The 104699-nt window shown below is 39.1% G+C and overlaps 1 protein-coding gene across 1 annotated transcript; it reads right to left on the bottom strand.

The window, feature by feature from the left end:
- Positions 1-13727: 13727 nt before the first annotated feature.
- On the bottom strand, positions 13728-74655 carry LOC139456216 (acetylcholine receptor subunit alpha-like 1). Its single transcript, XM_071237841.1, has 5 exons — positions 73403-74655; positions 31242-31286; positions 26272-26381; positions 24509-25490; positions 13728-14617 (listed from the first exon to the last, which is right to left on the bottom strand). The coding sequence occupies exons 1-5, from the start codon at positions 73604-73606 to the stop codon at positions 14447-14449; spliced, it is 1512 nt and encodes a 503-aa protein (XP_071093942.1). The 5' UTR covers positions 73607-74655; the 3' UTR covers positions 13728-14446.
- Positions 74656-104699: the final 30044 nt, after the last annotated feature.

A 104699-nucleotide genomic window follows, 5' to 3' on the forward strand; every position in this document is an offset into this window, starting at 1 on the left:
GGACTGCTATTCCCTCCCATGTTGGTTCTTTCTGAATGGAACAAACGTTGTAATGAGATTCTTAACAATGTGGTTTATTATATGATCCTACTACTTGTAGATACTGATTGGACGTAAACGCTCATGTAAAGGAATCGTGGCATATACATCATCTACATTTGTCAACTGACCATTGTTCAGACAATTACCCACATTAAACGTCATATCGCAATTGTCAATAATTGAAAGCATTGATCCCGCGCCAGCTGAAATATATTCAATGTCTTTATTTATAATTTCAAGCCTTAACAAATTTGGTTTAAATTGTAGTAAATGGCAGCTCAAGGCTAACGTTGACGGAACAAAAGTGATTGTTTTTAGAAAAGTTGGCAGACTAAGAAAATGTGAGAAATTATATTTTGATGGTAACCCTCTGGTAATAGTAAAAACTTACAAGAGTTCTTGGTGTCCACTTTTCAAGTAGCGGGTCATGGTACGTGACACAGAAACTATTGCCAGAGCAAGCCCTTAAACTTATGAATATTGTTAGATCCCATCTGTTTATTGCAATTTATGTAAATATGTTCTTTATCCTGGCAGAACTACACCTAGTTTCGTTGCAAGGTGTGAACTAGTTGGGTGGTCTCTTCCAGTTAGATATAGCGATGAAAATATTGAAGTATTGGATTAGACTTTTGCACCAGGAAGATGATGTTATTCTGCAGCCAGTATATCCTGATCAATGCAGTTTAGCAGAAAGAGATTCAGATTGTTGGGCAATGCGTGTTAAAACTCCATCATCTATATTTGGCTTCGGCTATGTATGGGTTAACCAAGATGTTGGCTTTAAGTAATTATTTTTGTATAGGTTTAAAAAACGAGTTTTGAAGTGTATTTACCTACAGTGACAAAACTGAGTACAGAATAGCATTAGCCAACTTCCGATGTTCTGACCATATTCTTATGATTGAAAAGGGTATAAAGATTGGTATAGCAAGAAATGAGTGGCTTTGTCCACTGTGTGTTATACCAGTAATTGAATCTGAGTATCATTGTTGTCTCGTATGTCCATTTTAACTTGACTTGAGATGAAACATTGTGCCAAAGTATTTATGTAAGTACCCTACTCAGTTTCAACAGTTGCTATAGTCACGCAGTATATCTATCATAAATTGTTTAGCTAATTACGTTTTCATTGGTATGAGAAAGCGTTGCAAACTCTTGTTTCAAGATGCACCTGTATAAGTGTATAGGTGTACGGCACTTCACATGTTGAATCTCATCCTGTCAGTGTACTGTATCTCATCCTGTCAGTGTACTGTATCTCATCCTGTCAGTGTACTGTATCTCATCCTATCAGTGTACTGTATCTCATCCTGTCAGTGTACTGTATCTCATCCTGTCAGTGTACTGTATCTCATCCTGTCAGTGTACTGTATCTCATCCTGTCGGTGTACTGTGTCTCATCCTGTCAGTGTACTGTATCTCATCCTGTCAGTGTACTGTATCTCATCCTGTCAGTGTACTGTATCTCATCCTGTCAGTGTACTGTGTCTCATCCTGTCAGTGTACTGTATCTCATCCTGTCAGTGTACTGTATCTCATCCTGTCAGTGTTCTGTATAGTGGTTGCCCCTTGACCTAAATAAACTCACTCACTGTCAACAATATAGATCACATATATTCCAACTATATCTTGAATAGTGTCTTTGGGAGAAGGAGATTAACCTATTTTATATTAATCCCAAATGATCAAATTTAACATCTCGTACGACTGCTTCAATGAGTCTTGAATAAAGTTTAGTTACTGAACGGAGAGATATACTACTTCAATTAACCAAAGTAATTACTTACTTAAAATGACGTAAAATAAATTACTTTCCTAAAAGTTCGAACAAAGAGAGCTGTATCGCTGGGTCCAGCAAATATACCACAAAATACCTGTCTCAAAGATTAGTCATAATCCTTAATACAATCAAGATGGGACTTTCCCTGTATCCAAAGAAAGTATATCATACCATATGGATCAATTTGTTGGATTTGGAACCAAATTCAATTGTGTCAAAACATTTGTAAACTTTGTACACCACTAACAAACACGACAAACATAAAGGAAAACTTCATTCCTTGATCCATTGGGCTTTTGTGACTAAACGTGGTAACCACATGCACAGATAAAGCCAAATATATATCTTCAGAGGTTCAGGACACTTTGTCAAAAATGATATACTGCATACATTAGAAGGAGGGGTCAGCTTACAATACTGCATACATTAGGAGGAGGGGTCAGCTTACAATACTGCATACATTAGAAGGAGGGGTCAGCTTACAATACTGCATACATTAAAAGGAGGGGTCAGCTTACAATACTGCATACATTAGAAGGTGGGGTCAACTTACAATACTGCATGCATTAGGAGGAGGGATCATCTTACAATACTGCATACATTAGGAGGAGGGGTCAGTTTACAATACTGCATACATTAGGAGGAGGGGTCAGCTACGATACTGCATACATTGAGAGGGGGGGTGAGCTAACAATACTGCATACGTTGAGAGGAGGGGTGAGCTAACAATACTGCATACATTGAGAGGGGGGGGTGAGCTAACAATACTGCATACGTTGAGAGGAGGGGTGAGCTAACAATACTGCATGCATTGAGAGGAGGGATGAGCTAACAATACTGCATACATTGAGAGGAGAGATGAGCTAACAATACTGCATGCATTGAGAGGAGGGATGAGCTAACAATACTGCATACATTGAGACAATACTGAAAAACTGAGGAGGGGGACGGGGGTGTCAGCTAACAAGACATTTTGAGAGTGTGTAATGGCTACCTACAAAACGACATATATTGAGTACAACATGGGTTAATAATCTCTGGACCAATCTCTCCTCCAGACAATAAAAGACCAAATCCATTTTTGTATTTCATTGTTGTTTCCTGATCTAATTTAGATTCTGCCTAATCAGACAGGCCCGTCAGCTTGTCTCCACATCGTGCGTGACAGAGGGCGCCCTGTGGAGCTCAGTCAACACTTGACGGGACGTATAGTCGTGGCAGTGATGGTCGTTCCTTTTCAACCCCGGCTCTTAACTCGGCATGCAGACAAGGACAAACTGACATGATAAAATAATTATATTTGTCAGAACATAACTTTGGACAGACACTCGAAATCGTAGAATCGACTCTGCTCTTAGCAGATATTTTCTTGTGTCCATGGAAATGGAGTTTTCCTTTTATTTCATTACATTTAGGCTGATCAATATACCACAGCATAGGTAATACCAATCTTACCACGTACTTTGTAGGTGATTTTACGTGCTTCTATTTTCAATACATGCATCTATTTTTGCTACTCGTATTTTCGAAATTGTACACAAGATGACATACACCCCTCAAACACAGCTAACCAATGGGGTATGTTTCACCACCTCAAGAATGTCAGAAGGCACTTGGCACCCCTTATTTGACAATGCTTCTATAGATCTAACAAGGTGACTGTAGGTGTCAATGTGTCCACCGTCTAGTAAAAATACCAGCCTCTACCATTTGTGTAATCGTGCTACTATCAATGCAGCCAGGTGATTGCATGCAATTGTTAGTGTCCCATCTGTTTCGTATGAAGGTCAATGAATAAAGATTCAGAGTGACAAAAAACTCCTCAGAAGACTTCATGACATAAGGGATGATTTTCCCTTTATTTCGATACCTTCATATGTTCCTGTTAATCCCTGTGAATAACCGACCAGCCCTTGTGACGGGAGCCACGCGAACACCTGGTATCATAACTATTTGACAGCGATTCACGCACTTCCTTCAGGCATGGTCGGAATTATGCAATGGACTCTGCTTTCGGTACAGATTCCTTGTGTAACGGAAATCGTTTTAGTTGCTTTTATATTCATGTAAGTGTTTCTCTTCCTCTTATTGGGCGGTCGGGTAGCCTAGTGGTTAAAGCGTTCGCTCGTCACGTCGAAGACCCGGGTTCGATTCCCGACATGGGTACAATTTTGAAACCCGTTTCTGGTGTCCCCCGCCGTGATATTGCTGGAATATTGCTAAAAGCGGCGTAAAACCTCACTCACTCACTTCCTTTGATTGTTTAATTCTATTAGCATTCTATGAAAATCAAACATTATTCTTTTGTTTAGGAACATTTTGTACATAATTTTTATCTGTTTTGTTGTCTTCAGGGTTCGGTTTAGGTTCACTTCTCGCTGGATTCATTGGTACACGCGTGAAGCTATGTTTTAATGTTTCATATTGCTCGTATTTTGCCACGTAGGATAAAGTAAGGATAAGAACTTATAGATGAACAACTTCTTTATTACAATTAAGAGCGCCGTTTCGGTGTAGGTTCTAACATGAGAATGTAATAAAGAAGTTCTTCATCCATAAATTCGTATCCTTACTTTGTACTCCAACTTCTGAATGCCTATCAAAGAAGTCACGTAGGATAAACCTACACTCACACTCTGAAAAAAAAAAATACTCAGACAATGTTTTAACGTAGATGTTATCTAACAAGCTTAAATTAACAAAAATAAGTTAAGGTAAATATCACAGCGACTTGAGATGTTCTTTTCTTTAAACCCATTTCTCCCGGATCCGTTAATGATGCTCTAGCATACACAGGACGTGCACTATTTCCTGATTCTAGACTGATATGTTCATTGAACGTGGTGTTTATGTTGATTTTCAAAGGCGCTGAACAAAGGGCGGGAGATAGGAGGAACTTGTAAACGTTTGACGTGTCTCTGTCATTAGAGGCTTCGACATCTGCATTCAACATCAACATCTAAGTCGCGACGAGCAACAGGAAGCTGATATATCGTTTCTAATCACAAACCCTTGACTTCCGGGTGATGTTCTGATTGTACAAGTGCATGTACTATTGGCGTTTCTTTTGATAAGTCGGTTTCGCTCAGAGTCGATAATCTTCCTCAACGTTAATCACATACTGTATCGAATCAAATTCCGAACATTTCAAAAAGACCCTGCATTGGACTCGGCTTTTGGCAGCGTTTTCTTGTATAATTCAGGGAAAAGTTTTGTTGCTTTTAGTTTATGTGTATGAAAGGTTATCAGTAGGGCATAGCTATTTCTGCACTCACTTATAAAATTAAGAGTGTTCAATGTCTTTTTGTGTAAATAACTGTTGAAATGCGAAAGGTTACAGATTCCTGTTAATATCTGTGTCACTTTTGACGTATCAGTTTATTAGCCGGGAATGACTGCACAATAGCTCGTGCTACGTTTAACATGCCTCTGATTTGTTATTTCTAATGCAAAAAACACACCAACAGAAATTACATGCACGTTCCGTTTATTACAAGTGCATACTTCCGGTTACACTGATTGTCAAATATACAAAGTCTGGTTCATATGAAAACCTTAGAATTGCTTCTTGAAAAGTTACTAAACATAAAATCGTTTTATCTGAATCTCACAAATCACAGTCATTAAATCGGTGACACATTCATCGCATCCATAACGCAGCGAACAGTTTTGTTTTTGTTTGAAAAAGACCAGCTGCATTCAGGAAGATAGTATTCCAGTCGTATCTCCAAACTGATCAGTGTAATTTAGCCCTGATTTCCCATCAGGACATTGATATCACAGTTGGGACAGGGGAGTGTAAATAACGATGATGACCAATTCTTCTTACCTATCAAGATTGGAACGTGTTGCCTCCATATCCAATTGTAACTCGCAACCAAAATTGTTTACTCAGGACATTTTCATGTTGACTACAAGAGAACTAGGCACAAATTTCAAAAGATCCATCAAGTACTAATTCTTTGACCACTGAAGGTGATATTCTACGGCCGTATTGGCTGATATTTCTCTTAGTTGACCCTGCTATTGACGTCAAGTACTTTAGAAAACACGCCAGAAGACGGGAGAGGAAAGCAAACAGTTCGTCCATCACGACTGCCAGCTGTGGCGCCCTGATTCTCGCGCAGTCTCGCGATCTTCAACATGTCTGCATGAGATGAAAGGGACAATGTACACCGTGACCTTGTCAGCGAGTGTATGCTTTTGGATCCATATTGTGTGACGTTCTGATCTTTAGGTATTGACGTATGTGTCGAACTGGAACTTTGTAGGTGTCACTGGTTTGTGCACGTCAAGCATGCCAACAACATATTCTTTAGAAGCATTCTACACACTATCGCATTGATCTCTCCTCTGATTACATAATGTTCTTTCCATCAGCTTCATCCAAATAGTGTGCCTTTCAGTGTTGTTTACATCAGTTACTTTTCTTGGTGTAAGAGATTCTGTGTTAATCCCATCAATGACTTGCTTGACATGTAGATACTTTTTGTGAATGATTTATACACACTTTATTGTAAATACAAACATGCTTTGGCACGTGCTCACAAGATACCGCCATATCTGCGCCGAATGGACCATTCAGTCTCCAATTAATTTGAAATTATGTTAAAAGGTTTCTTTATTACGTAATGATGGTTTTTAACAGGACAGAACGTTTTCTACCAGATCTGAACTATGCTTATTATATATATACGTGATGTCAGAAGCATTGAGATTAAAATAAACCAGAGCCTCGTATTATGATACATGTATACATAAACGAAAGAATTGCAATTGTCGTAAAAATGAAATTAGATGACAAAATAGCATAACTAGAATATATAACAACCGAAGGAAATCATGAATAAATCATAAAGTCACCTATGCTAGTTATGTAGCTATTCGAATGACCAAAGTCTTGGGTTACATTTTACCTTTATTGAATTGATGTAAAGAATTCAGATTAATGAGAAACTAGGAAAAAGATATTTCAAACAAAACTGAAGTTTGATTATCCTCTGTAATAGATATTCCTTTTTTGTGATGAGATTAGTTTTCCAGTCCTGTCAGACAAGTAGTTCATTTGCAGCTTTTTCGTGCAAACAGAGTAAGGCAAAAGATATTCATATCGACAGGCCAGTGTGGCTGATAACAACTATGGCAGTAAACCTGTCAATTTCCATTACCAAAGAAGCGCAAAGAGCCAGTGATATCCGATAAATAGGTCAGAGTTGCATAACGTCTGATTTCATCTCCACGCCAAAGTCTGCTAAAAGGAATATTAACATAAAAGCAATGCTTTTTCTTCTTGGAGCTGAACATTTCCTTGCCCTTAAATTTTCTGATCAAATCATGTTGTACCGCCATCTTCTAAATCCGTTTAAACTGATCTTGTGGTTTCAATGGCCGGTGTCGGACTGACGGAAAGGTTGGGGCAACATAAAGAATATTTAAAGCGTGTGTGACGCTAGCTGAAATATGAAAATCCTATTTCGTAATTCCACGTTCAGCTACTAAGGCATGTCAATCGTTGTTGCATATATACCCTTTCACTGCTTAAAAAAATGTCATTTGTGCTCAAATGTCACACTGTGTCATCAAAATCGTTTAGTTTAATGAAATGTCCACCTGAGGCAGAATACTTTCTAGCTATTTAAAGAAAATTTTTTTCGTTTATTTTGGATTTGATAAATCAAAATCAGTGTTAATTATACTGTTTTTTTGGTCGTTAGATGTTTAAAAGCACACCCAGTTATATTCCATCCTGCAAATGATCGAGTCTGGACCAGGTAATTCAGTCATTAGTATTTTGAGAAACGATCCACGCCGTCTGGGTACGATGACACATAATCAACCAAGTCGCCGAACCTGACCAACATTTGATCGCTTGAAGGACATGCATGTGTTGCTGGGTAGCCATTGTAAAAAAATATTTGTTCTCGAAAATTCTCACATTTTCCGAACACCTGGAGATGTCAACACTCCGATATTTATATATCTTACCTATTTTCACCTTTTTTAGAGCATTTATTTCTGAAGATTTATTTGCTTGTGCAAAAGTGAATCATCGTAAACACTCAATGCGCCTGGAAGAGCTGAATAGAAAATCTATTTCTTAGCAAACACCCGGTGTCAGCACTTGTTCTGCCAGGACTTCGTGTGTGTAAACGAGGCACTTCAGTGGCAGTGTATCCATTAGAACATGTTTGTTTCAGAAAAGAAGTTTTATCCCCCAGCAGGTATGAGCGGTCGTATTTTACAGTCATGAACAAATGAAGTACAAGTAGTAATACCATAACATCGAATCGTATGCATGACAAACTGACATGAATGAACGGCCTGTCAGTGTGATCTCTAGCATGTCTAGTGTGGTATCTAGTCGATAAGGTTTTTTGGGTTACCTATATGGTAACAATCGCAGTTTCAAATTTTAGAGTAAGGGAGGGAGTGAGTGAGTCTTAAAACAGCCTTGTTCCAGCCATATCACGGCTGGGTCACCAAGACTAGGTTTCAGGCGAATTCAAAACATCAGCCGGATCTACAGCGAACGGCTTAACAATTGATATCATCAAAGCCCCACAAGAACTATTATAATTTAAATAATGTTGACATAATATTTCTATCTATAACTTGAAATATTTGTATTTGCCACATGATAGAATATTGTAATAGGGCCTTCTTTCTTGAAAACGTCTAAAATCCGCGGGACACATTTCGCCTCACGTCTACAGTTCGTGTAGTCAGAAGTCCATGGAAGAATTGAGACGAACAAAATCATATCGGTTATCAAAATTTTTCTCATTCCCGTGGTCCAAAAAGGTTTGTCATCATACATATACCTTCTGTATCACGGCATCCCTTTCGACTTCATTTCCATGTGAAGTAAATCTCTCAGAGCTCACATGCACACTGAGTGGATGTTAACTTCCGGTCAAACGAAAGTAGACACCCCTGTTTAAGGGTGGGTAAAATGAAACATACAAGAATTGTTTATTCAGTTGTGATATATTTGATCCGGGTATCGTTGTGCTTTTGACCTTAGGTTTTCAGACGAGAAACGTTTGGACTCTTAACGTTTGGAATTCTATGGTCAAATCCAATTTTAAAGTGTATACTTTCTTTGCCCGGCGGTTTATTTACCTTGCTTCAGAATACGCTTATCTCTGATACATGACATTTAAGAAGAGCATAAACGCGCCATGCTTTGTAGTTGATAAACATTTTACCCGGATAAATCCCTGTTATTTAGCACAACAACGTCCCATTTTAACTGGGGCACTCTGAATGAGGCACGCGTCTGTTCAATGCACCTTGACAGATATCTGGAGAGTTGCCAAGGGGAGTTAATTCTGGTGCTAATGCGGCTAGTAACCTTAATTACACCCCAACTTGTGAAACACAAACACCACTGTTGGTGTAGCTTTGAAGATGGTTACTGTGCACTGTTGTTGCCTGTCTCTGGTGTTGAGCCACTACCTCAGGCACACAGATGGCCTGAATCTTACGCCCCTCACCTAGTCTTGCCCACCACCAAGGCATCACGAATCTCTAACGGTTCTCTTCTCAGGCAGTTAAAGTGTTAGAGTGTTAGCTGTAACACGAATAGGTGCCACCGGTGGGGCAGGATACACTCACCTTTTCGCAAACACCTGGTATCATCACTCTGTGAAGGTGATTCATAAACACATGCTTATGATGTCGGAATCATAAATCGATTCTGCTTTATGCAGAGATTTCTTATGAATATGGAAAGGGTCTTGTCGCTTGTATTCATTATAAAAACAGTCAGGTAAAAGTGCCATGATCTTCCAGAGACCTGCACACGTTTTCGCCCAGGCCAATGCATGCAGCTTTTTCACTCTAATGCAGTGGTACGTAAATCCATACAGCTCTTCGTAATTAATAAACAAATGAGTAAGACACATTAATGTTAGCCAAAGATATTTAGAAATATTTCAATTGTAAACGAAACATCACACATCTTTTTTTCCAGTTAAGGGCAATCTTTATTCTAGGTAAGGACAATCTTTTTTCTAGGTAAGGGAGATCTTTATTCTAGGTAAGAACAATCTTTATTCTAGGTAAGGACAATCTGTATCTAGGTAAGGACAATCTTTATTCTAGTTAAGGAGAATTTTTAGTCTAGGCAAGGACAATCTTTAGTCTAGGTAAGGGCAATCTTTATTCTTTCATAATGGTAGTCTTTGTTCTAAGTAAGGACAATCTTTACTCTAGGTGAGGTCGATCCATATTCTAGGTATGGGCAAACTTTATTCCAGGTAAGGACAATCTTTATCTCGACAAGGACAATCTTTAGGTTAGGTTAAAACAATCTTTAGTCTAGGTAAAGAGAATCTTTATTTTAGTTAAGGTCGATCTATATTCTAGGTAAGGACAATCTTTAGTCTAGTTAAAGAAATCTTTATTCTTGATAAGCACAATCTTTATTCTTAATAAGGACAATCTTTATTCTATGTAAGGGCAATCCTTATTCAAGGTGGGGACAATCTTTATTCTAGGTCAGGACAGTCTTCATTCTTGATAAGGACAATCTGTGTTCTTGATCCTTATCCTTATTCTAGGTAAGGACAATGTCTATTATTGGTAAGGAAAATCTTTACTCTTGGCAACGGCGATATATATTCTAGGTAAGGACAACCTTTATTCCAGGTAAGAACAATCTTTATTCTAGTTAAGGACAATTTTTATTCTAGGTAAGGACAATCTTTATTCCAGGTAAGAACAATCTTTATTCTAGTTAAGGGCAGTCTTTGTTCTAGGTAAGGACAATCTTAAGTCTAGGTAAAGACGATCTATATTCTAGGTAAGGGCAATCTTTGTACAAGGTAATGACAATCTTTACTCTTGGTGAGGGCGATCTATATTCTAGGTATGGGCAATCTTTATTCCAGGTAAACACAATCTGTATTCCAGGTAAGGACAATGTTTATTCAAGGTAGGGAAATCTTTATTCTAGGTAAGGGCAATACTTATTCTAGGTAAGGACAATCTTTATTCAATGTAAGGACAATCTTTATTCTAGATAAGGACAATCTTTATTCTAGGTAATGACAATCTTTACTCTAGGTAAGGGCAATCTTTATTCTAGGTAAGGGCAGTCTTTATTCCAGGTAAGGACAATCTTTATTCAAGGTAAGGACAATCTTTATTCTGGGTAAGGGCAGTCTTTATTCTAGGCAAGGACAACCTCCATTATGCCAGCACCTGGTGTCACCACACTGACTGCAGTATCTCACATCACGAGTGGAACCCGTGGTCTTGAGGCTGTGTTGTATGAAGAATGACTTTCTGGAATGTGGCCCTATGCATAACGTAACGGTTACAAATTAAGTAAACGTTACAAATTAAGTAAATATAAGCAATTTTGGCGACGGAGAGTAGCGGATGGATAACTGCTAGGGCTAATGTCAAAGGGCTAATGTTAAAGGACACGTGTTAGCCTCATAGGCAACTAACTTTGAGCCTCCTTGTGTGTCTGTTCATCCAAAGCGATTGGCTACATTGCTGTTGTGATGGTAATTTGAATGCCAACGTTCTGGCCACAGCAACCGGCAAACAGTTTTGTATAATGAGTCCCAGGGAGCTGAGAAAGCAATATAAATACATACTGGTCTGGTTGATCAGGATAATATCTCATGCGCTTTGCCTTATTCTTCTGTGAGTAGTATTTTCTATATTTTTCACACGGACACCCTGAAATATATAAAACTAAAATAAAATCTGAATTTTCCGAACAGTAGGAACTTTAAAACCGACATTTGCAGATAGGAGGAATGCAGTTGGGTAAATTAATTTGGTTTCATCCGACTTTATTCGCAGTCTCCACAACACTGGCTGATAATGACTGGTTAGCTTATATGTTCCTGATCATTATCGACCCGTGAAGAGCCGGGGTAGAACAGGTCTTCAGCAACCCAAGCTTGCCGTAAAAGGGGACTAACGGGATCGGGTGGTCAGGCTCGCTGACGTGGATCGATGCTCGTGATATCAATCACTGGATTGTCTGGTCCAGACTCCATTATTTACAGACCGCCGTCATATAGCTGGAATAGTGGTGGATGCGGCGTTAAACAACAAACCAACCAATCATTACCATATACTAGTATGAATGTTACCTTTAATATCCCATTCTCATGGAAGACATCCCCAGCAATCGTTGGTGGTTGCAAGAGGCAACTTAATGGATTGAGTGATCAGGCTGGATGACATGGTAGAATGCGCGTCATCGTACCCAGATGGATCATTGCACTTAGTCACGGGATTGTCAGGTCCAGACTTGGTTATTTACAGACATCCACCATATAGCTGGATTATTGCTGAGTGCGGCGTTAAATGAAAACAAACAACACACAACCAAATCGAATTCAAACTATGTAATGGCGTCTTGTCATTAGAATTAATCAGGACGATATTTTTTAGCAAACTGTCTGTTAAATGACGGAATATCACAATAGACCCACCCACATTCAAACTTTACAAATACAAATACATACACATTCACTTATAAGCAAAATATGTTTTTTATATTTAGTATTACCAACTATGAGCCAAAATATTAACCCACTGCAATGACACTCAAAAGCTTCCGACAAAACCAAGCTCACTCACTCACTCCATGCCACAAGGTAACATATTGTCTTCTTGCTTTCTACGGTGATTTAAGCTGCAGCAAAATGGTACCAGGAACTGTGGACTATTCCTGGCTATGACATGCCCGTCAAGTTTTTAATATCATATTATTATGATTAGAATTACGTTATATATATTATTATAATCATAGACATATTCGCTTTTGCACCCATGGCATTATATATCATTTCATGGTCTAGACCTTGTCTGGAAATGGGACAGAGGTCAGTGAGCATACGTTTTGAAACGTATCGGTGAATGGGACTAGATAATGTAAATAAATAAAAGAGACAAAACCATGCACATAAATAAAAGAAATCCCTCCAAAAAGCAGCGCCCATCGTTCGATTCCGGACCTGTGAAGATCCGTGGTAGAACAGGTCTTCAACAACCCATGCTTGCCGTAAATGGCGACTATACTTGTCGTAAGAGGCGACTAACGGGATCGGGTGGTCAGGCTCGCTGACTTGGTTGAAACATGTCATCGTATCCCATTTGCCTTGATCGATGCTCATGACGTCCACCGGTGGATTATCTGGTCCAGACTCCATTAATTACAGACCGTTGTCACATAACTGGTATTTTGCTGAGTGCGGCGTTAAACAACCAACAAAATTTAAAAAATCGTTCGATTCCGACTATGTCATGAGCAAGTACTTATGAATCATACTATAATTTTACCACCTTCACAGAGTGATGATACCAGGTGAAGAGGTGAGCGTACCCTGCCCCACCGAGTGCACTTGTCACAAACACATGCAAAGGCAAGTCAATTGTTCACCTGAAAATGTGGGAACATATGGGAATTGCAAGGGACGACAATGATGCATCAATGTATTAAACATCTCTGCTAATAACAAACTTATTTGTTTTTGTTTTAGCTTAAATGTGCAATAATCTTGAACGCAACGTTAAACCCATTTCACCTCACCTGCCGTGTCATGGGCAGTATGTCATTGGAGATCTTAGTGGGAAATCGTAGTGCAATACACACTGCTTTCAGTTCTCAATAACAAGCTTGTTACCATTGTTTCAATTTACACAGTGAAGAGGTACAAGCTGCCATTTACATCCATAATCTGTACATATTATACAAAATGGAAAACCGGAGTTCTGTTTTTGTGTTTTGAATTGTATGAATACAGGTTCATATTATATCTAGAATATTTTCTTTGATTTTTTTCGAAGATGATTTATTCTGTAACAAGTATAATAGTGTTTGGTAAATACAAGTCCACAAATGAAAGAATAATAATTTCAACGAAGAGTATGTTTTTATCTATGGCTTTATTATGAAAGTGAGGCTGTTGCCTTACTGTATAACCATTACCAAAAAGTAGTTCGGCGCGTATATATACAATGACACACTGAATTCAGTTAACACCAGCAGTTCACACGGTGAGTAAAGCAGAGGGAACGTGTGCCACAATGGGACACTAAAATAATTATCATACTTCTTTTTAGAAAAGGAATGACAGTCAATAATAAACTATGGACAATTCAACATATGAATTCAAACGGTGCAATAATATTTCAAATATGTACACATAAAAGAGAATAAATCGATGAATAAATACATAATCACTTTGCAATCAAATCAACTTACTGCTTGGTGCGATGATATAATTAAGCAATAGAGGAACAAACATATGAATTTATTAAATACTTTGAAAATTAACCCAGCATAATACAGACAGAAGAAATATTCCTGGCAGTGTGAACACTTATCTCCCTTTGACAAGAGTAATCTTCCTTTGTTGACATGCTGGCTAATCCAATTCTTGGATGCTGCCGGTATTTTTGTATGAAACTACGATGGTTCTTATGTAGAAAAATATTGGAAACATTAAATGAATGCAAAGCGTCTCTGTACAGGTTTGAAACCGGCCTCGCAGAATGATTCTCGGACTCGCATGTGCATAAGGAAGCTTGAACAGCAATCACGATTTGATCCACACTGACAAAAAGAGTTATGCACAAGGGAGACAACTAGTATACGCAGGTTGCGTTGGGGTCTTCTCTTTCCATTTGTTCTCGTCCATCGTAGAGCGATGGGGCGTACAGGAAGATGCTGAGAGTACCGCTGAAGGTTGCAGTAGTGAATATATATAAAAAGAAGCGATCCATTACCATGGCGATGTACTTCCAATCTCGGATTTCCTGAAAAACAAAACAGAACAACGTTACATAGACTAAATAACTGATTATTTATCTAGGAAAATATATGTATGATATATAACAAAGATAAATAGACCAACTTTATATTCATTAAAATATTTGTTTCAAGATAATGCTTCTGCTTAAGCAAATGAAAAAAGACATGCTATGCATGAACTGGTTTCTGTCTCACAGCAATCAAGTCAAAGAATGAATTTGATCATAGCATGTGATAAAATTGTAGGTCAGCGAATGTTCCAGTGAAATCATAAAATTATAAAGCATTCCTAATTTAATCCAATTAGAGTTTGCTACTAGGGGCACGCAACCGAGTTTCACAGTTACGTCGCAATGATGTGCACTCTAATTGCAGGAAATGTAGCATAGAAATCTCACAGACATTTTGTTCCGTGTTGTGTGCATGTTGACTACAGTCTTAATCAGTTGTGCTAATCATTCACAAGACAAAGGAAGTCATTAGAGGAGAATTCCCAAGCATACCGAGTTTGTATGCGAGCAATGCGATAGGCTAATGGGGCCAACCCGTGAGATGGAAGATTGGCAGCATGAGGTTTGATGGAAGACTCCGGGAAACTGGGAGGCACCGCGAGTGTTTGAAGATTGGGGACACCTTGCATGATGGAACATTGGAGGCACCTCGTGCAAGATCGTGTGTGATCGATGCTGTAGACTAATGGAAGCACTTCTTTAGCTGGAAAATATCTGGAAAGGGGGCACTGGATAGGTTGGGAAAATCAAGGACACCTTGTGTGATGGGATATTGATGCCTTTTTTGAGCACAGGAACTAAATGATAGCGTGTATAACATAATATATTCGTATAGAAAAAAATCACACCCCTCTATAAACATAGAGACAAAAGAGACAAAAGATGATTTTCTCATGTTTATGTTTTCACAGTGATTAAATCCCACATTGTAAGTATACGTATGTGTGACTTTCAGAGCTCATAACAACTAGTCATGAGTGAATGATGTTTTATGCCGAAGACCATATAAACCAGTTGTCTATGTCCTCTCTGTCGGGTAACAACAATACTCCTGCAGCATGCCCATACTCCAGAATGTCACGACTGTGGAAAATGTCTGCCACCCAAACCGTGATTTAAATACTTTACAAAGTAGCACTAAACCGAGCTCATTCTACACTAGCCTTATGTTTCTAGGTTTGTCAGCACCATACCCGTACTCGTGGGTTTCCCCGAAGTGGTAAACGTCTGAGACCTGCATTACTTCGGGCGTTCCTCCCACATTAGGCTGACACGCCGCGATATAACTGGAATACTGTTAAAAGCGGCGTTAAAAACCCAACTCACTCACTCCCTCACTTTACTAGCCAGTACCATCTGAGAACTAGTATTGTATTCATGATAACAAACCAATGAAATCACTAGATCCAAATCCAAATACTGTCTCAACATCCGTTCTGACCACTCGATGCGCATCATAGTAAACACTCCTGTGTTCATCCGATCCCACCAAAGTACAATTTATACTCAACAACAATTGTGTTCATCCCATCCAATCCAAGTACGATTTTTACCCAACAACTCTTGTGACCATCCGATAGCATCCAAGTGCAATATCCTCTCAACAACCCATTTAGCTGCATCTTACGTACACTATCAGCAATACCCCGACACACCGCAGGCCGAAAGTGGCACAGTGATTGTTATAAAACAAATTCATTGAGTTGAATTAAGTTTAACCAATATACAACCCATGATTTAACTTAATGCCAATAGTTCCCTATCAACCACTCAAGATAGAATGCATTAGGTGATTTCTTTGGCATTTACGTCGAAGGTATCTTCAACCATCTCGACTACGAGGAAATAGTCAGCATTCCAAGGCTTTCTTTATTGGGTAGTGATGAGATCATGAAACTGCTGTCAGCGCTCTAATGGTGAACTTAACGGCATTTGTTGCTCTATAAACATAGGCCCGAAGCACTAATCACGAGGGAATTTGGTGTAAATAAACTAACATTACAAGAAATATAGGAAATAAGGTACATATCTCCTCCCAGGGGCATGGCAGTAAAACATTAAATTGTGAGTAACTGATTTGATTTGATTTGAAGAATCGATGTTTGATTATAACAATACCATTTCAGACTGTATAAAGATAGTTAAGCGTAATACGACTAGGTGTCATTGTTTTGGTGTATGGTTACTTTATATTTGATTGACTTATATCTAAAAAAGAAAATATAATTTATATTGAATTCTCTTCTTCTCCAAGTGCAAAGATTTCTCCATTTAGGGTGAGTTTGGTTTCAAATGTTTAATCCTCTATTCTTCTGGGTACAACGCCAATGTCTTGAACGAACTATTAATCAGATTATTTAAGTACAAAAGATACCATCTATGCTTTGGAACTGTCTGCATGATTTCTTGTTACTTCAGATTCGCAATACATCTAGGTGCAGAGACAATGATTCTGCGATACGAACTGTCTACACACGCATGCTAATGGTATACGCGATGTGGAATATATTCAACAGAGTTCATATACAAGGTCTCGGGTCCTCGTAACTGAGGGATTTATACAGTCGGACTCTCTTCTCATTATTACCCTCGACCACGTGGTACACGTCTTAGTAACCATAGCAACCGGAAGATTATGGCGATAACATATGGATATGTGGATAAAAAAACCCTCTTTTCCTTCGTTCAAAGGTTTATTATCATGAGTGAATTCAGTGGGCTGGCTATTGAGAGATGTTCAGCGATTGTGATACTATCAGGTAGAAGAAAACCCTGACATTCAATATGGCCGCCATCACGTGATGTCTTTGCCGTCTGCATGAAACTTATGCCAGTGAGTGATTTACCTGGATGTAGGGCTATAAACCGTTACGGGCCTGCTTGCGATATAATACGAGTCGTATTTATTTACTTAAACACACGTGGTAGTAATTAACATGTTACATGCTATTATTTAGAATTCAAACACTATGTTGTCTAAGGCACATAACAGTGTACATGCATAGACATTGAAATTGAAACCACATTGGTTTGTAAATAATTGGTTTAGGATTGATTTCTAAAAAATAGCAAAATATAACATAAATATATAAAAACTAAACCTTTATCAGGAAAAGGTAACTCTGGTAAACTGTCGAAACGAGTTTCTTCCTTCTTTTCATTCAATTCCATTATATATATGTAAATATATATATATATATATATATATATATATATGTGTGTGTGTGTGTGTGTGTGTGTGTGTGTGTGTGTGTGTGTTTTCGTGATATCTTATGTTTCATGCCATTATTTTCTAAGGGTCCGACCACCGTTCAGTTACCTCGAAGGTGGAGTCAACCTAAACACATTTTCCATCCTATTCGGATTTTTCCACATAGAATCCCCGCCATCAATGCCCCCACCCACCCCCACCCCAGCCCCCTCACCATATGACACAAAAAAACCACATCCGCCCCAGTATATGGTCGGCCTATTAACTTTGAAATGATAATATAATAGCGATATCGACCACCAAGCTTCGCATTCCGGAAACTACCGAGGGTTAATAAGCAGTCTTGTCATCAAGTGAATTAATTTGCAGATGATTACCGTTACTGTATTGTGTTTGGCAGATTACTAGCATTCGCCATGGCATCGACAGACAATGCCATCGATGAAAACGTTGAATTTTCGCTCATTGACCACACACGTATTTGTCCATATCGATATGAGACACTGGTTTAGTCAAAATAGACAGGAGCGAGGAGAGCGAAGAAGATATATCGAGTGAAGACGATCAGTCTGATGTCAACACGAAAAGACCAGGAAAACAATTTGGTGTTAAAAGCTATCCTGACATTTCAAAATAAAATGGATGTTTATCAATCAAAAACAATTCGTGAGACAGTTATTCTTGTGTAAAACGTGCCAGGTGTAGATTGACGCTTAGCATTGTCAAAACATTGTTAAATGTGTTGTCTTCATGTCAAACAACTAGCACAGGGCTATTTAAGTTAAATTTGTTTTCTATGCAAATGGAAGTTATGTGTTAAAATTGTATTTTCCAGTGATGGATGGTACAGTTAATACTGTCGTGTAAACGTTATAAAAATATGTACTTCAATGATCAATAGAGGGATATTAGCGGCGGTCATTTAGCTTACTACATGCACAGTACTAGTGACCCTACTCGTCTTGTCAAAAATACATCCTTCATTATAACATGGGCTACCCCATGTTTGAGACATAAAAATGAACTAAAACTGACAATATCACACTTAGATTACCTGCCACACGATTATTTCTCTCAGAATGTACAGTTATCTAACCTAAAACAACTTTTATTCCACATTTAGACAGAATATGACTGAAATAATCGTCGGTAGTGATCCACAAGCGGGTTTCAGGGGGCCAACACCCTTCCCCCACCATCTGTTGAAAATCCACAACCATTAAACACTTCCCTCCCCATCAAGGGTAAACACAACTCGTTTGAAAAAACTGGATCCGCCTCTGATTGTTAATAATCGATAATATATCCAATAAAACTGACACAGAAATACATCTTCATCACATTGACATTTATAGTAAAATCGTTCCAGAGGCAAATACATGTACTTGCTATTTTGTATTTTTCAGTTTTCATGACTGAGATACCTTCATTTATATGATGTATCCTGGGTTTACAATAAATAAGGAAGTATATAATGTACGTGATGGTGATTAACGTGTTTTATATTCTTTGTTAAAATGAGGACTCGGTTAATTTCAGTGCTTATAGATACTGTGCATACAGAAGATTCTCAAATTCGTGTATAGTTCATTAAAGATGTCCCCAAAATGAGTCTGCCAACACACTTTTGGTACGCGCGATTCAAGGGTCAACGTAGAGGGTATTTGGTACTCAGCAATGTGGCATATGCATGCGCCAGACTCATATTAAATCGTATTTGGTATACAGTTTCAACATATATAAAAAAATAATGGTGTACGCAAAAGTTTCTTTTATATATTGACTTAGTTTCGAGATTGTTTTCGGTAAATTTATTTGAACTCGCACCCTTCTTTCAATGCCTTTCAGATTTGTGTTGAGTAGTATTCTGGTTTCAGGGGTGAGTAAATGAGACTAAGGGTGAAAAAATAGATGGTATGCGGGTTTCAGAGCAGGAGGAGATTGGCACCCTGAAAAATGTAGCAAATTCCATCCTGCATGTTTTGTGAATAAAATAAGGGAGACGTTGTGAGACATACATATCTAGTACAGTCACACACAGCGGTGTGAGACATACATATCTAGTACAGTCACACATGGACGTTGTGAGAAAAACATATCTAGTACAGTCACGCACAGCGGTGTGAGACATACATATCTAGTACAGTCACACATGGACGTTGTGAGACAAACATATCTAGTACAGTCACGCACAGCGGTGTGAGACAAACATATCTAGTACAGTCACACATGGACGTCGTGAGACAAACATATCTAGTACAGTCACGCACAGCGGTGTGAGACAAACATATCCAGTACAGTCACGAACAGCGGTGTGGGACATACATATCTAGTACAGTCACACATGGACGTTGTGAGACATACATATCTAGTACAGTCACGCACAGCGGTGTGAGACATACATATCTAGTACAGTCACACAAGGACGTTGTGAGACATACATATCTAGTACAGTCACGCACAGCGGTGTCAGACATACATATCTAGTACAGTCACACATGGACGTTGTGAGACAAACATATCTAGTACAGTCACACACAGCGGTGTGAGACACACATATCTAGTACAGTCACACACAGCGGTGTGAGACAAACATATCTAGTACAGTCACGCACAGCGGTGTGAGACAAACATATCTAGTACAGTCACACAAGGACGTTGTGAGACATACATATCTAGTACAGTCACACATGGACGTTGTGAGACATACATATCTAGTACAGTCACACATGGACGTTGTGAGAAAAACATATCTAGTACAGTCACGCACAGCGGTGTGAGACATACATATCTAGTACAGTCACACATGGACGTTGTGAGACATACATGTCTAGTACAGTCACACACAGCGGTGTGAGACATACATATCTAGTACAGTCACACATGGACGTTGTGAGACAAACATATCTAGTACAGTCACGCACAGGGGTGTGAGACATACATATCTAGTACAGTCACACATGGACGTTGTGAGACATACATGTCTAGTACAGTCACACACAGATGTTTATGAGATATACATGTCTAGCATCAGACCGGTATTTTGATAAAGATAAACATTACTTCAGGCGCATCTAGGACAGTAAATAGTCTTTTAAGATCAACTGAACTGAACCCCCGTCATCCATTTGACACTCCAACGGTTTATTTTTCAAAACCTTTGACAAATTTATATCTGAAACGCGTTGACCAATTTTTAAATACGTTTGTTGACCTACCAATAATGCAATGATATCGGTATTTGCCATTATGGGTGGTGCCACTTGGAAGCCTGTTCTATATATCAAATTCTTAGTCGGCGCCAGAGGTCCTTCTCGAGGTGGGAACAAAAGTCTCCCCCGCCACGTAAACCGAACCAATCACCGCCATGGCAGTGGCAACACGATAAACCAATATAAATGATCAGCTATTTCATATCAAATCACAGGATTCTGAGTCTTAATAAAAAGGAGACGGGACTCCGTACACCCGATACACATACATGACATCGTTTGATCCTGTCGATGGACCTGTTCACAAATCTTTAGGAAGTGTTGAAGTAAAACCAACAAAAAATGTTGTTTTGCATAAAAAGATAATAAATGGGAATGCATATTCGATAATCATCTTTTATGTTTCCATTTCTGTAACACATTCTATGCCCCTGTTTTACAATCATCAGTATTTCACAGGAGTGTATACATGAGGTTCCTACATCACCCGTGGATACAAGAAGACTGAAGAAGAAGAAGATTCTGAAGAAGGAAAAGAAGTTGTTAATTGAGATGTATGGTGTTGTTCAAGTACAGTTATGTCGGGCTACAGTGGTGTACAGCACCTGATCTCGTGCTAAGACGTCTGTCTTGGGGTGGGCTGAAATAAGAGTTTAACGTTTAACGTGCGTACGTGCGTGCGTGCGTGCGTGCGTGCGTGCGTGCGTGCGTGTGCTTGTACACATGCTGGTTTTACACCTTTCCGCAGTTTAACATGAATACCCCACCGAGACACATTATTTTGACTCCGATCCGACCAATTCTTGTTTTATCCTCTTAATGCTGAGCGTCATCGTTTACCATCGTCACCGACATTTCGCTCTCCGGGCAGACGCTCTATCCACTAAACAACGATGGCGTACTGAATGTTCAGAGGCAATGTATTGTATGCGCATGAACCATGATGGCAATCGGAGAAAGCTCAGTTCCTAAACTACAAATATATATTCCAGGCATGAGATCCTCTGACGTTTTACATGCAGTCTCTGCAACTGCTGAACGTGGCGCATCAACCTCGGAGCAGCGGGACTGACAACAGCATGCTCAGCACCAGCATTACATAATAAGGTCATGACCTTTATGCAGTCTGAGTGATCTCCCCTTTTGACGCTCTCCGTCGCGTGCGTCTGCACCTCACATCAGATCTTAATTACGCCATTCGAGGAGTATAAAACGAAGGAATCTTTGAATAACAACTACATTCACCAGACTTCATCAATCGCAGGACTAAATCACACGCATATAGAATGAAGGGCGCCAGAGGAGTGGAAAGAAATCGCCTGATTTAGCCTGCCTGTTGCTTTAATTGAATACCAATACCAGCTGAACAGCAGTCACTATTCACATCAGTCCTACTTCCGGTAAGCAGTGTGGGGTTCACTCACCATTAGTCACGGGGTCCTGGCACGAGACTTAACCAATGTTAACAAATGTCAATGGAGCAATCTGCCTGATTGGCAGGCTATCACGCGCTTCGCTGATTTTTCTGAGCACGACAAACGTAAATTGGAGTTCTCCCTGTCTCCCTGACATATCGGTGCCATCCGAAGATGTTCTGAGTCGCTAAGTGGCAGGACTCGGATCGAGGCGAGGCCAGGCTACGACATTTCCAATTTCAACTTTCAATTTCAAGTTCGAAAAGTGCCATATATAACATTCACTAAATTTCGTGGTTTTTGTCCAATGGAGACCCTTTACATTGAATGGACATTGAAATGAAATTGCATGGAGAAATAAATGGCATCACTGAACGCTTACAAACTTGATTGTGCTGCCTGAAGATCATCGGTAGCCAACAAGGCTTTTTCAAGTAATATTTTGCCCAAAACTTACTTGAAATCGTGGACCCTTCCCAACTTCATTTATACATGGGGTATACGGAGACGAAGGGTACTGAACTACTTCGTATGTGAGGTGAGGTGAGGTGAGGTGAGGTGAGGTGAGGTGAGGTGAGGTGAGGTGAGGTGAGGTTAAATTGGGTTTAACGTCGCGTCCAAGATTATTGAACTTATATAGCGACGTCACGACTTCTAGGAAATCGTATGTTTCATCAGCTTCTATACATAAGTGCTGCAACATATTTTCTCGTTATTAACTTCACGGCTCACTATATTTAATGTCTGTTTACGTTTAAAATGCGCAGAAATGCCAAACGTGTTAAAACGTATGCAGTAAAAGAACAAAGGGTGATGTCTTCACTACATTATCCAATGATTAGGATATTAATAGTCGGATCGGATTAGCTAAGTGAAAAGCGCGGACGTCAGAGAAAACACTTCCTGTCCGCGAGAAGGTCCCCGTGTATGATGAAAAGAGAATACAGTAACACACAAACATGAATCTGTGGATTTACAGAAACAGTCTCAAGTGCTTGTATGGGCATAATGTCTCGGAACTGGAGTGAAAACTTTCGGGAGAATAAAACTCGTCTACGGCAAATCGAATGTGTTTTAATGCGCCATGTTCCGGACTCTTATCGACCGAGCAGCTCTGCTCAGGAGGAGGAAGGGGGGTCTAGTGAGAGGCTGGCATTGATGAATCGAGGCCTAACTCCCAGATTACTGCTGCCATACACCGGGAACGCGCCTGGCTAAAAAGGCCAAAAGGAAAATTAAGGGAACGGGGAAACGAGATCGGCATTCGATTTTTTGTGGAAGAAATCCGAAACACACTGTTTGAACCTAATTTGTTGGCCCGGCTTAATTGATCATTTGTCACATTTTGTTCGGATTTACTTAACGAGGGCCAGAATGAAACTAGAGGAGTTTATTCAATGATTTTGCCCCATGTCAACTTCTTTTAACATCGTTCAGAAAATGTATCCAAGTTTTTCATCGACTGGATCAGCACAATACAGCCATGCATGTCTTCCACATCTTCATTCACCAATGTGACAAGTGAAAAATATCTTCTTTAATCAATATTTTTTTCTTTCGACCGTAGGATAATTCTCTGCTTACAAGACCCCGAAAATAAGGAATACAAATGAATGTTTGATCAAAGATACGTCCATGGAAACACAATCAGCCTATGTTAACATTAAAATAGTATTGGAACTCCATACTGCATAAACAGTTTAATCCAGACATGGCAAAGCAATTTTGATCTACAACTAAAAATCGAAAGCCATTTCTGTCAAATAAAGATATTTGATTCATTTGGAATCCAGGGTCCCGAAAGCATAGGACGCCGAGTTCCAGACGAATATTCTGCTACAGAAATAAGATAAATGTAAATTGTATGAATTCATTTGACATTAAGGCGAAAGGGGCTATGCGAAATAGCCTTAGAGCACAATACCATGTTGGGTGTAACTGTTTGGTGTTTAATGCCGCACTGCAATAATTGAGCTGTATGACGGTGGCCTGAAAATAATGGAGTATGGACCAGACAAACAGTGGTTGACATAATTCTGCTACTCACTGCCATTTCCTCATCTTCGTTTTTCATATGGTCAGCTATAAACTTGACCCCTTTAAGAGCTTCTTTGACATCTGGGGTAAAGTTGCCTTCCTCCTCCATCTCATCAGACCGACATCCATGTCGGACATTCTCGTACATGTGCCAGTCACGTGACCTTGCTGCGGCCGCCGCCGCTGCCGCCGTTTCTCTCATTTCTATGCCGTTGCAAGTTCTTACGGCCACCTTCGGCGCCTTATCGAGAGATGGTCGTTTAATTAACAATATTTTAGGCAATATCTCCGTGAAAACTCTCCTAACCCACGGAGACATTTTATGCGTTGTTGGTGTTTTAAAATTGATATGCAGCGTGTAAACCGTCAGAAATATAGACATAGTCACTACTATCATAATGAAAAGTAAATATTTCCCAATTAATGGTATCACAAGCGACGTAGGAGGGTTTATATCAGATAACAACAGGAAGAACACTGTCAACGCCAGCAATATAGATATTGACAACGTGATCTTTTCTCCGGAATCAGAAGGCAGGTAAAACACGAGCACAGTAAGACAAGAGATGGAGATGCAGGGCATGATCAAATTGAGCGTGTAGAAGAGCGTACGCCGCCGCAGGGTGATGTTGAACGTAATATCGGGGTAGGGGCCTGGGCAGCAAGCGTAGAACTTCTCCTTGCGTCTTGCTGTCACGTTGATGATGTCCCATTCGACGTTGTGGTAGTAGTCTCTGATGTCAATGCCGCGGGTGATGACGAGACCGTCGTTTTGGGTCTCCACGCCATTGCACATATGCTGTAGATCTAACTCGTTACCATTGTAGGTCCAGGAACTAAATTTAAGGAAGCAATGCTGCATATCAAATGGGAAGAACTCGACGTCAATGGGACAGTAGCTTTTGTAGATTGATGGCGGCTCCCATACTATCTTGCCGTTATAATTCACTGTAGCTTTTGTCTGTAATGTTATCACAAATTCTCCGTCGGCGCTGCAATGTACAGACAAGTAGTATTACACAATGACAAATGCGTTACCTCGAGTGAGTAAGTATAGTTTTTCGCTGCTTTTAGCAATATTCCAGCTATTTCACGACGTAGGACACCAGAAATGGGCTTCACACATAGTACCCATGTAGGGAATCGAGCCCGGGTCATCGGCGAGTCGAACGAACGCTTTAACCACTAGGCTACTCCATCTCCCATGCGTTATTTTGAAGTCCTTGTGATCAAAATTGATTTGGAGTCATACAATGTTCGAGACAAGGTGAGCTGTGACATTATAGTGCAAAGGACATTTTCGGAATAATAACATTACATCCTCTAATGTGATATAGTATTAAGTTAATTAAGTTCGCTACAACAAGACATCCGTCGAAACTAGCATTGGTGTAAGACAATTTGTAAGGTTAATTACAAATTGCACCGATTAACGATTACATCATTCACAAAATATGACTTTAGGGTCATTAAACAATTCGTAAATTAAAGTTTTAACCTTATTCAACATTACTGAATGTGAAACAACGACACAGTGACTTAAAACCTTTTAAATCGATGTAAATCGTATTTGAAAAGATGTGTAACCAATGTTTTTTATTTGAAAACGGCAAGACATACAATTATTCACATTCTACATAATTATCACATTATAGTGACAGTGATAACTACAGGTTTTCGAGATATCAAGGTGTTATATTCTGATTTTCACTGACCTGAAAATCGCTATAAGTAAATTCACATTAATTTTTTTGAATAGCATTGGCCACTTACTTGTTGTAGAGGACAATATCAGGTCTCCAGAGCTGGTTAGACGGGATATGCAATTTCTTAACTCCGCCATAATCATCCGGGTCCCATTTCAGCCTGAGATCCGTCCATTCCTTCAACATAATATATAAATTACGGTTACAGAAAGAAAACATCCCTTGGTACCATAGGATCAACGGTTGCGGTAACAAACGCCTGTGACGAAGTATACAACACCTGTCTTAGTTATACAAACGCCCAGTAAGTTAGAGGTACTGTGAATATCCATAGTCAACGCCAGAGAATAACCAGTTTCGATTAAAAGAAACAGATTCCATTGGGCGTAAAAGGCAAAATAGCAGAGAATATCTTGTGAATGGATCAGTGAAAGTAATAATCACATTTAAAAATATACCGACGTCATATGGCTGCAATATTGCTGAGTGCGGCGTAAAACAACAAACCATCAAACCATCATTGAAAATTAACATTTCCAAGGACATCCATCATGTCCAGTGAACAGTGATTTGGGGTGGGGGGTGGGGGGTGGGGGGTGGGGGGTAATAATCCTTTACTTTATCAAACAAATTGTTTAATGTCATAGTGAGAGTGTGAGTTTGGTACAACGCTGCTATTAGTATATCATTTATATAACGGCGTGTCAAATTGATGTAGGAGGAAATACAGACACGAGGCAGGTCTTTATGTCAATCAATATTCCAGTCGCTCCGGCCATTGGTGTCAACATGTTATAACTATTAGCTAGTACACTCGAGGATGCTTTTTTCACGAACATTCAAAGAGCGTCATACATGTACGCCCCTTGCTCCAAAGTTGTTTGGTCAGGGCTGCAACACAAGACAACATCACACACGTGGAGGACAACTGTGAAACATCAGTGACCAAACTTCCTGTTTTGACTTGCACCACGTCTCCTGTGCTTTTTCAGATGGACAACTGACTTGCCTTTATCTTTGCCGCCCGTGAGGCATGATACTCTCACCTATTCGCGAACACCTGTTAACATCACTATTTGACAGTGATTCATGCATATGATAAAAAGGATTTTTGGCAGAGAGTTCTTATGATCCTGGAATTGTTTTGTCGCTTTTTAGACACCTTTGGTGAAACCCAGGTTTGGTGCTGACAAACCAAGAAACATAATCAGGACGAACCGGGATTCGAACCGACGATCATAGGTTTTTTAAGGGCAGCAACACTGCACAGATAATTACATCGCCTTGGACGAGTTGGGCAAACGTGTCCCTTATGTCACACAAAGAATATGTCACACAAGAAAACCAGATTGTCGAAACCAGATGTATTCTCCCTGGGGTCCATTCACTCAAAACGACAACAACCGGACAGACAGCATCACTTGTTTTTCACAACGACAGCACGATGATGATAGCTGAAGTAATAGAACAAAGGCCTGGTGTCTGTCTAACTGAGTTCGGCAAAGTTTGAACATGATTCACGTTCATGGTGCTTCAAAACTCCTCCCACTGGGGTAATGAAAGCATTATCGTTATATCAATCGCCCACAGAGACCTAATTAATGTCATGACTTTGAAATGTAAACCAAATTGTGTATTTTATTTCCTGTTCTCGTAGTACGGCTGTCTATTTAATTGGCTCAGGTTTTATTTAAAAAAAACCCCAAAATATTAAGAAGATTGTTATGTCACGAGGGATACTTGATGCGTTGAAACACGTTTGAATATTTTTCTACGATTTGGTTTGCGCATTTGACCAAAACAGTTGCTTCTTAAAACCCGCATGGACATATGTATTTCATGACATACACGCATCATTCAAGTGGTAATGCAGGGAACAATCAATTCCAAGTAAGACATTGTGGTGAGTGAGTTTGGTTTAACGCCGCTTTGATCAGTATTTCAGATAAAATATTAATTCAGAAAGAACTTTACTTCTTTTCACAATTTCGAAAGAGCTTTGTGACACCACTGCGACACCATGCATAATCACATGACAAGTAATACTGTACATATACTGTATGCTTCAAATAAACAAACGTAAAGTACCCTTCAGTGTATACTGCCATTTCAGCCATCTTGATCTTGAAGATTGGGGCATCTTGCTCAACAATATGAGCAAGAGGCATTATAATAGCTCTACCGCAGATGAACACGATAAAAAATTTCAAGACGTAAAAGCACTCAGTGAATGTGTAATTTTGTGCGGTAATTTCCTGTAGATGTTATCCTTTGTTTATTTTGGAAACACTGTGGACATCTTTCTGACGCGGGGATACACACTCAGGGCATGCCCACTTCTTTCTTGGGGAACGAGGGAAGCTGATATTTACCAATCAAAGATGGAGTATATCGATATGGCGAACACTGATTGACTGGGGTCGACAGGCGACGTGTGGCACAAAATTGCCAAAATGAGTTCATTTAATGAATAGAAATGTCTTGAAGACAAACCATGTTCCCTTGGCTCAATCAAACGCAGCTATTCTTCCAATTCCTGCCTCCGATCAAGGGTTTCCAATGACACCAATTTTCCTAATTATGTCGGGAAGTTGACCCCAGCACTGTAATCATCAAGACTGATTGTCACATTGCCATATGAACCTACAGTTAGGAGGGAAGACGAAGTCGTTTTGCTGACGAACCAAATTTTGTTTGTTTGGTCTATGGCAGACAGTGGTGGCTAGAATTCTAGTTGACATGGGTTCACGTTGATAGCCGTTTTCATTACCCAGGGAGTGTCCCGTGATTACTATGTGAAGTTATGTTTACTATCTGACAGGATCCGCTTGTGTTGTGTTTAAATCCAAGAATTTGATCTTTGGTTTGTCAGCACCATGACTTCCCTTTGGTTTCACGAGCATCGTCACTTTGGGATTTCCTCTGATAACACGCTAACACGCTGATTGTTAATTGGAAGAAATTCAATTGGGAAATATATATTTCTACTGAATTCTTTCCAAACCTCGCCATATTCCCAATAGGTATATATTTTCATAAATAATGCTTATTGAGTTGTTCTTCCAATAGGATAACCTATATGATTATTGAAACCAGTAGTTGTAACCAGTGGTTGGGAACAGGGGGCTAATGACACGTTGTAAATACTGAACGGAATATATGAAAATGGCAACATAACCAACGTCTCACTTACGTTACATTGTATCATCCAGTTAACTGTAATATAATTTAGGTTCCGTGACAAGCATGTATAAACCTGATAACGGAGCAAGAAGTAGTCCTGAAATGTTGCGTACACTAGCATATAATGTAGAAGCTATCCACAACGGCATTTAAAGCCACTAACCATTTTACTCCGTTAGTAATGTCTAGCTATATACAGACTTTGTAGTAATCTAGCCTGGGCAAACCAACTAGTGTTCGATAGAATGAGCAATGATCCACGCCGGCAGGATACGTGGACACAAGCAGGCCATCCATTGTAACCAGCCAATCTTCATTTTCGACGTCTCTTACGAGTAGCAGGGGGTGTTACATGCATTGTTGGTTGGAGTATGTCTATGTGCTTCAGACCTTAATTTGTTTCAGCCTTTCATCTCTTCTCTCTATAGCTGATGATTCAGATACAATCTTTTTTTAAAAGTACGATAAACGTTTGGGCGAGAGTCATCAACCAGACACACGCACCGACACACGCGTATCAGTATTGTCCAAAATCACCCATTCCGCACTTGGACTTGATGTGTGTACTTAAAAAGGTGGGGCACTTAGTTCTACAGTGCCCGATTGCCGCTTTCCCAGGAACTGCGACTATTAATTCACAGAGAAACGAATTAGTGTATAGATTTTTTGGAGGAATTACACAATGTCCTTCACTAATTGCAAACATTAATGGAATTTGAAGATAACAATAGTCAGAAACAAAGACGTGCAGCCGATAGAGCAATTAGCATATAATTTTTTCGTTTTGTATGTTTAGAAAAAAATACAAACCATAGCGTGTCAAAGCAAATCTCAATATCACCCTCTAAATTTGCTTTCAAGGAGCTTCCAGGTTACAAGGTGGCAATTTGCCATTGTTGTTTTTTTGAACACTGTCAAATAATGTGTTATTATTTGACATTTCTTCAACCCATACGAGAAAAGCACGTTGTTGACACGAACAAAACAAAAATGATAACAGTGCTTTGGTTCTTCTTGTTTCTAATTATTGAAAATGAGTGGCCTGCGGCACGTGCGGTGTTTGCGAATCAGTCTTTATCATTTTCAGCAAAGGCATTTTTATCATCTCAGCACTGTTGCCATCTGTAAGCGTCGGCATTGCCTATTAACACAATGGACAATGACATACATGCATCCATCCACCCATCCACACACAGACACACACAGAGACACACACACACACACACACACACACACACCACACACACACACACACACACACACACACACACACACACACACACACACACACACACACACACACAACCACACCCCACACACACACACAAACCCCCCCCCCCCCCCCCCACACACACACACTTGATTATTATTTAAGCCACTGTCAGTGGGTAAGTGAGTGTGTTGGGATTCATGCTGCTTTAAGCAATGTTAGTCACGATATGGCTGAAATAATGCCGATGTGACGTTAAATTTTAACTCACTCACTAATTTTAAGCAATATTTCAGTTATTTCACAGCCTGGCAGCAAATTGTGGGTTGTGGGGTGGAGGAAACCCCGATGTTATTCAGGTCTTTGTAACGACTAATCAGTTACAATTAAAACCTACAATCATAGGATGCTGTCATGCCCAAGGGATGCAACTGCGAACTGCGGCGCTTTGGACGAACAGGCCTCCCATGAAGTCCGCAGACATGTGCGATATATATACAGAGTATGGCAGTATACAGACGGATGATGTGTTGAGATTTCCACATTTCATATTTCGAACACTAGACAAGGTGATATTCGCATCACGTGTTCCAGTGCCATTAGTTTCACACCGGATCTCTTAATGGACATAGTATCGGACTTACGTGGTGCAGCCAGACGCTGAGTGATATCACTTGTTTTTTCTCATCCTGAAAGAAACAAAGAAACTTTTTAAAAAGGTAATGTCAATGTTACAAGATCTGCAATACTTGTGTTCTACAATGTTAGGAAACAGTACGGGAACAAATGCTGGGAATATTATGTTAATTCAGATTAAAAGCAATTGTTTAAACATACGCACAAACGTATCCAGGAATGCATGCACATGTAAATACCAAAATAACAGAATAACTGAAAATGAGAAAGAAAGCATTTCACCTGATTTATTTCAATATATATATACATGTCATAGATGATGTATGCATAACATCAGAGGGGAGGGACTTCCATCGTCCCAAAATGACAGTGTTTCTAATATCTCTATTTCTTCGACCTGACAAACGTGGATTGTACGCTTCATTTCAGATTTATATAATCTTAATCCTAGGGTACCAATACAACAGTGCAACAGTACTAAAACATGTTTTCCGTCAGCGGGTACGGTCAGCGGGTTTAGAACGACCGCTCCTTCTCTCTGATGTAATTTGCAACTCCCAGTAACAGGAAGCTGCTTAAGTGAAGCACACATTAGCTGAACATCTTATCCACTTGCAGTATTTTAATACACACTAAAAACCTCTATCACCATATTGATTTTATTCAATATTACTAGCTGTACCATGACAAAATAAGCGTCACATGAGATTCTGGCTAAATTTGTCTTTCAAATTGTATCTTTAAATACGATCATTTAATTATAGACACAATACCGCCGCGCATCTTGGTCTGTCTAAATACGGCAGCAACAGCATGTACGATTGAAAGGTACCCGTTGTCGCAGACTGTGTTTAAGGGTCATCTATATTTGACGGCATTCAGGCGTACATGGCGTCAGGTTGCTATTTGATTGCTTTGTACATGCGTCTTTTTCCTACGTAAGTCAGGCAAAAGGTTACTGCTCTGGCAGAGGACTTCGTGACATTTACAGCTGAACAAATTCTATGGGCCTTCAATTTCGCACCAGCAGTTCATATTGACTTTCCTATCTCTGTGTTCACGATAAACTTGCATACCCGAAGCACGCTATGTAACATCCAGCCTTACTGACTTCACCATGTAGACTTGCATGTTAATCTTGGATCTAACATTAGTGTTGTTGTTTCGACCTTCGTTATCTCGAAGCATTTTGCATATCTCGAAAAAGGGCCACAAATCACATTTTGTATATTTATGGTATACCTGATTTGATATAAACTGCCGAGGAAAATAAAGTATATTGTGAAGTTGGCTCAAATGAAACAAACAAGAAATGGTTATTGGATGGCGATGTAATTGATATGTTGTCAACACTGAGTATTGTACCTGAAGCCTGGAACATTTGTAAATATAGATAAATATTCTCTAAGACACGGTCTTGTTACATCCACCAACGTAGGGTCCTACCGGAAGTGTTCGAGATGGTCAATCGTTTCGCACACACAGAGGACATCATAGTTATTCGAATTTATGTCATCTTGGAGCTATTACATGCACATATCTACGTTGTAAGTTGTTACTCATGAACAGAATATTAAAAAAAATATCCTTGTTTAAAGATTCTGCACATGACAGGTAGATGTATGATGTAGTACTGTAAATATTCCCTATGATAAATGCAGGTCACAACAATTCTGAAAAAGTAATAAATAACGCCAACATCGTTTTACACCAAAATCTATATTGATCAGGGAAATGTATCCTTTGATTTTCTGCGAATCAGAGACCAGAAACAATTAACCTCGGGCTAGCTGTCTGTGCTCGATTAATTGGCCCTCTACTCCGCACCTAATTCAATCAGAGCTCATTTCAAGTGCCATAATTCAATTTACATCTCTGTCCTTATTTAACGACACCATACGACGTAAACTCGTTTTATCAACACCAGTTCAAGTATATAAAAATCGAAATATGTTTGCTGGTCACTTTTTGCAAGATAAGTGCACTTCTTGCACGTGCAGCATTCAAGTATCCCTCGAGAGATCCCATACGCAACTGACAGCCACAATTTGGTTAGCCGTTCTGCGGAGGATTGGAGGCTGGTGTTTGATTTAGTAGGCTGCCGAGTCCGTAACGGCTGAGTCTGGCTGAAGGGGTAAGACGGAATTACACAGGGGCAAGTGTTGTAATTAATTAGTTTTTGTGTACATGCCTCACGCCCGACACCAACGAACACTCTCTCTAATTTATGTTATTGGTTTAATACGGAGTTCCTTGTGAGAACATTGCATGTGCCAATAACTTGTGGAATATTTCGCCCGTTAATTTCCCGTCCCTGTCAAGACGTTAGGAAGGAAATAGAAGCCGGTGCAACACTGGCACGGTGCTCGTTAGCCTCGTCAGCATTAAAGGCGGGACAAGAACCTCTGATTACAAGGTGGCCCTGTAAGCCAGACCTTTGGGCTCCCTGGCTGGACTCAGTGACCGTCGTATCGGCTTTCATCGACCCACCTCGGACAGCGATGTACATGTTCTTATAAGGCTTAAGACTGTCTCTTGCATGAAAGTTTATGCCTCAACAGAATCCACCACATACAAATTTGGCACTTTATAGGCTTTGGGGGCGAGAAAGAGAAATGACGTGGTTTAGGTTTCTGCTGGCAACAGGAAGAGCTAGAGATATACATTACCACGCAGAGAAGATTGAAATGGTTCAAAATAAAACAGTGAAGGGAACGGCAGCCAGCAGATAAGGATTCGGCTGTTCACAGCAACATTTCTACTGTCTCATCTTTCCCACACTGCGGAAGGAAATATATCAGTTCTTAACGTGCTACTTCGAGGACAAACACAAAGTCTGTAGCATCATGGCTGTTGGGGGTCACTATATGTCCGCCGATACTGCACATATTGATTCACATCGTTATATACTACTCAAAAGAAGTTAAGGATCACCTGATTCTTTCATATTACAGTAGTTAATCTACCATGCCATGACAGATTAACATAATCAATATGAAAGGATAGGGTGATCCTTAACTTCTTTTGAGTAGTATATATTGCAACTTTAACTTAGATCTTTTAATGATTCAAGTAAGTACTCGTAACTGAGAATCCATTCCAGTTTGCGAATGGTGTAAGTATTTGCTATTGCAAGAAACCAGTGGTTGAGATCCATGAAGTTGTACGTTTTCTTATTTACTTGAGAATAAACTTGTTTTGTGATCTGCCAACTATCTTTGTAAATTGTCCTGATGCCTTTCTGAGAAATAGAATTTCTCTAATTGTGTAGCGATAATTGTCTTCGAATCTCACAGTCAGTCCGAAGCCAAGTACTAAACTATCTATGTAATTGACGATATCAATTTATCCTTCTGGTGACGAGTCGTATCTGCGCTAAACAATTAATCCTTCGATCTCATCAGTATGGGTGTGACAGTCAAGGTTTTCCCAAAACACAGCTACCAGCGTTATTTTCCTACTTCATATCCTGCTGGTAAGGTTGAAAGTAGAGGCTTGACTAAACACCTTATATTTTACTATGTTCAGAATCAATTTTACAGCTTAGATTTTCTTGTTTTATGTATGTACGTCCTGGTATCTGTTTCGTGTCGATGTGTCTTTTAAGCATATTTGCTTTCACTGGGTGACCATGATACCACATTTAACCAAACTGCATACACCAAGGTTTGCCACCACTTGCCACACCTGCTTTTGTTTGGTTACTGTTTGTCCTTCTACAAAACCCTTTGCATAATCTTAAGAAATATCTGAATCTTTGTGCACAGACCTAAATATGAAACAGATAAGCAGCTCAGGTGGAGAATTCAGTGTAGGGGATATGGCTATTTCACCGTTAGTGAACGATATCAGCGATATATCTGAAGCTTATTGCCATATTCTCTTGTTTTCATTACAATACCGACTCATGCACACACACACACACACACACACACACACACACACACACACACACACACACACACACACACACACACACACACACACACACACACACACACACAAACACACACACACACACATAAAAAATCGATTAAAAAGTAGGGAAGCACAATTGGTTCCTATGGTGATGTCAACTTCTTGCCTAAATGACCAATCTTCAATTTTCCACAGTTCCATTAGTCTGACGACGACCGTTTGGCCCCCTTTAACCGTAGATGATGTTGTTTCATGACCGTGTGGCTTGATCCACAGCTGCGACAACTTGCTGACCATCTGGAACCTCCTAAACCACTGATGCCAAACCCTGTCCAGTAGTTTTGCAACATCTAAATTTCTCATGAACTTCCTTTCCAAGCACCACGTCTTGTATGATCGGCAAAAGCAACCGTTGCCTAGTATGCTAATATGTTTTGTTATCAGCATTGTCATCTTGGCCATCATCCGTTCACCCCAACCTACAAACATTCATAAACAAATAAGGCCCTCGTCTGATAACGACTGTGTAGAAGGTAGTGCCAAACTTATGGTTAAAGTTCTAAACGTGTCCGAGTTGGTGATGTACATAGTGGTCGTAATAGACTGGAAACTGGAAACGTCGAGATTTCATGGATGACTCTTTACATTCAATATGTATGCATCATGATAAAAAAATGTAATGTACAGTGTGATCGCAGAAATGAACATGCAGTGGTTCCTACTTGATTATCTTAAATGTGTACTAAATAAATACTATTGTAACAAAATGTTGCAGCTTGATTTTGACGTTGTTAAAACATATCTAATAGCGGTCGCCATGTCGAATACATTTAAAACATACCTTATACTGTCTAAAAACATTGGAGGTAGACGACTGTGTGAGGTTGGAAGTCTGATATTTGGCACGTATATGTATAGTGCTCTTTTTTTATTAATATATCCATGGGCAGCGATGCGTTTGAGTTATGGTAACGCGGATTAGATTCCACTTATTGACCAAGCACGGTCGATATATTTAGTCATGTAGAATGTAGAATATCCATGTTCAGATATGCATCAGCTATCAAAAGTTTGAAATAATTATCAATAATATTCATGACATGCAAATGACCTTATTACAGGGTTGAAATATCTATCAGGCTAATGTTACAGCTAATTGTTATGGAGTGTAATAGTAATCCCATTTGGACATGTGTACACCTTCAAGCTCCATCATCATGTCAAGATGAATATTTAAAATCAGATTTAACACTGGAAAAATATTTTTACAGCATCTCTGGAAAACACGCCCACGTTACAGTTGCTGTTCATTATTTTTTGTTTTCGTCAAAACAATATCACGTATATCTAAATACAGACTTGATTAAAACACGTACAATGTGTAGATGGGTGAAAGCATGACAAGAGGTAAACAAATCTCATTTACATGTCCAAATTAGGTTTGGCTGTGGTGTGTAAAATCACTACAAGAAGGAAGATATACATATATAGCATTTACCCGTGTACAATGTATGACAATGTGTCTCTGGTGTGTGAAATCAGTGCAAGAAACAAAACAAGCCTCATTTAATGTGTGCAATGTGTGACTGGTGTGTGAAATCACTACAAAAAGTAAAACCATCCTCATTTAATGTGTGCAATGTGTGACTGGTGTCTGAAAAAACTCCAAAAAGTAAAACCATCCTCATTTAATGTGTGCAGTGTGTGACTATTGTGTGAGGTGAGAACACTACAAAAAGTAAACCATCCTCATTTAATGTGTGCAATGTGTGACTGGTGTCTGAAAAAACTCCAAAAAGTAAAACCATCCTCATTTAATGTGTGAAATGTGTGACTGGTGTCTGAAATCACTACAAAATGTAGATCAATCCTCATTTTATGTGTGCAATGTGTGACTAGTGTGTGAAAAACTCCAAAAAGTAAAACCATCCTCATTTTATGTGTGCTGTGTGTGACTGGTGTGTGAAATCATTACAAAAAGTAAAACCATCCTCATTTAATGCGTGCAATGTGTGACTGGTGTGTGAAATCACTACAAAAAGTAAAACCATCCTCATTTAATGTGTGAAATGTGTGACTGGTGTCTAAAATCACTACAAAATGTAGATCAATCCTCATTTAATGTGTAAAAAGTGTGACTGGTGTGTGAAATCACTACAAAAAGTAAAACAATCCTAATTAAATGTGTGACTGGTGTCTGAAATCATTACAAAAAGTAAAACAATCCTCATTTAATGTGTGCCTGGTGTCTGGAATCACTACGAAAAGTAAAACCATCCTCATTTTATGTGTGCACTGTGTGACTGGTGTGTGAAAAAACTACAAAAAGTAAAACAATCCTCATTTAATGTGTGCCTGGTGTTTGGAATCACAACAAAAAATTAAACAATCCTCATCTTATGTGCGTTATGTGTGATTGGCGTCTGGAATCACTACGAAAAGTAAAACAATCCTCATTTTATGTGCGTTATGTGTGATTGGCGTCTGGAATCACTACAAAAAGTAAAACAATCCTCATTTAATGTGTGCAATATATGACTGGTGTGTCAAATCCTTACAAGAAGTAAACCAGACCTTATAGCATAGCATAGGATGTGTGAAATCATAACAAGAAGGCAAATGTTTGAACGCATGAATGATTGGTGCACACAAATCTCTTTTCCGCGATTATTTGTCAAACACAAACGAGAGTGCTCATATAAAAACCATCATATCAAATTGATATCATTTATTCAACGTTTCAATTACCCTGACAATGCAAATCAATCACTAAGTAAACATTTCTACAACATTTAACTCTCGCTGATGAAACTAATACATTTCCGGAAACCAAATATTGGCGATTTACAAATAAACCGTAATCTACGGCATTGCAGCCCCATACAGCGAAGGTTCAGGAGGCCGTGTTCGGAGCTCTATCTCTTGGTACCCGTTATGAGCAGAGCCAAAGTTATGAGCCATTTGTCACAGGGATATTCGCTTAGCTGGTTATTACTTGGCACTTAGATCAACGGCCTTTATGGTCGTATTTGTTTAGTCAATTATATCCCTGGAAAATGAGTCTGTTCCTCTGATTAATGCTCATGGCTATGTCTATGGCTGGGCAAGGCGCTATGAAGAGATCTGGTTGTCCATGGTTCGTCTGATCAGCCGTGACGGTCTCCCCTTTAACACGGTTGTATGCCCAAACCGATTGACGTCATGATTACCGTATTCGACGTAATAACCGCCCCGCTCTAATAAGCGTCCATGGCGATATTTGCTAATATATTTGCTAGTGAACAATCCCAATTAGCACCCCTTCCGATTGATCAATGTACACAAGACTTATATATTCGTGTATAATACTCACTCGTGTGTTATATGCACTCTTAATTGTGGGCAATTAAATTCTAGAAAATATATCTCTCGTGTATGATACGTACATACTTTTCTTTTGAATCATTTCAGGCTGTCAGCATAAACCACTGTACAAAATTTACAATTTTTCAACTCTGTTTTTGTTCTCACCAAAATTATATTCTAATAAGAGCCCACTATTTTCAATTTTGAGAGCGCCCCGGGCGCTTAATACGTCGGATACGGTATGAACGTATTAAGAAGCGTGGTGATCTATTTATACCAAAATGTAAAAGCTACATTTTTATGTTCGAATTGCAATCATGATGTCCACTGTAAGAGCTCGAATGACAATTGTGAGTGAGTGAGTTGGGTTCATAGACGCTTTGAACAGTATGCCAGTTATATCACGGCGTGACAGCTTAATGTGGGAGGAAAGCCCGAAGTGATGCAGATCTCAGATGTTTACAACTTTGGTGAAAAGCACGAGCACTGATATGGTGCTGACAAACCTAGAAACATAATCGGGACTAACAGGGATTCGAATGACGGGTTTATACTAAACAGAGGAAATTAATATTCCATATTTTACACGAGTACTGTGTTTCATTATGTTTAAAAATACTTCTATAAGAGGGGGGAGCCGGTTTCCTCTGGATTACGATTCAGAATATGACGCCAGGTGCGAGAATGTGCCAACAGCTGTCTCCGTTAAGCGCGATAATCAAACGCCCCAAATGAAAAATAGATCTGCCATATCGCAAAAAGAATTTGTTTCAAACGGTAACTAATCTCTGCCAGACTGATGCTTTCGTTTGAAAGTCGCCACTACCAGATCCGAACAAAGTTTCAGACAAGTAGGGAGTTTGCACAGGAGGGTCTCCTCCTTCAGGCACTTGTCAGATTGGATCAACAGAGAACTGGTCTTCGTGATGCGATGTGGTCTGAAGTTCAACTCCAAAGTATTATGTGTGGAAGGATGAACATGAGCATAAACGAAGCGAGGACTATTTTTGTACAACTTGTGTCTGGTTGTGTGGAAGATTTTACTCAACAGTTCCATCACATAGAACCACATGTAGTGTATCAGAACAGCTACTTATATTTTGATAATGTGTTATTTAATACTGTAAAGTGCTTATTTTAAGTAAAAGTAATGCTGTTTTCTTCATTCTGACATCTCCTCCATCTGAAGTGGATGATGTGCCTTCATTGATGAAGAGGCACTGGGGAAGGCCCAAGTAAACATGGCTGCCGATCGCTCAGGGCTCAAAATTGGAACTCTTTTGTGCGTTGAGGTTCGATTCAGCCTCGGCAACATACGCCTAGTAATCAACATCATTTATCTGCTCAAATAAACCATCCCGGAGATTTCAATGGGTGCGAGTCTAATAATCTAACGCATCACATAGCGGTGTTCTCAGGTCACACTACTAATTTCCCGTCGGGAAAACCTCTTTTATATGAAAACTCATCAAGAAATAACAGTTTAATCTCAAAGAACTTGACTTTTCGGCGAAGTCATGGTGGTCAATACCGCCAAACGCCATGTTATTTTCTTGTGAGGAACAATTAAACGTCCAGAGCTAGTTCAAAAGAGTCGGTCTATTTATCCCATGACTGCCAAACCATCGTCACTGTTGTGGCAGGCTGTCCAATTCAAACTCTATTTTGATTTCATCTGGTAAAATATCATATGAAAATCTTTCAGTCGGCAGAGAAATATATTTAGGCAGTGACGAATCATTTTAGTGGTGCGAAGCTGCGATTACATTTTCCACACGACTGGTATTAACGTGCCGATAAAATCAAACACTACCCCAGAGTATCGGTAGACAGTTAGCGGCCATCGATTTATGTAACGATAGAATGTAGTTAGGATGATAGTATCTGTGGAGAGGGCTCGGAGGTGTCTAAGAACTCTTTTGAGAGAAGATAAATAAAGCTGGGTTACTTGGGAAACAATTTTTTGGGGTGAGGTAAATAAGGTTATGCCTAACCTCATGTGACAATTCTGAAACAGAACGCGATGTATGGATCCCTAGATCTTTTCATCTGGAAACCTCCAAACTACATCATGTTAATTCGCCTATAGAGCTGACACAGTAAAATCCATTTCACATAGGATGAAAACGTACTTTCGCGCGAGATGAAACAATGAGATGTTATTTTCAAACTTTTTTTGTTACAAGTAAGAACTGTCACATAAATGAGGTAACATCTTTCCTGCCCTAACCTGTTGAATCATAATTCCAGAATTGATATATTATTCAGTTTAATGAATGTATTAAAATTAACACCATTAATGCAGATATCAAGTGTTTCTCTAATCAACAATGACATCTGTCACTGAATAGAGGTAAAAACTCGAAAGGTGAATAAGACCACTGATTACAGATAAGCAAATATAAATGACAGTATACACACATGCACGTTTAAAGAAAACCCATGCAGAAGGTACGCATGTACACACAATCATCTAAACTACCCCCAAGATAGGTCCAAACGATCGATTAATGTTCAGGTCAAGGCATCTCCTCTCACAGCAAGAATTGCGAATCAAATGAGGAAATGTGTAGAGGAATTATTTACGGAACATTAGAGGGCCCTAAGGGCAGAACTTTGAGATTTCATCGAACCAGTTGCAAGGGCAACAGTCTTCCTTGCCACCAAGGCCAAATCTGGTCGTTTTCGTCTGCGTCATGGCAGAATATTCGTTACGGAAGCAAGAAAATTGTTATGTTATTAAGAACGTAGGCAAACAGAAACTTGGTTATGTAAGTATACCCCTGGCGTAAATACAGTCTGGCTAGGTTTAAGTGTGATGCATAAGCTGCGGTAGATACACAGTTGCCTTAAATGTCAGGAGATTTTTAGTGAAGTCAGATGTCCTCCAAGTCTTTTAATATATCTTTAAGTTCATCACCTATCTATGATTAAGACCAGTCGTCGAGATGCAGTTTTTATGACGCGTTTGTATATGATATATTTTCGTTGACTCTCAAAATGGCATTTAGCATTTGTGTGATGATTTTTCAAGTTAACAGTTGAATTGCCTTTGCATGTGTTAGTGATGGGTGCCACAGGTGGGATATGCATACCTTTTCGCGAACACCTGGTGTCATCACCTTTTGATAGTTATTTATGTTACCCATGCTCATGAACAATGATTATGGAAATGTTTTTTGTCGCTTTTATTAATGATTGCAAGCTTTTATAATACTTAACTCGTCCTTCCGTTTTGATTCAAATAGAGTTTTAAACCGCAAATATTTGTCAAAAACGTTGCCAAAAAGATAGTTAAATATATTTTTTGTTAGATGTTCCTAACAGAATTTGCTGGTGAAAATATTCAGGCTAAAACGTTCTTCAAGTGAAACAATAATATGCCATCAACTTTTAATTGTCGTGGATGTAGCTTCCTTGCTATGATTATAGCTACAAACGTACAGCATTGCATTATAATATAACTTTCAAGAAAACATGGACCACGGACGTATATACAAAGGATAGGAAGCCTGCAGCGATAGCCTTTGGCGATGTGCGCCGCGCAATCGGGCCAAGCCAATCGACAACACATGTGAAAGACCCCCTGCCGTGAGGCGAGAGTGGTCGAACGTTGGTCATCTGGCGCTTGCACAACGCCTAGTTTATCTATATACGTCTTTGCATGGACCAATTTAATGAATAAATCTACAGACGATTTTAACGCTAGTTTAGATCCAACAGTATATCCAGGACCGGATATTTGGAATTCCTTTTTGATATGTTAGTTTGTTTTGAGTATCAGTATTTGAGTATCGGTAATAAATGATACTTTGAACGAGTTATGTGTGCAATTAAACCTAAACGATTACCCAGCTAACACCAAAGTGCCAATGAAGCACTACATACATATCTTACTGACTCAAGTCGACCCCAAGATGCAAAACAAGTGTGAATCCGATACAAATTCTCTGTATCTTAAAACCACAAGAATGACTATGGAGTCTAGCTCCGTCCATTACCGATGGAAGTGTCAACTTCATCCTTGCAATCAAGCTCAATTTCTTCCCAATAATTACCTGTTCCTGAGAGGTACGGAGACAGGCGCTAGTCAGATGGGACAGGCTGTGTCTGAAGTAGGTCTTAATGACGACGTAGGGGACACTGAAGGAGTTTATGCTAACGTAACATCGCGGTTATTCCAGGGAGGTCTGGCGGTGTCAATTGGCGTATATTATGTGTACTTTGATGTACATGGCACAGGCCGCTGTGGGAGTGTCCGCTGTAGCTCTGTGTTGAAGGAAGTCTGTAAAACGGACTGCACTAATATGAAGCAATGAAACAGTAATGGCTCCAAATATGCTGTAAAACAGTCAATTTATTTTCTTGCTTGTGTAGAAGATGGTAATAATGGCTTTGAATTACGAAATAAGGATTGAAATTGCTGTCAATTACGCGGTGCATGTGAGCATATGATATCTTAATGATAGTTGATACGTCTCGAGGATCTTCGTTTTCATACGTAATGGAGCAGCATCTTCTGTAGAGGACACGTAACTCTCTCATCATGTCTTGCTAACTGACCACGGTCCCGTTATACTGAGCCATGTCAGCCCTACCACTATCCCAAGTGTGAGTAAAAGTAGAGGAGTTAAGAGGTCGTTGATGATTTCGTGGAGCAGGGCAGAACGTACCCAATAGTCCAGTGTGCATTTCGTTCAGCCGTAAAAAAGTGTTATGTCTTTTGTACAGTGGCTTCCCGTTTACCCTGTAGAATGTGGGTGAGACTACAGCTATTGATGTGAGGAATATGGTAAAGCTACACCCCCGGGGTCCATTTGCACACAGCGATCAAAGCACTGCGACTATCGAAACACCCATATTCTAACAGAGACCATCAATAGCAGTGGCGCTGTGACCATTCTGGGCTAGTTAGTCCTGTAAGTTATTCTTTGATATCGTTATCCTCTGCAATCAAGTGATATGATAATTACTGGCCACTCAGCTAGCGCAAGACTGTACACTTCCACGGTCATCTGATCAATGTCCATTCCAAACGCTTTCCCAGTCCCTATGAAGCATTCACACCACAATGAGTGGTGTTCCTTAGCTATACCAAACTACCCTTGTTCCTGGTTCTAATCCCAGGTTCCAAGACCATGGTCCTTGTTGTTTTTAGCATAAAGTGTTAAACGTCTTCTGACTGTGTGGTCATAAAAGCAAGGTAATAATGTCATTGACCTTTGTTGAGCTAATGTTCAGTCGACGGCGACCCTGTCTGAAGACATTAACAACAATGAGCCAACATACTTTATGTGTCTATTGTGTGCCATAGTACATAACGTTTGTGTCCCGTATTTCAGTCATTCACCTTTAAAGAATTAAAAGCTCTACTACATTCAGATTTTCAACCATAAAATAAAACTTAGGTATCTTCAACTGATAGATGACTGATCTTCGTATATGTATGCTATGACCTTTTGCTACAGTTAAGCTAATGCTGAGTTTTTTAAAAAAAATGCTAATTAACTAACAGTATCAGCAGAGCACTTTTGATAGAGTCCAGAGTGATCCAATAATGAGGTTCTCATTATTAAAGCAATACTGCATGTTTCAGTCATTCCGCGTCGTAAGACATACACACATGGAGTGAGTTTGGTTTAACGTCGCCTTGCGTAGAATTTCAGTCATATCACGTCGTGTCAGCTTGATGTGGGAGGAAAGTCAAAAGTAATGCATGTCTTAGACTTTCGACGCATCAGACTGGGCCACCCGATGAGTGTGTGCCTGCGGTTGTGAAGCGCAGTTCATAATTTCTGAACGAAACGCCGTGACATCAGAAGCTCAACTGTGTCAACATGGTGTCCTGGAGGCAACGATGACATACTGTTACGTCATTACCTTTGTTACGTCATAACACGTGTCAACAATGATGCATGATGCCTATTTTACGTTAACAATGATATCGGCCTTACATTAACAATATCATAACACATCATAACACATTTGTGGGAGTTTCGAGCGGATGTTGTCCGTCCTCATTCTGAACAACTAATGATAAGTGTACATCCGTGTATCCAACCAAGATTGGATTGAATACACGCCTACATTGCCTAAACAGTTTTGAACCATCCCCAAACATGATTAATGCTGGAATTCTAATATTCTTATAACTTTGTTACATTCTTCAACTAAAAATAGCTATTTGAAAGTATGTTATTATGAAATAAGTGTTGATCCTTGTAAATGCGTCGTGATACCAGCACCGCTTAAAAGACTATTATCAGAACATAGGTGTCCTTGAGATCAGGGTTTTACTTCAAAATGCCCAAAAAATAGACGTTCAATCATTGGTATAACCCCATTCGTTTTTTTATAATTTGTGCGTCATACACGTTGATTTATAATATCATTGCTCAGCGTTTGTGCTTTCACATTTCTGAAGAGAGTCCTCGAAAATACAACATTTAATTACCTAATGGGATAACAGGGGCTTTTGAATAGAAGATGGAGCACATGTGAAGATTGTACATAATGACGGCTTTTAGTGGTGCTATCTTAGATAAATGGCTGTTGCGAGCGTTGACTTTCCTCAGATAATCTGAGAATCTTGAAATCTTTTGTTCTCTAACGACATGAATCCGCTGTCAAATATTACATTAGGCGAAGATGAAAAGTGGCCCATGTCACTCCGAACGTGAATGACATACACAAAATTTAGGCCATGTAGAACTGTTGTAACACGAACAGATGCAGCTTTTCAATGAACTAGATACCGATTCGTATATCAAGTCTTTGAAAGGCACTTAGAAGTGATACACATTAGGAAGAGAATATATGGATATCAATTTCCTCAGTGTTTCTCATTATAAAGAAGTTGACATCCATAAATTCTCTTCCTTGCGTCGTATATTGTTTCAAAGCTATACTTCATTTCATTGATATTACATTTTCATCATAGGGGATTGAAATAGATTCATGAATATTAAGAAATAGACACATTCTCGGTGGTAAATGTAGCGTTTCTGGTGATAGATTTGGGAGAGGCTCTGGCGTACATTATAATATGAATTTAATAAATCGTAATTTCGATATGAAACTCTCTATGAAAGTTATCGTTTCTGAACCATCCATAGGTCTCCTACTGAACGTGACAAGCTCCGCGTGGGCCAATGGCAGAATACCTATAGAAGCAAGTTCATTTTCCTTCTGAAGGCCAATTACACTCAACTCAGAATATAATATGAAACATGTAATTTTCATTTGAGAAGAACGCCTGTAATCCGGCTATTCATTCGGCTAAATAGATGAAATTTTGTTCAAAGATAAATGTGGAAAAAGATGCATCTGCTGCTACAATGATGAGAATGAGGTCCAAGATTGAGAAAGGTTCAGAATACGTCGAAGTCAAGATGACAGTAATCTTCCTATCGAAGTATGCATTATTTTGGCCATTACGAAAATTGGTTACATGGATTAGCAATATGACATTTAAACACATTTTCTAACACTCAAACGCACATGTGTTGTGATTACATGTAATAGAAAAAATATATTAGTTCCAAAGTAATAGAAAGAAAATCATCTGTTGACTGAAGTGACTCATTCTTTGAGTGAACTTCAATCACATTGCAAAGTTATGAATATCAGTATTTACTGCGACATGGAATTTTGAGTTTTCAAATTCAAATGATAGGCAAATATTGGAAGGATCATAATTAAGTTATATAGGACCTTCATGTTTTGTATCAGCTCTATGTTAATCCGGATCTGAACAGGTCCCCAGCAAATAGTCAAAATAGCCGGATCGGGTGGTGAGAGTATGTGACGTTCTGATTCTCATTGTATACCGATTTGAGGAACGTTGCTCTTGCTTTCGGATTATTCAATAGCTTTCGAGAAATGTTTAAATGTTACTGACTGCAGGTTAAAACGACACTGTTTATTTGTTGTTTAGCCCCGCACCCAGCCATATTCCAGCTATATGACGGCGGTCTGTTAATGAACGAGTTTGGACCAGACAGTCCAATGACTGACATCATGAGCATCAATCTACGTCAATCTACGATGACATGCATCATCCAAGTCTGCGATCCTGACCACCTGATCCCGTATATAAATGTTCTGACATCTGATAGGTTACGCCAATTGGGTTGGTGGTTAAATGTATGTAGTCTTCGAAAAGATTTCAGCTACGTGTATACAGTACGTTGTCAAGCATTGTGTCCATCTGATCCTCATGCTTCATCAATTTCCTGACAGCTATTAGAGGTAAATCAGCATATGTGACGTGTTGATCACTAACGTTTGCATTCTTTTTGTAAACAGAACGATTCATGAACACCCATTTCTAACTCTGTCGACATGTGCAGGTGGTTTATAGTTTGTGACGTCAGTATAATGGAAATTGATATAAATAATTTGGTTTTCGTTTTTTTGCGCTGATGCTTGCATTAATCTTATAACGAAAAAGACAGTCTAATCGTTGTTCACCACAGTGCTATATGTCTCCCACTCTTTTAGATTTGAGACGGAAAACCACCGTTATCTCATTATTCCATTAGCTTTTCATTCATTCATTCCTGTATGGACACTGCAGATATCAACATAAGAAACTATTACTCTGCGGAAGGCAACTTCTTCATATATCACATGACCCTTCATGACAAATTGATAGACCTGGATTGTCAGTTTTGCTTTAGTATCAGATGATTATATACATGAAATGGTTCTGTTAAATTCCAGATACTGTTACAAAATGCCATTTCTTTTATGGCAGAATTGTAACTCACTACTGACAAAAATGATGTCCAATGCTATTCCCTAGTATTTTCAGGTTAACAATTGACTTGCCTTTACATGTGTTTGCGAACGGTGCCACATGAGGGGCACGGTACGCTCACATTTTGGCGAACACCTGGTATAATGACTATATTCTGTTGATTCATGAATCCTTGTTCAGGATATGGTCGGAATCGTACAAAGGACTCCATTATAGAAATGCTTTTATTTTGATGGTGCTGAAATATGTGTTTGACCATACAAGTGAAATCTCCGAAAACTGATCGATTATTTAGCTCCGTTGTGGCGCATAGCATCATTAATACCCATCTCAGATCAAGTACTATTACTGAAACACTTAAGTGGTCGTACTACTTTACCATACAATAGCCAACAGCATAGCACCAAGACGATTCATAGGTCCGTCTGCTGTCTTTGACTTCAGGATTTATTCACCTGTAAATTATTCCAGCGTACATTGGCTGTGAAAGGCATTCCTCCTAAACATTAAGTCTGCTGATCCAATCTCCCCGTCGACGTCCTTTATAGTCTAGGGCAATGATCTTTGGCGTTAGGAGACTATTTCGCTATTTTCAAGCATTTCAATCTTGGCACCCCGTATGGTATACATTGAAAATATTTTGACAGAACGGAAGGAAGGAAAATATTTTAGAAACAAATGTCTTTTCTATTATTGAAGCAAGTTAAAGGTCAAACATAACGTAATTACTGCGATTGTTACGTCTTCATTGGAATGTAATATAAACTGAAGTAAAGTATAGGGCAGAGTACTCCGGGTACAACCAAGTGCAAGGATACTAACAATTATTTCGCCGACGCTTGTTATCTACCCGAACTTATATTGAAGGGATCTAACAAAATTATCCCCGGTAATAATAGAAAAAGTATTTTTACCTTGCAGGATGTACCACATGCGTGGTGAAAAAATATGCATGTTTTGAAAAAGTGTCCTTTTTGCTAGAACACCCCACCTGCCCCACGCGAAAAAATACATTTATGTTATCGTTTTAGCCAAAATAAGTGTTTGTTGTGCTCAAAATGTTACAGTTAATACTTACCGAAGCGTATTTGAAAAACAGACTTACTCCTAAATATAAACACTGCAGTGTTTAAACCCGAAATAAAATAAGTTCATATCATGACAAATTAAGGTTGGCATATATGTCACTTCACTATAACAGAACGGTAAAGGTCAGTCCATTCAAACATTTGCAAAGGATGATTCAAGGAAAAAGCTTTCAAACTTCGAATTCTTACTTTTAGTCTGGAATCAATGTCTATCCTGGCAACACAACTGACGACAAACCCTGTCCACACCCCAGTACTGGGTTAACATGTACTAAAAAGCAATGAACTCTGTTGAAAAGTATGTTCCTTTCTGTATTTAAAGGTAAAATGAAATTACTCCCTTGTGCTGCTATTCATTCTCGACACAGGCGGTATAATTTAAACAGTTGGAATTCCGTGTCACTTGAACAACTTGGAATAATTGATTAGTAATTGCAAGGAGCAACACAGGTTTTCTGTTTCCAAATTCCTTTTGTTTGTGGACATGCTTTCGAACGATCAACAATTTTGCCCAGATTTCTTTCTGACAAATACACGAATCGATCTCGTGTTCATCGTATTCATGTTTGAAAGAAATGTTCAATCATGTATTTCTTTAGCTTGGATAAGTTAATTATAATATGTTTTATTATTACGATTTCAAAATACATAGTTTTGAATGGAGTAAATCACTGTTTGGGTTATTATTTTCTTTTGTAATCTATCCATTATTTATCGTAGCGTCAGAACAATAAATAAATATTTGTGGTTTATAGATATACAATGTCAGCACGTAATTCCATGAAATCGTTGTTAGTGCTATTGCTGATTGTACCATACACAACATGTGTAACTTAATCAACATAATGTGCTTTCAAGGCTTTTTACATGTTATGTTTGTAAAAACTGGCACATTTTCAGAATCTATTTTGCAGTCCATCTTACAGTAGCAACAGGTAAACACCTACACGTATATAAAAAATATAGAGAACATTCCACACGCAGAGAGGAAGCATCAACAAAATCTAAAGCAGAGTGGTTACATGGTCGTGGTTACCAAAGATAAGGCTTTCTCCGTCACAACTGAGACTCAGATACTAAACTTGAGTTGGATAAATTGGTTATTTCAAGTCTTATATCTATTGTTTTGTTTGCTTTCCCGTGGGGATTCCAGGTTAGAATTGATACCCAGCAACCTATGCTAATCGTAAGAGGCGACTTTAATGGATCGGATGGTCGGGCTCAGTGACTTTGGCGATGGCGTTGCAACGTACCAGGACAGCGAGGATCGATGCTTATGATATCGATTATTTATAGACCTTCGTTATATAGCTGGACCTTTTGCTAAGTTAAACACACACAGACACACAGACACAGACACAGACACAGACACAGACACACACACACACACACACACACACACACACACACACACACACACACACACACACACACACTTTAATTGAGTAGGGTAATATTGATTATACTGCATACATAACAGAACGCCAGTAAATAATCGAATCTGGGCAAGACATTTCAGCGGTTGTCAGTTTGATCACCGATCAAGGCCGTTACGATGACACAGAAACAGCCAGGTCACATTGAAACCACCCAATCCTCATTAGAAGTCTTTAACGACAGGAATACAAGAACTGGGGACCCGGAATCCCCATGGGGGGGGGCTTAGATGAATGGTCTCCCTACACGGTTTATTCCAGGATAACATTAAACCGGATTCAAAGGATGAGTACGTTCCCTGGAAGATGAAACACTGTAAGTCTCTATAAACTGCGGGTTAATCTGACGAAACGAATATAAAACAATTTTGAGGTTGAAAGGAACAAAGATAAAAAGGTCGTAAAGAAAGCGGCATCAGGAGCTAAGATTCAGTTTCGATTTTTGACGTTTGCTTTATTTTCTTGAGAATATCTTGTCCGTTAAAGATCTTGGCGTTTTCTTGAAGTTAAGGTAAGTCAGCTCTCAATAAATAAAGAAGATGAGCCAGTGCCATCTCCAAACGAAAGCGCATATGCACAAGGCTGTTACGCAGTGCAATGATTAATGACAGTGAGATAGCATTCCATTCCCACACAAACATGTTTAACTTGCAACAACGGTAATGGGGAAAGTGAAACCCACCTTATCAAATCATATACCGGTGTTAATTTCTCATATGCAGCTAGAGATAAGATTCTACGTGCATGAAGGCAATAACCTGCATATGCGAGATCCCGTTGGATGGAGATATAACGCTCTGATATCAGGACATGTTTTAAGTCGTTTTAATGACACGAGATAAACAGACTATAAACATGACGTGAGATCTCGTCCTACGATGCTCCGCGTCCGTCTCACAGGGGAGATATGTACATGTGTAATCTTAGTTTGATAACATAAATTTTAAGTGATGTCAGGCCCTTGGTTTCCGATGATTAACCGCGTACCTGCTGTGTTATGGGACTGCTAGTGACTGATTGCAGGGGCAAAATATGTTTATTTTAAGCCACTTACATGTGATATTATTGGCGTTAGATAATTCGTCCCAAATCAACATACTTATTTTATATGGATGTATTAGTCATACAACTTGTAAGCCAAATATATGAAGAAAGAAAGAAAGGGCAGAGGAGTTAACGAAATAAACTTAGAAACAATTGAGAGGTAGGTATCTAGTCAAAACAAATACGCAGTTTAATCCCAGGGAATAATGTTCTCATGTTTTGCTTCAAGTAAAAGTCCTGGTACTTGTGTTTTATCGACATTGAAGTCGAAACTGTGAAATTATATGCCATATAGATTAAAAGAATTCTAATTATTTATATTTCTCTACCCTGTTAAGGATATCATTATTTGTCTGACATCAATGTCTGGGTTTCTTTCACATGAACACGTTCACATTGCCAGATGAATCCTTCTCTATCATAATGAATACGCCCTTGCACAAATCCAAATGTTTGATATATCGCTTCAGAGTATTATCAGAAAATCTGATCTGGAAGAGAGACTGCTGGTAATCAGATCAGTTGTGGATTTTATTAACGACAAGGATAAGGAATGTGTTCTATGACCATGTTATTACATTATGCGTTATCATTTATTTAGATCTGTGTATGTGTAAGCAACCCATGCTTGCCGTAAAAAGCGACTATGCTTGTCGTAAAAGGCGACTAACGGGATCGGGTGGTCAGGCGCGCTGACTTGTCAGGTTGCTGCATGTCATCGTATCCCGATCGCGTGGATCGATGCTCATGATGTCAATAACTTGATTGTCTGGTCCAGACTCGATTATTTACAGACCGCCGTCATATAGCTTTAATATTGCTGAGTGCGACGTTAAACAACAAACAAACAAAGAAACAAAACAAAATGTATATGTATATGTATGGAGATTGTGTATTTCCCTTTATCGTCTTCACAAATGAAAGTTAAATTAGAAATCAGACTGGAAAACGTTAAGCATCAAGTCCTATAGTTTCATACAAAGTAACTAATTTCAAATTCGTTTCCTGTATTAACTTTCCAACGAAACGTATTTATTTGTTTTCATAATCTTACATTCACAAACCAAAATCGATCTACTGACATATTTAGTATTTGTTCTATGACAACAGTTTTTTACTACTCAACTGCTTACTCTGCTTCTTTCCCCAGCCGCGTCATACCAAAAGACATTTAAAGATGGTGCTTGTTGTTACCCTGTCTGGCGCTCGGCATTAAGGGGCTAAAACAAGGACTGGTCGGCTCGGAGTCAGTATACTGTGTCTGATTGGGGTATTTATGTTAAACTTCGGCATGGTATCTCAGTGTGCTAGCACTATAAATCGGCGTCAGTCCGGACTAGTACAAGCAGCCACACAAACACACACACACATACACGTCGCTATATAAGTGCAATAATCTTGGACGCGACGTTAAACCCCATTTCACCTCACCTACTCTGCTTGTTTGCATGTCACTGGCATATACATGTAACTTAGTGCTTGCGTCCACCCTGGAGAACACACAGCATCCTCTTTTCAGCAGGTATCTTTGATGTCTAAGGTATTTATCAAAATTAGATCAACGCCACATGCAGATATTTCCAAAAGATACATGACAGTTTTGGATATACGGCAGTAAAAATGAATTGTCAATGCAAGAGTTTATCAGTCTAGATTATCTGCCGTTACAGTTTCCTTTTGGCGTACAGAAATAAATAGCTGTGAAAAATATACAAATGAAACGCTGCAAATTAGTGACACCAGGAGTTCGCGAAAAGGGTAAGCATGTCCTACCCTAAAGAAGGGATGGTATTTACGTGTTTTACAGGTGTATAACACTAGGTACAGGTAGTAACTGCACATTGTAAACACATATCAAGACTGCGAAATATTTTGCGAGAAAACTATTCCATTGTTAACCATCTGGATACTGTGACATCTCCACTAATCTAATTTACCGTACACGCAATGTAATTTGGACAACAATTACATCTGGGGAATGAATTAACACAGCCACCCAGCTGGACAAATGAGAACAGGCACTTGGGCACTAACTAACATAATGCTTTGATCTTTATTTTTATGTGGAAAATTGCAGCTAAATGCTGAAATCTCTGCACGCAATCACGTTTCAACGTTGAATTGGGTCAATATCGTGGATTCATACGGAATAATCATGGGAAGTCTGGGATGGAATACATTATTATGAATGTTATTACATGTGTCATTCTGTTTCGTTCATGAGATGGATGCGGAATCGAAAGTTTTATTAGATGACTTGGACAGTGAATGTTGTCACTTCATGACTAGAAAGCATAAGCATATTCGTTATAATTATCAGGTAAGAAACTGAACATTATATTTATATTTTTAAATACAACTGATTATAAAACGCAATTGTAATACCTCACACTGACGCACGCATGCTTCATAAGGACTGTCACAGAAATATCAAACACATAATTTTCTTATTTGTTAATTGTAACCAGAATTATCAATCAAATATCGATGTAGGGAGTCTTCAGGTGATGACATGCAGGTAAGAAAACAATGGATAATTATTTACATGAAATACGTGAGAGATATTTTACACCATAGTCACCGTAATCGTCTCTTGATAAAGGACACAATTGACAATCGAAACAATATCACCATCAAACTCCCATTTGGATCGGCTCTTACGAATAATGTACAGACACCTTCGCGCGGAAGACTTTTGAAAAGAAAATACCTGTTCCCTACACATAGATACACGTACACATCGTCATTGAATATACTAATGTCATATCAATTCATCATATGAATTAAGAATTTGGGACAAGGCCAAGTGAGCTTTTCGTATTTCGTTTATTATGTTTGCAAATTCTTGATGACCTTGTACACGTTGAAGCATCACTCTAATAAAACTCCAACACTTTTTATTTTTCCAGAAGCAACACCTGTCCAAACACAACGTTATTTCCAGGATGAAAAGAAAGCTTTTCGAGATAAATTCCTCCTGAACCATTATTTGTCTACGGTAGTATTACCACGATATGTCTACACTAGAGTGATATAGTGAAGTCATTACACTGGGATATTGAAATGCTGCTGTGTCTCGTCCCAACCTGAAGACGAAGGAGGTTCAGATGCCACCCTGTGCTTACATAACGAGAACTGCGTAGACAGGTAAACAAGGCCTGTTTAAGGACATTGGAAAGCACAAATAAACCTTTAGAATCCTACCTTGCATAAACATTTCACTTTCGGTGTGTCGACATAAAACCTGACACTAAAATATCTGACATTCATACAGCTATATCTTCATTGTACGTTTGTAAAATAGTATATGTTTTCAGGGACTAATCATTAAAGTTTGTACAATTCATTTGTTACCCAGAAAAGATGACGATGATTTGTAACCGAGCTTTTGCATAAAATGAAACATATACCTTTATACTCTATTCAATTGAAACCTTCAACTGGAACCTCATAAAGCGTTTAAGCACGCAAGAAATCTCTGATCGTGGGTTCGAATCCCGGTTCGCCCTTGTTATATTTTACCATACTCGTGTTCGTGAGTTTCACAACAGTGGTAAACGTCTAAGATCTGCATCACTTCGGGTTTTCCTCCAACATCACGCTGACACGCCGTGAAAAACTGGATACTTGTTCAAAGCGGGGTAAAACCACCTTCCCAAGGCAAGGGAGTTAACTGCAATATAAAAATCCAGTTTCCACCCTTGCCGAACAAGACTGGAATTATGGAGTTATATTTTGGCTGGACTGAAATCGACAACCGGTTCGTAAACTGCCGTGCAGATTTCGGTCGATTGCAGGATTTGCAAAGCATGTGTCCCCTCAACTTAGCGTCACATCTTTTCATGTTTTTAATCAAGGTGCTCACGTGATCTGATGCACTTCGCAAAGAAAGACCCGTTTAATTACAAAATAGACCTTGATTATCGAACAGATTGTCTTGACTGGGCGCCGCCATTTTGCTTGAAGCAAATGTAAGTGATATGAGAAGTGGAATCTGATTGGTCAATAGAAGGGACATGACTCGTTATAGCCACTGGTGACATTTCGATCGAGCCGAGACATTCCATCCAAGTTCGGCAAGGGTGGTAACTGGTCAGTTAACTCCCTACCTCGGGAAGATGCGTTAAACCCTACTCACGCACTCATACAGCGTTTTCACTGAATAATGAAACACGACTTCTTACGACCATGGGTATTTCGACACGAATATTAATGTCCACTGCTGTCGAAAAATATTAACTGTCAGAGCATTATGCTTTTACATTAATTCATGGACATACATTCTGAACTTTTGATATAATTAACTGTAAACGTGATTTCAACGTATTATTTATTCTTGGACATAAATGAGTTATTTAGAAGCATGTTATCAACTTTTGAAGAGCCAGATACGTCTGTTTTGAAATGTGCGTGATTAACCAGATTCAATGAACGAGAATAAATTGGAGATGTATAAAAGCGTCTGCATTGTTTGACATCAAAGAATGATGGCGTTTTCGATCATAACATGTTTGCTCAACTCTCTCACGTACCTCAACTCAAGATGTTTTTGTCAAAAATGAATATAAATCAGTAATCCAGCTTAAGTCAAACTAACTATTTAAATCAGGGGCAGGTTATTGTGATTTGACACCCACTGATTCACTATCAGAATCGATAAGGGGCAGTTGGGGTAGCGTATAGTGGCTAAAGCGTTCGCTCGTCACGTCAAAGACCCGGGTTCGATTCCCCACATGGGTACAATGTGTGAAGCCTAGATCTGATGTTCCCCGCTGATACATTATTGAAATATAGCTGAAGCGGCGTAAAACCATATTCACTCACTCACTCACTCACAGTCGATAATTGTTTTAAGTCATGGCAGAAAGGTATTTACAATGTACCAAATATACATACATGTAACAGTACCAATTTGCTCTCTATAACATGTTGTATTTTTCTGTTAATGAACATGTCTTAGTAATGTGGATACCGGTTTAAATTTGTATCTATATTTGTAGAGAACCGCTGAAATGAATGGTAATTTCTACTGAGTACCTATTAGACTTGGTGATTACTATGATAGCTTGTCTGTATCAGTTGCCGGCCATAGGTTACGAATCTGGTTTCTCACAGCCATCGCAAGTCGCCGTGTCATAAGTGAAAAAGCCCTGAGATACTTTAGATAACTAAAGTTTTTGGACAGAAGCTTTTATTCTGCGTAAAGTGACGACATATACGCCAAAGGCTAACTGACTAAGAAACCACTATTTGTCGCAAGCTAACAAGAACACACAAGGCATCGGGAGCATTCATAAGTGTCAGAACCTCAAGAATATGTTCTCAGACAAGTCGTGTTAAAACACAATATATATTCTGGTATTCTTGGAATTTCATTGTGTACACAACGTACTGTTGAGACATGAGGCTACTGAATGCACTGTTGGCATCTTGTCTAGACACATGTTGCTTTCCCAGCCGTATGGTGACACCTTATTGTTTTCTTCGATGGCACTTGTATCATCTCCTTCAACCAATGTCCACTATGCTTTTGATTTGCATTCCCGTCTCGTCTGAGCATATCCATGAAGGACGCAATCTGTCCGAGACATCGTCATTCCCGTCCGTGCCAGGTCGAGACCTGACAACTGCTCCTTTAAAGCTGACTGACGTGTAGGGTCCTCCCAATTGTAAATGTTAGCTTTGACATCGATCCTGTGTCACAGGAATATTAGGAACGACAGGTCAAGACTTGATGGCGTATGGTGAATTTAACAAACTGCTGCTTTCAGAGAAAAACACGCAACCCACGGAATTGCTTTTGTCTTTCAGGGTGTTACATGTTAGCATTCACGCTTTCCACGGGAAGCAGGCACCGCTGTAATGAATAAATCTGGCGACTCAAGAGAGGAGCCATCGTCTTACTGAAGACCTCAAACGAAATCGATTGCACAGCATTAAGCCTTCAAAACAATCCATGAAATCCTTGCATTTTTTCCACAGGTTTCACACTGATTGCATAGTTAACGTTGATAACATCACTTCATCATCCTAAACAAGCACCTTTAAAAAATAAATGTAACGTCGTCTGTTCACATATGACCTTACCCTTTCATGTTTGACATGTTTAGTTTACCCACGTAATAATCCAAGCGTTTTCAAAACATTCCATAGTTTGACCAAAAGACCAGAATCGAAGGAATATTGACAGGGTTGGGTTCGCTTCTTCAAGATTGTTGTTCAATTTCCTTTTTATGGAATATGCATCTTATACTTAGTAACACGTTCATCTAGGATGCTGTGGAATACTATGGAATATATGTCTAATACTTAGTAAGACGTTAATAATGGCCGAAACCATCGGTATGTCATCTAGGATGCTATGGAATATTATGGAATATATGTCTAATACTTAGTAAGACGTTATTAATGGTAGACACCATCGGTAGAACATCTAGAATGCTATGGAATTTATGGAATATATGTCTAATACTTAGTAAGACGTTAATAATGGTAAAAATCATCGGTATGTCATCTAGGATGCTATGGGGTATTATGGAATATATGTCTAATACTTAGTAAGACGTTATTAATGGTCGACACCATCGGTTCGGTTGTTAAACGTTGTTTGATATTCAAGCGTTTCTAACGTTCCATTTCTTAAACGAATTCACATTCTTACCATGAATTTAATAGTGAAATTGTATTCAAAGGTTTTTATCTAACATAGTACAAACTGTCCATGTACAGACGCCTTATCCGTTTTCTTCAGACGAGATACAACATATGCATCGTGGTGTCTAAAACAGGTTAGGTAATGTATAAAGAATGGCACGCCGAAAACGTTCCAATTACGAATCTAGTAATTCCTATAAAATCTTAATGCCAATAGCAAAAGTTATCAAAATCCGAATGTAAAATGTATAACATAATACGGCATCGATTCACTTTGATTTCTATCTATCTATTTGATGTATTTCCTCCCGTATTTGGCATCTGCCATCTTTTAAGTAAGTGCGTATGTTTATCAAAATGTCATCGAGGTTGGGTAGATATATCACAAATGGAAGACTTTTTGGGTCGAAACAGTTCTGAAATAACGCCTTTTTAAAAATCAATCTTGATTATACATGTACAACAGAGGCTCTGTGTCCTGTTGCATATAGTCATACACTAGCCTTCATGCATTTCCCAAACAAGATTCTGGGTCAATTTGCCCTCGGGGATGTTCCCACTGCGGCCCTCGTAAGTGTCTAGGCATTACGCTGGAACGATTTTGTTCCAATGGGTCGAGGCCTAGCAAAGCGACCATACGACAACATGATCATACGTCTATGCTGAAGTTCGTTACGCCAGTCATAGCGCTAATTTCGCTTTGTGGAACGGGACCCTGGACTCCCAAGAATGTCCTAACTCTGCCTGCATAAGTTGGTGCCATTGATTTGGCAGGCTATAGAGGATGTTGGCCATGTTGACACAATGATGGAATATGCTTCTCTCTGGCTCCTGGCCGTGTTTGCGTTTTGTTCCAGTGTGTGCAGAGAGCCACAATTAGATTAGGCATTAATAAGCTGGACATTCTACGTATTGATGGAGAACTAGCCTTTGTACCCCAGTTACATCTGGGAAAGGAATGCTGCGATTTTACCCCTCCTGCTTAAGATGGATAACGATTTCAGTGGTTAATGTAGTAATGCTATCGGTTAGTTCAAACAAATTTCTTGTGGAACTAACGATTAAACCGAACACTGACATCTTGTATCTTGAGAAACATGACCACTGTCGGAGTGAGACAATGCGAGACTTGGTCCAAAGTGTGCCAGTATTGGACTACGGAGCCTGGTCTTTGTCCGAGGAGCAAACGTATATGAAACACTTGTCGAGGTGCAGCATCCTCCTTAGATGAGATGGGTATTTAGTGTTACTTATAAATTATGTTCACGTCAGAAGAAAATTTAAAAATTTAGAGATTAAACCGTTTATATCATTTAAGCAGGTATTGATCACAATGATTATTTTATACCGAAATTTGTCACACACACGTTCTTTAACAACGCCATGGCACAAAGGGACATTCGTGTCTCGGTCATTCTGTGGCAAAAATCCCAAAATAACAACTAGAGACAGAAGCCACAAATAAAGTTTGTCTTTGGCGTCTTATAATGATACGCATACTTATCAATGACACGTTGGGGGAAAACATTCCACAAACTCATATCTAACAATGAAATTGTGTATTCGTTTTCCTATCAAGTGCAAGGAAACGTAAATTCATTTTAATAAACAAATGATAAATTCTGATATTGAATTAACTTTATTGACAGTGTAATTGGTATATGCTTCTTAGAACACATTGAATAAAACATAAAACGTTTAGAAGAGACTAACCAGTCTCGATTATCCGACGAAAACAGATTCCATTGGGCGTAAAAGCAAAATCGCAGTGAAAATGATATGAATGGATCACTGAAAATCAGTGAGGAAACAGTGATGAAACGATGAGATTTATGCACGTTACAATGAACGTACTGAGCCCTTAGTCAATACAGCCTCAATAATCCTGTTCTCAAAGATTAGAATGGCGTCAAAGTGATGCGAGCTAAAATGTAAATCCTTTGCCATATAATTGGTTCTGATTACCTCTTTGTTCAAATTGGAATTGGTAATTCAAACCAGTTGCTTTTGTGTCCTTCATCATTCAGATCAGAGTGATTGCATGCCAACTGATAATAAAAAACCTGATTTGGCACGGTTCAGCCAAAGTATTCTTATTCTGTTCAGCCTTTGCTCTTTAAATGCCTTTGCCAACCCGAACACAATATCTATATGATGTTTGTCCGAGGAAAGGACAAGAGGATGAAATTAGTCTTTGAGGTCTCCTACCTTACCTTCCTTAATGTACCAAAGACTCATGGATTGTTATTTGATTATATGATTACTGATAAAGGAGTTTACATTCCGAACAGTACAACGGGAGCAATTAGTAAGCTTCCTTTATTTGACCTCTCCAAATACGAAGGACGATATGAAGTGAACTTCCGCTCAAGACGCTGGTATGACACCCGCCCCCAAAATAACCGTTAATGGGCATTCCAGACAACCAAGAGGAGTAGATAGATATCTGAGTTTTTAGAGCAAGTGAACTAACATCTGGACTTGGAATTTGTGTACTTGCAGGTAGTTCGAGCTAATACTCCAATGCATCAGTTTGATGTTCATAGGTTAACGAAAGCATGCACATTTCCCTCTCAGAATACAGATACTCTTCCTCTAAAAAGACTTAATAAGTAATAACAGTTGAACATGTTGATCCTGTATTTTCTCTAATCTTGGATAAGACATATATAATGGTGAACAATATAAAACGGATTTTCTTCTATTTAAGAATGAACATGTTTGGCATAATAACATAATGCTTTAATTTCTCTTATATTAGATCATGGAATTAATAGAGAGAGAGAGAGAGAGAGAGAGAGAGAGAGAGAGAGAGAGAGAGAGAGAGAGAGAGAGAGAGAGAGAGAGAGAGAGAGAGAGAGAGAGAGAGAGAGAGAGAGAGATTATAGGATAATTAAGAATTGACTTTTACTTTGTGTGAGTTCATTGGCATATGAGCCCTAATGAAGTGTGGGCCAAGCTGTAAGCACATCCAATGAAGGTTCGTACTCCAGTCATGTAAAGTTCGCCTAAATAAATTATTTATATGTTATTACTTCCCCGTAATCTCATCAGATCATCTGTATCATATGACGACTCGTGTTCAATTTCCCAGTACATATATTGAACAGAAAGTGTTAACTAGTTCAACATGGCTTAAATATGACTTCAAACACGTTCAGACAAAACGTTCTTCTTTAAGGTAATCCGGTTATTCTGCATGTATTCCATCATAATTCCATCTACATCAATATTGTACATAAAATCCTTTGTGTGACGGTCGACAAAGGAAACAGATGGCTCATTTCTATTGAGCCACATTTCACTGAACCTCAAGAATGAAACCGATTAAGTCGATGTCGTCAAGTCATGTCACGAATTCCACGTCAAAGCAGAACCATGTTGATAGTGGAGAAGACGTATGCTCTTTCAACTCTGTCTGGGAGAGTCACGCAGAACACCATGTGACATTTCAACTTCCGGTTTAGGGATATTGACATTAGCATTTCCGACCATTACTGCCAGCGGCCATTACAAGGTAGAACATTCGAGATCAGAGAGCAGCGAACTGGCAATGTCAGGGGTGGCCATAATGTCCAGAGATAAATTGTGCTCATCGAGAATCGAAAAGTGAAATGCAGTGTCACAATTTCCTATCAATAAAACTCGCGGTCCTTACAATGGCTATCCTTGGATGTTGTTCACCTCATCCATTCCCATCAAAGCAAACATCCCAACCTGCATCGCTAGACCCAGTTTGTTACGAGGCCAGTACAAAGGCTCCACTTTGTTTACACAAACATAATGGGTTAGCGTTACATTTGCCCTCTGTTGTGCTAATAAAACATCGACATTTGCGTAAGAAGGGAACGATTATTTTACGATCGAACATTTCCTTCGTTTTGACTTGACTTGTTGGGCTACTTGCTCGGCGTCAGTTGGCAAACATCATTCGACTTCCGAAGACATGCAGCCTGTGAAAACGTTTGTGTTATCTATGTTTGGGGAACTGAATTGAGATTAGTTAAGTTGCGAAGATCGTTCGACCGGAGTCTTATGTCATTAGTCAATTCTGTCTATATTAATGCATATATTTCTCCTGACAAACTGAGACCTATTTCTCAGCTCACATATGTAGATCACATCGCATTTACAACATGTACACAGGATTCACTGTGTTTGGATGAATTATTTAAATGAGTACCTTCTAGGCATTCTTATCGCACCTTTACTATAGCAGTGACAAACTGACAATACCTTCGCCATGTATTCGCGAAACCGATGAAATTAAAATTATCGACTCTGTCATGTTGTATAACAACAATGAATATGCGATGCCTGGTAAAATGACAGCCATATTGATATTACTTCTGCTCGAAGTATAACCTTCTGTCTCATTCCATGGACGACCTCCACCCACAGAGATGCAGACATAATCATCTCAAATCAACATAGTAGAATGAACAATTCATTTTATTAAACACTACCTTTTGGCATTTCAATTCTGATTTGTGTCTTGTTTAATGCTTGGACGACAACCAGAAAGTGAAGGATGAGTTTCGGGTATCGAAACAGGAGAAACCTGATCAGGTAGAAGCAGAGGAAATGGTTTCATCCCGTGAGAGCTGACAATAAGTCAGATTTTATTGACCTATTTGCATCACATATAGCTGCTGTCATTACATACAGGCCTCTAAGTCTGGTCTCAGGAGTTGATGGCATTGAAGCTCTTTTCATATGAAGAAGTTCAAGGTGAACTTTGTTTGATACAGATGTCTCATCCCTTCCTGTCCAGAAATGGGTTGGGAATGTACTGTGGAGACTTTGTTCTTACGTTGATGTTGTTCTTACGTTTAACATGTGCTAGAGTGAGTGAATGAATAGTTTTCCGCTGCTTCCAGCAATAGTATTGCTCTATTACATCAGCCTGTAAATAATCGAGTCCGGAACATGCAAACACGTGACTGAAAACATGAACAACGAGTTATACGTCATCGAATACGGTGACATGCTATCAGGACCCCGACCACCTGCTCCATTTGAGTCGTCTCTTGCGAACACACATCAGTGGTTGGGGACGTATATATTAAACCACGCCCCCTTATCAAAATGGATTATAAACTGCCGGGAAAAGAAGTTACACACTTGAAAACTTTTGACCAAGGATTATCAAAACTTTACTTGGGTGAAAACATCCACGTAACTTTGCAAACTTAAGTCCAAAACACATCTATGACACCCGTATCACGTATGATCGAATAACCATTTCTTCTTTTAAAAAAAATATTTTCTGCCACAATCAAACCTGGGCGTATACTTTGTTTTGCCCGGCAGTTTATATAGTCATTATTAACGAAATACGACTTAGTCACAATAAAAACGAACAAACGCCATTCATAAATAAACGCATGTGTTTCTGTACTATCCTATATATTGATCAGATTACCCATATAACCGCTGACATGTAACAGAATGACAGATCACACAATACATTATGAACAAATACACACGATGGGGGCAGCATGTTTTAAACAGTATCTAACTTTGCTTACAAAATCCTTATAACGAGGTATGTTTGGCTGTGCAACAAGTCATACGAGCTAAATTGACATCGGCAGTGAAGTCGTGCATAAATACATGGATCAATTTCATATTAACTCGTCCAAATCAATTCTGATGCAGATGTTGCCCTCATAAAAGTCGATTAAAACAGAAAGGAAACACATAGCGTTCCGGTAAGATCGGAAATTCTATATCGGGGAAAGCCTGGGACTATTAGCTCGGGTCGCTTTGCTTGGAAATTTTATAAATACATAATTTGATAGTGTTATTGATATGAGGTATATTCCTGTGCGTTTATGTAAGGTGAGTCTTGTTTATTTAATGAGGCTATGATTGCATTTTACACCAGAGCAGCTGTGCATGTAGTCACGCAACGATGTATTCACAAGTAGATTACAGTGTTCAACTGTGTTTAGAGTAGACTGCATCTATGTACTTATCTATACCAAAACTATTTACGTAAATATTTGTACAAAAACATAATTCAGGTTTTCTTTCTTGTAAACAAAACGCTAACATAGACATTTAAATTTTGCTTAATAAAAACACTGATCCGTTCTCGCTTATATTTTTTTCTTGAACTTCTCTGGCTTTGAAGTTCTAAATACAAATGGTGAGGGGTGGTAAAATGGGGTTTAACGCCGCGTTCCAAATGATTGTACTTCTAGTGCTTTAATAGTGCTAGACCGCTGAGATAACGTGCACAAGTTTAACATGGCTACCCACTCAGACACCGAACCAACATTCCTTGTTATAAACTTAATCCCGAGCGTCAGGCAAGGTAACAACAAGTACTTATAGTGCGATTATAGTGCTAGCCCACTGAGATAACATGCAAAAGTTTAACATGGCTACCACTTTGACACCGAACCAACATTCCTTGTTATAAACTTAATCCCGAGCGTCAGGCAAGGTAACAACAAGTACTTATAGTGCGATTATAGTGCTAGCCCACTGAGATAACATGCAAAAGTTTAACATGGCTACCACTTTGACACCGAACCAACATTCCTTGTTATAAACTTAATCCCGAGCGTCAGGCAAGGTGACAACAAGTACTCATAGTGCGTTTATAGTGCTAGCCCACTGAGATAACATGCAGAAGTTTAACATGGCTACCACTTTGACACCGAACCAACATTCCTTGTTATAAACTTAATCCCGAGCGTCAGGCAAGGTAACAACGTGTACCATTTTAACATCTTTTGATAAGACGCGACCAGGGGATCAAACCACCGACCTTCCGCACACCCGGCAGATGCTTTATTCACTCGGCCACAGAGGAATTCGACACACAAATAGGAAAAGGTTGCAAATATATTAGATACATGTATTTTTGTTTGTTTTCTTATGTATTCACGGAAAGTGTGAAACTTCATATGCATGTAAATGCACTGAACAAAGAAGGTCAATGTATTCATATTATTGAAATATTATGTGAAAAACAACATCTTTTGAATGTTAACAATTTGGTTATGCGCAGGACATGTATACATGTAACATGTATCATAGGCAGCAGTCTACAGGAGCGTACATCGTACCACACACACGTAGAAATAGTAGTCACAGAATACTTGTACCCCTTACACCTATGATGACCGACCGTGGGTTCTGATACAAGAATCGCCCCAGTTGTGCTTCAATGCAGCACCACGCCAAAGCGGTAAACGTCAAAGATCTGCATCATTGATAGCTTTTCCCCGACACGAAGATGACAAGCCCTGAGATAACTGAAATTCTTTTCAAAGCAACTTCGCTCGCTAAGACATATCCTCTTTTTGAAATGTACAGAGAAGATGTGAAAAGCCAAAACATGTTTTGTGTCTTCCTATCCATAAAACTTGCTTAATGAGAAGACCCGAATTGGTATGTGACACCACAGTAGGCGCACACCAGGCGTTTTCCTGGGGCAATATTCCAACTTTGAAGTTCCTCGCCAGTTACACTATGCAGATGACAGACTGCTTAGATTAACTCTTTCATGTTATAGCATGCTCTCCCTTTAATAGCTCAGCCTCGAGCTAAACACTTTGTCACGAAAATTAATTTAAGGATCCTCTGATTTGTTAAGTCACTCTGTGAAAAGAGCAATGTAAGTAATACTGCAAGTAACAGCAACATAACCGTTTCCATGATAATAACAAATCTCTTCTGTAATCAGAGTCCGTTGTACGATTCCGACTTCTAGTACATCGTTGCATTCTGTTCATGTATTACTATTTATTAGTGATTAAACCAGGTGAAGGTGAAAAGGTGACCGTATCCTGATCCACCTGTCACAAAACATGAAACAATATCATACTTTTCAATGATGTAGCTTTCGAATGATTATCAATTTTCGACTATCAAACATCATATTGATTTGCATACCTGTATATAGTATAGCCGCGTCATACCCTGCCTGCTGCTCGACATTAAATGAACTAAGAAATGAGAGGTCCCCTCGGAGTATAATTTGTCTGAGTGGGGTATCCATGAAAAACTGCAAAATATCTCTGTGGGCTAGCAAAACTGCTTAAAATTAAAACTTTACTGTTTATCGTAATCGTCCTAAATCTCATTAAAGTAGTATTTGAGTAACGACAACAAACTTTGCTATTGCAAACCACGAATTGGAGTAATTTAACAGATATAGCTGTCCCATAGTTTCTTTCAGACTGACTATGAGCGAAATTTGACAATTTAGATTCAACATGGCAGCTTGTCCTTCATTCAAGTATTTTTCTTTTGACTAAGCCGAAATAGTACGAACTACTGACTAAAGGCCCCAAGTTTTACTGACCCCCATCAAGACCATCATATATAAGTTCTCTCACGGTAGCAATCCCCGGGATTGTGATGTTGCCGAACTAACAGGGTATTATATCATAATAAGTTGGGGATATGAACAGTAACTCGTTATAATTTTGTGTCGCCTTCTCGAAGTAAGGCCATAGCTTACAAAACGGCTCCATCTGTCAATCTAGTGTCCAAAGCTGAATCAATAAAGAGGGACAGGCACGTTTTTGTTACACATTATCCTTCTTAGACATCTGGTAACATAATAAAAACTTTCAAAACTGACACTTAAAGTGGAAACATGTCTTAACACGCTCTAAACATAATAACGTGAGCTGATTAACTGCAATAACCGGCTTATCAAACAAAGAGTACGACACATGAGTGACTGGAGCGCCTGTGTGGGACACCCGTAGGATTTACGCAGGCTTAGAGATGATCTGAATTAAAATATAACACATGCACAAATGGGCTTACGAACTTATTAATTCAATATACACTCCCCTACAGGAAATATGCACCACGATAACAAGACATGACTCTAATCTATTGGGCGGTCCCTTTGTTGGTAGACCAGCGATCGATAGAATTAAGCAGTTGAACCGAGTGAGGAACACACGCTGACAGCCGTGGATTCAACAGGTCGCATAGCGTTGCTAGCTCACAGATATTGAGTTACAATCGGATAATGCAAGTAACTTCGTCTTGGCCATGTAGAAATGTACATAGTATATAATACAAATATTACAAACAGTCACTATTCAAAAAGAAACATATTCCTGCTTTTTCTTTTGTTACAATCAGTGATAACAAGCATTATAGCAAGATGTATGCTTTTTACAAACTAACGAAACTTCAATAAAACGTGGATGTTTTTATTCCCAAACTGCAAATTTAGAAATGTATACCTATAAGGTCAGCGAGATGCAAATCAAAGCGTCAAAACCGTACAGTTTTGAAACTTGTATCCCCAACACATGAAAATAACTCAAACAGGTCTAAGCAAAGAGACACATTCAAAGACGCCTTCGCTACACTCAGTGTGCCCTAGGTAGGGGGGAGGAGATTTGTTCTTGTGTGTTCCAGATAACAAAATTATGCACCTTGGAGACTACTGTTTGTCTAAACTTACATGTTTGCTTCACCTGTGATATAAGGCGATGCTTCCATTAATTCACACATTACCAGAGAAAATGACGAAATAACACGAATCTGTCGTTAATCCACGGCTTACGTGCAGTGTTACACAGTGGAAAAACAGAAATGCAACAGCAGTAACATCGTAAATATCTGACAGTGTTGCCGACATCCATGCAAAATTAATACAAAAATGAATCGGTCATTTTTGCATGGATTGGGATTGATTTATGTAGGAAAACATTTGGTGAAAAGATCGCAAAATCGCAAAAAGCACAACCACGTGACAGCTTGTCGCCGAAACACACTAACATGACATGCACGTGCACTTGTTGGGCTATAAAAAACTTTGGGTTTTCATTTGCATTCCATCACATTCTTGCAGCAAGTGAACAGCGAAAACATGTCACGACTGACAAGCCCAACGCAACAACGCCATCGGCTGACTACAAACAGCAGCCAGGTCTTTCCACGTGGCACCAAGCACCATTACAAGACTGTGGAACCGTTGATAGACACACGGGACACCACAGGACCTTCCTAGATCCGGTCGACCACGTATAACAACGTTAATGGTGTCAAGGTCACGGGGTATGGCCACAACTGCGATCGAGACGATCTTGGATTAGTGCCGAGTGCGGATAGTAGACGTCATGTTTACAAGCGTCGCGGGGAACGTTATACACGAAACTGCAAACAGAAGTGGACAGATTTGATGGTGGCCGTGTGATGGTGTGGGCAGCCATCTCCTACACTGGTAGGACAGACTTGGTGCAAGTTCTGGGGGATATAACGGCAAAACGTTACGCGGGTGAGATTCTTCAGCGTCATGTCCTTCCCATTATGCAAAAAGCGAACGTCATTTTCCAACAAGACAACGCCCGACCTCACACGGCAAGACTGACAAGAGCCTTTATGAGGTATCACAACACCCAGGTACTGTCATGGCCCTCCATGTCTACAGATTTAAACACAATCGAACATTTATGGGATGCGCTGGATCAATGACTGCGAGAACGTCACCAACAACCACACAGAACGTCCGACAATTGGCACAAAGTACTGCAGGGGGTGATCATTTCCCAGGCCAGTTTTGGTCTCAAATGGTGGTCATACAAGATACTGAGAACAGATGATTTTCATTCTGAAAATCTGGGACCTGGGTCAATGAAAATGTCTGCCAATTTTGAACAATAAATTACCATTTGTTAATTATCTATATGATAAATTAAATATACTTCCTTTTTTGCAGAGTATACTTCCATTTTCAGGACAAATTTAATAAATTATTACATCTATAGATAACAGTTAACATGATAACAGAATTAAGATGGAAAAGGTTTTTGTTAAGGATTATGTTTATGTTTTGTATATGTACGTCTATTTCGAGAAGTTCGTTATATATATGACAAAACTCGATAACAAGTATGGATTTTTATCCATCTGTTGGGGTGTACTGTAATCTACAGGGAACGAGAGTTAACCACATAAGAAAGACCGTTGTCCCATCAATTTTAACAGAAATCGTACACGAGAGCTGACTCAATATGTTTATTCCAGACATACCCCAGGGCCTTCACAGAAGAGACGTATTATTGTACCGAGGTTAATACCCTAAGTAAAGGGCGAGTTTGCAGCCACTAATCCTACAGTGGTGACACAGTAGTGTATTGGGGGATTACAAAGAATCAGAGGGCAAAGGAGGTTCAAAATTTATAATAATCTCCAAACAGAACAACAGTCATGGTATCCAACGACAAGTATTGTTCACGTGTTCCATGAACACAATTTTCAGTATTCCGACTTCTAATCGCTGTATATCCTTTCATAATACTGAAATGATGTACTTGTTTATATGTTAATGTTTTGTAGTTTTGTTTTGTTAAAGCTTTCACTTCAGTCCGTCGAACACGCCCTCACTAATTTGATAAAAGTAAAATGCTGATCAATATCTGAATTTCGTTTGTGTAAATGCGTGAGAAACTAAACAAACTGCCGTGGCAAAGTAAAGTGTACACCCATGTACATCTAATAAATGATGAATCGATAGTGATGTTTTTGAAACGGGTATCAAAGCTGTGTTTTGGACGCTAAGTTTGCTGTGTCGCCAACAATCTTCAGATAAGTAATGTTTTGATAACGTTTGTAATGTTTTGGTCAAATCCAATAGTCAACTGTGTACTTTCTTTTTCCCGCCAGTTCATATATTGTTACCAGCCTTTACTAAGTACAGGGTCGTATTGTCAATAGATAATTACAATATACATCCGGTAAACATCGGATACATCAACATTGCAAAATACCCATCAATAGAAATGATACGAATCCTATTGTACATGCAATCAAAATATGTTTTAAGGCAACAGACACACGCGTTAATAATACTCTATCATACGCGTGTTTCTTGTATGAACATATATTTTAATAAAAGTCAATATTTTCCATTGTGTCACCAAATAAGGTAATGTGATATAGACATGTGTTCGGGCCGTGATATTCATCAGAGTAACAGCTGGTCCTAGTTGAACACGTGGAGGCTCTACCCTTTAATTGAATCTACAATGAGGCTGACATTTATTGAATTGAGTTGTGGACAGTATTGTGCAATAATTGCAATGTCTGAAACTTTGTGAACTCGAAAATTAAATAAATAGTATGTAACTACAATTGAGAAATTTACATTGTGCTTGCAATAAACAGTGGGCAAAGGAAAGTGTACAACCATGTTTATTCGATAGTGATGTATTTGTTTGGTATAGGTGATATCACATGCATCATATCAATGAAAATACCACACCAGGTGATGACACATGGCGTCTCAAGGACCATGGGGATCGCAGTTTCAGAGTGCACAGTAATGAGGAGACCCGTGAAGATCCGGGGTAGAATAGGTCTTCAGCAACCCATGCTTGCCGTAAAAGGCGACTATGCTTGTCGAGAGAGGCGACTAACGGGATCGGGTGGTCAGACTCGCTGACTTGGTTGATGCATGTCATCGATCCCAATTCACTAGATTCCCTAATCACTGGATTGTCTGGTCCATTATTTACAGACCGTCGTCATATAGCTGGAATATTGCTGAGTGCGGCGTTAAACAACAAACAAACAAACAAACAAAAGTAATGAGCAGAGTGAAGTGTGAATTTTCAAGTGTATACTTTCGTTTGCCCGGCAGTGTAGTACATATGTTTATCCACTGAGGATACCAGCAGATCATTTCTTACTTAGTCAATCATATGTCACTATAATGAGTAGAGTTCCGATTTCCAAAGTAGCCCCTAGTCCCGTGTCACAGTGAAACCAATGGGAAAGTTTATATTTCAGTATCTCAGGAAGGCCTCGGATAAGTATAAGATTTCCAATAAAGGCTTTCAGTTTAACGCATTATACCTTCATAAGCTTGTGGACTGGGTTAGCATTGTGGTTAAAGGGTTGGGTCGTTCACGCTGAATACCGGGGTTCAACGTCCCCCGCGTGGATTGTTTGTATTAATTGATTCACTCATTCTTCCTATTTCAACATCGAATTCGCGGATTAAAGATAACGTAAACAAATCGGTCCTTGCATTAATACAGTTAAACATACTATATTTTGTTCACATATTTACTCTTGCACGTGGAATTTCATGTCGATGCAGAATCAACATTTTGGGTAAGACTGGCACGTTGTTTGGTGTGGAATATGTATGCAATCCCAGAGGACATATTTGAGTGATTGAGTTTGGTTTAACGCTTTGAACACTACTGCTGAACTAACACTCACTTATTATATATCACGTTGTATCAGCTTCGTGTGAGAGGAAAGCCCGAATTGATGAAATAATAAACATGTTGCAAAAGGGTTCGAACCTACAATAGGTTCCTGTCACGCCTAAGGGACGCAATCTGCATAGCCATTTGATAATGCTTATGAGACTGTGCTCCCAGATGCTGCAAGGTATGATTCAGGAACAAGATGAGACATATGTTACGTCCATGTCATCCATATTATCACAGAACATATCTCATAGCAAAGTAAAGACCGACACAAGTAATCAAGCAGAAACGCCTCACTAAAGCGTAACAATTGGATGAAATTACAGCAGTTAAAAGTTCCCTATGTCATACAACAGAATCTTCTGAAACCTTTTAATGCAAGGCAATTCTACGTCATGGCATATGCAATATTTCAAAGTTTAAGGTGAAAGGAAGGTAATTATTAAAACCAAGTGGGATATGTTAGAAGTTTTATCCTTGAACATTGGCAATTACCTTGAATGTCATGGCTTCTGTCAGTGACGTTGTATTACACATGATGTATTTTATCTGATGAGTAATTAAAGAGCAGACAGTGTGTTGCCTACATAGCGCTCCCGGTGAAACTATTTATAGCTGCAGTTAAAGAAAAACACCATCTGTGACAGCAAGCCTACAGGGAGCAAGAAGAAAGAGAAATGGATAGGCAACAGTCAACAGCTCTACCTGTGCTCTTTAATATACTGCAACAGTGCATGTGTTTAAAACAGCTGTCACAGCTCTTGTTGTAAACCCAAGATGGCCAAAACAAATATAAATATAACTCTTATAGTTCTGAAATGGTCTTGTATTGACAATTGCTTTAGAATGTGTACTTTGTGTTAAGAGGGTTGACGCCATATATTAAGGAACAAACGAAGCCAGGCACCAAGAGGAAATATTACCCTGGAATGTGATGTGCAGATTTGTAAAAATGGATTGAGTAACCGCTTCCCCACCAGGAGAGGAAGCTATTTTCATAAAGATAACACATCTGTAGGAAGCAAAAAGACTTCATGTAAATATTACAGAAAAACATATTTGCATATATCAGTTTGGGTTAAATGTAATGATATCTGGTGAGCTAGAACTATTTACTGCTATCGTGTAGGTGTATATCCTATAACATCAGCAGGTGTAGGTGTATATCCTATAAGATCAGCAGATATATATATATATATATATATATATATATATATATATATATATATATATATATATATATATATAAGCTGGTAAAAACAGTTAAAACAGTTTAAAAGGTAAACAGTCACACATCTATTCTTTTGTGTCTCAAACATGAACGATGCACGTGCGTCCTGTTGGATACCCTGTACGCTGTAAATAACCATTGCTGTTATTTCATAATTTGTTTCAAGCACCCAATTGCAAATCCATCTCCCGCTGCTCATTAACGTGAATTACTATTCACGTCAACATGTAACATGCAATCTCTCTTCTTCTTGTAAAAGTCTCGTAGAATCTCGTTTCAATTCCCTGTTTAACTCAATAAACGTTGGGAGGTTAATAGCAAGGTTGAGAGTTATCTCCATCGTGTTTTCAAAATACCCTCAAACGCATGCGCACCTGGCCCCATAAACTTCAAGTTTATTTGTTCAATGGAGATCGTTCATTGTTTATAACTGGTGTCCCCTAAAATCTCGTCAAGTGAAAAGTTTAAAATACGAATAAAATGTCCAAGGGTGCCAGAATTATGGACGCACGATACAGGCTAAGATTTAAAACAATTTCAGCATCATTCACCTCAAATGTGTTTGGTGCTTTCTGTAACCATTTATTTTTATGAGAGTATTGATGTGATGCGGAAGCAGGATAACGCCTACATAACATTAGCCTCATTAGAAGATTGCACTGATAAATCTAATTAGATTAGGAACTTGCGGTGCCTGGATATATAGTTGGTAACGTTGGTAACTGCTGCAACTTTATATCATTACTTTTTCATGTTATCAACTGAAGATAATTAGGTAGCATGATTGGCTCATCTTCAAACTGTGATTTAACAAACACTACCAAAGCTTTTTAACAACATTAACAGTATTTTGATATGTGCTCACATGGTTTTACATACATATCAAAATTATTGATATTCATACATATTTCAGAATTCTCAAGTGGTGAATAATAGAGACAGTTGACTGACACGTGACTATAGCTGATGTAAGTCCTGGCGACATGTCGATGGCAGATAACATGGGATGGGAGATCACTGATACTAAGTACTTAAGGAAATAACAGTCAATCACAGCTACTTGGATCACACGGGCTTCAGACATTGCTGTCGTCTCAATGGTAACGAAATATGATGTCACAATACATTTGCGATATTATGTCACGAAAGCATCTTGCCTGAGATGATGCATAGGAATGGGTATATACTATTTATACACCATCTGATACACAATTCAAAGCTTTTGAAAATAGTGCGACATTTAAAACAATTTCAAATTTAATACTAGCAATACTCATGTAACCAATTACACTATCCCGGTATATATTTTATGTAATCTCTAGAAAATATACACACGAGAGTTAAAAACAACACCATTTATATGCATTATCTTGTCCTTATCATTATCACAATCTTGAATGGAAAACAAACACATGTTAATATTAAACAATAACATGATTAGACACAATACACATATGTTTAGATAATCAAATTTCACTCACCACATCCAGCAACTGTGAGAGTCGCATTCCCAACTTCACTGTCAGCTTTCCATCAGCGTCACCAGAAGGTTTGATGAGCGGATTGTAATTTCTGTATGTCATCAAATCAAAATATAATTTTTTGGCATGAGGTTCTATTCGCTGCTCGCAGACGACACACGCCACCGTCGACAGCGCAAACAGCGCTAAATTCAGGGGTTTCATGGTGAAGGTGTCCACTTCTCAACAACATTCGATTCCTGATCAGACGCGAGTCAGGCAAGCGGAAGTATTGTGCTCGCCCCAGATGCTACCACAGCCGATAGAGCACGACCGACACTTGCCGATCACAACAATCCTGTTTGGTGAAAATAACTATAAGCTAAACGCATTTTAATCACTTCTGACTGAGTTTGCAAAGCCACAATTACGAGCCGGGAACAGGCAGTATCCAAAAGTATAATTTCGATTTTTCCGGAAAGCACCTCCTGGTCGAATTAACGAAATGAGTTTTCTCCAATAGGAATGCATACAGGGGTGGAGGCACTTTGTCGAATTGAAGCGTGGTATCAGCTCTGAGCTGCAGAAAGAGGTTATCACACAAACAAACTTAATACTCCAATTATCTGAGGGCGCACAGCTTGGTCCTAGCACCGCTGTTTCTCCAGCAACAGATCGACACGCGCCTTGTCACGGCAGATTATTTAGAGACTTGAGGATTAGCACGGATATAGACCAAGCTCCCGTACCACCCGCCACAGGGAAAAGTCGGCACACGCGTCTTGGCACACACAGAAAGTTGATGAATGAGTTGTAGGTGTTTCTACATAGGTAGAGAAAATTGCTCTCCTCGAGAAAAATGGTTCCCCTTGTGGATAATAAGTGCGCGTTAGGTAGGTGTGAAAGAAGAGGAGGAGAGTAGGGGGGGCGTCACACTTCAGCTACCAGCGTTGTGACTGACATCGCCGTTTCCTCTTACACACAACACAGATTAGATTCAAGAAGAGCCGAAATAATACTTCACGTTTCGGCCTCCGCGCGATCGATTTGCGAGAAAGTGGAGCTTTTGGAGACGACTTGAATGTTGAGGGAGGTATAGGCCGCTGATACACACAAGCCAGTCGTCCACAGCCTCTGCATGCGCGACAGCTGAAAAGTCTATATTTAGACTCACGTGCTGCGCCAGTTTGTTTTTCCTACTCATAGAAGAATACTTTTCATCTTAGATAAGCATCAGAAATTTGGGATGTTTTGCTTAACGAATGACGACTTATATAAATGCCTCAAGCTCTGGTTCCGCCAGTTTCGTCATTCGTAATCCGCTGTTTAAGACGGGAATAGTTGCCTATGAGTGAAAAGTACGATAACTTGAATATTAACATCAAGTACTCCCACACTGGAATTGAAATTATCCTGTCTTTTCCTCGTGGTGATTGAAATGTCTGTAAAATGATCAGACTACATAGTTTAACACATGTTAAAATTAGACCAACATATAGGTTTTAGCGCTCAACAAAGAAACTGAATTAAAGAAGAATACTTTTGCATTTTCACAGATGTGTTATGTTTTAATAATATTATACAAATTCATTCAGCTTTTTCATAGGAGTGGTATCGACCGAATTGATTTTCAGTGTAAAACATGAAATAAAGAAAGACAGAAAACGTACAATCTGTGTGAAAAAACCCATTGCTGATTTCCGTTACCAAAGCAACTAGACACTTTTAATCCTTCAATTATTATTGGATCATGGTGGAAATCAATAAATCACGTGAAGTAAAGATCTTGAGGACAACACATGTTCGCGAAACCTTTGTGTATAAATAACAACTGTCATCTTCTAACAGCTGTATGGGACGTCAAAGGGTAGCAAATACACATAACCATTGAACTCGAACATCGAACAGAGTACTTATATTGTATATCTACAGAACAACCCATCTTATACATCAAAGGAACATGAATATTTTCTTCTTCAGGACAATTTGCCGTTATAATGCAGCAACGTAAACAAAGCTGACATTGATTGTAACAAAAATAATAACATCATATAGACAGAGTCTTTGTGAGCATTTAGAAGTTGGATATAATTTTCACAAGGAATATTATTGATAACTACATTATAGATACACAACGTGTCAGAGGGACATCAGGTAAACAAATGTCACAAAACACTTCCCATATTTACAAGAATGTTGTGGATAACAATTCTTTACGATGCATAACTCAACTTCTTTACAATCAATCATTTATTTCTGTAGTAATTTAGTCTCATATCAAGTTCACAACAATGAAGATATTTTGAACACGAGTGCAAAAGCAATTCTTCCCCAGTTGTGAAGATTGATGTGCTCTTTAATGTAGTTACTAAATGTTACAGAACGCTTACATCGCAGGACTGCAGCATTGTGATCACACACAACTTCTGTACAATACATTAACAATGTTTCAAGGCTACTTCTTCCCCAAACATGGTGAATTGACAGGCATATTCAATCTCAACCCAACTTATTGGTACAACATCAGCTATCGGTAGAGCAGGACATGCTTACCTTTTTGGTGAACACCTGGTGTCATCACTGATTTTCAGTGACTCAATAATATTATTTCCATCATTATTTCGAGTAACTTCTTAATTATACATAGACAACGATGCCGAGCTCAATCTTGCCCTTTGCATTCACCTCATTGAGGAAGAGGCAATAAGTAGCCATGAAACGTTGTCTATGTGTAATAAGGAAGTTGTTTCCCATAATATCCCTTGTCATAAACAGATAGATACTTACATCGCATCCATGCTGTTGGTATATAGAATACCAAATCAGTTGACGTTTTAATTAAAATTTATAAAAAATATGCATATTTATGCACAAACTAAATATTCAAAGAAGAATCAACACACAACAACACATTCACAACACAACTGAACTCAAGTGAACGAAATCCTAACCCCCCACCCCACCACCACACACACACACACACACTCCCACACACACACACACTCCCACTTCAGGTATTGTGTAACTAATCTCCATGGCTCTTGTATAATGGTATTGTGCTTATCAACCTTTGACCTACAAACATGTAGCTCTTTTACTCCAACAAATCGCTCGATAATCACTTGAATACACTCGCTGATTATATTCAGGAATCCAGATATACTGGTATAAGTAAATCCATAACACTGACATTCATTAACTTCCATTGTAAATAGCTTGATATATTTAACTGCCTAATGAAGCAGTCTAACAATGAATGCATTGTACAACACAGTAGTCGTGTCAACACAGTTTGGTTGTGTCAGCCTTGTCATGTGTGATCCAATCAATATCGCCAGCTGACTGACACAGATGTTAGTTTAATAACACATACGCTGTATTTGTGATTTCTGAAATCCAATGTAACAGAATCACACTCGGATTCTGAACCGTATCGTTTACGTGTATCTGTCATATATGAATTCAGATTAAGGCGTTGTTCTATCACTGTTGAGTGTATTACGTAACGTGTCAATGTCAGCTAACGATATTGCGTGGAAGTGGTTGTTTCAATGTGTCAGTATTGTACTAAGCACTCCATAAGTATAATGCTAATAAATATCTGGATCATTACAAGAATGGTGCTAATATACATACTTATCAGCTTGATTCAATGGGATTTAGGCGCGTTCCACAAGTACAATACGCGTCTTGTACGTAATCCCTGTTATGCCATTAAGTAAAATAATTTCTTCGTTGTTAAAGTATGTTTCATCAATATTTTTCTTTCGAAAAATATGTATAATACCTTACCTAACACACACACATATATATATATATATATATATATATATATATATATATATATATATATATATATATATATATATATATATATATATTATATATATATATATATATGTGTGTGTGTGTATGTATATATATATATATATATATATATATATATATATATATATATATATATAGAGAGAGAGAGAGAGAGAGAGAGAGAGAGTAGGATTTCTGTTATCTGCCAGATGAAATATAAATATAGCGTTAGAAGAAATACAAAAAAGAGTTTTATTGTTATAATAAATAACGAAGGGGATAAAGATATGAAACGTTTATGGACAACAACTTATAGTTGTAACGATGTTTCAGGGCTAGTTCTTGCCCCTTCGTCTGAAGTTGATAGGCATAAACATTTCATGTCTTGTTCTTTCAATTTCGAAATGCCAATAGACCCAACGGATAATAATGTAAATGACTCGAATATATGAGATAAAGACTACACCATATTCGTATAAGAAAATAGAAATACATCTAATTGTTGTACTGGTAACGAAAACAATAAACCAGGAGGAACATTCTCGGAAGAAATCTAGGGAACCGGTCGTAAATAGTCAAAATCCACACCGTGTTCCGACTCCACAGAAATTGATCGTAAAACCGACGTGGTCCATACGAAAAGTCCATGATTTCCTGGTCCGGGGTTCGCATTTCATCCGGCAGAATAAGGAATATTCTTAATGCCTTGCCTCAGTACAAAACGTCTTCATGAAGGGCGGTAATTAGTTTTATGGTAGTTCCAGTCAACTGGTTTAACCCGGCAGACAAGACTCCAAAATAGGGGGTCATGTTGTATTGAAATCGGTTCAGTTAACACACTGTGTATATAACGTGAGACATGGTAGTGGTAGCTTTTGATGTGTCTTCAAGGAATAAGGGGATGTTTACTGCAGATACAGAGTAAGCTGATATCCCAGCATTAAAGTGTGGCTTGATTTAATTGTTCTGTGTAAAGAAATGGTGCTTGTCCTCGTCATGGTACATGCAAAACAATAGACTACGTAACGATATGCAGTTACACTGAATCAATGAATACGTTATTAACAAAATATTTGATATCCATGTAATGGTGAGTGGGTAAAGGTTTGCTCGTCACGCCGAATACCGGGTTCGATTCTCCACATATGTACAGATGTGTAGTATATTAAGCATGTGTCAATCACAATTATGACTGGAGGCAATTCCTTATTTTGACTTGTACATTATGTTCCCGTGTCTTTTCAGGTGAACAATTGTCTTGCCTTTGCGTCTGTTTGTGACGAGTGCCACCGGTGGGACAGAAACGATCACCTTTTCGCGAACACGCGGTATCATCACTATTCGATAGTGATTCATAAACACATGCTCATCGTATAGCCGGAATCGTACAATCGACTCTGCCTTTAGCAGAGGTTGCTATTGAATATGGAAAGGTTTTTTTTACACCAACCTACTGGAGTGTATAGGCATCATTCACATAACTAACTGAAGGTTTTCATCCGCCCCAGTACCATATCCCACCTCACGCGATAGTCGAAACGTGTGTTCCTTTAAACCGACCTTCTTACCCTTGAAGACCCGGTAGAGAATAGGTCTTTAGCAACCCATGATTGTCGTAAGGGGCGACTAACAGGATCGTGTGGTCAGGCTCGCTGACTTGGTATGCATGTTATCGTATCCCAATTCCGTAGATCGATGCTCATGATGTCAATCAAGAAACAAACAAATAATGCGTTGCTTTTATACGTAGATCTACTAAACATTTATGCTGAAGCACACCCGTCGGGAACCTGAAGCTTCAGATATACTGTACTTACAAAACATTTTAGATACATTTGTTCGTTTGCGTGGACTACCTTGGTTAGATCATTATCCACACTAAGTTGACAGAAAAATGAATGTCTGGTCCTTTCACCGCTATTTTGCGTTTTACGCCCAATGGAATCTATTTAGGCGGATAATCAAGACCGCTATTCTCTGGCGTTGACGTTTTATATTAACGTGATATATCAATATCAGTATAATAAATTGATTCAAAATGTCAACGCCAGAGAAAATTCAGTCTCGATTATCTGGGAAAACAGATTCCATTGAGCGTAAAAGGCAAATTAGTGATTATAGCTCTATGAATGGATCACAGAAAAGGAATGTCATTAGTCAAAAGATCTGATTTTATCATACATTGTTTCATATTTACATTTATGCATAAAGATTCAGAGTGACAAAGACTGTATGACAGCTGGGATGACTTCAACTTTCTAATAGTCAACTCTCTTTTTATTATGCCGAGGGATATTCCAGCAGCTTCAGTGTACAATCAAATACAATTTAGCATGCGCTTTCTACGATTTCAAAGCGCGTCATGCAACCATTGCTCAGGGTATCGTACAAGGGATATTTCTTATTATTACGGAAAGGGATTTGTGACTTTTATTCACAATATTCAACCTGGATAAGCTCACCTTTGGTAACATCCGTATGTGATAGTGATTCATTAACATAAGATTAATATGATATATTGGGAATCGTACAATGTACTATGTTGTCAGCAATGAATATGAAATGACTTTGTCTTTATTTATTCATATATACACCTGGGAAAAGGTAAACCAGCACTTCTTTTTTAATTTCTTTTATATCCAACTTTTTTTGGTATCTTCTTGCAATATCTTCATATTGACATTGATCTTATGTCTGCTATACGACCGACACTTGCTGAAAAGTTCGTATAGAAAGAATGTATGCTTCTACACAAGTATTCAGTATATCACTTGATGAAAGGAAGCAGTGAAAAAGCAATGAAACATTGTCCAATACATTTTGCCATAGAGACGTTATCAAACATGTCAGTGGATAATTGTTTTCAGTATCCGTATTTTAACTATTTTTCGTCATAAAAATAACACAGGATGCGACATAAAAAATGTTGTTTTATACAGCAATATATTTATACACATATTCTAACATGCAATGTTACAAACTTACACCGTTATCGTCGTAATGTTTGTTTTGTTTGTTGTTTAACGCCGCACACAGCAATATTCCAGCTATATGACTAACGTCTGTAAATAATCGGGTCTGGACCAGACAATCCAGTGATTGACATCATGATTATCGATCCACGCATTTGGGATATGGAGACATGCATCAACTACGTCAGCGAGTCTGACCACTCGATCAAAGTCGCCTTTTACGACAAGCATGGGTTGCTGAAGACCTCTTCTACCACGTATCTTCACGGGTCGTCTATCAATTGTTCATGGGAGCAAATATAATCATTCTGTTACATATTGATGAATTGTGTAAATATACTTTTGCGAAACCAATTTCTCTAAGTTTTATTTGATTAGATGATTTACATGATCTAACAAACACTGTGTATGGAGAATGCCATTCGTGTAGGTTATATTACATAACTGCGGGTGTTATCCTGATTTTACAAAACGTGTGTTTTGCCTTTTGTGTTTGCCAAGATCAGTATAAGACCGCTTTGTAATTGGATAGTATGTCATTTACATCACGGCTTGTCAGTTTCATGTGGGAGGTCTTAGACGCTTACCACTTTGGTGAAATCAACGAACAAGGATACACGTATGGCTCTAATGAACCAAGAAACATATTGGATTTCAACCCATGATCACAGGTTTTTGGCAAGCTTTAGACAGAAACCGCGAATTGCGGCACCTTAGACGAGGAGCCAAAGGAACCCCAGGTGCCCACATCAGTACGATGCATACATGCACGCACGTACGCACGCACGCACGCACGCACGCACGCACGCACGCACGCACGCACAACACACACAACACGCACGCACGCACGCACGCGCACACACACACACACACACACACGGACGCACGCACACACACACACACGCACACAGACACACACACACACACACGGACACATACACACGGACGCACGCACTCACACGGATGTTATCCTTTTATTATCTGCACTTTGTACTTTGCAATATTTACAACAATCCTAAGCTAACTGTACCATAATGAAACCAACAGTGAATGGTTGTGATCGGTTGTGATGCATATCACTTCATTAATGATGCTGTCTAACGTCGGCAATACGTCAATGATGACATCAAATCGTAAACTTCGTACATATTTTTAATGACACGCTTTTGTTAAGCCATGTACATATCGTTTATCAGTTTTAGAAATTACAAATATATTGTAATTTTTTACATTAACTGCTATGAACTGTTATCACTTAAACAATATCATGAACTGCTGTCAACGTTTACACATTAGCATTGACCTGCACGTGAACCTTATTATATACTGTCAAACATTTAAACATCATTACAAACTGTCAACACGTAAACCTTATTATATACTGTCAAACATTTAAACATCATTACAAACTGTCAACACGTGAACCTTCTTATATACTGTCAAACATTTAAACATCATCATAAACTGTCAACATGTAAACGTCATCACAAACTGCCAATACCTTAACACCGTCATAAACTTAAACATCACCATCAACTATCACAATGCAAGAATAATCATAAACTGTCGACGATTAACGGCGTTCTGAACTGTCAACTAGTCTTGAAAATCATCATAAACTATCAACACTTAAACATTATCATAAACTGCCAACACGTAAACGTCATCATAAACTGTAAAAACAAAAACATCATGATCTGAGTGAGTGAGTGAGCTGTGTTTAACGCCGCTTTTAACAGTGTTCCAGTTATATCACGGGTGTCTGCTTAATAAGGGAGGTGATGCGGGTCTCAGACGTTTACCACTTCGGTGAAACCCACGAGCACGGGTTTGAGAGAGATAATACGGGCGAATCGGGATTCGAACCCACAATCATAGGTTTCTGGCATGCCCAAGGGACGCAACTCTGCACAGCAGACTGTGGCGCCTTAGACGACTGGGCCACCCACTTCATGAACTGTCAAAAACAAAAACACAATAAACACCAAATACAACATTAAGAACTGACAACAGATAAATAATAGCATGTGGCACACCAACAACACATGTTCAGCGTTTAAAGGTCGAGGTAAGGAATCTAACTCACCTCTAAACATAGCCTTTGTTAAAGTGTGCCTGTAGTAACTATATGAAATCAAATCAAAGAGGAATACAGGTCTTTTGAGGCGACTCTAATATAATTACCATGTGAGCACCCTCCACCACTTCTAGATGAAGGGACGAAATTACCTCCGACAAACCAGCTGATTACAGACAGTTTATTCTGGCTTATTCTGCGATAAGGACATCTAGGGCTATGACCATTTGACCATCGATATCCACCTGACCATTCGCCTGCCTGACAAGAACCAAAGGTACATGCGTATACCTTGTCATACACATGAGTTAATATTCACTGTACATGTTCATCGCTATCATATCATTTCTTGTAATTGTTTTTTCTGTTTAAAGATTATTTTACTGTCACGAATTCACCGAATACAGGTATAATATATACATATTGATACTACGTAGATAATTGCTAAACTATACACCTTTTCAGAATATGGCGCAAGTGTTTTTTACTTCAAATTTGACTTCTGCGTACTTATCATCAAAAAGTGTTTCATGAAAGGATACGAGGCAATGTACTACATAACATCAATGCGCGAGAATGACAAGTCTGCCGAAACAGAATCATTCCATTGGGCGTGAAAGGCAAAATAGCGGTGAAAATCATATGAATGGATTACTGCAAATCAGTGATGGCTCCGGGTGTTCGCGGAAACGGCAACCGTGTCCTGCTAAACGTGTAGCACCAGCCTAAACAATAAGAGAAACACAAACACTACACATATCAACTCACATCCTGGTGATGGCGTAGATCTATCATGGTGGTGCCGTAGTTATACCTTGTGGCGCCGTATTTATACCTTGGTGGTGCAGTAAATATATGATGGCGATGCCGTAGTTATACCTTTATGGTTCCGTAGTTATATCATGATGATGCCGTATTTATACCTCGGTGGTGCAGCAGTTATACCCTTGTGGTGCCGTAGTTATACTATGGTGAGAACGTAGTTATACCATGGTAATGCCGTGGTTAAACCTTTTGTGGTGCCGTAGTAATACCATGGTGATGCCTTAGTTATACCTTGTGGTGTCGTAGTTATACCATGGTGATGCCTTAGTTATAACTTGTGGTGTCGTAGTTATACCATGGTGATGCCGTAACAATAACATGGTGATGCCAAAGTTAAAGCTTTGTGGTGCCGTAGTTATACCATGGTGATGCCTTAGTTATACATTGTGGTGTCGTAGTTATACCATGGTGATGCCTTAGTTATACCTTGTGGTGTCGTAGTTATACCATAGTGATGCCTTAGTTATACCTTGTGTTGCCGTAGTTATACCATGGTGATGCCTTAGTTATACCATGTGGTGTCGTAGTCATACCATGGTGATGCCGTAACAATAACATGGTGATGCCGTAGTTATATTCTGAGGATGCCATTGTTATATTCTGGAGACACCCTTGTTATATCACAGTGATGTCATAGTGATGCCGAAGTTGTGTTCATATCGTATAAATTCACTCATCGAACTGATGTCATGCAGTTGGACGTAAGTCAAAATGTTATACAGTATGTAACACTGCAAACTACATCTACACAATCATACCGTGATCATACAGTGATCATACTGTGGTTATACCCTGGTAATACAGTGGTCATACTCTGTCATACTCTGGTCATACAGAGGTCATTCAGTGATCATACCCTGGGCATACAGTGATCATATCCTGGTCAAACCCTGATCATACAGTTGTCTTGTAGTAGCCATATCGCGGTCATGCAGTGGTCATACCCTGGTCATGCAGTTAACATATAGTGGCCTAGCTGAGGTCAAACTAATGTCACACAGAGCTCAATACTACTCGCCGTCACTCTAATCACTCAGATGTGATGTTGTAGTCATACAGTGGTATTACGACGGTCCTACCGTGGGATGTCAATAGTCATCACGTTGCCATGAATAATATTAGCGTCTTAGACATATACGTTCTTGCAAGCGTTATACGTATAAATATTGTAAGCAATAGGTATTATGAAAATGGTCGCATTTGCTAGCATAATTAGAATAAAAGAAATGTCATTCTTGTAATCTTATATCGGCAATATAGACATGGTTGTTCTTGGAAGCGCAATGGTATTATATTGGCAACGTAACTGGACACGTAACCAGAATGTTGCTGAACCGTTTATAGCGTAAAACATATTTAACGTGGCCATACTTCTGAGAGGTACTTATCGATCCAAAAGCGGTTATCAGTTCAAATGACAAGAAAATCCATGACTTTGTATTCCCAGTTGGAACTAAATTCTTTTCGGGACAATGATGTACCTATCATTGCCATTTCTCATCTCCACTAGTTTTGGCCCTGCAGTAACCGATTGGGCGACAGCGATGTAATTGACCTCTCATGACTAGTCTCGTCTAAAACAATAGCTTGCCATGTTCCGTTATGCTAGCAATTAGGACAAGCATTATAGGATTCCTTCAGCCATCACAAGGTTCATTAATCCAACATTAATCAAACTGGACTAGAAACATTCGGAATATCTGGCCATCTTGTGATGTTGGACGAGTCGCTGGAATGTGTGCTGTGTTTCCCTCTTGCATATGCATGAAACAACCATTTCAGCTGGAAGATCTCCCTCGATCCGCAATCAAATGCACACCAAGGACACCATCTTGAATACTGGCTACTTGAACCATTTGAACCTTTCTATGGATACCTGTTTCCGACAAAAACATTTGAGTTCTACCTAGCCATCTCGACTGAACAAATCATATGGGATAAACAGAGGGTTGTTTTAGCGCACACATTAAATGATAGAAACAGTTACATTGTGGCACTCACGGGTAGTGATGGTGGTGGGGCGCGCGCGCGTGTGTGTGTGTGTGTGTGTGTACGTGTGCGTGTGCGCGTGCCTGTGTGTGGTATAATAGGTCTTCAGCAACCCATGCTTGCCGTAAAATGCGACTATGCTTGTCGTAAGAGGCGACTATCGGGATCGGGTGGTCAGGCTCGCCTACTTGGTTGATGCATGTCATCGATCCCAAATGCGTGGATCGATGCTCATGATGTCAATCAATGGATTGTCTGGTCCAGACTCGATTATTTACAGACCGCCGTCACATAGCTGGACTATTGCTGAGTGTGGCGTTATTCAACAAATAAAGAAACAAACAAACAAATAATTACATTTAAACCGTACTGATTTAAAGCACATATGATAGTGGCTTTCTGAAAACGGGGAGAACTACAGAGAACGTCGCATTAGTAGGGTGTAATTTTGGGTGTGATTTACTGCTAGTGATCGAACGTAAACACTGGTAAGTAGGGGGTAATACAATGACTCGTAAATACAGTGTGAGTCATAATTAGAGGTTACTCTCAATTGGTTTCGATATATCCGTTCCAAGATAATGAGTGGGTGAGTGAGTGAGTACATATTGCTTTAATGCCGCATAAGCAATATTGAAGTTATTCGCGGCTCTAAGATGATGAAATTTAACTTTACTTCAAGTATTTTATAAAATATCCGACATTACCTCCCATCATTCAGTTTAGATTTTTTTGTAATCATTATATCAGTCATCAAAGTCCATATCATGAATTTTCAAACCAAGTAAAAGTTAACGTTTTTAAAAAGTATTTCCAGATGTTAATGACGAAGTGAATGTGAATTACGGTCACCTAAAATGTAACGCTCGTAAATGAACAAAGACTATACGATTTGAATGGTTAATTAAATCGACAGATACCTTCTAAAACGAAGCCAATATATCAGAGATGGGGAATAAAAAACACAATTAAACTCGACAGAACGTGCGTGAAGTATTTAGACTCAGCTGAAAAAAACTTGTGGCAGGAACAGCGATCCATACTACCAAGGGACACCGGGAAAGCTCTAATTAAAGATTTTCATCAAACCAAATGTCGAGTCGTTTTTCAGCATGCCAATTCAGACTCGTTTTCCGCATGTCGTTAATGCTGCAAACGGGTCTGAGCAATAGCGACAACCTCATTTTTTTTCTATCTGTTGCAACGGATATGTGAACGGTAAAACAGACGAACATATTGACGATGATCACAGGTCATGCTCTCCCTATGGTACGAGAATAGAAGAGGTTGGCTCCACATATTTTATTACGTTCCCGGCATTTTGTGTACTGTGGATATGATTTCTTTGCAGTAACATTAAAACGGACTGAGTGGCGAGATTGAACCGATTGTTGAATGGCTCATTGGATATAGTTTTGTCCTGTGTTGCCGACAACGACACGTAAAGCGATAACATCAATATCTCACATGTTGTTTTCGATTATAGTATTTCAGTTTATTTCAGAGGAATTACTGGACTCACGTTGTGTTAATTTGTTTTGTAGGGGTCATTTTGCGTTTTGTAGAAAGTTGAAAAAGGTTTGGAGGAAATCGATTACAACCTCGATGTCTAATTTAGTATCGATATCACAAGAAAATAACGTGATCAAAGAGAACAGATTTGCTGAACCACTAGAAAAAACAAAAACAAATAATAAGATTAGTTTTACCAGTTAGTAAAACCACCAAAGGGATGTTGAAATGTTAAACTCCCCTTAATACTTCATTAAACAGTTTATTGTGAAAAAAAGACTTATTAAAAGAAAATGATGATAAAGCTGCGAATTCTTGACATTAATACAGTGTGATGGAATCTCTCCATCTAATGCCTCCATTCAGGTCCACGTCAATCGCTAATAATAAATCAGGACCACGTGATCGTAAATCGATATTATCTTTAATTGTCCATAGAAATACGCTATCTCTTCAAGTGTTAATCTTTTTGATCCCCCCATTTCAACACAGATCGGGTGAGGGCTACGGGGTCCCCTTGGCCCAGTGTGAGCTGTGATAGTAGCCCGTTCATGCGACTGGCCATTCCTCTCGTTCAATTAAACTCCTAAGTGGAGATATGATCCAGTCGGACACGATGTGATCGCCCGCAGTAATCACAGGCACTACACTGAGAGGAAGGCTTGCACGTGCAGCTCGTGCCCAACGCTCGGCTCAAAACCTTGCAGGGACGAGGTGCGGATTACCTGGAGATAAAACTACGGTGGTATTTTACTCAAATACTGATTCGGGCTAAATCCTAGATTAGGAAGACATTTAGGTGTGATAAGCACATTTTATGACCTTTCAACGACTTGCTGATGGACTGGTATTCGTTTGGGGACCTGCAGGATTGCTACCGCGGTGTTTCAGAAAAGATCCGGGTTTACTACCCGAATATGAAACTACAAAACAAATTTGAAAAATATTCCGAACCTGTTCATATGTGCAACTGGTGTGTAACCTGTGGAAAGTCCTATAATAGCACATGCATGTAACTCACTGTTTAGAGGAACCTTTTAATTAAGTATATTTGAAGTTTTGTGCATATCATATATGAAGATTAATATATACCGTTTCCAAATTCCTTATATTCATTATTGGCATACCTAAGCTTTAGAGTTCGTCTCTTTAAAGGTCTTACAGGACAATACATTTCTGAGCATGTTATCTTAATGGCATATGGTAGTAATTATCTCAGCCTTGGCATATTGTATAACGGAGTTACATCTTTGTGTTGAGAGTTTAGCAGGGGCAAACGATGATGACACCTTGATTGCAGACATGAGGCACCACCTCATGTAAATATTCAGCTTACATCGCCTACAAACGGATCAAGTTCCTTTTCATTCGCGTGCTGGGCCGACTTTTTAAGCAACCTTCAAGGATAATGTTTTCCATATGACATGCATCCTTGCTGAATTGAGAAGCTGCAGCATGTTAACAAGTCTTACGTTAACGTGGTGGTACGTTTTCATGAATATATGAATCATTCATGGCTTGCCAATATGAGATTTGAGGGTTAAAACCACCAGAGGCGGCACATGATATGACGTAAGTAATTGTAGTTTAAGTGAAACCCTTATTATTTGGCATGTCTTCAACATATCTTATACAAGGCTTCACTGAGTTCAAAAATAGTTTAAAAAAAGAAAGAGTCAAAGATAAGCTAAACGTAGACAGTAAAGGTAATTAAGAGACGGTGAGGATTATATCTGTTGAGAGGGATGGGTGTTGTTATAATACTTTTTTCTACATTTTAGAATAAATGACGCGTTTAAAGGCAATTTATAGATCATTTGAGTCCATTGAGAATACTATACATAAGTACACGGCCAGTATATTTGCACATCAACATCTACGCCCACATACGAGTATATATATACCCCAGTATGTAAATTTAGCTATATGAGTTGAAACAGTCTCGAATATACATATTGTCTAAACATATTGCATGTGCTGCTCAAAAGAGCATATTTAAGTTTGAAATCCTCTTCTAGGATATACCGATTTTTCAATCGGTCTCAGAGAGGATACACACGCGCTTAGAGAGCGGACTAGCGCGGAGGTGTAGACTAAAAGATATCACAGAACCAATCAATATTTCTCTTACATCTGTCTGAGAGCTTTTAACCAATCAATACCTCTGATAGATCCACACATTTTGAAGATATAACCTCCCCCCTCAATCCACTCCTATGACTGCAGACTCCTCAATGGAAGTGGCGGTACGCCATTAGGTGCTGTGCAAACTCACAAGACACTGGCGTTACCCGCTACCATAAATCCTTAATGTACATTTCCCTGTTCCTGACAGTACAACGGACGTTGCTTTTATCCTTTATGCTAAACTAGTGTCCTGGAAAACAGTTTACATTATGCTAAGCGGTACTCCATTATAAATTGCTACCTTGTGGAGAACACCGTGAGATTAATGTAAAAAATCGAAGAAATCTAAAACTTTAAATTATATTGTTCTTTTGATCGCGGGCCCATTTGTAGTGTTCAAATAGTTTAATGGATATATGTATTTGAAGGATTTTCAACTACGTTTATTTTGTGGAATAATTTTTAGACTTGAATAACATTTTTTTTCTCTTTCACTAATAACATAATTTTGACTGGTAAAACGTTAAGTCAAAAGTTGGTACATCCGTAGTAATGGAGCTGAAATAAAAAAAAAATGCGCATAACCATATTTATCAGAAGCTTAGGAACATTCTGAATAAGCACTCCATTCTATTTATGTATACATAATAATATTTGGCTGAATGAATTCAGACCTATATATTTTCCGCATCTAAATAAGGTATATACATGAAGGGGCACATTTTCATATTCAATCTGTTTCCTACTTGCATGCATCGCTGTGTGTACGCGTCCGGGGATTACATTTATATCTATTACATATTGTTCCCCTACTAAATGGTATTTGAATGTTTTCCACATCAGGATACCGACATGGTATTTGAATGTTTTCCACATCAAGATACCGACACAGACTAACTTGTACCTATGAAATGCTACTGCAAAAACACTTTCTCGTGCTAATGTGTGTTCACTAATATCACTGGAGACAGGCCTGAGCTCTACAAGCCAAACACCAACAAACTGTAATAAGAGTATCATGTGTACATTGCGCGCCAGGTTCCCTCTCACGGCGGGCGACCAGTGCACGTGTTTCATGTGTAATCAACCAAGAGAGGTACACTGTATATTGTTACTGAAAGCCTCACAAACTTATCACATACGCTCTGCATGGGGTAGAATTCCTTACAACAGGACCCAATATAAGTCACCTGAATCTTCCTTTACTTAATAACCTCTTGCTTGGCATAATCTAAGAATGTATGATGACAATGTGCAACTGTATTAGCTTTTTTGTACTGACTATAGTATTTTTTTATCCCATACCCTTCAAGAGATTTATCATCAGGGCTTGCCGATAATGGTATGGGTATTACATTATTAACGTAAAAACGTAAAGTAGATGAAAAACAAAAGTAATTGCCCAGAATGCCTGATGTTTGAACAAAGCGAAGACATGTAGAAATTGAAAGTCTTTTTTATCAATTTATATGCCATAATTGGATTTAAAATTTTACATCTCCAGAACAGTCGTCGGTGAATTTAGAAATGAAAACTGTCATCACCGCAGCTAATGATAAAATCAGGTATGCAACGAGAACTGTAGGATATTCATTGGCCATGGATATTTACACAGGGTACATGTTCTTCACCATAAACACCGTGTACAGAAACACATCTCGACTATTTCATGACCAAACGTGATGTCAAAAGGGACACCAAATTTGAAAAAAAACAAGATTATGCGAGGAGGCCATCATCTCGTAACGTTACACCTGATGTAACAATCATGGTCTGAGGATGGAGATGGTTCGTTCCATATTGGGAACTTCATCTGGTTTGACTTGGCGTTACCCAATCGGGACAAGATCCGGCTCTATGTCTTCCTCTCCTTCTGCATCATTTAGCCTCCCGCCATTGTGTGCAGGAATGTAAGAGAGGCGGCCCGTAAATTTGAACAAGCGAGAAAGGAGAAGATTATTTGAGGTGTTACAATTTGATGTGAGCTTCATCTTCTGCTGGTGTGGCCAGCCGCTACTCGACACTAAATACCCTCGCAACTGAATCAAATAGTCATGTCCTTTCTTCCTCCAGGAAAAGATTAAAAACTTAAATTGCACGTTTTCCACCAAAAGTATTTAATTTCCCCAAATTACATGTTGGAGGCATTGCGAGGTGGCAGCCCAAGTATTGGTTCACCACGTCCTTATTGATTCTCTCCTGGCTCAGCACACAAAGTTAAACAGAAAGCCGGGACTAGCTCGCCGCTGGGATTCGATTACCCCGTATCCCACAGGACGAATTCGGGGACATAGGCTCTCAATATCATATTTTAAGGTTCAATAGATTTCAATAGGCTGGGGTCAATCGCACCCTCATTCTCCTAGATTTATGCGTCTCGCGATGCACTTTATTGTTACCCGTCAAATCTTCTAAATACTATGAGCCCTAAAGTCTCGTGGAATCTCGCCCAATTTCTCGCCTCCCGGCTTTTTATGAAAGGTGGGTATAATGAATGAAGTTTTGTACCGCAATGTGAAACGGGAGAACCTTATTGGATGTTGTTATGACCATGGAGACTGTTACAAATGTCGCTGTGAACCTTAGGGCTAATGAACAATATTTCTTTCCGCCCATCTTCAATATCGAATAAGAACACGCATGTTCTATGAAATATCACAGTCATATCAATCTTTTTTATCAATAAAGCTCTTATTTGATTGTAAAAAAATCAATCATGATGTTCAATCCATATCTAAACTGAAAGCAAGACAGCAAATCAGGCCATGAGTGTTCAGTTTGTGCTCAAACAAAAGTACTTTTTCTGCATTCGTTTGAAGCATCATTCTGTTCAATTCAACCACCGACCTTAACTGAGTAACCTCAAATCAGGGACCAAATCAAGCAGAATCTCTGCATATAAATTGCAAAATTTAAAGAAAATGCACAAAGTCCAAAAGCCCTTCACTTCTCTCGGAGACAAGAAAATTCTGAGGAACAGTTAACCTAACTCGAAATTGTTTTATTATCCATTAAATTCAAGTTACACTGTCAATAGTCACGCCAAATCCCACTTAATAGACATAGGGGATTTATAGATTTATTTCCCCATACATTTAAGAGTTTGAAAAACAATTTAAGATGTAATTACCAATTCAAGTATTGGTCGAGTAAATCACATTTAATTTTCAACTACTCCTCAAACAAGAACGACATGATGTTATTTACAGTTTCAACACATTCGTACTAATGTATTCATTTAGTCATGTATCTGTTGAATGACATCCTGTCCGGACGTTGATGTGAAGTTCAATTATCGATTGAGCAATTGATTGCTTCCTTGATTGATCGATGTAAATTACAGTTTCACAAGCAAGGCCACATTATGGACTTCGTGTTTGATAGCATGTGATTGATAAGGTGCTTGGGTTGGTAATGGGTGTGTTTTGTTGGCAGATATTTAAAGGTTACGTCAAGGGTGTGGTTGGCTGGGAGAGTATAAGCTGGGTTAGTGAGTGAGTGGTCCTTTATGCAACTTCTATCCATCTTTGGCAATACAAGGAAAGCAAACAATGCGCTTCACATATTCTACCCATACAGCGACCGGATGTGGGAAACAGGAATGCGTACATACTCCCGAAACACAAGCATCAAAACGGGTGGTGTCACCCAACCAGTGTGCCTCTGTTCATCCAGCAGGGAATGGACCCGTGAAGATCCGGGTTAGAATAGGTCTTCAGCAACCCATGCCTGCCGTAAAAGGCGACCATGCTTATCGTAAGAGGCGACTAACGGGATCGGGTCGTCAGGCTCACTGACTTGGTTGATGCATGTCATCGACCCCAATTGCGTGGATCGATGCTCATGATGTCAATCACTGGATTGTCTGGTCCAGACTCGATTATTTACAGACCGCCGTCATATAACTGGAATACTGCTGTGTGCGGCGTTAAACAACAAACAAACGAACAAACAAACAAAGCAGGGAATGAGTACCCGACATGTGAGGTGGATGTAAAAACCTTCTAACGCCCGATGGCAGCACGGGATGTATCCTCTGTATATAAGATATAGTTTGTCCCTATACATGTAGTTCACAATTTGTTCGTAATGTGAATTAATAAGGACTTACCTAGGGATAGTATGCACAGGTTGTCTTTCATAGGCATCAGTGTTGTCACCTCGGCTGTATATAGCTGACACTAATCTCTACACTAACTATTCCGATTAAATAAACTCATTTTGAGATCCGGGGTAGAATTGGTCTTCAGCAACCAATGCTTGCCGTAAAAGGCGACCATGCTTGTTGTAAGAGGCGACTAACGGGATCGGGTTGTCAGACTCGCTGACTTGGTTGATGCATGTCATCGATCCCCATTGCTCATGATGTCAATCACTGAATTGTCTGACCAGGACTCGATTATTTACGGACCGCTGTCATATAGCTGGAATACTGCTGAGTGCGGCATTAAATAACAAACAAACAAACATTATAGCCTTAGGAAACAAAACGGGGTTAAATTTCATTATAGAATAAATCACTTGTCGACTATCTTCCTTATCTAATACGTTATCACTGCTAAACTGCCGAATGGATACAAACTGCATGTAATCTAAAGAAACTTCGCACTCTTGTCTCGTATTCCCCACTTGGCATTTGTAAACAAACATCTGCACCTTTTTATCTGACCTATCACAATACAAGTGTGCAGCTGTTGACACAGAAAAGCATGTATGTATGTGTCAGAATAAAGTATACTGTACATGATCCATCAATATTTATATTATACTTGTACAGAGAAAGAGCCTTCACATTATATTTGGGCCTACAAAAAAATCGGATGATTGCTTGTAAGAAGTCAAAGCGGTCCATAAAGACCTTTCCGGAACAGAACCAGCTCGTAGTTGAAAAAGGTATCATTCGCTGATTACTGCTTGGTGACAGTTCACCTGGCCTTGCCAACACCTCCTGAGAGGCTCTTAGACCATCTCACACTGGCACCACCGTACAGCTGACGGGGGGCACGGGTGGCCCAGTCGTCTAAGGCGCCGCGATTCGCTGTGCAGAGTTGCGTCCCTTGGGCACGCCAGAAACCTATGATTGTGGGTTCGAATCCCGGTTCGCCCCGATTATGTTTCTAGGTTTGTCAGCACCATACCCGTGCTCATGGGTTTCACCGAAGTGGTAAACGTCTGAGACCCGCATCACTTCGGGCTTTCCTCCCACATTAAGCTGACACGCCGTGATATAACTGGAATACTGTTAAAAGCGGCGTTAAAACCCAACTCAAACACTCACTCACGTACAGCTGACGCTGTATGCCTGCAACTACGTGGTCAGATGTAATATGCCTCTTTATTTGGCATAATAGTACATTACACTTCACTAATCACCGCAGTTTTCCGGGCAGAATGGGTCATTGTTCTTTCCGTATAAACGACGCTGGGTTGTTGATATTATATTGATATAACGTAAACTCGGTTTGTTTATTTATTTTAGCATCAATATAACATGAAGCCGTGCTCTCTGTCCAGTTCTTGTTATATAGTACCGATCGTTTGTGATATAGCTTTCCATAGGCGCGGAGCGGTGGGGTAGCCCAGTCGTAAAAGTGTCCGCTCGTCACGGGTTCAATTCCCAACATGGTAAATTGTGTTATGCTCATGTCTGGTGTCCCCGGCTTGAATATATCTCAAAGCGGCGTAATACCATACACACTCACTCACTTGTACAGCTGCCATTAGCATGAAACAACATCTAGACTTATTTACTTCACTCCTGTGTTGTACGGGTGGGATTGTACCAAACGGGGGCGATTGTATTTCAGATTGTTTTCAGAATAAGGCTGAAAACCTAATTCCATGGATGACACATATTACAGAATAACAAATACTTCGTTTGATGTTTCTTTTTGATCTAAATGGTTGACATTAAACTTTGATAAATTATATATTGATAAAGTCTTTAACTTTTTCATTATATTGCATGAATCCAATGATCGTGAATTCGAATCCCAATATTACCCCGAATAATTACATTCTCCGTGATTCGCCGGACTTCGCCAAGTTTTAAATGTCTACATATTGCATTATTTGGGACAACAGATTGAAAATCATTAAACTACGTTTATAACGAACACGCTTATGACGAACTGACGGATATAACGAACCTATTTTTAGTCCCGATCATTTGTTGTATATATGCTGTATGTATGCTTATAACGAACTACGGTTATTACGAACTAAAAATAGTGGTCCCCTCGAGTTCATTATAACCGTAGGCTACTGTACTGTTCCAAGCGTTGTTAAGTCCCCTTGTCACACATTCATTCAGTGAACAATGTGATTGAACGGGAGCATTATACATGTACGAACATAATACATAGCTGTACATACACAAGACACATAATGATAATCCATGATCACTGCAAACTGGTGTAATCATCCTGATTATGAAGATGTTGAGATGTCATCGCAGGACTGGACTTGCCTGGAGTGAAAGTGCTCACTCGCCCCAACGACTCCCCACATGGGAAGAATGTGTCAAGCTCATACAATATACATCATGTGGGGGGCACGGGTGGCCCAGTCGTCTAAGGCGCCGCGATCGCTGTGCAGAGTTGCGTCCCTTGGGCACACCAGAAACCTATGATTGTGGGTTCGAATTCCGGTTCACTCCGATTATGTTTCTAGGTTTGTCAGCACCGAAGTGGTAAACGTCTGAGAGCTGCATCACTTCGGGCTTTCCTCCAAAATTAAGCTGACACGCCGTGATGTAACTGGAATACTGTTAAAACCCGCGTTAAATCCAACTCACTCACTCACTCACTCACTACATCATGTGCTGGTTCTATTGGTGAAATATTTCCGAAAGAGGCGTTAATCCCATCTCAATCACTCACAAGATGTAAATTAGTATTCAAAGTTTGCACATACAAACAGACATAGTTGCTTTGACGATATTGATTTATTTTTATATGGCGTTTCGGATGTGTCCCGCCTGTGTCCCGCTTGTACAACAATCTACTTGACAATATATATGGATGGAAACGAACTCATCGTGACGAGAGAACGCTTTAACAACTTGGCTACGCAAATGACAGAATGATTACATCGTTTAATCTTCTTAGTCATAACGTTAAATAACCCCCTAGCTTTAATAAAAATGACAAAACCCTTTACATAGTCCTGAAAAAACCCCGATTCCGACTGTTCCATAAGCATATCTTGATAAATCACTGTTAAATAGTCCAGTTGTAACAATGTTATATTTGGGATAACACTTTCTTAGTAAATACAAATTCTAGTACGGGATCCAAACCCACACTGACAAGTTAGGCACCTCATCGCCTGCGCACAGCACCGATCGAATCCACTCATCCACCGAGGCTTCCACAACCGACTCAGACACTCACTCTGGCAGTGTGGGTTCGAATCCCGGATGGGACTCAACCCCAAAACGTAATAATATCTGTACTTTACTAAGAAAGTGTTATCGCAAACATTTGTAACATTTGACCACTTTCTAAATGGCATTGTGTGTTCATGATTCCAGTTGTTCGCGAAAATGGTTGCGTATCCTGCTCCATCGGTGGCACCCGTCACAAACACATACAGAGGCAAGTGAAACATCCACATGAAAAAACAATCAAAGTAAGGAATCGTATGATTTTTCAGTCACTGGTGCGTCAAATTGGGTTATGTCCTTCAGATGTTTACCATAAAGCTTTTTGATAGCATTACTTGGTCCTTGAATGTTGAAACCCTTATCAACTTTTGAGCAAGAGTCGCATGATGCTCTCAAGCTTTGAAACGTTCATAGAAAGAGCTTGCTCTACACAACAAAGGCTGGAGCTGATGGAATTAAAACGTTAGTCATGTCTATATGGAAGATCTGAACAACTGTTGCGGAGTTGCGCCCCTTAGTTATACCAGGGTGCTATGGTCGTTTTTTCGAATCCTTAATTCATTCCGAATATGATCCTTGGTTTGCTGCACCATACTCGGCTCATGTGTTTCACCAAGTGATTACGTTGGACTTTCTTCACATATTGAGTGCAAACACCGTGATATAACTGAAATATTTAACACAGCGGCGTTAAACTCACCAACGATACATCTTCAGCAGCCCTGGCCTCAGACGTCGGACAAGAAACCAGTATAATTACACATGTAATAACACACTTTGTACAAGAAGGACACCATCGTTTTACAAAATAACTTAGATATATAATACTCTCAACACTTTTAAAGTATACTTACTGTAATAGAGTCCGCGACTTTTGCAGCTTTGACAGCTACTTAAAGGTAACAGACTCATAGTAGAATTGTCCGAAAATGATACGTTGCTGAAATCCACATGATTTAGCAAAGTTTGTGACAGGTTACGAGACTGCCCGCAGTCCTTGCTAGGATAATTTGGCCTGCGTTAGTTAAGCAGATGATTTGTCAGGATGATTGTCAGCTGCAGTGACAACTACAGGCGGTAATCACATGTCAAGACGGTTTATAGCCATTGGGGTCGGGACAACACAACATCACAGCAGGAAAGGGGAGGGATGCACCTTATCACTCTGTTCTCCTGGGGTATAATGAGCAATATAGCTGATTACAGCCGCATGCCTTTGACAGTATACATTCTCGTATACACAACACACACTTCTGTCAGACAGAGTAATAAAACTGGCTATTACTTACAAGATTTTATATCTGCATATGCGAAATAGACACTTTGTACGTGTGCCGTGCGTAATATAACACATTAGATTATCAAGCGAATATTATGGACAGTAATGTTATGATGATATAACGAGCGCGGAAAGGAACATAAATACTGTGATTGCATTAGTGGCCAAACCGTTGATTATTAATATTAATATATTATTAATTTATAAAGAAAATGCAGCAAAGAGGGTTTGGGTGATCCTGGCATAGTCATCAGGTTCATCATCAGCTCAGGGCCATTGCCCCTTCTACACGCAGCCCATGAAACGCTGCCTAGTCAAACCCACCCAGAACGTTTCGGAGAATGTGAAGACTCCCCAGCACTGCAGCCTTCTGCATTACCCAGGTTGTCAGAAGGGCTGTATTCCTGGCAGCAAACCCAGGTACCCTGCCAATGTCAGTCAACAGATTGGGAGGTACTTTGAATGCATGCGAGGTCCGCATATTTGCCATGTTTTTCCTGAATCTTGTAAATCAGATTAGTGTCAAAGGGCACAGAAAATGCAATGATATAAATGATTTAATTGCATTTATCAAAAAGGACAAGATCAGGTTTGTTGGCCTGGATACGCCTGAGTCTGTAAATGGGCCTATTCTAAAGAATGTTGTATTTATCATTTTCCATGTCGCCCTCTACATATTCCGGGTCGTACCATGGGTGGACCTCTGTGTGAAAGCATGGCGAAGACGGTAATAAAATGATCGAGCTACACCATCATGTCGTTTAAGATACTGTGTTTGTGCCAAAGCTGGGCATCCACTGACAATGTGTTGGACAGTCTCATTAAATTCATTACATGATCTACATTTCATATTTACATTTTGATGTAAAATCACACATTAACCGTTTCATTATTACCAAGAGTATTCTGCCAGAGGAATGACAGGTAACATTTTTTCATTATTTGAACACATAGTCTTCAACGGATGTACAAAAGACAAGTTCGCAAGTACTTACATGCACCGCTGTGCCAGATGTATGTTAAACACAACAGATGTTAGCTGTCCTAATGCATTAGTGGACATACATGTGGTCTGAGAAATGTAGGCTATTCATACCACTGATGCTACAACGCAGACTCCGTGACTACATAACAACAGCTTGTACGGAGAATTATGTGTGTAGTGTGGATTCAGTCAGGAACGCCCTTTAAACGTGCACTCGAGTGATTCTTCGATAACACCAGTGAAGCCAATTTCAATCCCGTCATACACTTGACTTACAGGGAAACCCCGTTAATCTGGACCTCGTTAATTCGAAAACCCAAGTTCCAGTATCAAAATGACTCTGTCTACCAGGATTTGTAGACCCGGACATTTAATTGTGGTGTTAATGCTCACGACACTGCCGTCTGGAATAACGGGGTTTCACTTTACAAATCCAATAATAACATGAGAGTATCCCTTTTCATAAGGAAGTGAATTTATGGATGTTAACTTCTTTAATATAAGGAACACAACGTTTCGGAGTATATGCTTACTCCTTTATCATTCACCCGATGAAGGAGTAAGCATATACTCCGAAACGTTGTGTTCCTCGTAATAAAGAAGTTAACATGCATACATTCTCTTCCTTATGTGTATCACTTCTAAATGCCTTTCAAAGACTTGATCACTTTTCATGTACGAACGGAAATTATGTGCCTCACATTGTTCATCGTGTTCATTTGGTGATCAAAAGCGGCAAAGAATGCCCCGTAGAGAGTCATTGTTCTGTGATTGTATTGTACGAAAACCTTACACTGTTGTTTAAAACTGAAGCGTTGACGTCTTGTGCCTGCAGCTGATCCACAACCTGGCATTAAGTTCACAACATCCTTTTTATTGATAAATTAACAGCACACAGTGCAAACAGTGCACATTCTGCTGCCTCAATCATCTGTTAAGCAAAATGAGTTTGGATGAGGATTCAATGGCGAGTACGTTTTCCTTGCAACAACATTCCTTTTTGCGCAGTTGGTTGTGAAATATCACTTGGACAACAGATGCGCAGCCCTCATATAGAAAGAAGCACTAAAGGCGCACGTCTGTTGCCCGACCAGCTGAGTCGTATCTCAGTTGTCAGGACAAACTCGGGGAATTGTGGTATTCAGGGAATCCCCACCGTTGTCATAGCGACAACATGGTGCTACCCCTTGTGCTATTTCGTTTGAGCTTTGATTGACAGTTGTGTTATAGATATTTGGGGCAGGAAAACAGCTGTGTAGAAGGAACTACATCGATCTGTCTACACACCGACAGATGAACAGGAAAAAATCTCTCTGATGTTCCTGCATTTCGTTTAATCTGTGTTACCGATGGTGGTAGTGCTAGGATGTTACTTTCTGTGACTGCTGCAACCGGACGGGACTACTAATGCCGTTCTTTCAGTCCATCATAACTGTCTCGAAGGGGCTGTGCATGGGTGTAGTAAAGCAAAACATGTGCTTTCAATTAGGTGGATAAATATTGATCTTGATGTGAATGGTGTTTTGATCATACAGTATCATTCTAACGTCATAACTAAATTATTCCGTGTTAAATAATCATAATATATCTTATTTCCGTTACTTTCCCTAATTCAGATTGTAAACACACGGTATCGCATTATACATATTGATTGTGATCTTATCAGGGGAATGTTGCATACATTTGATTAAAGTTTTGAACTTTCCATAACATTATTACTGATACGACCATGCACATTTAATTCGTAGTCTTTACACATAATTTAAGGGGATGCAACATCACACCTTGGACAGATGTGGAGTTGAATTTTAGCTTACAGCTTGCAACATAGATACTTCTAATGAATTATTCATGAAATAAACATCTGCGTTTCCGTGTCAAAATATATATTTAAATATTTATATCCTTGAAATTAAAACAGTTTAAAATAGTAGATAAAAGAGAGATAATTCAGTTTCTCCTCTGATCTGTATGGGCTGTTGCTGATGTGTATCACTGACTGGTTCATGTGTGAAACGGGACAGATAAAATGCTCATTAAATGGTAAAATATACCCTTGATCTGGTCGTGAAGTATTAGGATGCATATATAACGTTGAAGGGGTAAACCATGCCCCAAGGTCTGGGTAGTTCAGGACATTCAAATTAACACCACGAATGAAAACTGATATATTGTCTTATGTAACTGGGCTACCAATTAGCCACGAAGTTGATATACATTCAGACCATAAAGTACGAGTTCAGGATTCTGAATCATATTTGCAGTCTCTCTTTAACAGGTAACATGTACGTCTCTTATAGTGTATGTCATTGTAGGAAGTGATCACCAGCATAATGCTAAATTGTGCTTTATCATCCGTGTGGTATTTAAAAGAAATACAGTTATCAAATATTTGTTTGGTGTTTCTTTATAATGATAAAATTATTTCTATGTAAATCAGCCTATTTATTTGAAGGTATGACATAAGAGGTCCACTGGGATAATACATGACTGTGCTCTCGATTTGGTTTCAATACAAAATAGTTAAAGGGACATAACTATTAAATTTTTATAATGTTTTACCTTAAATTTGGTGATGTTTTAATTTTTAACGGATGATATATAAGCTCAAACTTTAATAATGTGCACATAAATCATGGTCGTATATATGATGTGACGCCTGGTCATTGACAGTTTATGGAGATTAAATTTGTCACTCAAAGATAGGACTAGATGTCTTATTAAAAGCATTTATGTTCTATTTAATAGGAGTAACACAAATTATTTCATGGGCTCTATAACAGTTAAACGTGTGGCTTTACTATAATGGTGGATGAGGTTGTACACCGTCTGGACCAGTATACTCACTGGGGAGACAAAGAATAGGCTTAATATTTTGTAGCAAAGTGGGAAGTCGAACCCGACGTGACGAGCTTTAACCATTCAATGCAAGCTACCCCCACCTCCACCCTTGCCCATGCAGAGTAACCTATTCAATACCATGTATAAATATTATAAAGTTGACACCGAATATCATGACCCAGTGCCTACATAGTATTTAGCGTTGAACTTCAAATGTAACAATTGTAAAGTCATTTAAAGAGTCATATACCTGCGTTCAAGTGTAAGAACACACTGACTGCCAACTCACTTGTCCGTCCTGCTAGTTACCACCGCTGACTGATGCTTCGATTTTCTCTGTCAGTTGGAATCCGCGACTAGGAAACATGTCTTCTTCAGACGTCTCAAATATTTCTGTTCAGACGAGGTAAATACACCGTGTCTGTTGCCTGAATTGAGCTTGCAGTCGGCCTGTGATGTCTGCAGGAGGCACTTAGTGCATTGAATGATCATATAGTAGTAATTCGCCGACTTCTGACCGACATATTGATGAATGGTTTAACATATATATCAATGTTATAACAGTTTGTTCCTAGATTCGTATCTTAAAAAAAACAGTTTCATGTCTTGGCTTCTGTGTATCAATGCCAGACAGGTTATACATATAAATTTGACAGTGTCTTAGCGTTATGGATTCTCGTATTCGTGAATTATCCAGATACAATAGAAGACTTAAAGTCAACATAGCGTCAGGTGCAGAGATACGAATGAGTATACCCCCAAACAACAACGACCCGACTGTCATATATCCTGGCTCATCGGTAAAGGTATTTGAATCGATACGTCCACGGACCTCTGTTGCCTATCTCGTAAGATATAGATATGATTGTAGACATATCCATTCTACGGACGCTTGCCTGCAATCATGAGAGAATATTTTGAGAAACCAATGTTATTGTCTCTTTGTGAAATGGTTTAATTGTGTAAAGAGTGCTTGATTACTTTAATTAATAGTTTTGATTAACTACATTGATTGCTGCCTGGCACAAGCAATGAGCTTCACACATTTTACCCAATAGGGAATCGAACCCAACTTGGTGACGAGCGAGTTCTTTAGGCATAGACTACCTCAACCGCTACCTGCATCGAACTCTAAAGGTAAACATCCTGACATGACATTTGATTTACTTTATTCGTACTTTCGTTACATCTTATGGCACATAAATATACTATATAAATAGTCGTACCTTAATGCTTCAAGAGGTCTATTATTTTATTATCATTCGGTTTTCATACAGTTTGTTTCTGTTTGTTTAACGCCGCACTCAGCAATATTTTCATACAGTAACATAATTTATATGTTTACACGTATTACTTAAGGTACACCTATCAATAGAAGAGTTTGGTTATTTTCAATGTTCATACTGAGGTGAATTAATTTGTTTGGTCCTATGGTGTTCATGGATGCTTTTGGATTTTGTATCTTCATCTGTTTACACACAGGAGGAATAGTAGATATTGCTAGGCAGGAAAGTACCTGGCATGTATGCCTTCATTACATGGATGCAGTAGACCAGTAACTTGTAGCCACCTGCAGTAGCTCAACGTGTACGTGTTATAGGATAGCCTTGAAAGCCACATCACCATGTGCTGGAATTAGACACGTTTGAAAAACAGAATTCCCATATGGTGGAGAGATAAGTCTAAAACCTGCAAATTCATTACAACTTCGCTGAGAGTAGACCGATTTCATGATAAGCCTTATGAATAAACCTGTACTTAATGGTGGGGAAAGGAAATGAGAACTAATAAAAAATACTGTTTGTGCAAGGGTGTTATGTGATTGGTGTTACGCCGTGATGTTGTATTCATGACGGTGGTAGGTGTGGCGGAGCCGGCATCCTGATCATGAGTAAATGCTCCAGACATGCATGGTGTTCCTGAGTTTGAGACGAGGACTGAGCTGGAGTAATCTCCCGTGGTACGGTATTAGAACGGGGCTGCATCGATTTCCCTTCAATGTGGCACGTTTTTAATATTGAAATTAAGTTAATTTATTTCTAAATAACAAACAGTTTCTTTTAATATGCATATATCTTGTAGTGTAGTTTCAACCTGATCAGTTATGTGTTCTTCACGGGAGGCGATCTGTCACGGACGTGAAGACAATCACACGCAAGATGCAATAGAGTAAAACCCATTTGTACATGCTTGTATATTAACATGATTATGTTGACTGCGCCGCGTTGATTGGGTTTTCTGTTAAATGGAACATTTTACATGCCGTTTTGGGTATTGTGAAGTATCATACCTTGAAGTTGTTTGCTATGCAAGATATACCCCATACCTGCATCGACCGCCGCCATATAGCTGAAATATTGCTGAATGCGGCGTTGAACATACAAACAAACAATCCATTCCTGCATCAGACCCTGTTCTTCATCACAACAGTTAAATAAAAAGTCAATAAATTAGAACCAGTCCGTTTCAAGCTGCATATAGATCAGCCCATGCTTTCTATATGATCTGGTAAACACAGCCTTTGCTGGCGTCATCACAAAAGGCATTTATTCTTTTCCGAAAATATGTATCCGCTATCGTGGCTGTAGATGACTGTGTGACGTGCCTGTGTAAGGATTGTTAATTCATACCTTCCACGAAGATGCACAATGTTGTACTGTCAGCAAAGTAATGTCTCAGAAATCAGCATTCAAACATAAACACGGTAGCCGCGGGTACTATTGTTTACATTCACTCTTCACATTATTAATTTCAGATTTGGAGACTTGATTGACTAATTCGTGGCAAGTAAGAGTAAAACACACGGACATTCAAATGTTTCAGTCATAAATAGACACTCTTTCGAAAAAACAACAACATTTGCTTGAACCAACCGTTTCTCTAACATTTCGTTTGCGTGCATGGTCATTCCTCTCTTGAAAAGTTACCACTGATTACCACGACCGTGGTAACCAAAGCTCAGACATTAAAGTCGGATTTGAGGCGCACACGTACGACTATTGTGACGTCACTACAAGTATCTTGCTCTAGAAGCAAGGACAAGAGATGTACTTCAGCGAAATCAGACCGTTTACCAACATCGCAACTGTCTTTGCAATGACGTGAAATTGTGGCAACCAGTGAGAGCAGGGAATACTTGAGGGAGCTAGGCCCTTCTTGAAACCATCGCCAAAGCAGCTGTCAGCGTCGAGTGCCCATACTTTAGGAATGCCCGTGGAGATTTCAATGAACTTTCTCGCAAATTTCTGAAGCAGAATTCTCTAAAAAATATTTGAATTAAACTCCTGTCACTCTCATTGGAGTTCGGAAATCTTATTTCTCTCACTGTCAACAGGAATTTATCAGTGGGTGGCAATTTGAGCGTGAAGGGGAGCGAGGAATGCCTATTCTCTTTGACGAACATGGGATTTGTCTTCGATCGTAGGGACTTTTGGTATGAACTTCTACCCCACCTTGCCCTGCTGGGTTGAGGAGCAGAGGTCGGGAAATTGCCGTCAACGTTTTCACAAAAGACACC

The sequence above is a fragment of the Haliotis cracherodii genome, unplaced genomic scaffold, assembly GCF_022045235.1.
Source record: "Haliotis cracherodii isolate W230 unplaced genomic scaffold, xgHalCrac1.p SCAF_1, whole genome shotgun sequence".
Lineage (NCBI taxonomy): Eukaryota > Metazoa > Mollusca > Gastropoda > Lepetellida > Haliotidae > Haliotis > Haliotis cracherodii.

Coding starts and splice junctions, on each gene's coding strand:
- LOC139456216 (XM_071237841.1), bottom strand. CDS start 73,606: ATGAAACCCCTGAATTTAGCGCTGTTTGCGCTGTCGACGGTGGCGTGT. Junction 31,287..73,402: donor TCTCACAGTTGCTGGATGTG/GTGAGTGAAATT, acceptor TGTTTCTTTCAG/GATGAGAAAAAACAAGTGAT. Junction 14,618..24,508: donor ACGAAGATGAGGAAATGGCA/GTGAGTAGCAGA, acceptor TTTGTTTTTCAG/GAAATCCGAGATTGGAAGTA.